The 131,183-nt window shown below is 50.7% G+C and overlaps 7 protein-coding genes across 11 annotated transcripts; 4 read left to right on the top strand and 3 right to left on the bottom strand.

Moving 5' to 3' along the window:
* The first annotated feature begins 10,137 nt into the window (after positions 1–10,137).
* On the top strand, positions 10,138–43,626 carry ARPC1A (actin related protein 2/3 complex subunit 1A). The gene is made up of 10 exons (XM_045993453.1): positions 10,138–10,268; positions 15,832–15,924; positions 22,101–22,205; positions 30,995–31,217; positions 33,444–33,551; positions 36,321–36,533; positions 38,640–38,715; positions 38,935–39,128; positions 41,203–41,293; positions 43,223–43,626. Exons 2-10 carry the CDS (start codon positions 15,861–15,863, stop codon positions 43,259–43,261), a joined length of 1,113 nt encoding a protein of 370 aa, XP_045849409.1. The 5' UTR covers positions 10,138–10,268; positions 15,832–15,860; the 3' UTR covers positions 43,262–43,626.
* Positions 43,627–49,401: 5,775 nt separating this feature from the next.
* On the top strand, positions 49,402–62,857 carry ARPC1B (actin related protein 2/3 complex subunit 1B). Its single transcript, XM_045993230.1, has 10 exons — positions 49,402–49,527; positions 56,395–56,471; positions 57,162–57,266; positions 57,698–57,920; positions 58,589–58,696; positions 60,085–60,291; positions 60,376–60,451; positions 61,204–61,409; positions 62,181–62,271; positions 62,541–62,857. The coding sequence occupies exons 2-10, from the start codon at positions 56,408–56,410 to the stop codon at positions 62,577–62,579; spliced, it is 1,119 nt and encodes a 372-aa protein (XP_045849186.1). The 5' UTR covers positions 49,402–49,527; positions 56,395–56,407; the 3' UTR covers positions 62,580–62,857.
* A 3,230-nt stretch (positions 62,858–66,087) lies between these two features.
* Positions 66,088–76,510, bottom strand: PDAP1 (PDGFA associated protein 1). Its single transcript, XM_045993235.1, has 6 exons — positions 76,363–76,510; positions 73,353–73,444; positions 71,954–72,061; positions 70,064–70,185; positions 67,889–68,040; positions 66,088–66,802 (listed from the first exon to the last, which is right to left on the bottom strand). Exons 1-6 carry the CDS (start codon positions 76,373–76,375, stop codon positions 66,744–66,746), a joined length of 546 nt encoding a protein of 181 aa, XP_045849191.1. The 5' UTR covers positions 76,376–76,510; the 3' UTR covers positions 66,088–66,743.
* Positions 76,511–76,709: 199 nt separating this feature from the next.
* BUD31 (BUD31 homolog) lies at positions 76,710–84,071 on the top strand. The gene is made up of 6 exons (XM_045993236.1): positions 76,710–76,836; positions 78,023–78,126; positions 78,553–78,674; positions 81,866–81,988; positions 82,208–82,374; positions 83,825–84,071. The coding sequence occupies exons 3-6, from the start codon at positions 78,581–78,583 to the stop codon at positions 83,873–83,875; spliced, it is 435 nt and encodes a 144-aa protein (XP_045849192.1). The 5' UTR covers positions 76,710–76,836; positions 78,023–78,126; positions 78,553–78,580; the 3' UTR covers positions 83,876–84,071.
* A 131-nt stretch (positions 84,072–84,202) lies between these two features.
* On the bottom strand, positions 84,203–101,649 carry PTCD1 (pentatricopeptide repeat domain 1). 3 transcript variants are annotated; one of them, XM_045993229.1, is made up of 9 exons: positions 101,611–101,649; positions 98,335–98,818; positions 94,989–95,129; positions 93,595–93,813; positions 90,971–91,072; positions 88,353–89,060; positions 87,121–87,237; positions 86,261–86,443; positions 84,203–84,694 (listed from the first exon to the last, which is right to left on the bottom strand). In XM_045993229.1, the coding sequence occupies exons 2-9, from the start codon at positions 98,794–98,796 to the stop codon at positions 84,512–84,514; spliced, it is 2,115 nt and encodes a 704-aa protein (XP_045849185.1). In that variant the 5' UTR covers positions 98,797–98,818; positions 101,611–101,649; the 3' UTR covers positions 84,203–84,511. The 3 variants fall into 3 exon arrangements, with proteins under 3 accessions (XP_045849185.1, XP_045849184.1, XP_045849183.1); XM_045993228.1 differs by lacking the exon at positions 101,611–101,649 and adding an exon at positions 101,532–101,582; XM_045993227.1 differs by lacking the exon at positions 101,611–101,649 and having other exon boundaries at positions 98,335–99,595.
* A 192-nt stretch (positions 101,650–101,841) lies between these two features.
* Positions 101,842–115,517, top strand: CPSF4 (cleavage and polyadenylation specific factor 4). Of its 3 annotated transcripts, none has more exons than XM_045993234.1 (8): positions 101,842–102,086; positions 104,597–104,647; positions 106,686–106,838; positions 108,954–109,049; positions 109,427–109,520; positions 110,554–110,626; positions 112,199–112,291; positions 115,050–115,517. In XM_045993234.1, exons 1-8 carry the CDS (start codon positions 101,984–101,986, stop codon positions 115,116–115,118), a joined length of 732 nt encoding a protein of 243 aa, XP_045849190.1. In that variant the 5' UTR covers positions 101,842–101,983; the 3' UTR covers positions 115,119–115,517. The 3 variants fall into 3 exon arrangements, with proteins under 3 accessions (XP_045849190.1, XP_045849189.1, XP_045849187.1); XM_045993233.1 differs by having other exon boundaries at positions 112,196–112,291; XM_045993231.1 differs by having other exon boundaries at positions 112,121–112,291.
* Positions 115,518–116,774: 1,257 nt separating this feature from the next.
* On the bottom strand, positions 116,775–124,962 carry ATP5MF (ATP synthase membrane subunit f). The gene is made up of 4 exons (XM_045993237.1): positions 124,868–124,962; positions 118,828–118,935; positions 117,624–117,740; positions 116,775–116,923 (listed from the first exon to the last, which is right to left on the bottom strand). The coding sequence occupies exons 1-4, from the start codon at positions 124,878–124,880 to the stop codon at positions 116,895–116,897; spliced, it is 267 nt and encodes an 88-aa protein (XP_045849193.1). The 5' UTR covers positions 124,881–124,962; the 3' UTR covers positions 116,775–116,894.
* Positions 124,963–131,183: the final 6,221 nt, after the last annotated feature.

Genomic DNA, 131,183 nt, shown 5'->3' with positions numbered 1-131,183 from the left:
TCCTAAGCCCGCTCACCTTGCTTCACCCATTCCTTCCCACAGAAACCACAATGAAGACTTGTGTGCATGTCTTCCCTTGCTCCTTCTGCCTCCCGGTCTACACTGGCACTTGCTCACATGGCACTGAGTGACAGGACATGCCATGCCTCCTGTTTCTAGGGATGGGTCTGTGAGAGTAAAAACTTCCCTCATGACAACCATTTCCATATCTGCAAGCCTTACTACATCTGATTAAAACAAATCCCAAGGATATTAAAAAATACCAATTATCTTCCTCCTCCTTCCACATGTGAACCAATCCTGGGGCCCTATACGGAAGCCAGCAAGTCGGGGTATTCCCAAGGAACACACCTTTGGAGCTTCCAGAAATCACAAAATCATCACAAAGACCCCTTGACCCACCCACCTATAAGCTTATCGGGAATTGGGGCTGGAGATCTGTTGCGAAATGCAACCCTGGGTTACAGTAAAGTCACAAGACTGGAAGGAAACCTGTTGGCTATTATAAGGGACTATTCTTCCCTCTACTTCCTGAACCCTGGTTTAGACTAACAAAAAAACATACCCTGCAGCTTTGGAGCACTGATTCCATAAAACTTTCCTCTACACACATTTAAAAAAAAAAAATACAACTTTTAAATATAGGCAGCAAAATAGTGGCCAGGCATTTAGACCAAGGGGAAAAGAGTATTATGAGCATTAGGTTTAACAATCAGGAAGGCTACTGTGGGAATAGGTACAGGAGAAGTACTCAGCCTAGTGTGGAAGATAAAGGAAGGCGTTCTAGAAGAAATCATGTCTTTGCTGAAGCCTAAGTATGAGAGGAGTTGCTCTCCCTCAAAGGGGAGGGAGTGGGGAGGAGCAGCTAGAGTGAGCTTGGTGAACAGCATGTGAGCAACAGTGGCACAAGCAGCAGAGACACTCACTGGTCTTACACGCCAACCCCTGCAGTCACAGACAGTATTGGAAGCAGTGCAGTGTGAGCAACCCAGATCTCCACCTTTCCACGCTGTTGTTCTCTTGGGTCTATCAAGACAGTTGCCACAGCTCTAACCATCCTATCTTCCCACAGCCATGTTTAAGAAAGGAAGAAAAAAAAAAGAGACTTCCTTACAATCCTTTTCATCAGGGAGCATATTTATTCCCAAAAGCTCCCTAGGAGACTTCTTGAGTCCCGGTTGGCAGAAATGGGTCACACACCCATCCCTAAACCAGTTAGCGGCAAGTGGCAATGGGGTTGCCACATAAGGCAAGGAATATCTGTGGATCATTCCCAGGGTTAGGGAAGGGTCTGGCTTCCCTAAGAGCCACCTGAACAAAAGTAGTGGAGCCAAGAGGGTAAATATGATGATGTGTGGATTGTGAGAGTGTCTGTCACACGGAGGATATGGTGAGAGACGAAAGCAATGGAGCGTGAGAGACCTGGATGACTTGTTATGGAGTAGTGTGGACTTTATTCAGAGGGCAAGAGGGGTTTGTCATAATTCAATTCAGATTATGCATTTTGGGCAGGGAAAACAACATAAGCAAAGTTGTGTCGCACCCACTGCATCACACCAGAAGACACATGATGTCAATTTGTGCCACTGTTTGTGATGTTAAGTTTGACATTTGAGTAAGATGGTATCCACCCCAACTAAAGAATATTTCATGAAATAATTGGTGTGGACTCTTTAAGCTTGTCAATGTTGTGAAAGCCAAAGAAAAAAGAAAAAGAAAAAAAATGGCTAAGGATCTATTTCATATATTAGACTAAAGAAACATGACAATTAAATTCGGCAAATGATCTTGAATTGGCTCTGGGATCAAGAAAAAGAAATTGAGGGGTGCCTGGCTGGCTCAGTGAGTAGAGTATATGACTCTTAACCTCAGGGTGGTGGGTTCGAGCCTCATGTTGGGTGTGTAGAGATTATTTTAAAAACTTTTTAAATCTTGGGCGCCTGGGTGGCTCAGTGGTTTAAGCCGCTGCCTTCGGCTCAGGTCATGGTCTCAGGGTCCTGGGATCGAGTCCCACATCGGGCTCTCTGCTCGGCAGGGAGCCTGCTTCCCTCTCACTCTCTCTGCCTGCCTCTCTGCCTACTTATGATCTCTCTCTGTCAAATAAATAAATAAAATCTTTAAAAAAAAATTATAAAAAAAAAACTTTTTAAATCTTTAAAGAAAAAAAAGAAATTGATAGAAAGAACATTACTGGTGAAATTTGAATATGAACCTACAACAAATTTAAAATTATGTATTATATAATCAGTTTCATAATTAACTTATGCTAATTATTTTGGTAGTAAATAGTAATACTGAATTAATGTTAAATGTCCTGAATGTGATCATTGTTATGATTATGTAAATGAAGGTCTTTTTTTTGTCGGTTTTTGTTCTTTAAAGATTTTATTTATTTATTTGACAGAGAGAGAGTGTACAAGCAAGAGCAGCAGGAGAGGGAGAGGCAGGCAGATTGAGCCCAACTCAATCTCAGGACCCTGAGATCATGACCTGAGCTGAAGGCAGATGCTTAACTGACTGAGCCACCAGGCCCCCCAATGAAGGCCCTTGTTCTTCAGAATACATACTGAAGTATTTAGGGCTGAAGAGTCACGATGTCGGTGACTCACAAATAGTCCAACAAAAAGGGGCACCTGGATGGCTCAGTGAGTTAAGTAGTCAACTCTTGGTTTGGCTCAGGTCATGATCTCAGGGTCATGAGATCGAGCCCCATGTGAGGATCCATGCTCAGCAGAGAGTTTGCTGGAGATTCTCTCTCTCTCTCTCTGCCCTTCCTGCTTGTGGTCTTTCTTCTCTCTGCCCCTCCCCCTGCTTGTGGTCTCCTCTCTCTCTCTCTCTAATAAATGAATAAATCTTTAAAAAGAAAGAAAGAATGAATGAATGAATGAAATGGGAGCTGATGGATACCAGATGAAGGAACACAGTGGGCAGTGAGAACTATCAGAGGTCAGGAACAAAGTGAGACATCTGAGGGTCAACCTATGCACGGTGGTTGAAGCTGAGAGCCTGCAAGAGATCACTTAGGGAGAACGTGCAGTAGGAGGCAAGACTTGAGTTCATCACCATTTGACGTTCAGACCCAAAGGCAGGAACCAAACAAGAACGGTCATGCTTATAAGCAAACCAGCCATTTCATTCAGTGCTCTAATAAAAATATTCATCAGACTTGCAATTTTCTATCACTTTAAATTTGTTCCTAGAGAGACATTCTTTGTGTTGATTAGGTTCCCTCCAGGTAGAATTATTGTGTAGAATGATTCAACTTTCTGTCAACAGTTTCATATGGGCTGTTACAAAAGAAGAAGCCCACAAATATATCTGAGATATAAACATATAAAAGCAAAAGTACACTATATACTACAATTAGAACTACAGTCATCTCAAGTTAATCCATTTATGAAAATAAGTCTAAGATCAGAGGAATTTCCATTAGATTATTGAGAAACTCCATAACGATTACATTTGCCAGCAGTATGCAATGATATACACTATACTAGATGAGAATTAAATATTCCCTTTAACCTGCAACAAATGTACTGCAAACCAATAAACAATGTGCTAATGTGTTAAAGATGTATAATTAATGCAGTAGAATTTAGCAAATAAAATAGACAAATAGAGCAATTTTTAAAAATAATTACTTACCAAATGCTTCTGGTAATGGAGAACTGGGGTGACAACTCTCCCACTAGGGATAGCTAGAAAGGTGGAAAAAATATATAAAGAGAGATAAGAGATAAGAGAGAGCTAATCAGATAGTAAATAGCAGGTCAATATCCAAGAGAAAAGAGAACATCAGAGAGTGAGACTTGTATTTTAGGACTGCTTCACCCCATGGACTACTGGTTGATTCCAGATGAGTGGCTAAGAACCTGAACAGTACTTTTTAAAAGTCTATCGTACTACAGAGACTAAAGATGGAGTTCAGGGACCTCCAAGGACAAGGGTCCTGGTAAACATCTGTTGTAGTAGTCAGGGATTCCCAGGGAAACAAAAAATAGCAAATAGACAGATACAGACAGATCTACAGTTACATCAGTAGATACACAGATATAAAAACACTCAATAAAAGGAATTGCCTTGGGGCGCCTGGGTGGCTCAGTGGGTTAAGCCTCTGCCTTTGGCTCAGGTCATGATCCAGGAGTCCTGGGATCAAGCCCCGCATGGGGCTCTTTGCTCAGCAGGGAGCCTGCTTCCCTCTCTCTCTCTGCCTGCCTCCCTGCCTACTTGTAATCTCTGTCTGTCAAACAAATAAATAAATAAAATCTTAAAAAAAAAAAAAGAATACAAAATGAAACCAGTCAAAACGAGTTGGTAATGGAAACAATCCCACAGGAACTCCAGGAAATGGCAAATACACAGTATTTATGATAGAATTAAAATGTGTGACAAGAATAGCATATAACTATGGAGAAGAAGAATAAGGGAGTTAAGGTAATCTAAGACCTTACCATTACCCAGGAAGAGAAAGTACTGATCACTGGTGTGCTCTGTAGGACAAAAGCCCTGATCTGCAGCTTTTGCTACTCTCTATGGTATAAATGCTCCCGTGGTGGCCGATTTCAAGCTACCAACAAGAAGTTACTGAACATGAATTTGGGAAAAGAAAGCACAAGCTGTTCTCCTGAGCCAGTGTGAGCACGCTCCAGCACACCTCTAAATTGGTTCTTGAAAATGGAATAATAAAAAATCATCAATCCAAAAGAAGGCAAGAAAGGAGAGAGGAAAAAAACAGAATAATCAGGACAAAAATAAAGCATATAATAAGATGATCGAGTTAAATTCAAATATATCAGTAATTGCTTTAAGTGTAAATGGATGGATATTTCAGTTATAAGATAAATATACTATAATCAAAAACCTACTGCATAGGGATGCCTGGGTGGCTCCGTTGGTTAAGTAGCAGTCTTCAGCTCAGGTCATGATCCCAGAGTCCTGGGATCCAGTCCTGCATGGGGTTCCCTGCTCAGCAGGACTCCTGCTTCTCCCTGCAACGCTACCTGCTGCTCCCCCTGCTTGTACTCTTTCCTTCTCTGCCAGAATAAATAAAATCTTAAAAAAAAAAAAAAAGCAACTGCATGCTGTTTATGAGCAACACATCTAAAAGCATAAAGTAACAGAAAAGTAGAAAGTAAAAAGAAGAAAAATATATACTAGGCAAAACCCTAACCCAAATAAAGCTGGTATAACTATATTAATATCAGAGAAGTAAGTATTAAGAGCAAAAGCACTATTAGAAAGGAATATTCCAGGGCACATGGCTGGCTTAGTTGGTACCCCAGGGGACTCTTGATCTCAGGGTCATGAGTTCAAGCCCCATGTTGGGTGGACGGCTTACTTTAAAAAAAAGTGGGGGGAGCTCTGGGGTGGCTCAGTCAGTTAAGCATCTGACTCTTCATTTTAGCTCAGGTCATGATCTCAGGGTGGTAAGACTGAGCCTGGGGTCAGGCTCCCTGCTCAGCATGGAGTCTGCTTCTCTCCCACTTCCACTGCCCCTCCCCCCACTCATGTGCTTGCACGTGCCTGTGTGCTCCTGCTCTCAAATAAATATTTTTTAAAGAAGGAATATTTCACAATGATACATCTAACTCATAAGACATACAATTCTATAACATAGAGGCACCTATAATATAGCCTTAAAATATACAAAGAAAAAAATAACAGAGAGTAGAAAGAGACAACTCCATGACCACTTGGGAGATATTAAGACATCTTTCTTAGTAATTTAAAAAAGCAAGCAAAAACAAATTAGTAACTAACCTAGAAATTATTCAATTAAGGCAGAAATCAATCACAAAAATATAACTTTAAACTTCCATGCTTAAAAGTTAAGAAATGCCAATTCTACACAAACTCTTACAGAAAATTTAAAAGAATACTTCTGAACTCGTTATGGAGCCAAAATTACTCAAATACCAAAACTAAAAAAAAAAAAAAAAAATTACCAGAAAAGTAAACTGCAAAATAGTACCTTTCTAAGCCAAGATTTTAAATTACTAAATTCCTTTTTTTTAAGTATTTGCTTTGACTTTGTTATTACTTTTGATAGTATGTTTTTGAGGAAGCTGCTTACAGCCTCTAAAGAATTTTTTTAATGTAATCTCTACCCCAATGGCCACCTCTGCCTGCCCTGCATACTGCTTCCCCTGCCTGTGTTCTCTCTGACAAATAAATAAAATCTGAAAAAAGAAAAAAAAAAGACCAAGGAGGACTTTTTGCAACAACACGAGCTTAGTTTAACACTCTAAAATCAATCTATATATAAAACTTCTAGAAAAAAAAGGAAATCTATATAAAATCTGTATAACCTTGGATTAGTCAAAGATTTCTTTTTTTTAAAGATTTTATTTATTTATTTGAGTGCGAGAGAGTGAGAGAGAGCACAACGAGGGTGAAGGGAAGAGGGAGAGGCAGACTCCCTGCTGAGCAGGGAGCCCAATGTGGGATGTGGTACTTGATCCCAGGACACCGGGATCCCGACCTGAGTTGAAGGCAGACGCTTAACTGACTGAGCCACCCAGGAACCCTAGTCAATGATTCCCTACATGACAACAGATAAATGGACTTCCTCAAAATGAAGCACTTCTGCCCTTTGAAAGATATTAACTAAGATAATATATGAAAAGAAGTCACAGATTGGAAGAAAACAATTGGGAAACAATAAATTGTGACAATCAACTTGGTACTTTACATTCAAAAAATAACTGCCACAATTTATTGACTACTTTTAATAAGCCAAGGACGGACACACATTTTGTATACACTCTCTATTTTAATCCTAAGGAACAACCCTAAGAGATGGAAACTGTAATCCTCATTTGACAGATGAATTTAAGAGAAGTTTACTGATTTGTCCAAAAACATATAGATGATAATCTGCAAAACCAAAATTTGAACCCAGAGCTATCTATTTCCAACATCAATGAACTCAAGATCTTAAGTATTCCATTATACATCTTTCTATTAAAATAACCTGAATTGGGGCGCCTGGGTGGCTCAGTGAGATAAAGCTTCTGCCTTCAGTTCAGGTCATGATCTCAGGGTCCTGGGATCGAGCCCCACATTGGGCTCTCTGCTCAGCAGGGAGCCTGCTTCCTCCTCTCTCTCTGCCTGCCTTTCTGCCTACTTGTGATCTCTGTCCGTCAAATAAATAAAAAAATCTTAAAAAAAAAAAAATAACCTGAATTTGCGTAACATGGGAAAAGCGTTAGAAGCAAAATGTGTAAGTGGCTGCAGCCTCCAGATTTACAGGCCAGTGAACTACAGATTTTACTTACCAAATTAGGAAGACAATCCCTGGTATTCATAAGTTTGCTATGTGTCTGTCTCATAAGAATGATGTCTGTGGGGTGCCTGGGTGGCTCAGTGGATTGAGCCGCTGCCTTCGGCTCAGGTCATGATCTCAGGGTCCTGGGATCGAGCCCCGCATCGGGCTCTCTGCTCCGCGGGGAGCCTGCTTCCTCCTCTCTCTCTGCCTGCCTCTCTGCCTACTTGTGATCTCTCTCTCTCTGTCAAATAAATAAATAAAATCTTTAAAAAAAAAAAAAAAAAAAAAAAAAAAAAAAAAAAAAAGAATGATGTCTGTGATAGTATAGTATTTATATACCATCTGAGACTACCTTATGCCTCTAGACACACCGCAAACTAAGTGGTCCCATCTCTGTGCTATGGAAATGAGCCGCCTAAAGCGCAAGAATTTGCATGCATTTTTCAGTCCTCTGTATTGAATTGCATAAGATCCTTTCCATAGGAAACTTTCCCTCCTTGGAACCCTTGAGGACAATATCTAAAGGAGTGGGCAATTAGGGCAACATCTAAAGCATAAGCATTATTAACCATTAACACAGAGTATGCATTTGTGTTTCTGTCCTTTTGTTTGCTTATAGCTTTTATAGGCATTGATTCAATAAATATTTCCAACAGTCTTTGTGGTGAGTAGGTGATAAGCATTAACCCATGTAAGATACAACATGGAGGCAGACATGAATCTGGTTGGCTCAGTTGGTAGAGCATGGGACTCTTGATCTCAGGGGTCATGAGTTTAAGCCCCACATTGGGTATAGAGATTACTTTAAAATTTTTTCTAAAAAGTGGGGCACCTGGGTGGCTCAGTCGGTTAGGCATCTGCTTTCAGCTCAGGTCACCATCCCACGGTGCTGGGTATCGGGCTCCCTGCTCGGCAGGGAATTGGCTTGTCCCCCTCCCTGCTGTTCCCCCTGATTGTGCTCCCTATCAAATCAATCAATAAAAAACTTTTTAATTTTTTTTTTTTTTAATGCAGGCAGACTGGCAGTAAGTGTTCATTGTCCAGGTGGGGCTCAAGGGAGAATCAACCTTCTTACCCCTCAAACCACATTCCAGATACTAAATCAAGGCCGTCCTGAGCAGATGGAATCTTTAGGCCTTTGCAAACAAGTAATCTTTCCGACCTACGATTGGGTACTTTCCTGATGTATCTATGTAAGCCCTTTCTTCCACTCATAACTGGTAGTAACTTCCGTGTTCTTTGAAACCCCAGACTGTTTATTTCATTCATTCACAGTTTCATTCAACAAATATTAAGTAGGATCTTCCAGGTTTAAGGCATTGTGTATTTCCTTGTACTTAAAATTATGTGTGAACTAATATTACCCTAGCTTCTGGGCTCCTTGAGGACAGAATGCTCTTACCCAACTCTTGTGTACATTTCTTGAAATGCTTAACAGAAATCTTGGCATTTGGAGAGTACTCATTAAATACCTGATGACTTGAAGTTTGACCAAATTCCAGTTCAATCCCGTTCCTATTGCACTGAATCAATAAGGCAAACAAAATCATTTCCTGACTGTATACAACCCTTCACTTCCTCCCATTTCCCATTTCTAAGTACCACCTTCCCTGGAGCTAATTTTTTAAAAGAGAATCCTCATATGGGATACTAGATGAGTGTCATTAGGCATGTGAAAAAACCAAACACTAAAAATAACTCACCCTCCTTGTAACTCCAGTGGCTCTTATAACCAGGGCATGAGGTAATGGAAATGCTCTGGACCACATATCAGGAGGCCAGTCCTGGCACCAACTTGTAGCAACACCTTCATCAAGGTCTATAGATCTGTATGTTATTCTCATCTACCCTAAGTATAAACTCCTTCAAAGAAGGAACTGTCTTTTGTGAAGTGGGATCTAAATCAAATAGTTGGTATTTTGACTCCAGATACCAACTCTACATACTTCCGGATTAGTTCATGGAACCTGCAGACACATGAGGAATCCCTGCTGCCATCTGTGCTGTCCTTCCTGGGCCAAGATACTGTCACTGGGAGGGAGGTAATTAATTTAAAATGGTCTTTCTGCTCTCTCGATCTGTTCTCCACCTCCCTAGGTCCAAAGATTTTGTAGGACAAAATAAAACCAATTTACTTCCAGGGCATTCGTGCTCCTTGGGCAGCTGCGTTAACTAACCCTACAGAACAGAGCGTGGCTCTCAAGTCAGGAATGTGACTTCACCTTCAGGAACATCACCTTCTGAGCAAGCACCGGGGTCAAGCTTGCAAGCCACCAGAGGCACTCTGTTGGTGACCTGCAGTGGCCTCAAACGAAAGGAGTGCTGCTCCAGGATTTCTTTGGGTTCAAGGGCGCCAAGTCCAGCAGGAAGTGGGGTTCAGAAGCCTCAACTGTACAGCAAGCACTGCCTCCACGTGTTTGTGAGGTTGGGAGGGGGCGATGAATTCCCCCAACTCCTCTATCCTGTGGCGCCATTTTGGGAGCAGGGAACATGCGATTCCGACCGAAGAGATGTCGAGAAGGTTCCTCGGGGAGGATCTCAGAGGCTTTCCACAGAAGGAAACTGGCTTTGAAGAGGGAAACCTCTCCCTGAAGGGAGTGAAATGTAGTCGTTCGTCGGGTCCCTGTGGCTCGAAAAGGCCTCAGTTCTAATTGGTTTCCTGACAAAAGCACTTGCGAGGCTGAGAAAACTTTCTGAGGATACGAAGAAGCCATCCACGCTGCTTCGCCACCACCCTCGAGCCGGCGTGCGACACCCTTTGCAAGTGGCCGCTCAGACGCCGGACCCTCCCCTCGCCTCTCCCGCGGCGCGCCCAAGCGAAGCGCGTGCGCAGAGCGCCGCGCGGCCGCTCTGCGCAGGCGCGGTGGCTATTTCCGGGATCTGTCAGCCGCTCCCTCTGGGCCTCGGTCCTCCGCCCGCGCCCGCCGGAGCCTGTTCGCGTCGACTGACCAGAGTCCGCGAATTCCCCGCTCCGAGCCGGTCCGCACTGCCCCGACCCCAGGTAAGAGACAGCAGGGCTATCTCCTGACCCTGTCGGCCGCCACTGGCCCGGCCTCGCACCGGAGTTGAACCCGCGGGGGCGATGAGGCGGGGGCTTAGGCCGCGGGGCTCAGGGGCGGGCCGGGTCTCCTGGCCCGGCCTCCGGTGGGGGCGGGGGATCCCTATTCTCCGTGGGGCCCGCTGAGCCCCTGGGGTTCCCCCACACACAGATCGCTTCTCTCCAGATTTTCCAGCTTCGAGGCTGCTTCGGTGCCAGAATTAGCGGCTCCTTCACCTGCGCTTCTTAGCCCTGTTTGCTCCTCTGTGATGGGCGTTTATCACAATCTGTAAAATTGTAGTAAATGAGATGACCTTCCCCCTCGTCGAGCGTCGCGACGAACGTTCTTTTCCTTAGCATCTAGAATAGGTACTGCGCGGTGGGCGACCCCGGACGGTCCCGGTCCTATCTAGGGGAGCCCTCAATCTTTGAGCTCTTGCGGGGGAGGGGGGGCGCTCCTGAACTCGAAAGACCCTCCCCGGAGTTCTTTAAGCTTCCTCCGCTCGAGTGCCGCCTTCTCTTAAGTCAGTATCGCACAAACCCGCCCCTGCTCGCTCCGTGGGGCCTTTTATGTACCCCCTTTCACGTTCCAGCCCCTCCAGTAGGACAGCCCCTATTCCAGTCCCGGCACCACCACCACTTTGGGATTATTGCTTCTTTGAGTCCCTGTTTCCTCGTCTGCAGTAGGAAGGTTCTTAGGGCTTTTTTTTTTTTTTTAATTAAGTGAGCTTATTTGCATTAATTGCTTAGAATAGTACCTGGGCCAGAGTAGGTGCTTAATAAATACTAGCTATTCCTACTGTTCTGAGGATTCTGTGCATATGTATCTTCTCTTCCTTTCCTAACCTACTTCCACCCAGACAGGAGGACCAGGAAAGTGTCAGATGTATTTATGTGTCTGGCCCTATCCCTGTGCTTAACTACGCTGCTGGGAACAGGGTAGACACTTAATAAATTGTAGCTTAGAATCTTTGATTAGAAAGCCATCTGTTCTCATACTGCAGCTCTGGAACTTGAAGGAAATGCTAACCTACTTTTATCTACTTCAACTCATTGGCTGAATTACTGAAGTTAAACTAGTTCAGATCTTTTCTTTTTTAAATCAGTTTTTTAAAAGATTTTATTTATTTATTCCACACAGAGAGAGAGATCACAAGTAGGCAGAGAGGCAGGCAGAGGGGGAGGGAGGAAGCAAGCTCCCTGCTGAGCAGAGAGCCGGGTATGGGCCTCAATCCCAGGACTCTGCAATCATGACCTGAGCCACTCAGGCGCCCTTAAATCAATTTTATCTCACCTTTTGGTTTCAGGTAGGTCCTAGGTTTTTCAGGTATCTAAGGAAAAAGGAGAGGGTATCAGTCTGGAGGGTGTTTTTACCCTGTTGGGGAGTGGGTGTAACTGGCTGCTTCCTACCATAATATTTGGAAACCTTCCAAGGTTAATTCATCTATTTATCACAATTAAAGGAGGGGATTATCTTGGAAAAATAAAACACTTGCTTGGAAGAACAGTGCTGTATTTTGATCTAGTTAACTAATCCTATGCTGAAACAAATTGTGCATAAAGAAGTTTGAAATGATCTGCCAGTGAGGCTGGTGCCTGGCATCGAAACCTTGTCTCAGAATGTTGTGGAGGGTGTGGTGACCTTGTTGGAGTACCTGGGATTGCTGGGTTGGGTAATGAGAGCAATTAGAAACTGGATGAATCACAGTGTTGGAAACTGATCCTAAACAGGGAACTTAAGTCTTCACTGTACAAATACTTTCAGGCTTCAGGGTCAAGAATTCAAAATGTATGTAGACATTTCCAAGTTCAGAGGATAATAACCAGTGTGTACTTCTAGAGATGGTTCAAAAGCCTTGGGTCAAAGGACGAAAGGGAACTAACTCAGCATCACTTCTGAGCTGTGCTTTGTACTACACATTTTCACATGTTATCTCATTTAATCCTCATACCTATAGCCTTGGGATGTCAGTGACATGTCCATTTTACATATTTTTTTAAAATGAGATTTAGAGATGTTAAGTGACCTGCACTGGGTCTCATAGCCAGTATGTGATCAAGCCAAGATTCAAACTCAGGTCCCCTTGGCTCCATTCTTGGCTCCAGAGTCCATGGCAACCAAACATCAGAATGACTGTACTCAAAGTGATAGATAAAAAAAGGAGTTGGGTTGTAGGGCACGTGCCTGGAATCATACTATAAATCATTGTAAGTCATTTTTTCTCTCAGTGTTCTACAATAAGACCTTAACAGTAGAAGCTGGTCAAATTTCATGTCACCGCCTTTATTGTCCCTTTTTCTCTTCTGTACTCTCGTTAAGGCAAAAGTTTTCAGGTGTCACTTAAATATTAATCAGAGTTTGGAATTAGAATTATCATGCTATGACGGAAAGCATCTTTTTCTTGGGACAGAATTCATGCTATTACTCTCCTGCGCTCACTGAGCTTGATGAATAGAGACTCTGTTTACTGGGTGCCTTATAAATTTGACAAACGAGTGTTGTCATAGTCTACAGACTTTAAATATCTACATGATTATAAATGAAGTACAGGTCTGAGTGTATCTGCGCATATGGAACTTGAATGATAGAACAAACTTAGAAATGCAGTTTTAGAAAGTAATTATGCCATTATGAAAATGTTTACCTCTTTTGAAAGCTTTGCTACTTTGCTTAAACTGAGTTGAGGGATGCTTGGCTGGCTCAGTGGAGCATGCAATTCTTGATCTCAGGATTGTAAATTCAAGCTTCACTATGGGTGTAGAGATTACTTAAAAATGAGTCTTTAAAGAAAAGCTGGTTAAAGAATGAGAACGTCTTTGCAACTATTCCTTTTTTAACTATACATGAAATAACGTGCTTTTGTGTGTAGTCACATTGAATTATTTGTAGGCCAGTTTTGTTTTAATTAACAAGTGAGCCTTTAAAATACGGCTTTTGAACTAAATCGCTTTTAATTAAGGAGATATTTGTGACTCGGTATGTTATTTTGAGTAACTGTGAGTAAAACCTGTTGTGAAGGGTGAGTATCGGATAGCAGCTGTAAAGAGAGAATCATGCAGTGAGCATCTGGAAGTTGGTTTTTAAAAAAGCACATTAAGCAGCCTCATTTGAATTCATTTAAAACTTTTTTTTTTAAATTTCCAGTTAGAGACTGGTTTTCTTTACTTGTGAGTTGCAGTTTGCTTTCTAGAACATGTGAGAGTAAAAGACCAGTGACCTAAATATCTTCACTTTAGAGTAGACTGTGAAACACTGACATTTCTCTGCCAGTTCAAGATATCATATGTTTTATTTAAGGGTGCACTTCATTTCTTTTTGACCTTTGGATTCCTTTACAACAATTAACAGAGACATTTCTTCTGCCTTCCACTGAGTTTGATTTCTGTTTTGTCTGCTGAACTTTGTTCACTTCATAACCTTTTGCTGTCCTTTCCATTCATTTCCTATTTACATCCAAATTCCTGTCTTACAGTTCACGCTCCACCCTAGGTTAAAGACTTGTACTGAAATGTATTGAAACTTCAGAGTGTTGTATTTAAAGGTGTATTTAAGGTATTGTATTTAAAGTATTCTAAGAGGCGTTCGTGGGTGGCTCAGTGGGTTAAAGCCTCTGCCTTTGGCTCAGGTCATGATCCCAGGGTCCTGGGATCGATCCCCGCATCAGGCTCTCTGCTCCTCAGAGAGCCTGCTTCCTCCTCTCTCTCTGCCTGCCTCCCTGCCTACTTGTGTCTCAGTCTGTCAAATAAATAAAATCTTAAAAAAAAAAAAGAGGGGCGCCTGGGTGGCTCAGTGGGTTAAAGCCTCTGCCTTCAGCTCGGGTCATGATCCCGGAGTCCTGGGATTGAGCCCCGCATTGGGCTCTCTGCTCAGCTGGGAGCCTGCCTCCCCTTCTCTCTCTGCCTGCCTCTCTGCCTACTTGTGATCTCTGTCAAATAAAAAAATAAATAAAATCTAAAAAAATGAAATCTTTAAAAAAAAATATTCTAAGAGTGTCTCTTAGAAATGATAGAGGAGGATCTGGCTGCTTTTTAAAAAAAGATTTCTCTTATTTCCGGTCATAGTTGCCTCTTTGGATCTAGATTTGGGTATCTATGAAATAGAGAATTTTATTTGATTTTTAATTTAACGATTCTTGCTTTTCATTTTCAGTAAAAAGTTTAAAGAGCAATGTAACACCTGTGTAGTATACTCTTTGTGTAGATTTTCCAGTTGTTAACATTTTGCCAAATTTGCTCTTTATATTATATAATCTACTTATTGTCCTGAACTACTGAAAATAAATGACAGAAGACATCATGACACTTCATCCTTAAGCACTTCACATCTTTATCTCCTCAGTTGGTACACGCTATCTAATGGCAAACAGTTGCAGTTAAGACATTGCAAATAACTCCATATTGTTATGTAATATGTAGTACAAATTCATATTTTCCTTATTGTACCAAATATGTCTTCTATGGCTATTGTAAAAATAGATTGCAATCAAGTGTCATTTGTCGAATTTGATTTTCTTAGTTCTTTTAATCTAGAACAGTCTGCTTCACACCCATTGCCTTTTATGAATAATAGTCCAGGCCGGTTGTTTTCTAGGATAGCATATGTATATTCTGGTTTGAACTTTTTACTCCCCCTTTGTGTTATTTGACTCATTCCACTCTCCTTCATTTCCTCAAAACTGGGAAGTAGGTCTGGGTCTTGATTGGATTTAAATCAAAGGTGTGTGGCAGAAATACTTGGTAGGTGGGTTGGCCGTATTACCAGGTTTCTCCAGGATAGTCCTGTGACCCGTTGTCACAACATAATTAATAATGCCCCTTTCTGGGGCGCCTGGGTGGCTCAGTGGATTAAGTCACTGCCTTCGGCTCAGGTCATGATCTCAGGGTCCTAGGATCGAGCCCGCATCCGGCTCTCTGCTCCACAGGGAGCCTGCTTCCTCCTCTCTCTCTGCCTGCCTCTCTGCCTACTTGTGATCTCTCTCTCTGTCAAATAAATAAATAAAATCTTTAAAAAAAAAATAATGCCCCTTTCTACTTTCTTAAACATTTTCTGGTCTGGATGATAAATTAAGTAGTCATTATTTTTAAGTGATGATGTGTGTACTTCGTGTTTCCTCCCATTGGGAAGCCCATCAGATTAGATTGTTCCAGTTTTTTCAATAATAAGTTTGATCCCTTGGTAAGATGGTGACTGCCAGATTTTTTGTTGTTGTTAAGGCTCTTTCCTCTCTTTGAAATTAGTAAATAATCTGTGGGGTGATAATTTGAGACTGTGTGACTATCCTGTATCGCAGTAGTCTGTAACTCATGGTTTTAGAGTCCCTTGATGACCCTTAACAGAATAAACTATACATTGGTACATTGGTGGTTACAGTGCTTGTTGTATTTAAATGATTTAGTTTTGACATTGAGATTGATTTTTTTAATGGGACAGTAATGTTTTATTCATCCCGAAACATTTTGGGATCCCCAGATAACTTAAATATGTGTTGCCTGACTTTTAAATGCTTTTTTCTGTTGCTTATTACAGCTTCCTGTCCTTTGAAAACACTAAGAATAATGTCCCTACATCAGTTTTTACTAGAGCCAATCACCTGTCATGCCTGGAACAGGGATCGTACCCGTAAGTATGCTATTACTTCTACTCCTTTATTTTGGTGCCTTTCATATTTTTATGTGTAAGCACTTTTTTAGGGACCACATATTTGTGTCACATGTGAAAAGGGCATGGCCATGGATTTGGAAGGAAACTAGGTCACTTGTTTGGTTTATAGATAAGAGAAACCAAGGCCTAGAGTTTCCAGTGGAAAGACTTTCTAGTGGTTAATGTCAGAGCCATTGCTAGCATCTAAGCCTTCTGGCTCTGTGTCCATATCTTTATCTACAGCACCAGTTGGAGGATGGTTTATATCAGAGGCATCTTTCATTGGCTTAAGAGCCCAGGGTCTGGGGCACCTGAGTGGCTCCGTGGGTTAAGGCTCTGCCTTCGGCTTAGGTCAGGATCTCAGGGTCCTTGGATCAAGCCCCGCATTGGTCTCTCTGGTCAGCAGGGAGCCTGCTTCCCCCCTTTCTCTCTGCCTGCCTCTCTGTCTACGTGTGATCTCTATCAAATAAGTAAATAAAATATTTGAAAAAAAGAAAAAAAAAAAGAGCCCAGGGTCTGGAATAGTTGTGTAGTAGTGTGACAGTCTTCCAGTATTTAGTCAGAATACTAAGACCTAGAAGTAAGCCATTACAGAGATGTATAGTTTACCCTGATGTGTTAAGAACAGTATTAGCTAGTATTTACTGTATTATTTGTAATAAGCTTGAGTTTCTAGTTTTCTAGCTCCAACCAACTAGAAAAGAATGGAAAAGACTCTTAGAAGTAGACACAGGAGGCGCCTGGTTGGCTCAGTCATTAAGTGGCTGCGTTCAGCTCAGCTCATGATCCCATGGTCCTGGGATTAAGCCCCTCATTGGGCTCCCTGCTCAGTGGGGTGCCTGCTTCTCTCTCTCCCTCTGCCTGCTGCTTCCCCTACTTGTGTGTGTGCACCCGTGCGCACGCTCTCTCTCTCTGTGTCAAATAAATAAAATCTTTTTAAAAAGAAGAAGTAAACATAGTACAGCAAGCAAAGTTACGGAATATGGAAGAAGGAGGCCAAAAGAAAACCCTTAAAACAGAGAGAGAAGCATAGTAGTGTGCCCGTGAGTTACTTTAAAAATTAAATTATATTCTCTGTCTTCTTTAAAATAAAGCTTTGGGGCACCTGGGTGGCTCAGTGGGTTAAAGCCTCTGCCTTCGGCTCAGGTCATGATCCCAGGGTTCTGGGATTGAACCCCGCATTGGGCTCTCTGCTCATCAGGGAGCCTGCTTCCCTTCCTCTTTGCCTGCCTCTCTGCCTACTTGTGATCCCTATCAAATAAATAAATAAAATCTTTTAAAATAATAATAATAAAATAAAGCTTTATCAGAGTACCTGGGTGGCTCAGTCAGTTAAACATCTACCTTTGGCTCCAGTCATGATCCCAGGGTCCTGCTATGGAGCCCCGAATCGGGCTTCTAACTCAGCAGAGAGTCTACTATTCCCTCTTCCTTTGCCGCTCTCCCTCCACTTAAGCTCTGTCCCTCACTTTCTCTCTCTCAAATAAATAAGATATTCTTGGATAAAGAAAAATAAACTTTATTGAGATAAAACTCACATAAAATTCACCCTTTTAAAAGATATGTCAGCAGTTTTAGTAGTATATTCACAGGTATGTAATAATACCGCCATCTAGTTTCAGAATATTTTCTATCACTCCAGAAAGAAACTCTGTACCCATTAGAAAGAAACTCAAACCCATTAGTTTTGCTCAAAACTTCCAGCCTTAAGCAACTACTCATCCATTCTGTCTGCATGGATTTGCATATTCTGGACATTTTGTGCAAGTGGTGTCATATGATATGTGGCTTTTTGCATCTAGCTCCTCTCACTGACGGTACTGTTTTCGAGGTTTATCCATGTTGTACCATGTGTAGGTACTTCATTACCTTTTATGGCTGAATAATACTCTATAGACATATCATATTTTCTTTTTTTTTTTTTTTTTAAGATTTGTCTATTCGGGGGGCACCTGGGTGGCTTAGTGGATTAAAGCCTCTGCCTTGGGGCACCTGGGTGGCTCAGTGGGTTAAAGCCTCTGCCTTCGGCTCAGGTCATGATCCCAGGGTCCTGGGATCCAGCCCCACATCGGGCTCTCTGCTCAGCAGGGAGCCTGCTTCCCTCTCTCTCTCTGCCTGCCTCTCTGTGTACCTGTGATCTCTATAAATAAATAAATAAATAAATAAAATCTTAAAAATAAATAAATAAAGCCTCTGCCTTCGGCTCAGGTCATGATCCCAGGGTCCTGGGATCGAGCCCTGCATTGGGCTCTTTGCTCAGCGGGGAGCCTGTCCTCCTCTCTCTCTCTGCCTGCCTCTCTACCTACTTGTGATCTCTGTCTGTCAAGTAAATACATAAAATCTTTTAAAAAAGAAAAAAGATTTGTCTATTCTGGAGAGAACGCACGCACATATGCAAGTTGGGGGAAGGGCAGAGGGAGAGAATCTTCAACCTGACACCCTGCTGAGTGTGGAGCCCGATGCAGGGCTCGATCTCACAACCCCCGAGATCATGACCTGAGCTGAAATCAAGAGCTAGATGCTCAGTCTACTGAGCCACCCAGGCAGCCCCTAGACATACCGTAAGTTTATTCATCAGTTGGTGGACATTGGGTTGTTGCCACTTTCTGGCTATTATGAAAAACGCTGCTGTGAATATTCCGTGTACTGTTAGGGCCAATTTAATGTTAAAACCTGTTTAACTATTAGGGTCTGCTTAGCCAGAGCAACTCTATATTGCCTAGGTAGCCATATTGTTGTTTACATCCATGGATTTCATTCCAGGAATAAACACCCCAGTAGTTCCTGGTATGGTTCCAGGTATCGATTCCGGGAGTGAATGCCATAACAATAGAAGTCACGTACCTTGGGTCTGCAGTTATGCCTTATAAAACCAGCCTGTGAGATCGGGAGGGGGTCGCTCTCTTTGGAGGCGGCCCTGGCCAGTCAGTCTGACTTCTAATGCTTGGCATAGAATAAGGCTTTGCATACCTTTCACTTTGTCTCAGTCTCGTTCCTTTGATAACGGACCCCAACAGTACCAGTTGGTTTTTTTGTTTTGTTTTGTTTTAAAGATTTAAAGACCAATGAAAGAGAGTTGAGAGTCCAATAAGCCTTCACATTCATGGTCAAGTGATTATTGACAAGGGTACCAAGACAGTTTGGTAAGGAGAGAATAGTTTTGATTTGTTTTAAAGATTTTATGTGAACATATGTTTTCAGTTTCCTGAGTTTATACCTAGGAGTTGAATTCCTGGGTCGTGTAGTAACTCTGTGGACCATTTTGGGGAGCTGCCAGTCTGCTTTCCCAAAATGGCTGTGCCATTTTACATTTTCAGTAGTAGTGTATGAAGGTTCCCATTTGTCTGTGTCCTTGTAAATACTTGTTATTGTTTGCCTTTTATATTATAGCTATGTACCCACTATATTCTAGTAGATATAAAGTAGTATTTCAATAGTTTTGATTCGCATTTCCCTGTTGATGACTGATGATGTTGAGCATCTCTTCACATGTTTATTGGCTATATATCTTCTTTGGAAAAATGTCTATTTAGATCCTTTGCCTTTTTTAGAAGTTGGGTTGTCTGTTCATTGTTGAGTGGTAAGAGTTCTTGTATATACTCGATACAGGTCCCTTACACAATATATAATTTACAAATTTCCCATTCTGTGGGTTGTCTTCTTACCTTTTTTTTTTTTTGTCTTTTCACTTTCTTGATCATGTCCTCTGAAGCACAAAAGTTTTTAGTTTTGAAAAAGTGCAGTTTATTTTTTCTTTTGTTGCTGTGCATTTGCTGTTGTATCTAAGAAACCATTTAATTCAAGGTCACAAAGATGTACATCTATGTTTTCTTCTAAGGGACTTAGAGTTTTAGCTCTTGTGTTTACATTTTGCATCCATTTTGAATTAATTTTTGTCTGAGGTGTGAGATAGGGGCCCAACTTCATCCTTTTGCACATGACTCTCCAGTTGTCCTGACAGCGTTTGTTGAAGACTATTCTCTCCTTACCAAACTGTCTTGGTACCCTTGTCAGTAATCAGTTGACTGTGAATGTGAAGGCTTATTGGACTCTCAACTCTCTTTCATTGGTCTTTATGTCTGTCCTAATGTCAGGACCACACTGTCTTGGTTACTGTAGCTTTTTGTAGTAAGTTTTGAAATTGGAAAGTGTGAGTTCCAACTTGGTACCTCTTTCCCAAGATTCTTCTGGCTCTTCTAGGTCCCTTCCATTTCCATATGAATTGAAGGGTCATTTTACTAATTTCTGCAAGGGAGCCAGCTGAGATTTTGATAGAGGTTGCTTTCAATCTAATCTGTAATGTGACAGGATGGTGAATCTAGACCTTCTATTTTGTGATCATCTCCGTTTCATAGCTGAGTTTCCTGTGTCCTCTATCTCTCCTTTCCCATGTAAAAATGGGTTTTTGGAGCATTTCCAGATATTTTTAATAGAAAGATATCATTGTTTTCATTTAAACTACTTGATAAACTTAATATATTAAGACCTATTTTTATTATTATAATTTGAAATTTGTAGCATGTTTCAACTTTAGATTTGGATTTGGCTTTTGAAGTATCTTAGAATTTTAGAGAAATGTATGCAACTGGTTTTGAGAAAGTACTTAAAGTCTTGGGATTTTAGAGCTCGATATTTATCTGGTTCCACAGTTTCATCTGTAAAACAGATTTAACTTTCCTAAGGAGGGAAAGGGAAAATAAGATAATAGAAGGGGGTGGGGGACTAGTAAATGATCTAAAGTCTGCATCATAGATCCTAATTTTAATTTTAAGAAATCAGTATTTTGGGTGCCTGAGTGCTGAGATGGTTAAGCATCTGCCTTCGGCTCAGGTCATGATCCCAGGGTTCTGGAATTGAGTCCTGCATCAGGCTCCCTGCTCACCAGGGAGTCAGCCTCTCCCTCTCCTTCTGCCCTTCACCCCTGCTTGTGCTTGCTCCCAAGCTCTGTCTCTTTCTCTCTCATGCTCTCTCTCTCAAATAAATCTTTAAAAAAAAATTCAGTGTTTTGGTTTTTTTTTTTAATGGATGAACTAGAAAGAGCAAAAAAATCAATATAAATTTAAAAGAAATCTGTCATATATATGTCTATTCTTAATATTTCAAATTGGTCTGTGAGATTTCTCTTGAAAACAGAATTTTATAATTCATACTGGCTTTATTGTAAAGGAAAACTTTGATGTATTTTATGAGCAGAATCAAGTTTTTTTTTTCTTGTTTTGATAAATCGATGGTTCCAACCTGGGTGCATGATAGCAGTAATGAGAATGTTTGATTTTCAATGTTTCAGAAATTCCTACAGAAAGTAAATATATATTGCTAATGTTAGGCAGGTGAAATAAAATATCAAGTATCTTTACTATGGGCTAGAATTATATCAGCAAAGTATGGTAACTTTTTAAATTCTTACTGGTTAGAATCTTTATAGTTGTGTATGTCTCTAAAGAATAAGTATTTTTATTTATTATTTAAAGATTTGATTGATTTATTTGAGAGAGAGATCATGAGCAGGGCGGAGGGATGGAGGGAGAGGTAGTCTCCCTGCCGAGCAGGGAGCCTGATGTGGGAGTTGGACCTGAGCCGAAGGCAGACGTTCAACCAGCTAAGACACCCAGGCACCCTAAAATGAATTTTTAATTTCAGTTTTTCTAGAAAATATTTTAAAATATGGGATCCAAGTAGAGGTAAAAATAATAGGAATTTTTCAGGGGTGAATCTTGGGAACCATATTTTTAAAAACAGATTTCTTACTCCTTCCTTGAGCCTATTTTTAAAATGCTGGCTGTTGAAATGCCTTACTGACTGATTCGGTGGAGCATGTGACTCTTGATCTTGGAGTTGTGAGTTCGAGTCCCATGTTGGGTGTAGAGATTACTTAAAATAAATAAAAATCTTAAAAAAACAAAACCGGGACGCCTGCGTAGGTCATTCGGTCCTGGGATCGAGTCCTGCATAGGGCTCCATAGGGCTCCTTGCTCAGTGGGGAGCCTGCTTCCTCCTCTCTCCGCCACTGCCCCTGCTTGTGTGCACGCTTGCTTGCTGTCTCTTTCTCTGACAAATAAAATCCTTAAAAAAAAAAAAAAAAGCCAACTGTAACATCTCTCTTTTTTGGTGGCAATTTCAAGTTCAGGTGTTAACTGTTCACTTTTTTCCTCCAGAGATTGCTCTTAGCCCCAATAATCACGAAGTCCACATCTATAAGAAGAACGGGAGCCAGTGGGTGAAAGCTCATGAGCTCAAGGAGCACAACGGACACATTACAGGTAAAGTAAGACCCCCGTGAGCTTAGCATGATACTGGCAACTCGAACAGTCTTCCATTAAATAAAGAGCCTGACAAAATAGGTCTGCCATAATATTTATTTATTTATTTATTTGTTCATTTATTTTTTAAAGATTTTATTTATTTGACAGAGATCACAAGTAGGCAGAGAGGCAGGCTCCCCGCCCAGCAGAGAGCCTGATGTGGGGCTCAATCCCAGGACCCTGGGATCATGACTGGAGCCGAAGGCAGAGGCTTTAACCCACTGAGCCACCCAGGCACCCCTGCCATAATGTTTAAAGTTGTGCCGCATTTGCTGAGTTTTCTTTGGAAAACTTGAGAAAATAAGCATCATGGTGATCTCAGTTTTTAAGTGCTCCTTTCAGCTCAGCTGGTCCACAGCACCCCACTAGTGTAGGGGAAGCACGGATTCTGTTCTGAGGAGTGAAGAGCTTGGATGAGGTGACAAGATGGGAAAGTGAAAACTAGACATCTAGCGTGTCAGCTGTGGGGAAACATACGCCAGACTGTGTTCCCAAGTGCTGAGGGGACACAGTGTCTTCCAGAAGCTTTCTGTATGTTGTTGGTGGGACGAGGAAGACATTGCAAAATACCAAAAAGGACAAAGAGTAACGTAACAAACACCCACATTGCCACCACCTAGAAGTAACAACTGTGTCAGAATACTGAGGAAACAGAGCTTTGATAATGAGGAGTATTCGAGATAACAGTACAGTCCCCTCCCACCACCAGTCCTGTTCCATTTCCCAGAAGCAGTCTGTAATTTGGTATGACATTGTCTCAGTTCGTTTTTTTTTTTTTTTAATATTTTATTTATTTGACAGAGAGAAATCACAAGTAGGCAGAGAGGCAGGCAGGGAGAGAGGAGGAAGCAGGCTCCCTGCGGAGCAGAGAGCCTGATGCGGGGCTCGATCCCAGGACCCTGGGATCATGACCTGAGCCGAAGGCAGAGGCTTAACCCATTGAACCATCCAGGCGCCCCTCAGTTCGTTTTTAATACTTGTCCGCACACATACGTATTCGTAAGCAGTCTTTAGTATTTGGGGCTGGTATGTGGAAGTGCTACAGAAATGGCATCATGGTGTGCATCTCCAGCTTGCTTTTACATTTCACATTGTTCCTGAGCCCTGTGTTGATCAAGTTTATTCCTTTTAACCCCTGTTTAACAATTCATTCCACCTTTATTTACTCTTCTCTCCTGTGAAGGATATTTAGGTCGTTTGCAGTTTTTCCTGATAGTGAAGTGCTAAATCGAGCATCCCTGTGCACGTCTCTCTGCACGTGCGTGACTGTTGATGTCAGATTTGTTGTAGCTTTGGGCTGTGCGCGTGTTCAGTGCCAGGCGTGGTCACACTGCCCTCTTCCCGGCTTCCCAGGACGGGAGTGCTTATCCTCCCCCATCCCACACCTACTTGATAAATCAGAGGGTCAGATGACTGAGGGGTTGTGTCTCTAGAAATTGCATTTTCCTGATTAATAAAAAGGTTGAGCATATTTTATGATGTTTATTAGCCATTCTGGGTTTCTTTCTCAGACTTTTCTGGTCATTACTCCTGACCATTTTTCCATTGAGCTTTTATACTTTTCCTGTTGATTCGTAGAAGACAGGATCTTAAAGCATTGACTCTGAGGCACTTTCCTGAGTGTACCTTAGCTTTCATCTTTGACAAGAACTATCAATGTATAGTTGGATAAAGGTGGCGAGCAGAGCAGGCCTGAGTTTCATTAAGCCGGTGTCAAATAAGGGAGGAGGAGGAGTAAGATAAAAATGGAGGGGGCGCCTGGGTGGCTCAGTGGGTTGAGGCCTCTGCCTTCTGCTCGGGTCGTGGTCCCAGGGTCCTGGGATCGAGCCCCGCATCGGGCTCTCTGCTCAATGGAGAGCCTGCTTTCCCCTCTCTCTCTCTGCCTGCCTCTCTGCCTACTTGTGATCTCTGTCTGTCAAATAAATAAAAAAAACTTAAAAAAAAATTTAAAAAAAAAAGATAAAAATGGAGAATTTCCCTATGGTTTTCAGAATTGAGTGAACCAAATCCTGATACCAAATTTTAACAGCATGAATTGCTTTTTTGTGAAGTGATAATCTGGCTCTTTTTAAAAGAACATATTCACTTACTGCTGTATTCAGAAAGAATTCTTTTTTTTTCTTAAGATTTTATTTATTGGAGCACCTGGGTGGCTCAGTGGGTTAAACCTCTGCCTTCGGCTCAGGTCATGATCTCAGGGCCTTAGGATTGAGTCCCGTATGGGGCTCTCTGCTTGGCAGGGAGCCTGCTTCCTCCTCTCTCTCTCTCTGCCTGCCTTTCTGCCTACTTTTGCGCACCCTCTCTCTCTCTCTATCAAATAAATCTTTTTTTTTTAAAGATTTTATTTATTTATTTCACAGACAGAGATCACAAGTAGGCAGAGAGGCAGGCTGAGAGAGAGGAAGGGAAGCAGGTTCCCTGCCGAGCAGAGAGCCCGATTCGGGGCTTGATCCCAGGACCCCGGGATCATGACCTGAACCGAAGGCAGAGTCTTTAACCCACTGAGCCACCCAGGCGCCCCCAGAAAGAATTCTTGTTTTTTTATTGTTACCACTATAATTTTTTCTTTACCCACTTTCTGGCAGAGTTGATTCAGCCTCTTTGAATAGTTTGGTCAAGCATGTCAGAACTTATTCTCCATCACTTTTCGATTACAAATTTCTCACTGCAGTCTTACATTTGCCTTCTCTTCATGGTGACATTTGCTTATAAGTGGGAAGCAAAGTGACTGATAACAAATTTTTTTTAAAGATTTTATTTATTTGACAGGCAGAGATCACAAGTAGGCAGAGAGTCAGGCAGAGAGAGAGAGTGGAGGAAGCAGGCTTCCTGCTGAGCAGAGAGCCCAATGCGGGGCTCGATCCCAGGACCCTGGGATCATGACCTGAGCCGAAGGCAGAGGCTTTAACCCACCGAGCCACCCAGGGTGCCCCACAATTTTTTTTTTTTAATGGTGACCCTGGAATTCTGCCTCTAGTCCTCCAATGTCCTGATTAGCTTAAAGATATCCTTCCCCCCAGCCAGAGCAAAACAGCATGTTTTGACCTTCTGCACCCTTTCCATTGTATTCCCCAGCAAAAACTCGTGAGCACCCCTTCTTGTTTGGACCAGTGACTTGTATATGATGCTTTTGAGCACTGGGAGCCAACTGACTTTATTACCGAGCTAGCACGAAAGACAGAATTTATAATTTCTATTTTTGTTGCTGTTGCTTTCCCTTAACCTTATTTCCAATTAGGTTTGGCCTATTTTCTTTACATTCCTTTGCCAGTGGCCTTGTGTCCTAAAAATAAGAACATTCATACTTTAATTTGGCATTTTAGCATTAGGAAATACTTCTAAGTGAGAAAGGGCTAAGGTGAAAGACCAAAGACATAGCCAGAAAAGTGAAATAGTTATGTTCTTTTTCTCTTCTGCTTTCCTTTTGGAATCCTTTGAACTTGGGCCTGTTTTCATCCAAATGTTCAAATGACATTTTTTTTTTAGATCTGAAAAACTGTTGTTGGAAAAATCTAAATATAACTCTGTGGCAAGAGACCAAGGATCAAACATATTTCTCAGAAAGATAGTAACTACAGGAATAAAAAGAAATCTTCTGAAGTTTTCTAGAAGAAAAGACCAGTCTGTACTACAGAGAAAAAGAGTGTGGTTAACATCAAAGAGATATCAGAGTCCTGATGTTTGTCTCTTTGAGTTTCTTTTTTTGTGGTTAAAGTGATCACTCTTTAAAAAACATTTTACTATGGACAATTTTGAACAGATAACATTAAAAAGGCAGAATAATGTAGTGAGCCCCCGTATACCCATCATCACCCAGATGCGGCAGTTCCCACCTCAAAGACAACCTTGTTCTCAACTCAGTCTCCTCCTCCTCGTACAGTTTGGAAGTACATCCCGTGCACTGTATGATTTTGTATTTCAGTGTGTCTCTAAAAGAGAAGAACTGTTCAATAATAATTGATAAGATAGTTTTAAAGGGGACCTTATTTTTGTTTTTTTAAGATTTTATTTATTTATTTGACAGAGAGGGAACACAAGCCCCGGGAATAAGAGGGAGAAGCAGGCCTCCCACAGAGCAGGGAACCCAACACAGGGCTCAATCCCAGGACCCTGGGATCATGACCCGAGCTAAAGGAAGACATTAAAAGAGTGGGCCACTCAGGCGCCCCTAATTGGGACCTTAATAAGGTGCACACATGGTTGTGATGAGTTGATATATTTCTTTTTTTTTTTAAGATTTTTTTTTATTTATTTGACAGAGAGAGAGTAGGCAGAGAGGCAGTCAGAGAGAGAGGAGGAAGCAGGCTCCCTGCTGAGCAGAGAGCCCGTTGTGGGGCTCGATCCCAGGACCCTGGGATCATGACCTGAGCCGAAGGCAGAGGCTTTAACCCACTGAGCCACCCAGGCGCCCCGAGTTGATATATTTCTTAAGCCTTTTGTCTATAGGTTCCTTTTCTTCTCTTTAATCTTATAATTTATTTGTAAAGAATACTGAGAAGTCAGGTTATTTGTCCTGTAGTATTTTCTAGAACTTGAATTTTACTGATTGTAAGCCCATGATGTTTTACATATTTTTCTGTCCTCCTATTTCCTGTAAATTGCTAGTTGAAGTTAGGGAGTTATTACGAAGTTCTTTTGTCAAGGAGGTGCATGATGTCTAATCACTGTTCAGTGAGGTTAGCAACTGTCAATGATCAGTGACCATCTCCATTCATTCAGTAATGGCCTCAGTGTGGTGGTATTCTAAATATGTCATTTCCTCTCTTAGCTGGTTACATTTATAAGAGACACTTCCCTTCTTCTACTGTTTGGCTACCTGGAGGTGTCGTTAGTATGGAAAAAAACAGAATAGATGCTTGGTTCTCTTCCTTTGCCTTTAAAGCCTTGTGATGGAATTAAAATTTAAAAACATTTTTTACATAAAAAACTTAAAATTTTAAAATATAATAAAAAACAAAAGTAAATTTTTAAAAAAGTAAATAAAAAGAATTAAAAGCTAATGTCATCTAAGGGGCACCTAGGTGGCTCAGTGGGTTAAAGCCTCTGCCTTTTGCTCCGGTCGTGATTGGGATCGAACCCCCCACAATGGGCTCTCTGCTCAGCAGGGAGCCTGGTTTCCCCTCTCTCTGCCTGCCTCTCTGCCTACTTATGATATCTGTCTGCCAAATAAATAAATAAATCTTTAAGGAACACCTGGGTGGCTCAGTGGGTTAAGCCTCTGTGTTCAGCTCAGGTCATGATCTCAGGGTCCTGGGATCGAGCCCTGCATTGGGCTCTCTGCTCAGCAGGGAGCCTGCTTCTCCCTCTCTCTCTGCCTGCCTCTCTACCTACTTGTGATCTCTGTCAAATAAATAAATAAAATCTTTTAAAATACATATATAAAATACTTTGAAGCTTTGACTATTTTTATAGCTTCCATGCTCAAATGAAAGATGTAGATACAGGAGTAGACTAGAATGATAAAACAAAGCAGAAGATGGTCCCTTCTGTTTTTTTAGAGTATGGATCTGTTGACTTTTAAAAGTGCCTCATACTTAAGCACCTCAGGAATTCTTATAAAACATTTTGTGTTTAATCAGAATAGTGAGCATATGGAATAAGGGGTGAAATTTTAGATTGTCAAAATCGTCAAAAAATTACCGAGCTTTCTCATTATAAGGCAATATTCTGGATGTTAGGGGACACGTTTGTTTTCTGTTGCTATGTAACAAATACTGCAAACTTAGCAGCTTAACCAAAGCACATTTATTATCTCACAGTTTTTGTGGGTCAAGAGTCCAGGCATGACTTATCTAGGACCTCTGCTTAGGGTCTTGAAAGTTGTAATCAAGGTGTCAGCCAGGATGAGTTCTCATCAGAGGCTTGACTAGGGAAGGATCGGGTGTTGGGAGTAGAATTTCCCAGCAGCTGTTAAGATTTATGTAATATAATCTTGTCCACTAATCATGTACATGTAATCACCTTTCAAGCATCCCACTGGTGAGAAGCAAGTCGCAGGTCTTGTCCACACCTGTAGGGAGGGGACTTCCCTAGGGTTTGCCCACCACAGTAGTTTCAAAGACTTGCTTCTTATTGTCAAGAAGGTTGTAATCAAGAAAATAAGACATTCATAAAAATAACAATATTTTGCATTACACTTTGGGGAATATATCATCAAGATCATTTTAACCAGAACAAAAAGGTATGTTCCTAATTGTTTATTTCAGTGTTATCTATTTTAATAAATGATTGGAGACTGATGAAACATTCAACAATGGGATGTTTTGGGAAATTATTATGATAAGATCAATGCTAATTTATGAAAAGGAGAAGAAAATGCTTGCCTTAGTATCATTTCGGGGGAGAAATGTGTATGGATGTAAGAATGGGGGCAGGGCTTTATTTACTTACTGCATGTCCCTTTGTGGCGTTTGTTTTTTGTGGGTTTTGCTTTTGTAGTTAAAAATAAAACCTAAGGGGCGCCTGAGTGGCTCAGTGGGTTAAAGCCTCTGACTTCAGCTTGGGTCATGATCCCAGGGTCCTGGGATCGAGCCCCGCATCGGGCTCTCTGCTCAGCAGGGAGTCTGCTTCTTCCTCTCTCTCTGCCTGCCTCTCTGTCTGCCTCTCTACCTACTTGTGATCTCTGTATGTCAAATAAATAAATAAAATATTTTAAAAAATAATAAAAAAATAAAAATAAAACCTAAAATAGGGACGCCTGGGTGGCTCAGTTGGTTGGGCTGCTGCCTTCGGCTCGGGTCATGATCCCGGCGTCCTGGGATCGAGTCCCGCATCGGGCTCCTTGCTCAGCGGGGAGCCTGCTTCTCTCTCTGCCTCTGCCTGCTTGTGTTCTCTCTCTCTTTCTGATAAATAAATAAAATTTTTTAAAAAAATAAAAAATAAAACCTAAAATCTAATGAAGAGGATTGCAAAATATCCTATAATGAATGGACTTGCAGTCAAAGTACACATCACTCAGAATACACTCCCCCATATCTTTTTCCCTCAGTGGTACAAATAATTGAGCAGACTCTTCCTGTAGGTGAAAGAATGAATGAATCCTTTGTGCAACTGAAGTCGTTATTTTTTTTTTTTAAAGATTTTATTTATTTATTTGACGAGAGAGAGATCACAAGTAGGCAGAGAGGCAGGCAGAGGGGTGGGGAAGCAGGCTCCCCGCTGAGCAGAGCGCCCGATGCGGGGCTCGATCCCAGGACCCTGAGATCATGACCTGAGCCAAAGGCAGAGGCTTTAACCCACTGAGCCACCCAGGCGCCCCAACTGAAGTCATTATGACCTGTGGAAACTTTGATTTATATTCCTGTTTTTTCCATATGTTAATACTGATAATGACTAATTTTTAGAAAGATATCTATAACAAGAATTTATTAGTTGGGACACTAGGGTGGCTCAGTCACTTAAGTGTCTGACTCTTGATCTCAGCTCAGGTCTTGACATCAGGGTTTGAGTTCAAGCCCCACATTGGGCTCCATGCCCAGCATGGAGCCTACTTTTAAAAAAAAGTATTTGTTAGTAACATTTCCATATGTTCAGTGTGGAATTATATTTATAGGAAATATCTCATCATATCACTATAAAATGACAGCTACAGCAGGTTTTACTCTTGATATATAACAAACTGATCTTGACTTTGGGATCCTTCACAGAGCCATCAGATAAGTAAAAGTCTGGTCAAATATGAAAAATAACCCATTTAGGGGTACCTAGGTGGCTCAGTTCTTAAGTGTCTGCCTTTAGCTCAGGTCATGATTCTGGAGTCCTGGCATCGAGTCCCAAATTGGGCTCACTGCCCAGTGGGAAGCCTGCTTCTCGCTCTCCCACTCCCCCCGCTTGTGTTCCCTCTCTTTGTGTGTATGTCTCTGTCAAATAAATAAAAATAAAATCTTAAAAAAAAAAAGAAAGAAAACCCATACATACTTAGATCTCTTCCTAGTTTAGATGTAGAGATATTCAAGGACTCTGTAGAACCTGTAGCATATAGCAAAGGTATTTAGGTTAGTTTAAAGGACAGTGTGACCTTCAGAAGAATATATAATGAGTCACAATTCTTATTTTTGCCTCCATTTACTGAAGATTATTTTAAATTACCCTGATGTTTTATTTAGATGTTACGTAACAGATTTTCAGTTAATACCATGGAGGGAGGTCTGTTAATGAATGCATAAAGGTACTGTTAATCCCCCCAAAATCTAATTGAGATAAAAGAAAAAGGTCTTTATACCAGATAACTTTAGAAACCTGTGAATGGAGCTCCTGGGTGGCTCAGTGGGTTAAACCTCTGCCTTCAGCTCAGGTCATGATCTCAGGATTCTGGGATGGAGCCCTGCATTGGGCTCTCTTCTCAGCAGGGAGCCTGCTTCCCCCTCTCTCTCTGCCTGCCTCTCTGCCTACTTGTGCCCTCTCTCTCTCTCTCTCTCTCTGTCAAATACATAAATAAAATCTTTAAAGAAAGAAAGAAACCTGTGAATGGGTAGTAAAATGCCCCTGTTTAGTTTTGTAACCTCCACAGTCATAAAACAGCTCTGTTCTGCCTGGCCTCAAGGAGGGTCCTGAGTTCCAGGACTTTGCAGAGAAACCTCGCGTTTGCATGTGAGGTGAAGATCAGGACCATAGATGGGGGGAAGGATGGGGTTGGGGAGGAAGATACCAAGCCCACATCTAACCCTGCCATGGCGGCGCCCACCCGGCTGTTCCATGTCTCTGGTCAGTGGCCAGGCAAAGCAGATGACATCGCATCTCACTTGCAGGTATTGACTGGGCTCCCAAGAGTGACCGCATCGTCACTTGTGGGGCAGACCGCAATGCCTACGTCTGGAGTCAGAAAGATGGTGTCTGGAAGCCGACCCTGGTGATCCTGAGAATTAATCGTGCAGCGACTTTTGTCAAGTGGTCCCCGCTAGAGAACAAATTTGCTGTGGGAAGTGGAGCACGACTCATTTCTGTTTGTTACTTTGAGTCTGAAAATGACTGGTGAGCAATATCTGAGTATTTTTTATTTCTCTCGGTGGAACTATATATTTGGACCACTGCGTTCCTGGTGACTTCTTGAAGCACTGGGTGAAGGCTTGATTGTACTTTCAATGTTTCCTCATCTGGGGATTTTTTTTTTCCCCTCTGAAGCTCTCTATTCCCTCTGAGCAGTTTTCTTTCCTGTGTGCAGTTGAGTCACATCTCACATTTCTCATGTCGATACAGACCTGTGGTCCTGTGTCCTGATCTCCGAACTGGCAGGTTCAGTAGGATGCTCCCACTCTTCTCATTCGATGTCCAAATTGTCTTCTTCCTCCTACAGGTAGATCATAAACTTGAGAGATTCCCATGCATGACCTGAGGGATAATTTTTTTCCCCCACTATCTCTGTCTACTTAAAATATCTAGTCAGATTCCGGCAGATAACAATGTGTTTCTTTAAAATTTATTGGCTAACCAAATCTCTGTCTTAGTGTGATATTTTATTCATTTAAACTGTTGGAGTAAAAATTGATCAAAATCTTGGAACTACAGTCTGCCTGTTGTACTTTCTGGATAAATCACTTGTGGCTGAGCCACTCAAAATACAGAGACTGATTTTATGGCAAAGTGACTCATTTTACCTAATCCTTCTCGCTTACTTTGATAAGAAAACGACTCCGCTCTGTGAGGCACGCATTCACAAAGGATGGAAAATAGCCCGCATGGTGGAATCGTCATTCAGTGCAGATCTGGCAATGTTTGTATTTGGACTAAAAATAGCAGAGCACACATTACTCTTTGTGTCAGTGTTGCTGTTTGCTTTCTGCTGAAACAGTGAAAGGAACGGATTAGATTATGTTTTGTGAGATTTAGTGAAATCTCACAAATTTGGATTCTTTGGAAAGAAAGTCTGTGAATTTGCCACAAGACTAAATTATGAATTTAAGAATTGTGTTTTTCTTTCAAGTGTGTGTAAAAATAAGCCTAACAAAGCACTGCCTGCCAAAAATCATTTTAGGGGAGTACTCACTGTAATGGATAGATAAAAACTTTCCTTCCTAGGTAACGTTCAACCTCAGAATTTGCTCACATTTTTATTCATTGAAAAATAGTCTCAAAATACAGATAGATTGGGCTGTTCTGTAGTACAAGGTATTGTCACTTGAGCAAGCCGTGTGTTCAGGGCAGTTTCTCAGCTGTAGAACAACATTTCACTGGAGTGATGTGAATACTTTAAAACAATCTCTAAAAGCCTTTAAAATAACCACATTATAAACAAGTCAGAATACTGTCTGTTTTTCAGAAGGAAATTTTTTAGATAGGTTCCTAAGAAAAAGATTCTGTGGAAGAGTAATTTGGCATTCAAGGGTGGGCGTTCAGCTCGATATTAAGTCTCGGCTCTTTTTTTTTTTTTTTTAAGATTTTATTTATTTGACAGACAAAGATCACATGTAGGCAGAGAGGAAGGCAGAGAGAGAGAGAGGGGAAATCAGGCTTCCCGCTGAGAAGAGAGCCCGATGTGGGGCTCAATCCCAGGACCCTGGGATCGTGACCTGAGCCGAAGGTAGAGGCTTTAACCCACTGAGCCCCCCAGGCACCTCAACGTCTCTCGGCTCTTAAACAGCACCGCATGATTGGTTTTTAAGCAGCAGTTTAGGGGCAGAATTTGAATTAGTGAAGCCAGAATAATGACTGATCTCAGACATGAATAAACGTTTTGAGTGGAGTTAGAGAATTAGTTAGAACCTCCAACAGGAGAGTGTGATTTTCTTGGTTGTGATTTTTCTGGGGAAAAAAAACATAAATAATAATAATAATCTTCACAGAGTGTAGAAAGGAAATTGAGCTATTTTGCCAACCAAACTTAACCCAAAATGAAATAACAGGTCACTGAGAATTTGTAATAAAAATTTAAGTAATTTCAAACCCAAGATTTTATTTTAAAGGTTAAAGTCAGGTGTAATCTGAAACTCCGTGGGCAGTATCCAGAGTTCATCCATAAATATAGTTACACATGGGGATCCCCTCGTTGCCAGAAGGTTCAGAACTGACTACTGTGATAAGAGAGCGTCAAGTCCTAACAGAACAGAAAGAACTATTTATGGCTCTTCTTCCTCTCTCGTTCCTCTCCTTGGCAGAGGACCCGGTCTCCACATGTGTATCACCTGACACACCTTTGTGAGGCCCTGTGGGAACTATTGCTCAATGTGTGAATAAACTGAAATGGATTTTCTCCTTTTGTAGGTGGGTAAGCAAGCACATTAAAAAGCCGATTCGCTCCACGGTCCTCAGCTTGGATTGGCATCCCAACAATGTCTTGCTGGCAGCAGGATCCTGCGATTTCAAATGCAGGTGGGAACCAGCGAGAACTGGTAGAATTGATCTGTTCCTTGTTCATCTTTTGAGTAATTTTCAGGTTCCTATTCTTTGCAAGGCACTGTGCTCAGCACCATGAGGGTACTGTGCTAAGCACCATGAGGGTACTGTGCTAAGCACCATGAGGGACTCAGAGGTGGAAGGAGCTTGTGATCTAGGAAAGACTTCTGTGTTTACAGAAGTCTTGGGGGGTGGGGAGTGGACTTGGAGGTGCAGGAGGAGTGGGCCGCACAGGCGGGGCCGGGGAGGTTTTCCGTAGGCGGAACATCATGTTTGGAGCAGAGGTGTAGTGGCCCTTGGACTATGGTATTATTTCTCATTTCATAACCCAGGCAGAGACTCATCAAATTCCAGACTAAAGCTGAGATGAACAAGACAGCTGAAAGTGCTCTGCTGAGCTATTACTATGTTCTTCCTTTTTGGTTCAGGCTTTTTATTTGTTGTTAGCATGAGGCTGGAAGAAACACAGCCACTTTGCTAGGAGCTTTAAGGATCATACAGTATAATTGCTTTTTATAGTTATTCTTTACCAAGAAGGCTTTTTCCCCCTTGGCCAAAAGAAAAGCATATAAATGTTACTTCACATTGACAGTATGGTGGGTTGGGAAATGGGTTGCATCTTTCTTTAGTAGGCTATTTGGAGAATTTTCAGAAAACCTGGCTAGTGATTTATATCCAAGAATATCCAAGGATTTGTGTTTTGTTTTGTTTTGTTTTTTTAAGATGTGTGTGGGAATTTGCATGTGGAGTGGGGATACAGCAGCGTCAAGGCACTCTTTAGAAAAAGATTGGTTCTTCTGCTTAAGAACCAGTGTAGGGCGCCTGGGTGGCTCAGTGGGTTAAGCCTTGCCTTTGGCTCAGGTCATGATCTCAGGGTCCTGGGACTGAGCCCCACATCGGGCTCTCTGCTCTGTGAGGGGCCTGCTTCCCCCTCTCTCTCTGCCTGCCTTTCTGCCTACTTGTGATCTCTGTCTGTCAAATAAATAAAAATTGTTCAAAATCTTAAAAAACAAAAGAAAACAGTGTAATGGCATAGACATTCTTTAGGAGAATTCAGGAGTTTTATTGTCTGGTATGTTACCCAGAGTCATTCTGATTCCCTTGAAGAATGGAACTGAATGATCCATACCGCTTGAATTATTAGACTGTGTCTAAAAAATGTGGTTATGAAAATAGGTTGCTGATTCTTTTGATAGTACTGATTTACAGAAATGAACTTCACTTTGACCTGTGGTCCTGTGTCCTGTTCAGTTCACACTCTCGAGTTCACGAATGAGAGCAACCCGTTCTGTCCCAGCCTCTGATGATGAGAGCAGTGGCCGTTGTTATGCTAACTTAAGGCCCAGCGGTTCTGAGACTCATAAATAAAGAGGACAGACTGATGGATGCCAGAGAGACGGAGGGTTAAGGGGATGGGCAAAATGAGTGAAGAGGAGTGGGAGGTACAGGCTTCCAGTTACAGAGTAAGTCACAAGGATGACATGGAACATAGAGACATGGCCAGAGCCTCGTACTGTGACAGATGGTAGCTACGCTTGCGGTGAGTGTGGTGTAAGGTGTAGGGAAGTTGGATCACTATGCTGTACACCTGAAACTCAGGTAATACTGTGTCAACTGTGTTCAAATGCAAAAAAGTGAAGCCCAGAGATTCCAAGGTCATGTCCTCTAACAGATAACTCTCTGGGCCCCTCCCCTCTCCAGAGCTGCTGCGCTCATTGCGCTCAGGGCAAGTATCTCAGATCATTTTAGGGAGTCTTTAGGTCCAGAGGTTCTTGAGAGAAGCTCCAGGAAGTAGAATTAGCGGTGCATTCCCAGCCATTCTTTCTCCCTCCCTTTTCCGGATTCTGCATCCAAACCTCCTCACACACAGCTTCTTGGAATTCAAGAGGGAGAGACTGCTGACAGCCGGCCATAAAGGAGAACTCCTTCACCCCAGACCTGTCACAAAGACTGGACAGTGAGCCCTGACAGCATGATGGCCTGAGCGAGAGCCTGCCTACTCTCACTGGCTTCCCTTGGCTTCCTCTTTGGATGTCCCTTTGTTTAAATGGGTTAATGCCATTGGTCTTTTGCAGTGTGGCCACATAGTTTTTTCTACTGTTTGGCATGTGGGCTTCCTGGAATACTGTGTTGAAAATGATAGTGAAGTAGACAGGAAAGAATGCTGTGCTCACTTAGCAAGGTCAACTGCACGCAAGGGAGGGGCGGGACAGCAAGATTCTCCCCCGAATGTGTACTCAGGGAGAGGACTTTTGTCCTTCTTTTCGAACTTCTAGAACTGCACCCCTAGAGCACCGTAGGTCTCCTCGTGTACCCTCCGATTGAGTGCATTTGGCCAGACTCAGATGGGCCTGCAGGCAGCCCTTAAAACCAAATCTTAATGGAGCTCCTGGGTGGCTCAGTGGGTTAAGCCTCTGGCTTAACTCAGGTCATGGTCTCAGGGTCCTGGGATCGAGCCCCACATCGGGTTCTCTGCTCGGTGGAAAGTCTGCTTCCCCCTCTCTCTCTGCCTGCCTCTCTGCCTACTTGTGATCTCTCTTTGTCTGTGTCAAATAAATAAATAAAACCTTAAAAAAAAAAAGAACCAAGTCTTAAGAGATTTGTGGATGTGAATTTGTCATGTTTTGCTTTTCAAGGCTCAATCTCTTTGCATTCTGAGACACCTTACGGCAGCTGCCTGTGGCCTCTTTCTGTATACATAAGTTTTCATTGACTTTTTCCTTTTTTCCTGCCCCTTAACTGTAGAGTGTTTTCTGCCTACATTAAAGAAGTGGATGAAAAGCCAGCCAGTACGCCCTGGGGCAGCAAGATGCCTTTTGGTCAGCTGATGTCAGAGTTTGGGGGCAGCGGCACCGGTGGCTGGGTGCATGGGGTCAGCTTCTCTGCCAGTGGGAGCCGCCTGGCCTGGGTCAGCCATGACAGCACCGTATCTGTTGCTGACGCTTCAAAAAGCGTGCAGTGAGTATTTGCCTTTCGCTTGGAGTTCCGGAGTGGTTTGGGGTCTCTCACCAGCTGAGCTAAGGCCGTCCTTCCCTGGGGGTAAGCGCAGGATGTGAGCTTAAAAATGTGGCCCAGAACGTCAGGGCCGCCTTTAAAGTCACTGACACACATTCAGATTGTCTGTTTGGGGAAATTTTTTAAAGAGTTAGAGCTCACTTCCAGAAACACTTCTTCACGGAAGTGGTGTGGTGGTTTCTTTGAGGGACGCTCCTGGTTTGCTGCTAATGAGAATTCCTTCAGATAGCCAATTTGGTCTGTTAGTGTGACTCCCTCGCAGCAGGTCCCTGTCATCCAGCAGTCGAGTAGGAGATAAAGTTCTTACTGTGTGTAGTCAGTGAGCGGTGACTCCATTAATTTGGAATTCCATTCAGTAATACTTAAAACCCTGATACCAGTTCCTCTGGAGTGTGCCAGAAGAACTCGAATTGCAATGACTCATTTGTGAGGGAGGCACCCGGACAGCGTTCAGAGAGCATGAGGCCTCTTGTCACATGTCAGAATTTATTGATTTAGTTTTTATTTTTATTTATTTATTTTAACACGTCAGAATTTATATCTGCTCGTCATATGCTGGAGGAAGAGAGACGACGATTGAAATTCTTTCCCTTTAAGAATCTTTGTTCTCATCTGGTGAATCCTCTTCCATTGGCAGCTAAAGGTTACCCCTTACAAGGTTTCCTAACTTGTCCACCTGTGTGCTGAGAACCGGCCACATCAGGTGTCTCTGCCTCCCTCTGCCTCACAGTGACCACAAAGTGACATGTCAGAGATGATATTTTCCTACTAACTGGATTGAGTTGGGTTTATTTTATTTACTTTTTTTAACACCATAATAAATGGTGTAATCTTCCAGATTTCTGTACAAGTATAGGCACTTAACATATCTTTTCATTTTGAACACAAATGGGATTACGCTATACATTTTGTACAGTAATTTGTTTTCTGTCATTCAGTTTTGATGTCATGGTTATTTGATTTGGATATAATTTATTATAATGCATAATAAGCTCTTAGCATATGCTTATTACAGCCCCCGTCTGCCCTCATATTGATTTATGATTTGGCTTTTCTGGTCCTGCAAGTCAGATCATATCCTCTACGCTTCCCCTTCTCAAACATAAATATTTCATGTAGTAGGAGCCAAGTGTACTATGTATATAGTAAGGCCTTAAAATGAGGTGTTAGGCCTTTAATTAAATTCCAGTGGTATTGGGGTATGGGTGTGGGGGTGGGCTCCCCTGAGACATAGTTTTCAAAATGCATCATCTTCTGCGTGAAGTTCTGTGATCCTTATTCATCAACCACCGTGTTTGCCTGACAGCAACATGGTGTCTGTGTCACATGGTGTCAAGTTTCTTTGTGTGACCTCTTGGCCAGGTGCTGCCAGATAACTTGTTAAGTGTACGGGTACACACACCTCCCCCAGCCCTTCTGTGTGGGAGCTCCTGGCCAGCCAAGATGCATATTCATCGGTGGCCCCAGTTCCTCCCCAGAGCCCGGCAGAGAAGAGAAGAGACTCTCCTAGATGTTTGTGCCCTCTGGGAGCCCACAGTGAGCACGGGCAAGGAGAGGATGGAGGGACAAAGCATTCAGTCACGAGTGACCGTGACACCCAGAGTGCTAGGTGGTCGGAGGAGAAGCCACTTCAGGCAGAAGAGGTCCAGGAAAGCTTCATGGAGATGATCAGATGAGCTGAACGTCAGAGACCAGGGTGGATTTTGGTGGACAAGCAAGAGACAACATGTTCGCAAAGGGTGTGGGAGCAAAGGCAGAGCCAGGAAAGAAGGAGGACTCACTGGGGACCAGTTTGTCATGAGTCGGGGGCCTCAGAAGCAGGTGGGGCACGGGCCAGAGAGGGCCAAAGGACTCTGTTTCTACAGTGACCCCAGGGCCGTGTCATGCTTGGGATTCCCCAAAGTCCAGGTCTTGGGGCTCCTTGTAGGCATAAGTGTTCATTTGTACTGCACAAGCCCCTATGAAAATGGGTCCTTTTCACCTGCTGTGTCTATAAAGAAGCTGCGCAGTCTGTTCTCATCTCAGTTTAACGCTTGTTCTTGTGTTCAGGGTCTCAACTCTGAAAACAGAGTTCCTGCCCCTCCTGAGTGTGTCATTTGTCTCAGAGAATAGCGTTGTAGCTGCGGTAAGTAACTTTCCATTCTCCCTTGTAGTACACAGTGTTTAGTTCTCCAGAACAAGAACAGTGCATGCTCTGTGACTTTGCGCTCCTGGCGTGAACCAGAACAGCCTTTTAGATTAGCCAGCCTTGCAGAGTGAGACATGCCCCTGGTGTGCACATTGTGCCGAGGGGTCGGTGGGTGGGCAGCGTTCGCTCCAGCGCCTGACTGAGACCTCGTTTCAGGGCCATGACTGCTGCCCGATGCTCTTTAACTACGATGACCGTGGCTGCTTGACCTTCGTCTCCAAACTAGACATTCCAAAACAGAGCATTCAGCGCAACATGTCTGCCATGGAACGCTTCCGCAACATGGACAAGAGGGCCACGACCGAGGACCGCAACACAGCCTTGGAGACGCTGCACCAGAATAGCATCACGTACGTGCTGCCCCGCTCCCGGGGCACCCGGAAGCCACCTGTAGCCAGGGCCCTGACCACAGGGAGAAGTGTTTGGTGACGAGGATGCCCATCTTCCTCTGCTTGTTTCCTGACTGGGTCCCTGGGCAAGTTGTGTGTGCTGTGTGCCCAGACATGGCTTCAGGAGCAGGAGCAGAGGGAAGTCTATAGCTCCCCGACTGCGGGCTCTTACTCTCAGCTTGGGACAGAGTGAGCGGCCTCCACCTAGGCATTCTGTCCTTCGAGGTGGCGGCTGGTACACGGCATCCCCCGTGAGCAGCGCTGAGCTTCCCCGGCGACAGTGAGCTGGCGTGTCTGTCAATGGAGCCTCTTCCTAGGGCTCGCTTTCTCCAACCCTGATTGAGAACAAAAGGAGATCTTCCTGAATGTTATGGTCCCCTGGCAGTGAACGTATGAGGGGAAGGCTAGTTCTAGCCTGCTTGAAAGGGTAATTCTAGCTGTCATTTCAACCGTGGATTTCAAGTGATGTATACCAGTAAGGAGATCATTTAGTTAAATGGAATTCTTTGATATCATACGGCCAAACCAAGGAGTTTCTTGACTTCAGTTTTTCATCAGGTGCCTACGATCTGTTTGTCGTCCCCCCCCCCCCCAGGAAGCTTGTTTCTTTCCTAAATCTAGAGGAGAGATGTAGTCTGATCTTGATATTTCCCTGACAGTGGTCAGAGTTTAGGTCCCATAAGATTTTCTCTTTTTTACTAGACCTTTTGTGTTGAGAGACTTCCATTGTGGTGATGATGGTAGGAACTAGAATGGAAATCTCTAGACTTTGCCTCTGAGAGAATTTTTGAACGCAGATCGTGCTTGTCGTGTTCAGTGGAGCGGGCCACTGGATTTAAAATAGGCCAAAATGTCTGTGCTCTACTGGAAAGTAATACTTGAAGGCATAGGAAGTCTTTTCATGCTTCAAGTTTCTTTGTCTTGAATGACTTTCAAAATTATTTATTGTGAATTTCTCTGAAGCTTCTCTGTAGACTGCGTATCAGGAAGGAAACAGCTCTCATTCCATCTTCCAGAGTTCCTGGTTAAAAAGAAAAAGACCCTTGCAAATTGGCATATTTGCCTTTATTTGCAGTTATTAAGTTCTCTTTGCCCTTAAGCAAAGGGTCAGCAAACTTTTCCTGTAAGGAACCAGAGAGTAAATATTTTTGGCTCTGAGCCAGTCTCTGTCACAACTACCGACATCTGTGATGGCGTGTAAGCCCTTGGCAACACGTATGTAAATGCGCATGGGTGTTTCAGTAAAAGCTTACGGACACTGAAATTTGAATTTCCACATAATTTTCACGTAACAGAATAATAGTCTTAATTTTTTTGTGACCATCTAAAATCATTAAAGCTGTTCTTAGGTCACAGGCTGTATAGAAACAGACTACGTGTGCCATAGTTGTGCCATCTTCTTCCCTAGAGGGAATGTTCTAGACATTTCAGAGGAGAAAGGAAAATTACTCTCTGAGCTGTGGAATTTTCTCGAAAGTTTTTCAGATACTTAGGCTAAGACAAGTTGTTTCATTCATCTGTTCCCTGCGCTGCCTGCTGGAATCTTGCCTGTGTGTTGCTCACATTTACAATGGTTCATTTCAAATGCAGAGCGGGAGCTTGACTTACAGGCCCTGCTTGTCTCAGAGGGCGATTTGGGGGTTTTTCTTTGGAGCCCGCTGGGTTTCAGTCATGCTTCACCCCGCCTCTGGTTTGTTTTCGTTTTTAATTGTTTCCATTCTCGTCATCGCTGTGGTCCTGCCTACGCTCTGCTCCCAGACGGTGTGTGTGCTGCGTGACCTGGCTTGTCCTGCCTCTCCACGCCCCAGCAGTTAATCCACCTTCCTGCCTTTTCAGTGTTGGCTTTTCTGGACATCCGGTAGTGAGACGCATTTCAGTATATTCTGCATCAGATCGCTGCAGCTAGTGTCGATGGACAACTTAATACTAAGGGATTGGGGAATTCGTTGCTGTAAAACCCCCCTTCGCCATTTCGTTAGGAAGGTTGGGGCCTGCCCCCACCACATACCTGACAGTCTCTCTTGCTTCTTTCCAGTCAAGTGTCTATCTATGAAGTGGACAAGCAAGACTGTCGCAAATTTTGCACCACTGGCATCGATGGAGCCATGACAATTTGGGATTTCAAGGTATTTTCTATTTTCAGAAGAAACCTTGTTTGTGTTAAAACTCTTTCCGCAACAAGAATGTTTCTCATTTCTTGGGACAAAATGTCAAATCCAGGACACATCAGAAACAGAGAACATTAGAGTCTTTAAAACCTGAGAGTCTAGCGCCTTGCTGGCTGAGTCGGCAGAGCACGCGACTGTTGATCTCGGGGTCATGAGTTCAAGCCCCACATTGGGTGTCCAGCTTCCTTAAGAAAAAGAAACTTAAAACCTGAAAGCCGTGAGGAGAAAAGCAGACTTTCCCAGTGAGGTGGGATACATTGTTCTAGATGTCCGTTTTGTCCATGGAGGAAAACTCGAGTGTTTTCTGTAGCAGGCCGTGCGTTGAGCCCCCAGCCTGTTCAACCACACAGATACATTTTCATGGTTTACACTAATCAGTCTAATAAACGTTCATGAAATACCTGTTGGGTGCCAGGCCTGCTACTAGGCACCGAGGATATTAGGGTGACAGAGCCCTCAAGGGGCTTGTCTGGTGGAAGGGGCAGTGTTCTCTGGAGCGCCAGAAGGGAAGCCAGTGCCTGTTTCTACACTGAGGAGTGCAGGGAGGGTGCGTAGAGTGCCAGCCCGGCGGAGGAGATGGGCTTGAGCTGCATCTCCGGATGCACTGGGAGTTCGGGGCCCGTGAGGGTGGGGACGAGCCGCCTGAGCTGTGAGGGCAGCAGGTGCAGACCTGCTGAGCTCGGAGCATGCGCCGTGTGTGAGGCTTCGCCAGTGCTTTGGGTGTGGGTCCGCAGTGGGTACTGCGGAAGCTCAAGCTGGAACTAGGAAACGGGCAGTGGTGTGGTCGGAGAGGGGCGGCTGGGCTTTGCCTGCAGACAGCTAGGAGCTGGTCCAGAGCCAAAGAGAGCACCAGACTGTGAGGTGTGAGTGGCCTGGGCAGCCGTGGGCTCTGGGCAGAGGCTGTTGAGTCCTGTGAACAGGTGAGGAGGATGTGACCTCCAGCGGTGGCCGGGGTGTGGCCCCGAGCTTCTGGACCCGAGGGAGAGTTAGGAGGCCAGATGGAAGGGCATGGTGAGGAGCAGATTGGGGGGGACTCTGCCCCTCTAGCTTGGGGACGGGGTGGTGGTGGGTGAGATGAGGAACCGGAGGGGAGCAGCAGGGGTGAGAGAGGAGGGCTGCTGTGTGCAGCGCTGTGAATTTCACTTCTCCTGGTTGTTAACCTCCAAAACAGGGACAGGTATACAGAATTCTGCTCCTGCCTGTGCATTTCCATGATGTTTGATCCCCACCTCTTGAGTGAAATACATAATACGGAAAAAAGCCTCTGGAATACTCTGGAGAAAGAAACTCTCTTCCTCTAAAAGTTCCCCGACTCCCCCACCCTTTTTACCTTCCCCTCTTTCCATCCTGAGTTTTGCAGCCCCCGGGAAATGAGCTCCCTGGACAGTTACACTCTGCACTTTATTCTCCATCCCTTGGGCGACCTCGTTTCCTCTGCCTGTGTACCGGTGTGGGTGTTCGCTACGAGGTACTGGGCCAGTTTCCTCTAGTCCGGCCACCTTTGAGCATCCGCTGCCGTGTGGCCTGTGCGGACATCCGAGTGCCCGGCGCGAGGGCGTCTGGGGTGTGGTGAGAGGCACAGAACAGGCGGCCAGCGCCCTCACCAGTAAGCACCGATGGCCCGAGAAGAAGCACGGGCCCTGCGCAGGCGGGAGCACGCCCAGATCCTGTGGCTTGGAGCCAGCAAGGGAGCGCAGGGCATGGAGGGCCAGCAGGGGGCCCAGGCCTGGGAGAGGGGGCCTCAGAGCTGGGCTCTGCCAGATTTGGGGGTGCGGGGCCTGCACATCAGTCGGGGGAAGAGGGCAGCCATGTGGTTCCGGGGGGCTGGGGGAAGACGCCGAGACGGACCGGCCTCAGTAACCCCCCGTGTTCTCCCGCCCTTTCCAGACCTTAGAGTCTTCCATCCAGGGCCTCCGGATAATGTGAAGCTGAGTGAGCCTCCCAGATCCAGCATGACAGACTGACAGACTGACAAACTGACACATGCGCTGACACAGCCCCGCCGTGTGCATGGTGGCGAGGAGAGCCAGCCGCAAGCAAACACTGAAGACACGTTTCGCGCCAAAACCGTGTGTGTGTTTTTGTTTGAATATCATCGGTGACAGTGTTGGTTTTTTAAAAGCAGCAGTGATATGGGGTTATTTTGTTTTTGTTTTTGCTATTTCATTCCATTCTTGACCAAAGCTTCTCTTTAAGTAGTTTATTATGGAAGATTGTCACACTAACTTAAAGGAGAGGGTGGGAGGTATGTCAATTGTCGCCTCAACAGTTAAATAAAAGTACTGAATGTGTGTTTGTTGTGTTTCCTTACGCTACTTCTATTAGAAAAATAGGGACAAAAAAAATCTCTATTAGCAAAATAGGTTTTAAGGTAAACTATTGGGATTCTGAGTTTCTGAAATCCAGCCCCCCTGTGCCACCTCTGAGAAAACAGCCTTTACTGAATGCTGCCTTCTAGCCTTGCAGCGTGGCCTCTGCGCCATTCCCGGCCGCCTCTGTGCCTGGGGCCGGACGGGGCGGCCACCCCCACTGCGCTACAGGGAGGAGCTGCAGGGGAGGGTGCCGGTGGGGACAGAGGAAAGGGACACGTTAGCTTACTGTTTCCATTAGACATTACTGGGCCCAAACTAAGTTGTTCTCATCAAAGTTTGACATTCCGAGGCTGAGAATCTTGAGAGGTACAAATAAAAGTAATTAGCAAAGGAAATAAATACAGAGTAGCCTTGAGCACAGCCATATTCCTGATCTCCCTGGCCCAGGAGAAGGGGAGCGGTGGAGGCCCCCCACCGAGAGTTCTTGCCTTTGCATGAGAAAGAATTCAAGAGCAAGCCATTTAGAGAAAGGGACAAAGACTACACAAGCAGGGGAGTGTACAATTAAGTCCACAGAGTAGCAGTCAGTCTCTTCCCAGATGGCGGAGTGGCCCTGACCCCTGCCGCCAAGGGGTTTTATAAGTTTTTAAAAATTATTTACTTGTACAGGGAGGGGCTCACTCTTTAACTTTGGGTTTATCATTTCCATCAGGCGGTTTTCCCATTGCCTAGGGTCACAGAATTACCCACAGGGGGCAATGGCGAGAGTGTCCAGACTCTGTGACTCTTACCGCTAGAGGGACAGGGATCTTGTGACTTTTTATGACCTGCTGACTGTAGGTTAAGACCTAAACCCAAAATGACTTGACTTGATCAACTTGCCTCCCGAGCCTCCCTTGCCTCTTGCCTCACTGTGATTCGAAGACTGCCCTGGTTTTAGGACACGGGTAATGGTGCTTCTCAGAGGACATCCTGATGTATTCTCAAGAGTGAATTTAGCCTTCTGGTGTCTCACGGGGAGCGTTACTTTCCTCCAGGAGAGAATCTCAGCAGCCGAGGGCTGGCCTGGTGGGCCTGCCTCCCCTCCGCTGTTTGCAGGAGCCTCCTCTCGGGACCCCGATGACAGGAACTCCTTTGTGTATGTGTGTTTGCCCCCGTGCATCTGCGAGGCTGTACTCACCGAGAGACGAAAGTAAGCCCTGAACAGGAATTAGCTCAAAATTTCTTTTTTGTTTCATTAAGTCACATGGTTTGGCCAGGAAGCCCAAAGGTTTTTAGAGAAACGCTGTATTCCATGAAAGAAACAAGGGCAACAAAGAAAAGTTTCCAACTTTGCCTCCAAGGACTTAGCCAGAGTTGTCTTTTTTTTCTTTTAACTTCGGTCATTTCTCACCCATCCACCTGGAAACCCACGGTGCTTCCGAGCCCGGGGCCACAATAACTACCGATCTTGGGGGGGGGGGGGCGCTCTGGGTGACTTCCAAAGCCCTTTGATTCAAGGCTTTGGGCTTTGACGTCAGGTTATAGTTCTGCCAAGCTGTGTGACCTTGAGCAATCTAGGTAACATGGCTGAGCCTCCATATCGTCAGCTGTAACATAGCAGTAGAAACGAGATCAGTAGAGGCTCCTGGGTGGCTCAGTGGGTTAAGCGCCTGCCTTCAGCTCAGGTCATCATCCCAGGGTCCTGGGATTGAGCGGAATTGGGCTTCCCAGCAGGGAGTCTGTTTCTCCCTCTCCCCCGACCCCGACCCTCCCCCCCCCCCCCCCCCCGCAGCCTGTGCTTTCTTTCTCTCTCTCTTGCCCTTTCTCAAATAAAATCTTTTTTTTTTTTTGTAAATATTTTTTATTTATTTGGCAGAGAGAAATCACAACTAGGCAGAGAGGCAGGCAGAGAGAGAGGAGGAAGCAGGCTCCCCACGGAGCAGAGTCCGATGTGGGGCTCGATCCCAGGACCCTGGGATCATGACCTGAGCCGAAGGCAGAGGCTTTAGCCACTGAGCCACCCAGGCGCCCCTCTCAAATAAAATCTTAAACAAACAAACAGGATGAGTAATTTCAGTTAATCTGTAAAGTCTAAATTCACTTTCAGGCTTGGTACTGGCCCTTTCATAGGCCCCGGAGACCCTTAATAACAGTGCGGCAGAGTGGCAAGCAGTGTATAAAGGATCTTGCTAACCCCCCCCCCCCAAATCCAATAGTTCTTTCCCGAATATTCTGAGAAAGAAAGGCTGAGTTCAGCCTCTGAATCCACATTGATTGCTTCGGCGACTCTTCAGTTTGGCTCAATGGCCATCACTCGAGTGGTTTACAGCTCCCACGTGTGCCCCAACTCTGGAGGCAATGGTGTAGGGGGCCAGGGTTTCCCTCGGTGCCTGCAGTGTGCCCGAGCCGTGAGCTGACCCGTGTGGACTCAGGTCCCATGTAGATCAGTTACCTGGATTATAAGGTTATTTATTTATACATGTATAATTTAAGATGTAATTAAGTGAAAGATGAAGAGGATTCTGGATTATCCACGTGGGCCCGCTGCCGTCCCAGGGAGCTTTATGAGGGAGACAGGCAGGTGAGTCCGAGATGCGGCCATGGGGCCAAAGGAGGCCGGCGGCCTCTGGCCACCAAGAAAGACAAGGGAACAAGCTCTCCCCTGGAGCCTCCAGCAGGAACGCCACACTGGCCACCGAGCCCAGAGACTTTGACCTCCAGAAACGTAAGCGATTACCTTTGTGTTGTTTGCAGCCGCCCTGTTTGTGACAAGCTGCTAAAGCAGCAATAGGAAGCTACTACATCCGGGATCGATTCAGAAAAAGGAAGGAAGTGGGGTCTAGAACGGTTTTTCAAATTGAGGGTCGAGCCCATTCATGGTTGTAAAAATCAATTTAGCAGGTCATGAGTGGCGTTTGAAAAACAAGAACATTTGACGTGGCAGTGAGTGCGCCACGATACCTTGGTTTCGGATATATGTGGGGGTGTGTCTGGGCTCATGGTATCCGTCACTGTGGGTTGTAATCAGAAAAAGTTGGAAAGGGGCGCCTGGGTGGCTCAGTCGGTTAAGCGTCTGCTTTCGGCTCAGGTCATGATCCCAGGGACCTGGGGTCAAGTCCTGCATCGGGGGGGGGAGATTCCGGTTCTCTCCCTCCGTGCCGCTCCCCCTGCTTGTGCTCTCCCTCTGTGAAAAAAAAAAAAAAGTGGGATAGCCACCACCTTTCTGCCATTCACCGGGGGGCAGGGGGGAGGCTGCCCAGAAGGGTGCTGTAGCCACACCTTTGATGCACCACCTGAGAATAGCTCCTGGACCAGGCACCGAGGTTCGCAACTGATAGGTGTTAACGACTCCCAACAACCCTACAGGGTCGGAACTGTCACTGCCCCCTTTTAAAGATGACAGAAGAAAGTCGGGGTTAGAAGGGGGGCTGGCTGGCTGAGTCCGTGGAGCAAGTGACTCTTGATCTTGGGATTGCTGAGTTCGAGCCCCACCCAAGGTGGAGAGAGCCCCAGTGGTAACCGCTAAGCACGCCCCCTGCTGGGCAAGGGCAGGGAGCGGAGACGCCTGGTGAGCAAGCCCAGGTGAGTCCACCCCAGGCTCGGACAGGGTGAGGTCACTGAACATGACAGGTGGGGACCCTTCCAACTATACCTTGGGGGGTGGGGGTTGTTGTAGTGTCCGATCAGACGGATACAAAACCCTGTGGCTTGGAAGGGGGTGTGCAACAGGGGCACCAGGATAGGAGATGCTAAGCGTGCTCTGGGCCTCCTGGTCTTTGTCCACCACACAAGCAGGTGTGGCCTGGGAGAGGAGACACAGGAGTTTCTCCTCTTCCTCCTCACGGGGATCAGGTGGCAATGCCTTGGTCTCAGCGACAGAGAACCATGGCCCCCTTGTGGGGGTAGGCACAAGCTGAAACAAAAGGGGATCAGACTGGGTGTTTCAGGAAAGGTTTTCCTCCCTGGTCTCCCCACTGCAGGGGCCCGCCCACCGCGTCCAGAGTCCAGATGTCTGGAGCGTGGCTGCCCTCTTGTGACCAGGAGGCAGCAAGGCCAGTGCAGCCAGGAGGTAGGAACCGAAAGCCAGAAAGAACCTCGAGGACCTGAGGATATCGCGCCAGCCCCCAAGGACTGCCCTCCTCCGGGGGTGTCTCCGCCTTCCTTGGAAACCTGAGAAGGGGGAGGGCAGCATCTTCACCCCAGGGCCCGGGCTGGGAGCAGTTTCCAGGAAGAAACGAGCTCTTTGAGTTGTTCCAGAACCCGGAGTGAAATCCTTCCACCCTGGGTTCAGCTCACTCAAGCAGTCGCTTCACTTCAGGCTTGGGGAACTTTGTGTCCCCTCAGGACACCTGCCAGGGCTTCCCGGTGTGAGGCGGTCTTCCCTCACCAGGCCCGCGAGAGGGGCTGGCGGTGCTTCTCACGAGTCAGCCTCGCTACCAGGGTCAGAGATGGAGCGCTGCAACAGTGCTTTGCCTGAAGCTCATTTCTCTCACACCTGCACTCCCGCAACAGGTGCGCGGGGAGCCTCCTTCCTGAATGCAGGTGCGCAGCCAAGCAAATACCAACAGTTTAGACGCTCGGTTTTGACGGGGAGGGAGGCAATCCTCAGGTGTTCGGATTTGTCCGGATGCTTTTAGCAAAGTCACAAGCCACCCGAAGAAGTAGCATCCTTGGCTCATTGGCAGAAGCAGGTTGGGCTGGAGCTCCCCAGTCAGACGTCGGCTCGGGTGCGGGTCATTTCTCTGCGCTTCTCTGCACCGCGAGATGGGAGGGCTGGTGACAGCCCCGCAGTGTTTCCTCGAGCCGGGAAGGCTGTAGTCCCGCAAACCGTAGCTGAGGCTTCTCCCCGGACACTCGATCGTGGAAGAGCTCCCGTGTGCGGACACGTGTCCTCCGCCCCACCGCCCCCGCAGAGGCCGAATTCAGTGTGACCGGCGCTAGGACGCGAGCGCAGGTCGGGGCTGGGAGTCCCGCGGACACCTCCAGCGGGGCAGGGGTTGTGGGCAAAGAGCTAAAAGACACGTCCTGCGTTAGAAACCGGAGTTGGCCAGGAGGGGACAGGGTGGGAAAAGGGTTCCGGGCAGGAAGAACATGTGTCACGGCGCCGAGACCTGGCAGGGTGGGAGCCTGGCCCCAGACCCCCTGAGTCCGGGAAGACCCGCAGCGCACCTGGGCGAGGGGACTCCCGGGGAGGAGCCTGACCGGCTGGGAAGGCACCACAGGATCTTCACCAGGGTCTCCCCCACCTCCCCGCGCCTGGCCACGTCTCCGCTGATGAGGCAGAGGCTAAGGACGGGAAGACTCCCAAATCCACGTGGTTGCAACGCCAGCCGGCAACTTACAGGCGGGAAGCGGCCGGCCGCGGAAGCAGAGGGCAAGGAGCCCTCCCTGAGAGAGGGCGCGGGGCCGGCCAGAGTCGCCGCCGGAGGCCCGCGGGCAGCCCTGCCCCCGGCGCATTTTGCAGTGCGGGCGGGGGGCCCTGGGGGTTGCGGCGGCCCCGCCGCGGGCTCCGGGCCCGCACTTTTTGCGCCCTGTGGGTATCAGCGCCCCGAGGAAGGATGGAGAGGGCGCTCTCTCCGCGGTGGGCACGTGTGCACTCCGCCCAGCTGCCGCTCTGGCTGTGCGCCTCCCTGAGCCTCAGTTTCCCCACCCGTTAAGTTGCGAGGGGCGGTCGCGGATGGTTTCTGGGCGTCTGGGCGCCGCGCAGCCCCCACCCCGGATGGGTGGGCGGGGCCTGGGATCCGGCGGCCGCCACCCTGGTCGCCGCCCCCGTCCCCGCGGGGCTGAGGCTGGGAGGCCCCGCCCCCCGCCCACGAGGAAGTGGCTGCGGCGCGGCGCGGGGCCCAGAGCCGGTTCGGCGCGTCGACTGCCCAGAGTCCGCGGCCGGGGCGCCGGGAGGTGAGGGGGTTGGGGACCCCCGGAGGGGAAGGGACGCCCCCGGGGGAGGGGGCGGGGAGTTGCATGCAGGTGAGGAAGGTGCCGGGCGTCCGCAGACGTGAGGGCGCGGGGAGGGGGTGCCCGGGCGAAGGGGCACAGGGCTGGGGGCTTGCCAGGTGTGTGGGTCCGCCTGGAGGTGAGGGGACCACGGGATGGCGGGCCGGTTCCGGGGTGGGGGCCCCCTCCAGGCGAGGGAAATGCAGGGCTCCCTGCCCCCCGCGCCCTCGGGGCGGCCCCGGCCCCCGTGGTGCCGCCTCGGCCTTTTCCTCCCTGCCCCTGCCCCTAACCCGCTGTCTGTCCCCCGGTATTTCGGGCCGCGAGGGCCCCACGCCCAGTCACTTCCCCTCCATCCTCCAGCCTTCCGGGTTGCTCGGGCCGGGAAATGAGCTGGCGCCCCCGCCCACCTTGCCCCTCCCTCCCCCCTCCCCCGCGCCACCTCCCCGGCCCCCAGCCCACCCCGCACCCCCGCCCCTGGGGCCCGGGTTCGCGGTCCTCACCCGGAGGGGTTCCCGAACGCTTGAGCGGAGCGGCCCCTCCTTGGCCCGCGGGGAAAGCAGCAGGGCCCGCCCAGGGCGGTGACAGTAACCCTGAAAAGACTAGCGGGAAGCCCCGGAACCAGCCTAGCGCAGGGACCGAGCCGGAGGCGCTCCCGGGGTTCTTCCAGGCTCTCTCCGGACTCCCCACGCCTGGCAGGCAGTGCCGCCCAGTGGTTAAGGGCCTCTGGGACCGGGGTAAGAGTGCTAGCTTCCTCACTGGCCCATGACCTTAGCAAGCCATCTAACTTCCTTGGGCCTCAACCTATCTTATCTGTAAAATGGGGCGTCCTTAGGCTTATATGGAATAATGTGTGGAAGGCGCTTGGCAACCTGCCTGGCACAGGGTACAGATGTGTGCTCTTAACTGTTGCCACTACCATCCACATTTATCAAAGTGTCTGGATGATGTTAACCTCTGAGATTTGGGGTCAGAATCCCAAACTGGGCCATGTGGGAGCTGTGTGGCTTGGAGCAAATCTTGGCTTTTTGTCTGTTTCCTTCTGTACAAAATGAAGGTTAAAACAAACACACACAAAACTACTTAACTTAGTCTTGCTTTCAGGGGTAAAAGAGAATGTATGTCCAAGCCTTGGCTAAAAACACTGGGCATGTAAAGATGCCGGTAAAGGTAGTTTGTGTGTGTCTGTGTGTAATCCACTACCTCCTGTTGGATAGTTAAACAGTATCCCAACATGGTAGTGTCACAGTTTACTCTTGCCATATTTGTAGTCATCTGGATTTTTCCACCCTTCCATCATTCTAAAGGGGGTTATTATGAACATGTTTGCTTTAAAAAAAAAAAATGTCAGTGGTTATTTTCTTAGTACCAAAATGAATTTATGCCACCAAGGAGTGTTAATTTTTAAGTTCCTGTTCATGTCATTCTGTTTGTTCCGACCCAGTTGTTGAATTGTTATTGTATTGCTCTTCAGAAAGGCTGAACAAATTAGTAACAAATGAGTTTCTCCACAACTCTGCCAACATTGCGTTTTATGTGTTTTTGGATTTTGTTTTGTTTGGATTGTTTTATTAATAAGTTTTATGGTGCCTTTCTAGGATTGTTTTCATTTATATTTCTTGACTTGATTTTTGCCTCGTTTGTAAGACTTCAGGAGCAGACCTGGGGAGGAGGTATTAGCTGGTCTATGTGGGGTGGCAAGGGCTACTCCATATACACAGGAAGTTGAGTAACTGCTTAGCACGTGTGCAAAAATGGCTTGCTGGCAGCTCCCTGGAGCGCCTGAGCTGGGTGGGGCTTCCCTGAGTGCCTGTAGGGCCAAGATCCTGCTCCAGACTGCTCCTGCCTGGCTTAGCCTCAGATACAGCCAAACCTCTGTCTTTGGAGAAGCCTGGCCAAGCTTCTCTGAAAGCAATGAGGAACCTTAACCTTACAGCTTGTACCTTGTTCACCCCCAACCTTTCCTGATCCAGACGTGAAGGAAATATTGGCTGAGGCATCCAGCCAGTATGGAAAGAGGCAGAATTTGACCCCAGCACTGTAAGGAAGGAGCGCTAAACCAGGCTTTTCCTGGCTTGCTCTGTTTTGAAGGGGAGCTGAGTTCTTCCTAAATGCTCAGAGACGACCTTCTAGAGTTCAGGTTTCCAAGCTTTGCTAATCATTGACCCTAATCAGGCAGAAGGAAAAACAAAACAAAACAAAACTGAGCACATACTCCCCAATAAATATTTACAAATCGCATACATATGCCACTGAGATAATCAAGCATATTTCTTATAGCCCATTCCCTAAAGGAAAGGATGGGATTCATTCAGCCACATTTAAGAAATATTATTGAGCACCTGTTTTGTGTGCCGGGCACTCTGGTTGGTGCTAGGGATACATGGGTGGACAGAGCACATACCCTACCCCTAGGGAGCTTACCTCCCTATCCCAGTGCCTAGTCGCTGGCACACCCCCGCAGGGAAACCCACACCCTACTTTGGAGACCCAAACCCCCTCCCAGACTGCAGGCCTCTTCCCTATCTGCTCCAGCACTGGGTGATGTCCCGCCCATTCATACTGAGCTTCACTGTGAGCTGGAAGGATGCCAGGGAAGGGCCACCGGGAACACGGAGATCCTGGCTTGAGGCTGGCAGAGGGGAGGCAGGCCGGGGAGACTCAGCATTTGGCTCACACTCCCCCAACCTCTGTTTCTGGGGTAATGAGGGACAGATCCCAGCACATGGATTCCTAGTCCCAGCACTGTTCCCAGAGCGCCTTCCTCCCTTTGTCCCCAGAAGTCCAAGGGGCCCATGGTGCTGGCTCACAGTCCTGCGGTGGTAAAGTGGCACGGGGGCGGGGGGGGGGGGGGCGGGGGGGTTGGGGGTGTGGTTCGGAGGCCACGACTTCAGCCTGCCTTTGTCTCCCCCAACACACTTGGGCAAGGCAACTCTAATTGCATATTCTATCGGGGACTGGCTGGCCGTGGGTGCTAGCCCCCTCCCCCACCCAGGGAAGTTTCCTGGGAGCGATGAAGTCAGGGTTGTGCGGGAGGGTGGCTCAGTGTGAAGGCTGCCTCACTGCTTCTGACCGCCCTGCCCGGGAACAATCCAGTGATTCTCCTTTAGGAGGATGTAGCCCTGAGGCAACAGTGGCCAGAGAAGCTACTCCCCTCTCTGGGTTACCACTTCCTCATTGCTGACTTGGGGGTTGGGAGTCATTGCCGACTTGGGGGTTGGGAGTCATTGCCGAGGCCCTGCTGTCTTAGCTGCTTTGCAGAAATTATGAAAAAGTTTTGAAAAGGGGAAGATGCACCGCTTCTCTCCCACCCCCTTCCGCTGTAAATACCCCCAAGTCCCTTTAAGGTGCTAGTTAATGCAGCGTACTGTGAGTATTTCTGTCTGAATTCATGCTAAAGTGTGATTGGCTGATAAATGTGGTCTGAGCCTCCCCCCACCACCCTGCCTGTCCCACTGTGCCTGTGGCTGTCTTTATCAGTCCCTTCCTCTCCCACTTGAGGACCTTTGGGTCCCAGGGAACAATGGTCCAGGTTCCCCAAGTCCTCTTGCCTGTGTTACTAGTATGGAGGCTGCTGTCTTCAGCAGACCCAACCTCTCCATCCTCATAGCCTAGAACTCTAGAACATCACACTAGACAGACTTTTTAGAGCCTGGCCCCCAGGTCTAGATAGATGCTCTTGCCCAAGAGCCAACAAGAAGCAGAGACACCCGGCCACACAGTCTGGGCCCGATGGAGCTGGGAAGTTGAATTCTGCAGATAAGCTGCGGGCCCAGAGACCCTCAGGGGTGTAGCCACGGGGCTTCTTCCCTCTGGGCCAGTGGGGCTGAAGGGGTGGGGGGTGGTTGGCCTTCACAGCACCGGCAGGAGCCTGGCCAGGGTGTGGAAGTGGGCCTCAGGCCTTCTCTCTGCCCCACCGCGACCGTGGAAAATGGGGGTGGGCAGATTAGCACGGATAGCCCTGGTCCTCCCTCTTCTTCGTCTTGTCGTCTGTGGAGTGTGATGGTGACGAAGTGCCCCAGCCAGGCTGGATGCCTGTGCTGCGCTGGCCAGTGGTACCGGAAGTGCGGGGGGAAGTCCCCATTAGGCCTGCTGACCTGAGCTGAGGGATCCAAAGTGCCACTTCCAGGGGCCTTTGTCTTACACGGAGAGGACTTATAAGGAGAGGCTGGGGAAGCGGCTGTGGGGAGAGCCGTGTGCTTGTGTTTGCGCGTGCAAGGCTGGACACATGGGAGCACGCAGGCGCAGTGTGCTGGTGTGCAAGGCTGAACACAGAGAATGCGGGGGCAGTGTGGTTGTATGCGCGTGCAAGACGACACGTGGGAACATGTGGGAGCAGTGTGCTTGTGTGGGTGTGTGCAAGGCTGAGCTCGTGAGAGCAGTGGGCGTGTGTGTGCACGAGCACATGGTAGCACGGAGCAGTATGCTTGTGCACGTGTGTGAGGCTGAACACGCGTGAGCGTGTGTGGCCTGAGCCTGGGCTGCAGCTGGGTCCGCCTTCTCTGCCTCAGCAGTACTGATCAAGGACCCCCTTGGTGCCCTGCTCCAGGCACGTCCCTGTCCTGTACCTGCACATGTGTCTTTGTACCCCTGAGCCCTGGGCTGCCCCAGGAACCTTCCAGAGCTTCCTGCTATAAATGAAAACAGGTTTGGGACCTGGGGTGGGCAGGAGGAGGAGGGCCCGCAAGACGGTGAGCTGGGGGTCAGGAAGCCAGGCCCAGCAGGATTTGTGGGGCAGGCTGGTCCCTGAGCCCAGGATTTCATGGGGGACAGTGGGCTACATGCGGCCAGTCCCTCTCTTGGGGCTGGGCCCCAAAGCCACGCTGTGCCTTCCAGCAGGGCCTCATGTAAACAGGTGGCCGTGCTCCTGAGGGGCCGGGGAGGTGCCCAGTAAGTTTCCTGGGGTGTTCGGGGCTCAAGCCCAGGGCTGGGGAGAAGCCATCGTTTAGCCTAGTCCATGAGCTGCAAACCTGCCAACCGGTTCCTGGTGACACCTGCCAGGTGTGAGGGTGGGTAGTTTCCCCCTCGCTGAACCTCAGCCTCTCCGTCTGTCCTCTGCGGCTGTGGCATCTGAGCACTAAAGTCAAGAACACTTCGGGGCGGGGGGGATGGGTGAAATAGGTGAAGGCGACTAAGGGCACACTCGTCTTGGTGAGCGCGGAGTACTGTGCAGAATTGAGTCACTAGGTTGTACACCAGAAGCTAATGTAGTGCTGTGCTAATAATCCTGGAATAAAAGAGAGAGAGAGAGAGACGCCTGGACTGCTTAGAGCTGGTAAGGGAGGAGCATTCTGGATATGTTGGGTGGTTGGGGGAGGGTTGCTTTTTTTTTTTTTTTTTTTTTTAAGATTTGAAGTCCTCTCTACACCCACCACGGGGCTTGAACACACCACCCCAAGTTCAAGAGTCGCATGCCCTACTGACTGAGCCAGCCAGACGCCCCCATGGTTTAACTTTTTAATAAAGAACTTCCTTTCCTGGGCACCGGTGACAGTATCCAGTTGTGTTCATCACGTACTTAGGGAACAGCTACTGCGTGCCAAGCACTTGGGCCCTGGGGAGAGCCCCGTGGGCAAGACCAGTGAGAGCTGTGTGCATCCAGCTCCGTCAGTCCCAGCTGGGGGCAACCGCAGGTGCAGCGAACGAGTACAGTGTGACAGATGGTCAGTGGTGATTCTCTGCGGGGAGGCTTCGCTCCGGGAATAGGGAGCCCCGGGGTAGGCTGAGAAGGTGGCCTTGGAACACAGACTTGAAGGGCAGCAGTGCGGGCTTGGCAGGCAGGTGCACAGTCAGGGGAGCTCTGGGGGCCTGGGGAACAGCCAGTGCAAAGGCCTGAGCCCCGTGGGCCCTGGGATCAGCCGCTGAGTGGGGGAGACAGACGCGCACACGGGTGGGCTGTGGCTGGGTGTTACCCCGCGGGAGGGGAGTCTTGTGAACACCCGACTGTGTGCCAGGCATGGCTTAATGTCTTAATTTACCCTCTCAGCACCTCTGGGGGCAGGATTCCTGTTCCCTCGGGGCAGATATGGACACTGAGGTTCGGAGGGGTGAGCGATATGGCCAGGGTCAGCCACTGGTGGCAAGCAGTGCAGCAGGCTGAGTGGGGAAGTAGGGGAGAGCACAGGTTTGAGGAAGTCAGGTTCACCTGGGGTCTTTCCCGTTGAGTAGGACTTTGCTAAAGGGAACAGGGTGGGCAGAGCTGGGCAGGGAGGGGAGGGGGGAGAGGAAGTGCCCCTCCCCCACTCGTGTGTCTCCCACCCCACTTCAGGCTCAGGGGAATTTCAGCGGCAGGGGAGGGAGGTGTCTGTGTGTCGGTCCGTGTCCTCACCTGCAGGCTCCTGCAGACCAGCTTCCTGCCCTCCCTCCTGAAAACCAGAGCTCTGGCTGTGGGAGGCTGCCTGCTGTGTGCTGGGCACCGCTCTCATTTCGTCCTCACTCCATCCTTTAAAAGAAAATTTTTTTAAATTTGCGAGCAAGACCACGAGGGGAGCTGGCGAGTGGCAGAGGGAGAGGGACAAGCAGACCCTTCACTGAGCAGGGAGCCCGATGCGGGCTCGATCCCCACCCTGAGATCGTGACCTGAGCAGAAGGCAGAGGCTTAATGGACTGAGCCACCCAGGCGCCCCTTACTCCATCCTTCTGAGGGAGATGCCCTCTACCCTGGAGGAAACTGAGGCACAAATGATGAGGGACACCTGACCTGACACAGGGTTAGCACACCCCACTCAAGGGAAGGCCAGGCTGGCCCTGCTGCCCTCCCACAAAGTTGGCTGGGGCCTGTTCTGGGATCAGAGGCGGGGATTGACTGGGGGTCCCTTCCTCTCTGGGGCACAGGAGCTGAGCAGCCATGGCGTACCACAGCTTCCTGGTGGAGCCCATCAGCTGCCATGCCTGGAACAAGGACCGCACCCGTGAGTGCCGCTGCCACAGGATGACGTGGGGGGAGCGGGAGCCCCCCGAGTGCGTGCGGGCGGTACAGCGGCTGGGCGCCCTAGACTGTGGTCTCTGAGGGTCGGCTGTCCCCTTCCTTCACCTCTGGTCCCAAGGATGTAAGAGGGGTTGGACGAGTTCTGGCCACACAGAGGGGCAGCTGGCGAGGGGGGCCATGAGGGGGTGGAGGGGAGAGTGCGGCCCCATGCTGGGCCAGGCCCTGCTGCCGATGCCGCTGGGGCTCCCAGGCTGGGGTGAGGAATGAAGATGGCCTGGAGAGAAACACACGGGACGAGGGAAAGCAGTGGAGGCAGAGGCGCTGGCTAAGAAAAGGTGGCCAGGGAGGTCTTTTGGGGGAGGTAAAGGAGGCATCCATGCCCAGACCTTGGCAGCAGGAGAGCCCGGCACTGTCCAGAGCAGTAAGGATCTCAGGGCTGGAGATGGGGAACAGAGAGCAGTAGCGGGAGGGGAAGCCATGAGATCGCTGTGGGGGTGCCTGCGGGTCGTGGGTGCAGGTGAAGGATGGCTAGTCCCAGGGGAGGCGTGGCAAGATGCTTCAGGGAGCCCTGCACCAAAGCAGAGGGGGGGAAGGATGTTCCTGGGAGAGGGTCTTTAGGAAATGGATAACCTGTGCACCTCCTCCTCCCTACCCCCACCCTTCTTTCCTGCAGAGATTGCCATCTGCCCCAACAACCACGAGGTGCACATCTATGAGAAGAGCGGGGCCAAGTGGGTCAAGGTGCATGAGCTCAAGGAGCACAATGGGCAGGTGACAGGTAAGGCAGGCTGACTAGGATCATTCTTCAAAAAGGAGATGGGATGAGGAGGTCCAGCCAGTCATCCTCTCAGTCACTGTGTCAGGTAGGATAGTTTGGGTTGCAAGTAACACAACCCTAATTCAAACTGGCTTAAGTTACAAAGGGATCATGTTGGCTCACGTTACTGAAAAATTGAAGAGGTTTCTGGGCTTCAGGAAAGGCTTGATCCAGCACCTCAGTTCAACATTGCCAAGGACCCATTTCCTGTCTCTTGGCTTTCCAGCCTGTGTGGTAGTATTTTGGAGAGCTCTAACACTCTCAGTATTCGTTCTCGTGGCACCCCCTGGAGCAGCTTGTATCCACATTGTGGCCTCTAAGCCCCTCCTACATGGATGCCAGGGAGCCTTTCTGCCTGGATGACTTCAGCCTGTTTTCTCACCATCTCTCAGGCATCGATTGGGCCCCTGAGAGTAACCGAATCGTGACCTGTGGCACAGACCGCAATGCCTACGTGTGGACGCTGAAGGGCCGCACGTGGAAGCCCACGCTCGTCATCCTGCGGATCAACCGGGCTGCTCGCTGTGTGCGCTGGGCCCCCCAGGAGAACAAGTTTGCTGTGGGTAGTGGCTCCCGCGTCATCTCCATCTGCTATTTTGAGCAGGAAAATGACTGGTAGGTGCCTGGGCAGAGGCAGGATGGGTTGGAAGGGACCCTGGGGCTGCAGACCTAATGGTGGCGGGACTGGTGTCCCGGAGAGCTCTGGACAGGGTTCAGGAGCCCTGTTCACATGACCCTGGGGAAGCATGTCCTCTCTGGACCTTGTAGTTGAGGCGACAGGCACTTGCACAGCTCTGTCTCATTACTAAGGGCACAGATCACCCCAGACCCCTTCTGTGGGCATTGCTTAAAGCCCCACACACTCACTCACGTGGACTCCCTGACAGCCCCCTGGACTGGGCTTCTGTTGTCCCCATTTTTCAGACGAGCGAAGTAAGGCCCTGAGCTCGGGTCACTTGTCTGAGATGTCAAGCCTGTCGCGCTCCAGGGCCACATCATCTTTTCCTCTGGGTCCCTGAGGGCAGAGGCTAAGCTGGAGTCTGGGAGACCGGAGATCGAATTCTGCCCTGGCCAGTTAGCTGCCATATAACTGAGCCTGCCCCAGGCTTGCTGTGAGGTTTCAATTAGGCCGCCGCGGACAGAGTTCCCAGCTGGAGGGGACCTCTCCCTTCAGGGAAACTGGGGGTTCTGCAGGTCCCTGGGAATGTGGAGTCCCTGGGGCACTGAGGACTTGGGTGCTGAGACTGCCAGTCCCCCTCCCCTCTACCTGTCCGTATTTCCAGGTGGGTTTGCAAGCACATCAAGAAGCCCATTCGCTCCACGGTGCTCAGCCTGGACTGGCACCCCAACAACGTGCTGCTGGCTGCGGGCTCCTGTGACTTCAAGTGCAGGTAAGCAGGGGCCTCCCCGATACCAGCATAGGAACCAGGGTGGAGGGAGCCCCGCGCCCTGCCTTCCAGACCCGCTCTGCCACCAGCAGGGTGACCTGGGGCCTCAGAGTCTGGCATCTGTGAGGTTTAGGCGGGGTTGCCGCTGGGTCCTGTCTCCAGCCCTCGGGGAGTTTGGCAGGTTGCAGCCCTGGCTACTGCTTCATGTCAGCAAGGACACTTTCCCAGGCCCTCATCTTCAGTTTCCTTGTCTTCTGTCTCAAGGACAGTGAGTGGGGACCTGTCTCACACTGGCATACATGACTGGGCTTAGACCAACCTGCCTTATCATCTCGGGCCTGGAACGCAGCGTCCCCAGTTGCCACTGGCTCTTTGTACTTGTGGGCATAGCACCCGTGAGCCTGCCGAGCCCTGTGGCTCCCAGCTCCAGACAGGTGGCCTGGGTCTCCGCCTGGGAAAGGCTGCAGCAGGCCCCATGGGCTCCTCTGGAGGCCCTGGCCAGGAGAGGGTGACGTCCCACTGAGGCTCCGCTGGTGGGTAGGGAGCTGATCTGCCCGGTACCCCTGTGCTGGCCCTGGGACAGAGCGAGGACATCAGCATGTGGGAAAGTGGTGTACTGGGTAGAGGTGGCGGGGAAGGTGGCCGGCCTGATTTAAGGTGCAGAGCAGGGGTGGCTGGGTGGCTCAGTGGGTTAGGCCTCTGCCTTTGGCTCAGGTCATGATCTCAGGGTCCTGGGATTGAGCCCCACATTGGGAATCTCTGCTCAGCGGGGAGCCTACTCCCCACCCCCCCACCTGCCTGCCTTTCTACTTGTGATCTCTGTCAAATAAATAAAATCTTAAAAAAAAAAGGGGGGGGGCGCCTGGGTGACTCAGGGGGTTAAAGCTTCTGCCTTCGGCTCAGGTCATGATCCCAGGGTCCTGGGATCGAGCCCCACATCGGGCTCGATCCCAGGGTCCTGGGATCGAGCCCCACATCGGGCTCTCTGCTCCACCGGGAGCCTGCTTCCTCCTCTCTCTCTGCCTGCCTCTCTGCCTAGTTGTGATTTCTCTCTGTCAAATAAATAAAATATATTTAAAAAAAAAAAAAAGGTGTGGAGCAGGGAGGAGGGGCATTCTAGGGACCAGCTGCGGAGTGGAGGCACCTGCATGATGGGGACCAGGACAACCCCCGGGGCCGTGTGCATAGTCCGGCCTCAGAGGAGGGCTCGGGAGTGCCAAGACACTGACCTGCACCAGGAGGGCCCTGAAGCCCACACTCGTCTGACTGAAGATGCAGGTCACAGAAAGCCCGCTCTGGGGTCCACCAGCTCCCAGCTGGGCACTCTGGCCTCCCCAGGCCCCTCCCGGACCCCCTCGGTCACCACGGCTTCTCTTGGTCTCTCCTGGCAGGATCTTCTCGGCCTACATCAAGGAGGTGGAGGAACGGCCAGCACCCACCCCATGGGGCTCCAAGATGCCCTTCGGGGAGCTGATGTTTGAGTCCAGCAGTAGCTGCGGCTGGGTGCACGGCGTCTGCTTTTCGGCCAGCGGCAGCCGCGTGGCCTGGGTCAGCCACGATAGCACCGTGTGCCTGGCAGATGCCGACAAGAAGATGGCGTGAGTACAGGACCCTGGGGTCAGAGGGCAACCAAGGCCCAGAGCAGGAGGAGCTGGAGCGACTGACTTCTCTCTCTCTCTCAGCGTCGCGACTCTGGCCTCTGAAACGCTGCCGCTGCTGGCCCTCACCTTCATCACAGACAACAGTCTGGTGGCAGCGGTGAGGCAGGGAGGGGGGCAGAGAGGGGGCGGTGCAAGTTAGACCTGCTCCCCACTGGTCTCCCCCCACCTTCTCTTCCTCCTTGGGCAGAACGGGCTGCCTTCTGCTGTAACAAGGCCCTGGAGGCAGTGCTTACCGCAGTGCAGGTGTTGGAGGGGGGCACCCTGCTCAGTGCAGGGGAGCTGCGTCTCCCTCATGTGCCCCAGTTGCCATGGAGGGAGGAGGGGGAGGCGGAGAATCATGCCGCGGAGCCTGAGGTTTCTGCTTACAGTGTACGGGCCAGTGCGGGTGCGGCGGGGGCACAGTCGTCCCGTGCATCCAGAAGGGCGCCGCTCTCCTCCCCCTGCCCACCCTCTTTACCTCTCTTCCCCGCTCAGCAAACATACTCAGGTCCCACACAGGGGTCGGCCTGCTTTGCCTCCAGAAGCATGCAGCTGTGGGCTATTGTCCCAGAGCGGGTGTCACCGGCCGGGCAGGACACAACATCCCTGAGCTTCCAGGGGAAGGAGGCCGCCCCCAGATGCTCCCCCCAACACCAGCACCTGGTCCCTTTCCGTATACCCGGGGTGGGCCCGGCTGTGTCTCCGGGCTGGCCTGGGCTTCCCCATAGCTCCACCCAAGCCCTGCCACCAGACCCACAGTCCAGACGCCCTTGGTGTCATGCCTTGTCTCCAAACTGTTTCCCGGTGCACAAGATGGGGGTGCTGTGCCGTCCTTGGCCATGCTCCCATGACATCCCAGCCCTGTCACAGGGCCACGACTGCTTCCCGGTGCTGTTTACCTACGATGGCACCACAGGGACGCTGAGCTTTGGCGGGCGGCTGGACGTGCCCAAGCAGAGCTCGCAGCGTGGCCTGACGGCCCGAGAGCGCTTCCAGAACCTGGACAAGAAGGCGAGCTCAGATGGCAGCGTGGCCTCCGGTGCTGGCCTGGACTCGCTGCATAAGAACAGTGTGAGGTGAGAGCGGGACCAACCCTGACTCTCCCCGCAGCAGCGTCGTGGGGGGGGGGGTCTTGACTTGGGAAGTGGGGCGACCTCTAGGTGGCACAAAAACAGCATTAGGTGAGGGCAGCGCAGGCACCGTGCTCTGCATTTTTAGGGCATGTGGTGTGGGGACCATCATAGTTCTCTGGGGCAGCCAGGCCCATGGGGCAGGGGCTGAACCAGTCCTGCGGCTGCCTCCCTGAGCAGTGAGGCAGGATGAGGCGTGAGAAACTGTCCCCAACACCCCAGTCCTGCCAGCGCCAGGAGTCCACCCACGGCCAAACAGGGACAAGTACAGCGGGGACTTGCTAAGTGAACCCCCGTGGCCATCCCCTCTCGTGTCATTTCTGGACCCAACGCCCGAGCCCAGCTTTCAAGGCTCCACGGAACGACCCTCTGGGTCCTCCCAGCCCCTGGTTTTGCCTTCCCCCCATCCTGCTACAAGCCTGTCACTCGACATTCCCCACAAAATGTGGGATTCGTGCCCTGCCCGGCCTTTGCACGTCTGGTTCCATTTGCCCGGGCTTCCCTACCGCTCCTCCAAGCAGACTCAGGAGCCCCATCCTCTGCAGCCCTCCGTGGCCCACTCCCCGGGCTCTCTGTAGGGCACACCCCACCTGCACAGCCCAGCACTTCTCACCAGAGTTGGCTGACCTGGAAGGGTGGGAGCTCCTGGAGGTGGGTGGGCCCCAGTCCAGCAAAGGGTTCCGGCTGGGACCCATCAAGCTCTCCTCCTCTATGCAGCCAGATCTCGGTGCTCAGCGGGGGGAAGGCCAAGTGCTCCCAGTTCTGCACCACAGGAATGGACGGCGGCATGAGCATCTGGGATGTGAAGGTGAGTCCTAGCCCATCCTGGCCCTTCCTCCTTGATTCCTCCAGGAGGAAGGCACTGCTTGGACTGAAGGTGGTGGGAGATGAGGGGCACCCCCTGGGGTACCTCCCTTTAGGGCTGGGACTCAAATCCAGGTCTGCCTGACTCCAAAGACTACGTCCTCTGTCCTCTGGCAGGTTGGGGCTGGGCTGGCTAGAGGCCAGGTCCCTGGGGGTGGGGGGCAGTGTGGGACAGCTGCAAACCAGACTGTCTGTTCTGCTGTCTCCTTCCAGAGCCTGGAATCAGCCTTGAAGGACCTCAAGATCAAATGACCTGTGACGCAGAGTTTGCCCTCATCCCAGATGCTGGGGGAGGGGGTCGGGGAGGCTAAGGGTCGCTTTGCTGAATGTTTCTAGGGTAGTAGTTTGGGTTCCCCTGGGGACTGCTCCAGGCGGAGGGGAGGGGTGGGAAGCTTTTCTTAACTATTGAAGGAACATGTGCCTTTTTCTTATGAAGAGATGCTTTCATTTATTGTTAAAAATGTTCTCACAGCACTGTGCTGGTCATAAACTGCTTCAACAACATGACATAATAAAAAAGCAGACTCAGAGCTGGTCTCCTGTGTTTGGGAGAAGCGCATGTTCGGACAGGCACGGGTCCCCTCTGCTCTACCGACAGAATTGGTCCTGAAGCCCGAGGGCCTTCTCACGGGCCCCCCCCCACAGTCCAGCAAGGGCACGGCCAGACCCCCGTGGCTTCCTGTCACTCGGGAGTCAGACTGCACATTCCAGATGGCTTCTGGGTTTTAATGGAAATTGATTTCTCTTCTTGATGTCTGCAGCTGGTTTCTGATAAATGCACGTCACTTCCTAAGTTCCTGTTTTGTGCAGAGGGCCTTTTCTGTTTAACACGTGCTCCTCAGGTCCCTAATTACTCAGCCACAGCCAGGCAGTGAATTCCATCCACAGATCTGGCCTTACATTTGCAGGACGGAGGGCACCCAAACACGCCTTCTCCCAGACTGCTCTAGGGCTGTTCCCTCAGGACAGCCCCCAGTCAGAAGCAGCCCCACTGACTCAAATCACAAGACAGAGATTCTAAGATCCCAGGAGACAGGCCACACAACTCCTCTTCCTCTAAATGCTTGCCACGGCCCCCTCGGCCCCTACCAGCCCTCTGTTAAGTGACCTTCTGGTCCTGGAGCTGACTGGACTGTTGTCAGGGCCTGGAAGGCCAGGGAGGTGTCCACATACCTTTTTTTTTTAATAGCTCACCTCAGGGCTGAAAAGTGGCCCCAGAATATCCGTGTTCTTCTGAGACCTGACGAGAGGGACGAGCAGCAAGCGTGCTCTTGTTCAGCTGCAGAGGCCTCGTGGATGTCAACTGTCTGCCCTTGTTATAGACAGAGTACTTGGCTTAAAACTGACAGGTTCAATCTTTTGCTTCTAAGAAGAAGGAAAAGACATTAGAGGACACGATCGGATAGGGTTGGGCTCCTGCGGCAGGTGGGAAGTCCCATCAGGGAAGGGGGAGATCTGGACCCTGTTCTGTGATGGACATGTCACCAGTGGACACCAGGACCACTGGTCAGGCTTTCTGGGCTTTCCTCTGCACCCCACCCCACTGGATGTTGAGGACAGTGGAGGGACAAGCAGCTCATAGTCTCTGGCAGTTGATAATGACAACCCAGTGTTGGGGTGGGGGGAGAAAAGGAGGGATTGTGACGGAGTTAAGATTCTAGGCAAGTCATAACGTGCAAGAATGGCTGAGCGGGGCGCCGGGTGGCTCAGTGGGTTAAGCCTCTGCCTTCAGCTCAGGACGTCATCGCAGTGTCCTGGGATTTGAGGCCTGCATCGGGCTCTCTGCTCAGCAGGGAGCCTACTTCTCCCTCTCTCTCTGCCTACTTGTGACCTCTCTGTCAAATAAAATCTTTCAAAAAAAAAAAAAAAGGAAGGGCTGTGAGCAAGGGTTTGACCTGTCTAGGAGCTGGAGGACTGATGTGGTGCAGGACAGGGATGAGATGGGTGGTAAGACTGGGAAGGCTCCCAGAGACCAGTTCCTGGAGGTCCTTGGGATCCTGGGGAATCAGGCCACTAAAACGGGAAGAGACATGAAGCTGCTGCTACAGTTGTGTGGGTGTGAGGTGACTGGGAATAGCACAGGCCCTGGGGACCAGCAGGATACAGGGGATGAGGGACAGGGAGGAGCTGGGATGACCTGGGTGAGTGGAGGAGAACACAACTGGGAAAATCTTAATACACTAGAGTCACTGTTTCCCCACTGTGGGAAGGCTTTGGGGTGCCTGGGTGGCTCAGTCAGTTAAGCATCTTTGATTTTCGACTCAGGTCATGATCTCAAGGTCATGAGATCGAGCCTTGTGTCAGGCTGTGTGTGGAGCCTGCTTGCGATTCTCGCTCTCCCTCTCCTCTGCTCCCACGTGTGCGCGTGCGCGCGCACACACACACACTCACTCACACTCACTCACTCTCTCTCTCTCAAATCTCTTGGGGAAAAAAAAAAAGCAACCTTGTTACCCATTTTTAAGACAAAACTGAATGCCAGAGAAAGAAGTTACCTCCTCAGAGTCTCATGGGCAGGACGTAGCAGAACCAGGATCCAAACTCAGGTCTGACTTCCAAGCCCCACTGGAGGGGCACCTGCTGAGATACTCGACGTGGGTCCGGTCGCTAGCTGAGTGGGGAAGGAAATGCTTCACGCCAGAAGTCTTGCTGACAGGTCACTCAGGTACACTGTATGACCACTCAGAGGCTGGCTTCTGGTCTCAGCAGGGACGTCCTGGCTTCCAGTCTCACACCAAGGTCCAGCCAGACAAGGACAAGTCCTGGGCACACAGGGAGCCCTGCTGGCCCAGTCCCTCCTACAAACCCCTGGCTGCCAGCATGTTAGAGGCCACCTCCTTACCACCCCGTGGGGCTCCAGTTCAGCCGGCTGGAAGCCTCCAGAGCCGACAACAGGGTACTGTGTCCGTGAGCTTCCAGACAGCCACCCCCTTCTTGTTCATGTTCTTAGAGAACCTCGTTTTCACGGCACCGACCTGACAGCTGCTGCACGACCTCCGGGGCGGGGGGTGCTCTGGGCAGACTCAGGTTCAGTCCCACTCCTCAGGTCCGGGGTCAGGGATTTTCTGCAGATGCTGGCAGCTGTGGAACCCCTTCAGGGGCTCCTGGGGCTGCTGATCTCCAGCATGGTCAAGCCCAGGGGGTGTGGCAGGAGTCCTTAGAAGTCAGGGGCCCAACTCCATCTCTGCCACTACATCTTTCTGACCTCAGGCCCGACCCCTTCTTGGCACCGGCTGCTGACCTCTCAGGACCGTACGCAAAGGATGCTGGTGTTCACAAGGTGGACTGCCCCTGACAAAGGGATGTGGGAGAAGGGACAGCCACAGCGGCCAAGTCTGCAGGCGGCTCACACGATGGCGCTAAGCCTGATTCCCTGCCACCATCCCCATCTTCCAGGGTGGTAAGGATGGCATGAGGTCATGCCTTGCAATCATGCTTCCTCCCAGCACTGGAATCCTGAGACTGTGAACACCGGGGCACCCGGAGGGCAAGGCAGGGAGGCATGGTGCTGCTGTAGTGGACTGTGGACTGGTCCCTGGCCACTCTGGCTTAGGGTCCCCCACACTTGGGTTAAAGGGCGGGAAGGACTAACTCTGTACCCCAAGGTCTCTCCCAGCTCAGATGCCCAGGGACCAGTCCCCACACGCAGCTGGGTGCTACCCAAACCTCGTGGGGCGGACCTGCCCGAAAGCAACACTATGCCCTGCTGGGTGAAAAGGGCCCAGGCACAAGGGCCCAAAAATGCATCACAGAACAAATATTACGATAATGTCAAGTTTTAATCTGCCAAATATACAAGTTGGACTTGTGGAGTATATTCTGCCTGGGTGCTGCACAGTAAACAAAGGTTTCTTGAAATGATCAATGGGGAGGGTTAAGAATGGGCCCTAGCACTGGCCAGAAGGGTGGGGATGGGGTGGAGAAGGGCAGAGGGGACTTGCTGGGGACGAACCATGACCCTCAGGGACCCAAGGGCATGGGCTCCCAGACGACAGCCCCTCTGAGGGAGCACCCAGGCAACTCAGACTGGGGCTGGTTGTTGCAAACTTGTCCGCGGCTCCCCCCACACAATCAGCCCCTACCGTGCAACCTACAGGACAAATGGAAGCTCTTCTCACCCCACCTCCCAGGCACCCCCAACAAGAGTTCTGAATTCTAAAAACAGCAAAAACATTCGAATGGTTACATATGAAATGCTGTCCCGCATCTTTCTGTCTCAGATAGCAGCTGCCCCCTCCCCCCAGCCCTCCCCACCATCCCCCCAAACGATTTCTGTGCCAAGATGAAGAGGAGGCCCCAGGCTGCGGGGGCTCCTTGCCGTGAGGGGCTGCTGCGGCGCCAGGACGGGGCAGGCGAGACTCGGCAGAGGGCCTGGCGGCGCGGCCGGATCCCTGATGCCTCCTCCCGCAGGCCGTGCTACTTATTCAGGGACAGCGACTGCATCCGTTTTCCCGACAAAGTCGCATCATCCTTTGCTGGGGGCAGGAAGGGAAGCGCAGGTGTTAAGGTGAAACCACGCGGGATCCAAACACGCCCCCCCCACACCCCGGGAGCCCAGCACCAGGGGCTGGCCAGGGGGCTCAGCGAGCAGAGGAGGAACAGCCCCAGGGAGCAGAGGGTTCCTGCAGGAGCCACTGCGCCCTGGTGTCCAGACGTTCCCCTCACGTCCGGGTGGCTGCCCCGACACAGGCCCACCACATACGACCTACTGGGCAAAGAGGAACCTCTAACCCCCCAAGCAGAACCCCGCAATTACACCCTCCCCGTGTGCGTGCTGCAGCCTCCGATCAGCAACACCAGGCCGAGGCCTTTCCAGGTTGGGACTGTGAGGCCAGAGCTGCCAGCAGGAAGTTGGGACAGCAGGCTATCGCCAGTGTGGTGACAACCCTGCGGCAGCTGGCTTCCCCCTTCTGGGCCTCGGTTTCCTTGTGATGTGGTGAGGAGGCAGGACAGCAGATCCCTAAGGGCTCTTGTGGTCCCACACGTACAGAGGGTACGTAGGACCAGGAGGAGGGAAGTCATGAGTCAAATGCTCCTACAAACCAGACCAACTCCCCACAGCTCCCGCCACCAAGCTCTGCCCCGACTGGAGGGAGAGCATGTGGGAAGAGGGACAGCTGGGTCAGATTCCATCCAGGTCTGCACTGTAAGGTCCAGCCCACCCTGCCCTGCCCTCTCAAGCCCCTCAGGGGACAGCCGTTACCCGAGGCAGCTCTCCCCACTCAACAAGGCACCAGATAACTTAGCGGGACCGTCCCCTTTCATAAGGTCTGCCCTAGCTGCATCCCAGAGGCTTCCACAGCCGCTGTGTACGGAGCTCTGCTCAGATTCAAACCCGTGCCTGAATCCCGGCTGCTGCTGGACCCTCCCAGCACCCTAGGGCGTAGGGGGGCAGGAACACCCACCTCCGCTGACAGCAAGAAAGGCACATGCATGTACACGCAGGCTGGGTCTCTACTCAACAACCCAACCCCATCCCATCACACAACGAGGACAATGAAGTGCAGGGTTTGGTGGCTTGCCCAGAATTAGTCAGGCAGCCACACGAGCTCCGGACTTACCTTTCCTCTCTTCTTCTTTCTTTCTGGCGGCCTCTTCCCGCTGTTTCCGGATGATCGCCAGCCGGGCAAGGTCAGCTTTGGCTTGCTCTGTCTTCCCAGCTAAATGCATCTTCATGTAACGTTCTTTTGCTTTCTGCTTCTCGATTTCTTCTCTGTGTGGATAAAGTGGTGTCAGAGGGGACATCTTCCCCACCGCTATCAGCTGAGCTGAACGTGGGAGCCAGAAGAGAAGCCAAGTCCTCAGGCCCGGGGCCCGAGTGAAGGCAGGCGCCCTGGCTCTGCGTGCCCCCTGCATGATGGACATTCACCAAATAAGCAGAGACACGAGCCTGGACCTCTGACGGACAGACTTGAGGGGCTGGAGGAAGTTCGAGTGGTGCAGCAGCTTTCCCACAGACAGCAGAGGATGGTGTGAGCTCAGCACAGAGGAAACAATGTCCGCACTGGGGGGAAGGGAGGTGCTGACTAGGATTGGTGTCCACAGTGAGAAAGGTGGACCAAACACCAAGTGAACAGTGTGTCCAAAGATGAGCAAGAGAAGGAAGGCACTGGAAATCACATTCTTTGAGGGACAGAGAAGGGAGTGGACCAAGTAGCCACAGATGGGAACCACACCCACCCAATCACAGGTCAACAGAACCCAGCCTGGTCTCAATCAGGCAGCCCAGATGTGTAAGAGGCTGCCCTCTGGGGTGTGAGCCCCCACTAAGGAAGGTGTGGGAATGAGAGCTAGACTGTCACAGGACAAAGGTGTCAGTCACCAACGCACCAGGCACTCAGGCCAGTAGGCCTGAGATCCTGAAGCGGAGTGGGCACACTTTTCACTGTGCTACTGGATGGTCCCACTTATACCAGGTTCCTGGAAAAGCCAAGTACTAGAGGAGGGAGCAGGGAAGTCCTGCCTAGCAGGAGCCCGAGGGAGGGAGGGACTTGGCCTCCCAGGAGCCTTCACAGCACACTGCACTGGGTAATAAGAAACAAAGCCTGGGACTTGGCCTGACAGGACAGAAGGCCAGCCACCAGAAGTCAGATAAGCAGATGTCTTGCCCAGGAGACTCTGGAAAAACACATGCTACAGAGATGAGACTAGAATACCTCTTAGCTCAGCAGGTCCTACCCTGGGAGGTAGGTGCAGAGCCAGGAGCCTCTAAGCCAAGCAGTAGAGAGCCAAACTGGGGGGGGGGGCATGGGTGGTGAGCAGTATGCCCGGGAGGCATCTGGGATGATGAGCAAGGCTATCCAAAGGCTCTGCAAAGCCCCCGCAGCGAAGGCTAAGTGCCAAGCAGGATGTTGGCCTTTATGGCTTTCACTCTACAACCTCAAAAAGCAGGGGTAACAAAAGCATCCCCTTTTTACTGGTGAGAGGGAACCTACTGGAAGGCTAGAATCCTTAGCAGCCTCTAATCACACCCTAAGCCTATGAGCCTTCCCTGTGGGGTTTTCATAGACCCCTCAAGTCATCACGGGGTTAGCACAGGAAGACAGATTTAAAGCAGCCGGGGAAGGAGAGAAAACAGGACAGCTTTCCCTAAAGGACTTCAACCTCTGGTAAGGCCCCTGATGTCAGCTGGTGCCCATCCAGAGTTCGGGCACTACTTGTCAAGGAACGGCTGCGTGCACAGCACTCCAGCACCGGACCGAGACCCTTACCCAACCCAAGAGGAAGCTGTCTGCGGCTCCATCTCCACCTGGGACTTAGGGAGCAACCAGCAGACCTCTCCGCACTATGCTGTCTTCTGCCTCACCCCATGGCAGTGACACCAGAGAATGCAGGCCAACAACGGTCGGATCAGGCTGGGGGAAGGGAAGTGTCCATGGAGCAGGGCGCTCTAGAGGAAGGGTCTGTAGCAGAACCCTCCGTATCCCTGGGCGTTACTTCAAGGGCAACGTTCAAGTCTGAATCTGTTGTTCTGTTTTTCCCTGCTGGGTTCCTAATGGTGAGAAAAAATTGTTTTTGTGTTTTTGGAGAAGTTTCTATAGAGCCTTTAGAGAATGAGATGAAACAAAATTAAAGGCTGAAGTTGGAGTCCCGACCGAGCCACTGGGAACCTCAGAGCCCAGGAGGCAAGGGCAGGGGAACTGGGCCTCAAACACCCCCAAACCCCACACTCCACCCCCAACATGCCAGCCCCTAGTCCAAGGGCCCAGGTCCCAAGGCCCAGCAGCAGAAATTACCGTTCTCTCCTTGAAAGCTCCTTGGGCCCATCCAGGTCCAGTTGTGTGACCTTTTTGGTTGTCTGTGCCACCCGGTTGGGGTTCTCGATGTCAATGAGCCCTTCCACGCCTTTGCGCTTTTGCTAAGACGGGACAAGAACGCGGCTGTTGGAGAAGTCTGGTCTTGCAGAGCCCCTGAGGGCCACTCCCACCATCTCCCAACAGCCCACCTGGACAGGGACAAACTCCTCCTCCAGCCCTGTCCCAACATGATGCTCAGCCTGAGCCTCCCAGTGGAAACAGCACTCAGCAGAGCTTCCAGCAGCCTGGGAGGTACAAGGACAGCGACTGCACAGGACTAGAACCCAGCCTATGCAGAGTCCCAGCAACCGGGGATTATTCTCTCCATTTCAGAGGTGACAGAACAGAGACACAGGACTAACTAACTTGCCTAACGCCAACCAGGGAGTAGACAGATGAGCTGAGAGTCCAAGCCCAACTTACAAGCTCTCAACACACAGCACTATGTCCCCACTGCAAGGCCAGCAACCCCCACCCCCGCAGGCAGCTTTCCATGGAATCCCACGGTTGATGGCAACAAGCACGGCTGGATCCCTGGGGCAGGCCGGGCCAAGGGCGTTAGGACCCTTTTCAGCTCGCTTCCAGCTCGCTTCCCAGCTGCTAGCCCTCTCAGCTGACGGGACGGAAGGGACTTGAAAATGAGCCAAGAGATCACAATCTATGGGTTCGAGGAACCTGCCCCTTCTACCTCCCCTGGCGGAAGTTCAGCCAAGAGCTCAAGTCCTCAGTGTAGCAGGTTGGGTGCAAGTTTCAGGCCCTGTCACTCCCCGCTTTTCTCTTTAAGTGACCGAGGAGACAGCTTCCTAACAGCAGTCAGTCTGACACAGAGCTCCAGACACCAATGTCCAATCCAGCTACCTGCAATGCCTCCACTTGGTTGGTGACATCGTGAAGTGAACGTGTCTCACGCACCCTGCTCCTTCCGGCCATCCTTAGGCCATAGCTGCATGCCTCCTTCCCTCGGCAAACCCCAATGAACCCAACTCTTAAAACATGGTGTGAATCTGCCCACTCGTCTCCGCAGCCACCATCCCAACACAAGCCACAATTTCTTGTCTGGAGACCTACTGCCATTTCCCTTATAACCTCAACACCCTACGATTTACTCTCTGCAGAGAAGACAAAAACACTTTTTTTTGGACAGAGAGAGAGAGATCACAAGTAGGCAGAGAGACAGGCAGGGGCGGTGGAGGAAGCAGGCTCCCTGCTGAGCAGAGAGCCCAATGTGGACCATGACCTGAGCTGAAGGCAGAGGCTTAACCCATTGAGCCACTCAGGTGACCCCCAAACCACCTTTTAAAAGCAAATCTAGTCATCTTTCCCTCCCACTTCAAGGCCTCCCCCAGCTGCCCCCCATCCACAACAGGGAAACCCAAACCCTTTCAAGTGCCACATGGGAGCTGCCCTTGCCAACCGCTCCTCCCTCATCCCTAGCCACTCCTCTCCACATCCACGAAGGCACACCCCAGCAGCCTCCTGCTGCTCCTGTTCCCACCCCAGGCCCTCTGAGCTTGCTAATCCCGCCGCCCTGACTGCTCTGCAGGATAATTTTCACACGCCTGCTCGAGCCTGTTTTTCAGACCTGAGTTTGAAAGCTGCGTCCTCACCACACACTGCTTTGCTAATACCGCTACTTCTTGTTCACAATACCTGCCGCTACTTGACACTGCTGTCCGTTCATTTCCCTACTGTCTGTAACTCCCTATTAGAACGTAACCACTAGCGCAAGGACTGTCCGCATCTGCGACTAGAAATGGTAATCAACAAGCACTTGGTCAACGTCCGCTGACAGAGGGAGTCCAAGTCCCAGGCCCCCACCAAACGCAGTACCTGGTAATCGTCTTCTTCATCTTCACTCTCGTCTGAGTCTAGGGATTTCTTCTCCTTTTTGGGATCACCTGCAGCCCCATCTCCACCTTCTTCTTGCTCCTCTTCTTCCTGTTTCAGAAATGGACAACCTGCAAAATCAAAAATGCACAAACCCCCTAGACTGTGACCCCGGCTCCCACCACCTCCAGACTGTGGACCCAGAAAAATTAAGCCCCCCAGAAGGCTGCGACCAAGTAGGACAAAGTCCTACTCTGCAACCCTGGCCCCTAGAAGGGGACCTGGGTCAGAGGCAGCCTTTCTACTCGGCTCCACAGCCTGAAAGCCCTTCTCGGTGAAAAGTTCATCTCCCAGGGTCATAAAGACTCAGCCGTGGGGCTGGAAACCACAGTCCTGCTCAGCTCCCCTCCTGCTTCCCCAGCTGCCACATGCAGCTGCCAAATGGTACTTGCTTTCCTGGGCAAGTCCTTCCCTGCTTTCCACTCCCACAGTCAATGGCAGGACAGCCACTCCAACCTGCCCATGCAGAGGCCTCGCTGCGTTGGCTTCCTAACACAACACCCAACATGCTGCTTCCTTCCACCTTTCCTGCTCTCCCACCAAAAATACACAAAAACAGTAGATCCTTCTGCCTTAGCACTAGCCCACACATTCTCCAAGGTCCCTCAAGCCCTCCTCCCCTCTCTCCCAGCGACATGTGGCCCCTCCCTTCTAGGGGCTCCCAGGCACTTCACAGCTGTGTCACTCATCATGCCTAACTGTGCTCTTTGTGGCCCTTATCCAGGCGAAGATCTAATGGTGTAGTCAGGGAGGCGGACATCAACGATGATGAAAACATTCTATTTCCTGACAATAGACTGGAAAAAACACTGCAGGAACAGAGTAGAGGGAACTCCTAAGCTTGGACTAGAGGGGGAAGGGTGAAGACTGTCAGTGAGAGTCACAGAGGAGATGACGTTCAGCAAGGTCTGCAGAAACAAACAGTACTTTGCCTGCTGGGGGGGTAGGAAGATAGGGCATCATATCATACTGGGGCTGGCAAGAGGTCTGGCATGGCTAGAGCAAACAAATGGGACTGCTGGGAGCTGGAGCGGTGGATGGGCTGAGGCTGGAGGAAGGACAGCTCCCAGAAGGCAGGAACACAGGACTAAGAACAGAGACCCACTAAGGCAATCACTGCATAAGAACAGAGTTCTAACGGATTCACTCCAGAAGATGGCTCTCCTTTTCAGTGTCGGTTGTTCTGGGACACCCGCCTGCTGTCCATGCCCCACCTCCACCCTGAATCTCAGGTGCTGACTTCTCCCTGGGAATAGGTGGTCTTTGCCTGGCCTCTCTGGGTGCCACAGAGGCATGGAACCACCGTGGGCCACTCCAGTGGCCTGATCAGGCACGTACTCACCCTGGCCTTCTGCTTCTCAGCCTGGAGCTGTGCGTCGATCTCCTCAGGGCTTGTGTACTGCCTTGCCCGGCCTTTGTGGCCTCCCTTTCTCCCTGTACAATGATTGGCAGTTTAGGAAGGTGGGAAGGAATCGGTTTCCTGGATGGTTGTGGGCCCCAGGGGGCTGTGTCCTGCTTGAGGTGCTCTCATCAGAGGCTGCAGAGACCTCCCCCATCCCCCACCCCTCACCCAGCACCACCCAAACCTACAGTCTCCTACTTTCGCGTGTACAAAAGAGGCAACACGTGACCACCTGAGGCAGTCCCAAACTGTGAGGTGCAGGTAGCTTCCTACAAGTAAGACCTGAGGGGAGGATATGGGGGAGGGCACATAATAACTGGCCAACTCCCCTGGACCCTTAGAATCCAAACACGGCGGACCGAAATGCAGTCAGAACAGGTAACACTCACATCCCTGCTCTGACTACAGGGGTTTTTACTTTCAAATGTTCTGTCACAGTCAGGCACTCATCTGATCCTCAGAATAAACCTATGAGGAGTGACAGCTGGTCCCATTCTACAGACAAGACATTAAAGATTCAAATCTCAGCTCTACCACTTGCTCGCTTTGGGCAGGTACTTAACCTCTTGAATCTCCATTTCTCCAACTGTGTCCTCATCTCCTAGACTGGTCATGAGAAGGAATCTGGTAACTTAGTAAATCTGCCGGAACAGCACTGGATAAGCACTACAGAAATGTATGCTACAGTTGTTACTTTTCTAACAGAGTATTTTGGCAGGAGGAAAAATACAAAGCCACTGACCACCTCAGTGATTCACTGTAAATATCACAGAATATAAAATACTCCAGGTTCACCTAAGTGGTATGGTAGAAAGAAAAAACCCAAAACCTATGGGAAACTTTCTTTTGCTTGGAGAAGGAAGCGCAGCTGGGAAAGTTAAAGTTGAAAATGAAGCCGACTACCTCCTAACAGTTAAAAATATAACTGTGAATTAAAGCTCATCTGAGAGTATCAGTTTTACAGTTGACCCTCTTGCACCAGGACAAGAGACTGACCCTGCTAAAGCCACCAGCCAGTTTGACAGCAGGATGGCACCTGCTCTGGTGGTCCTGAAGGATGCTGGGGTGGCTGTGGCCTCATCCATCCCCTCTCCTAGGAGCTTCGGCCCAGCTGATTTCCAGTGCATCACTGAGTGCAGAGAATTTGTAATTAGCCAGCCAGAGCTTCTCTGGACTCCAGAGACAGTAGCACAACGACCCACCTCCTACTTCCTAGACAGCAGCTGCAGAGCCATAATTGGGCTGCTACAGACCACACCACCCATTTTTAATGACTACCTGGGTTCCCAGGGGTGTCTCAGTCTATGCTCATGAAAGTCCTATTGTGAGAGATCACGCTTGCCATTAAAAAAACCCAACACCCTTTCTTGCCCTCTTAATATTTCAGGCAGTAGTCACAACTCAAAACTGGCTACTATAGGCTCTCATCCCACACACCTGGTTAGGGGAGACTGACCTTAGTCTGGCCTACCATAACTCTTATCAAAAGCTCTTCCTGTCTTTAAAAAAGTGTTTCATGTTTGCACAATGCAAACAAGAGTGCATTCTTTTCTCTCAGGGGATCTTGTACTTGAAAATAAAAAAAAAGGCCTTTCCTTTGCTTTTCAAGCAAATCAACACAAGCAAGAAATGTAAATCTTATCTGCCATGAAGCTTTTCACAAGCCGAAGATCAAGTCACTTAACCAAGATGTTCAGGATTTTCTAATTGTAATCTCCAACCTTGGCTCAAAGTGTCTATGAAACAGGATCCTTAGAACCAGAATTCTGGGCCCCGAAGGGTTCATTTAGCACCCTCCTTTTGCAGAACACAGGAATGAGAAAAATGGAAGAGATCTGGCTCTTCCTACCACAGATGAAATCAGTAGGGAGGTACGTTTAAATGGATCCAGCTCTGTAAACCCCAATATCTCTGCAAGTAAAAATCAGGAAGTCATTAAGGTTTGAAAAAACTCCAAGTAGATTTCCTGTGGGCAGAGCATCTTAACCAACATGACACTTGAGCTACCACTATTAACAAAACATCTGTTCTGTGCCAGGAGTCAGCCAGGCGCTTGGAGTGCTCTATTTTTTTATGACCTTTGTATCTCCAGCTCCAAGAGAAGGGTTATTGGCCAGGTGCTCCAGATGAGAAAAACAGGCTGGAACTAAGTGATTTCCAGGCCACGGGGTTAGACAGTGACACAGCCAGACTTCAAATCAAAAACTTCTGACTCTTAGGGAGAAGAGAATGAAGGACTGGTCTACCCTGGATCCTCTATTTTCCTCGCCAAGAAACTGACAAAACCCTACAAATAATGCTTAATGGGCACTTAACGACCGCCCCGCGCTGTAATGCGCACTCCACGTGGATTACCTAGTTCAAGCCTCCCACCAGTACTATGAGGTAGGTACAATCGTAAGCTCGGTTTGCAAAATGAGAAAACCCAGACAGAGAGAGATGAAGCGACTGGCTCAAAAGCACAGATGGAACCACTACAGAATAGGGGCAGTCCAAGCTAGCTCTGCCAGGCTCGAGAGCATCAAGTTAGGTCTCGTTAGTCAGGCCCGGCTCGCCCACAGCTCGAGAGGGCCCACGTTTTACGCTCAAGGCAGACGGGCCCGGCACAGGCGCGGGACGCGGTGACTCAGTCCCCCGCGAGCCTAGAAGCGGGAGGAAACTCCAGATCCCCCAAGCCAGGAGAAGCGCGCCCTAGACCCAGCCTTCCGTGTCTCCGAGGACCCGGAGCCTCCGAGTCTCCCCAGACCCACGAAGGAGTGGCTCGTGGCCACTCCGGTCCTCAGTTTCTCCAACCGGACAATTGGGCGTCGAGGCCCAAACCTGGCCCTCAGCCGGCGCGGACGTTCTCCCTCTGCGCCACTTTTTGAGACGCCCGCGGGCTGAATGAACAGCGGGAGCGGGACTCGGGCAGCCCCTCGAGGCCCGCGGGGCACGCGCGCTCGCCCCTCACCTCCTTTAGGCATCGCGGCTCCAGCGGCTGCGGCGGCGGCGGCGGCACCTCGAACTGACACCGGAACCGGAAACACCTCGGGCTCAACTTCTTCCGCCCGGCCTGTTTTCTCAGCGCTCGGCAGCCGCCGCCGCCGCCGCTGCTAGGGCTGGGGACCTCAGGGAAGCCGGCGCAGGGAGACTGTCCCGCGCGTCGCCTGAGTGCAGTCTCGCCTGTACGCTGCCCAGGCAACAGAGCCTCCGGTCCCCTCCGGTCCCGGGAGACGCGTGAGCCTGCCGGTCTTCCCGCGGGATGCAAAGGCGAAAGTCAACAGCGGCTGTAAAATTCTATACAGGCAAAACTGCGGACACCTAAGATGACGCAATCTCCGCGCGAGGTGGGGAGGGGCTCCGCGAGGACCTCACCCTGGAGAGATCACCTGGGAAGCGGAAGCCTTCTGTGGAGAGGTAGAGGGTGATGGTGACGGTGTTTCGGGTGAGCTTTTTTCTGTGTTCTCCAGTACCTTGGTAACGGCTAGGGCCAGGAATCGGAGGTCTGCACTGGCCCATCAGCGATCAGAGCCGCTGGCCAGGGGTGGGTTCGGGCCTCTGGAGCGGAAGGTCAGAGTGAGTTCCCGAGAGGAGGTGGCGCCTCGTTCGTTCTGCCCAGAGAATGGGAGATTTGGGGTTCTCTTCTAGGCTCCCGCTTCTCCCGCTCTTTTCTCTGCTGAGGACGCCTTCTGTCTAAATACTGTTTGTTCTTATAAGCCCGATTCAGATGCCGTCGTCCCTGGGAGCGTCTCCTACAATCCCCACTGTCAAGTTTTCGCTCCCTCTCTCCGAACGCCTTTCTGCTCGTTTCTTCTCCCGAGCGCTACCACCTCTTACTCCGCCCGACACCTCTTGATCCGGTTGCTTCCTACCTGTTACCTCCCCTGGGTAACACATGGACCAGGGCTCACGATAGCAAAGTGCTCATCCCGTATCTTTGTCTTCTCGGCCAGTGCGCGCTGGGGCAGGGTCCAGATTCTGGCTATCTCTAGCTTCAGCGTAGGGGAGACCTGTGCAAAGACCACTGATTGGCGAGTCAGGAGCCTCCCCATCAGAATCATACTCTGCCAGTTGCGACCCTGACTTTACCTCTAGAAGTTTCATTCCTCACCTGTAAGGTTGCTAATGGAGAATTCATGAAAGGAACCAGGGGATGTTTGTATGCGGGCAGGGAGGACTTTGTAAACTGTCGGGCACCTCACAGAAGGGAAGGACTGGTTGTTTGGGAGAGAGGAGTCTGCTGTGCTTAAAAATAGGAGATAATTGGGGCACCTGGGTGGCTCAGTGGGTTAAAGCCTCTGCCTTCGGCCCGGGTCATGATCCCGGGGTCCTGCGATCGAGCCCCGCATCGGGCTCTCTGCTGTGCGGGGGGACCCGCTTCCTCCTCTCTCTCTGCCTGCCTCTCTGCCTAGTTGTGATTTCTCTCTGTCAAATAAATAAAATATTAAAAAAAAAAAGGAGATGATTAACCTGAATCCTCTTGGCCAGCTAGAGAATGCTATGTGGTTTGAAAAATGTATATTTGCGCTGGCCTATTGTATGGGCTTTATATGACTTGACTTTATATAGTATCTTTTTTGGGTTTCAAAGACACTTTGCAATCCAACTAATTCACTGCTCTCATTTTACAGACAAGACCTGAAAGGGAAGGTGACCTCCCCAGAGTCACAGAGTAATTGGTAGAGTTAGCTGAAGAGACCAGAGGTCTTTCTGTTAGACTTCTTGGGAAGAGACGGTAAGGTGCTTTGGCTTTCTACCATCTTTTTCCTTTTTAAACCTCCAGTCTCTTGGCTCTCCCAGCCATAGGCTTTTTCACACTGTATTATAATTACCTTACTTTCTGTTTCCTTGCTAGAATGTCATTTTTCCAACGACAGAAATTGTGTCTCATTGTTTTTTGTTCCCAACTTCCAGTATAGGGCCAGGCTCATAGGTGATGTTAAAGATAATGGGAAAAATCTACTAAATACATTTAATGCAAGCATGTTCCGTGTAATTATAATGAAATCTTCACAGTGGCCCTTTATGTAGTTTCTAGTATTCCCGTTTTACGGATGAGGAAACAGATCTAGGGAAGGGAATGTGCACCAGAAGGGTGGCTGGTGAAGGCCTTTGGGGATTTCAGGTTCAGAAACAAATCCATTTAATTTTCCTCCTCCAGATCTTTGCAAATTATCTTGTAGAAAAAAATGCCCAAAGTGAAAAGGAGCCGGAAAGCTCCCCCAGATGGTTGGGAGTTGATTGAACCAACGCTGGATGAATTAGATCAAAAGATGAGAGAAGGTAAGTGGGGAGTTTTAACTGTGTGAGTAGTGTCTAAGAGTCACAGGCTTTGATGTCTCCAGGGGGCAGGCAGAAATGTGAGTATCGTATTGGAAGAGACTGCGCCACTGTGGCCTCTAGACACTGATCTGTTTTGTTTGCTTATTAACTCAGGAATATCAGGAGTTCTGGAAAATAAGATGGCACTAATGAAAAGGTCCTCAAAGTCATTTTGGGGCGAACTTTGCTATAGAAATCTTCGAGAATAAAGACCGAGTAGTCTACCTCTAATTATTTACTGTTTTGGTTAGGTACATATTTAGAGTCTTACAGAATATGTTTACTTGGAAAATCCTGTCTTTTTTCATGTTAACATTTTCTGTAAGAGTTTTATCCAATTTTTCTTGTGGGTCTCTGACACAGGTTTCATCACTTTGTTTTTGCATTATCTACTATTTTCCAGAATGTGCCATCTTCAGTTCCCTCAAAATGCTGTATGATCCTGAACTTGATGAATCAGTGTAGTGTGTTTTTGGAAATCTTACCTGAAGCCACGAGCATCTGTTGGCCTTTATGATCACAGTGTGACCATTTACTCAATTGCTTTAAAAAAAAAAATTTTTTTTTAAGATTTTTATTTATTTGTCAGAGCACAAGCAGGGGGAGTGGCAGGCAGAGGGAGAAGCAGGCTCCTTATGGAACATGAGCCCAGCACGGGGCTCGATCCCAGGACCCTGGGATTGTGACCTGAGCTAAAGGCAGTTGCCCAACCAATGGAGCCATCCAGACACCCCTAAAAATTTTTTTAAGAGAGAGTGAGCATGGGGTCTGCGGGCTTAGAGGGAGAGAGAATCTTAAGTTCCACATCCAGCGCAGAGCCCGATTGATGGTTCGATCTTCCAATCCTGAGATCATGACCTGAGCTGAAATCAAGAGGCAGACACTCAACTGACTGAGTCACCCAGGCACCCCTAAATGATTGCTTTTTTGTTTTTTAAAAGATTTTATTTATTTATTTGACTGACAGAGATCACAAGTAGGCAGAGAGGGAGGCAGAGAGAGAGAGAGAAGGAAGCAGGCTCCCTGCTGAGCACAGAGCCCCATGCGGGCCTTGATCCCAGGACCCTGAGATCATGACCCAAGCCTAAGGCAGAGGCTTAACCCACTGAGCCACCCAGGCGCCCAACATTTAGCTCGATTTTTAATGAGGTTTTGAAGTTAATGGGCCATTTCTTTTGAAATTTTTGGCATTAGCCAAAATCTAAATCTGAATCTAGTCTATGCCATGACACCCGTACCTCTGGTTTTCCACTTGGCATTCCACTTTGTGTGCAGACCTGTATAAAACATCCAAGAATGTTCACATGGTCTTGTGAAAATGGGTCCAAAAGGGATTTTTTTTTTTTTTAAAGATTTTATTTTATTTATTTGACAGAGAGAGAGATCACAAGTAGGCAGAGAGGCAGGCAGAGAGAGAGGAGGAAGCAGGCTCCCTGCGGAGCAGAGAACCCGATGCGGGGCTTGATCCCAGGACCCTGAGATCATGACCTGAGCTGAAGGCAGTGGCTTAATCCACTGAGCCACCCAGGTGCCCCCCAAAAGGGATTTTTAAAATGGGAGTGCTGCTCTGATTTAAAGATTGAGAAATGACACAGCACAGGGAGGGAGGCTCTGTTTCCAGTTGCCCTATAAGCATGTTTGTCCCCTACCTTTTGAATCGAGATCTAGCTGACATAAAACACTGTATGTTTTAGCTGTATGTGATTTGGTATGTCTGTATTATGAAAAGATTAACAATAATTTAAGATTCATTACCTCACAGTTTTGTTTTTTTTTTTTTCTTGTGAGAACTTTTAAGGCCTACTTTCTTAGCAATGTACAAGTATACCACACAGAACTGTAAATTGTGGTCACCATTTCCCAGGACTTATTTATAACTGGAAGCTTGCTGCTGTGGCCCCCTTCCCCCTTTTCGCCCAGCACCCCCTTTGTTTCTTAAGGACTCTGATCAGATGCCCCCTTGTGCCTTCTTTGAGCCCCTGTATAAAATGTCAGCCCCCACGTCCCCTTCTGCGTGGTCTTCTTTTTTGTGGCCTTTAGCACTTACTCCTGGGGGCCAGTCCGCCTCCCTGCCCTGGAACGCCGCCCCAGAGCAGCTCTGCCTGCCCCACTGCTGTGCCTTCAGCACCCAGGGCAGGGCCTCGGCTACAGCCCACACAGGGTGCACTTGCTCAGTCCGCAACACCTGCCTTTTGCCTGGATCACAGAATTCTGTATGTGGAGCTGAACTCCACACCCTAAGTGATAGTGTGGCCCTAAAGTTGGAGGAATGGAGGTACAGTTTTCCTGACCACTCCTTCCCTTTCTCCCCTGCTGTAAAAACTGAGTGGAGGTGGCAGGCAGAGATCAACTTGTCGCTGCTAATGGAAAGAACTGCACTTCAAACAGTTCTGTTTAAATCACGTGGCTTACTTCATCTCTTTTCAAGTCACAGCTCTATTGAGATAGAAGTCCTGTTCTGTAAAATGTGCCCTTACGGTGTTAGGGGGTGTTCAGTGTTTTCGGAGTCGGGCAACCCTTACCTCCCGAAGAAACCCCTTCCCGCATCCCCCCCAGTTCTCCCAGTCTGAGGCAACTACTCATCCACTTTCTGTCCCTGTAGGCCATCATCTAGTAGGTGGGCTTTGGGGACTCGTTTCTTTCACTGGGCATCACGTTCTCAAGGTTCATCCGTGTTGTAGCGGGTCGTTTCTTTTTCTGGCTGGATGATGCTCCGTGCTGTGGGGCGGTTTTGTTTATCCATTCTATCAGCTGATGGACACCGGGATTGTTTCTGCTTTCAGGCTGTTGTGACTACTGCTGTTTGCATGTTCACAGGAGAGTTTTTGTGGGCACGTGTGTTTTCAGTTCTCTGGGCTGTATACCCAGCAGGAGATCCGCTAGGGCATATGGTAACATTAACTTTCTGAGGAAGAGCCAGACTGTTCCCCAGAGAGGCTGTACCATGTTACATTTCCACCAGCAGCCTATGGTCCAATTTTCCCGCATCCTCAACCCTTGTGACTGTCTTTTTGATGATAGCCAAGCTAGAGGGTATGAAGTAGGATTGATTCTTTATCCCTACTTACAAGAAAAAAAAAAAAAAAACCTGTATCCTGGGCAGTGACCACTACCTGCCACAAGAAAACAAACACACACCCTTTTCTCCACAGCTGAAACAGAACCTCACGAGGGAAAGAGGAAAGTGGAATCTCTGTGGCCTATCTTCAGGATCCATCACCAAAAAACGCGGTATATTTTTGACCTCTTTTACAAGAGGAAGGCCATAAGCAGAGGTAATGAACTCCATTCTCTCGGCTCACCAGCTTGAGTAGCTTTCACATTTACTTAAGGGTTCCTGTTCCTGCAACCTCAGCAACTGTCAGTTTTCTTATTGGTAAAAAATGTGGGGAGGGGTCAGCGTTGGCTCAACAGTCTTTTTAGTGAAGAGTAGTGATGGGCTGGGGCAGCTTTGCGATACCATGGTCTGACGCCCTTTCCCTTCTTTTTGACAGAACTCTACGAGTACTGCATTAAAGAAGGCTACGCAGATAAAAATCTGATAGCAAAGTGGAAAAAGCAAGGCTATGAGAACTTATGCTGCCTGCGCTGCATTCAGACCCGGGACACCAATTTTGGAACAAACTGCATTTGCCGGGTCCCCAAAAGCAAGCTGGAAGTGGTAACGTCTCTACCCCTGTAATGTCTGATGATCGAGTCTGAGGTCACTTTTTCAGTCCCGAAGTCTGCCCTAGTTGACGGCAGGGGACTGAACACGATTTTGCTGGCTGTCCTGCTGGCCATGCCTGGGGGAGTGAGTCCCTCTCCTGCGCGGTCCATGCCGGGCAGCGTGGCAGCTGCCGTGTGTTAGGTCTGGGGGCCAACTCTGCTGCACCCTTGGGCAAGCAATTATCGAATTCCTTCCTCACAGGAAGTGGGGTGAGGACTCCCGCCCCCAAGGTGGTGGGGAGGGCTGAGTTGGGGGCCTTGGGCCGGTCTGCAGGCACTCCTGCCCTTCCCCTCCCATGCTCTCCCCAGGCACCCTTTTCTCCAGGGCTTCTCCTCAGACGTATTATGTCGTATTTCTTCTGTCAGAACTTTGTTCTACAACTTGACGGGGGAGCTCGGGAATGGTGCTGCGTATGCAGCCGCCGAGCTGACAGTGTCAGCCTCTCTGAAGTGGACGTGCAGGGGGAGGGAGGCACTTCCTAGGACATTGGCTGTAGTGGCCTTTGAGGGCAGCCCCCTGGCTGACCATGGTGGGCCGAGCTGGGCGGTCAGGCCGGGCTGCCCACCTTCCCGGTGGCCACCTTTCACACAGGTGCCTCATCACCAGTCCCTTGCAGACCAGTTGTAGTTTGTAGAGCTCTGGGCCAAGGGCTTTACCTCGGCAGGCAGCCCTGTCTCCCCGAATTGTCTGTGAAGTCAGGGAGGAGTGGACATCAAATGAGGGCCCAAGGACGTCAGATTCTCCCTGAAGAATCTGGGTGCTGGTTGTCACGTGGGGGCAGGGAGAGGTGGTAGAGTGGCGGAAGTCACCACACCCCCTCATCCCGGGATTCTCCGGTGGCATTTGGTCAGGGGTGTTGCCCCAACCCTGTTGGCCAGAGTAGAGCCCGCTTTTGTCACCATCTGATCTTGCGCGTTTGGTAAGGGTCTTGCTCCTCCAAAAAAGAGAACAAAGGAAAGTAGACAGAAACCACTGCTCTAGGCCTTCTGTTGGGCAGGCCCTCAGCCGGACATCCGGGCACAGCCGGCCCAGTGGACAAGACTCTTCGGCTGCCATTCAGATTCCAGTGCACATCCTCTGCCCCTGTGCCTCTACTAGAGCGTTCCCCAGCCCAGAGGCCCTGAGCCCCCTGAGCAGTAGCAGACCCACTTCCAGCTCACTGCAGGGTAGCTCATGCTCACTTCACGGAACAAGAATCATTCATAGACTTTTTCCCTTCTGGGGGCCAGTAGGTACAGTGACTGCGTAACTTAAACGCACAGAGGTGTAGCTTCAGTGACAGCATCTGTCACAGGAGACTTTGTGAGGAGTGTCCTGTAGACAGTGAATGTCTGGTTGCCACCCTGTTGGGGGAGGGGCGCCCATGGCAGGAGTGTAGCATCTCAGCTGTCCTCTGTTTCAGGGCCGGATCATCGAGTGCACGCACTGCGGCTGTCGGGGCTGCTCCGGCTGAGGCCCTCAGGCCCTGAGCCCTCTTCACCCTGAACTTTTGGCCTTCGTGGGTTTCTGCCTGTCGTGCCACCCCCTTTCCTGGGAGCAGCTCTGCTCGCAGAGCAGTGCTCCTGGCCCGAGCTGGAGCACGGTCTCTACGTGTAAAGGCTTTGGTGTTTCTCAGCTGTGATTTGTAGAAATAAAATTTTTAAACCTTCTGCGTCCAGCATTTATTCTTTCCAAGAGCCAGCAGCCTGTGGACCCCAGTGCGCGAGCGCCAGGCCCTAGAAACCAGTCCCCTCGGGCCTCCATCCCGACTCTACCTTGTAGATGCTGTGTGACTATGAGCAAATTCACTTTCCTCATCACTGTGGGGACGGCCACCCCCCAGATGAGGATGACCGGAGCTGGTCTGTTACGGGGCCAGGCCGCTCTCGGATCTGCCATGAACTCGTCAGGTACCCTGGGCCCAGCGTGTGTCCTCATACTAATGCCTGCAAAATGCTGCCGCACTCACTCTGCGCTGGGCCCTTCCTCAGGCTTGAGGCCACGTGAGTACCTGCACGGGCCTGATGCGGAGAGGCTCCTGGGGCTCCCGCGGGGCTCTATAAACAACACACCCTTCGTCCCAGCTCTGATGGAGGCCCAGCGCCTCCCATCACCTGCCTCCAAGGCCTCTGTCCACATCGGCTTCTGTGATGGGGTCTTGGTCCCCCTGGTGCTTGGTCCGGAACTTCTGCCATGGGTGGGGGGTTTCCTCTGCTGGCATCACTTTCAGCCACTGCTTATAATAAGCTCGGAAGCCATCAATCTTCTCCAAGTAGGTGTTTTTACCTTTGTACTATAAATGGAGAAGCACAGGGTTCAGAGGAGACTTTAGTCACTGCATGCTACCTACGGCTCATCCCAACCCACGGCAGCCGGCTCTGGCCTCAGGGAGGCTGTTCTCGTTTCTAGATGGTTAAAGGGGGAGGGCAGGAAAACCATGGATACTCAAGTCGCCTACTGTCGAGAAACAGCTGCTGTGGGGCAGACCACATTCCCATCTGCTAATCGTCCCTCAAGGTTGGTGCTGCTGTGCTACACCCAAGGGTGGCCCCCTGGGCCCCCCAAACTAGAATCACTGGGTGCTAACACTGCCTCCACAGCCTGAGCACCTGCCTCCCCTGTGTCCTCTCAGCACCGCTGCAGTGGTCTCGAGAGGGGGGAAGAAACAGAGAAAACGAGAGGGTCGGCAGCTGCTAAAAGAAAGCTGGTAAACGCGTAGAAAAAAAAAAAACAGCCAAAAATATATTGAAGATAAAAACTTAGCACACGATGACAAGCAGCTGGATTCAAAAGATTTAAGAATTCCAGGAGTTGGATGTACCTAATCCAGCCTGAAAGTACATAAAACAAAAACTCCACAGGGACAGACAGAAATAAGTCCCCATCCTAAGGGAACAGGAGTGTGATCTAAATCCAGTAAGCTTAAGGCCTGTGGTAGGCTGGTAGCTGGACTGAACCTGAGATGACGCCCTCAGGACACTGCACCACAGAGTAGGGACAAGTCCACTAACTAGAAGAGTATCCAGAACACACGAAGACCCCTGAAGAACCAGTAAGGCAAGACTAACCACTAGCTGTTCAGATGCCCAGCTAGGCCCTCTGCCTGGCGTACGATCTGCTACTGTCTCCCGGATTCTGAGCCCCCAGAGTAGCCCTCACGCGTTGCACCTGCACGCCATGCCTGGTGTGTCGCTGCCCCTTTCCCTCCCTCCCCACTGGGATGGCGCACCTCCAGGCCACAGCTGCCTGGGGGCACTCAGCGTGGGGGACTCCCACAGGCGCTACATCCGAACCCCCCGAGCCTGCGATCCTCAGCACAACAGGGAGAGAAGTGGCCGTTACAAAGCAGACTCTGTCGCGGCCTGGCTGCCATCCCCATTCCCTGAACGAACAAGGGTCTATATGGGGCACCAGGCAATGGGCAGGTGTAATTACTGGCTGTGAAACACAGTGAAAAGGAATAGCACTGGATACGAGGGGCAAGAGGGAACAGCGGGGCATCCCTGAGAACAAGCCGTCCAAGCTGAGACCGACAGAGTGAGGTGCCAGTTATGGGAAGCGGGGATTCTACTCAAGGCAGAGGGAATACAAAAACCCCGAGGCAGAAGAGGCTGTGTCATACAGAAATGACGGAAGGCCAGTGGGACTGACAGTGAATCCGGGAAGAGTGACCGGAGATGGAGTGGGCCACAGGGACTCATGGGTTGCGGTTTAAGGAATTTGGGATTTCTCCTAAGGGAAGCCACTGACAGTTTAAAGCAAGGGAGTTCCAGCTCCGGGAGGCCAGACCCGGTGGGGGTGGGCAGGGGGACGCAGGGCAGTTAGAGAGGACAGGCGAGTGAGAGGTTGGCACACACACCCGATCAAAGGAGGGCGGGTACTGGGCGGCAAACTCCAGCTGGCGGATGACCACCTCATTCACCGGGACCCTGTTCTGCCTCATGTCCTTCAAGATGTCAATGAGATAGGTGTAGTCCAGTTTCTTGAGGGCCGCGTTGATGAGGGTGCTGTAGATGTGGGTGTTGGGGGTCATCTGGGATTTCTGCAACAGCACAGACAGACAATCAGCGAGGTGACGGCAGCCACTGGGACACAGCAGCCCTCTGGGTGCGTCAGGCCATTCAGGCCTGCTCTGCAGACCAGCCACCAGGCCAAGACGGTCCGAACCTGGTGCCAACGATGGGCTGTACACCCCACTCCAAAAGGAAAGCACACGTGCCCTGCACTGTAGGTCCCTTCCACCCAGCCCCGGGGCCCATACCTTCCCCGGCCTGAAGAACTTGCTCAGAGATCAACGGACCCAGGCAGTAAAGCAGGCGCAGGAGACCGCCTCCTCGGGTCTTGCCTGTGGGTTTACTGCAGCCCCTGCCCCCAGAACGCTGATAACACCCTAGTCATGCCTCCCATCCCTCCAGAGTCGGGGCAAAAACCTGTTCCTCCCCACCATCTCTCCCCCTTGCAACCACCTTCAAGACTCTAACAGCCCGTTTTCACTGCCAGATCCTGAAGCAACTCACCAGCGTCTACCTTCTCTCCAGCTGGGCCAGTGACCATTCTACCCTTGCAGCTAGAGCGACCCTACTCTCCCCGCCCCCATGCACACTGTTTGGGCTGTCCGGGTGCAGAGGCCTGGGGGTTCAGGAGGGCCCAGCTTTCTCCTTGAGCACCCCAGGTTAGCACCATGCGTACCACCCCTCCCCCAGGCCTGGACCCACTCACCTTCATGTCTGCAAGCAGCTGCAGACCATCCCTTGGCCTGTGGCACCCGATGGCCAGGTTGCAGAAGGTCTGCAGGTTGGGGACAACGCCCCTCTTTGCCAGGAGTGGCAGCAGTGCCTGTGGGGACAGAGACGGCATCCCTGGAAGCTGTGACCCACCAAGCCTGGCAGGAGATCTCGAGGGCACAGTTCTGCTCAGAGGCCTCACCACTCCCTCCGGGACCACACTGGATGCGGGTCTCAGCCCGGCTTGCAAGCACCCAGCTCCCTGGAATTTAGCCACTCTGTGAGGACACCCTACCTTCCAGACCATCTCTACCATGCCAGCCCCCTGCCCCGAGGCCCCTCACATTCCCATGCCTCTCTGCTTCCCTGCTGGCCGTGCAGCCAGCACTCAGCCCTTCAACGTCAACTGAGCACCAGCGGTCTCCCAGCCCCCTGGCCCCACAGTCCAGGGTGGGAAGCAATGCCAACAACAGCGTGGGGCGTAAAGCTGAGGCTGGGGGGGCTTGGGGGTGAGGAAGAAGATGCCCTCGTGGCCTGGCTGGCTCAGGGAGGGGCTCTGTTGTGTTCGGCTAGTCTAGAGGAAGGCGTGCTCTCCACTGAGGCCCTGAAGGCAGAGGCTTGTGTCCCTGTCACCTTTGATGCCCACAGGAGCCCAGCTCAGTGCTCTGACCAAAGAGCCATCACACAGACACACGGACAAAATCGCGTGAAGGCTCCGGTGTCCCCACCTGTGGAATGGGGGTAGCCTCGTACTGGCAGAGCCTTGTGGGGTGGTGTGAGGAACGGATGGGAAGCTCTTCGAACGTATCTAACACAGAGGGATGTATCGGTGTGTGTGTGTATGTGTGTGTATACGTACGTGTGTTGGGGAGTGTGTGAGTGTGTTGGGGAGTGTGGCCGAAGGGTGGGGACACTCCCGAGCCACCAGGCTCTTAGGCCAAAGGTCCCACGGCCCCTGCATGTCTTGTGCTTCTCAGGTGGTGTGAGGATGTCTGGGATCTGCCATCTGTGAGCTCCTCGGTGAGGACAGGCAGCGCAGCCGGCGCTTCACCCCTCCATTCTCAGCTCTGCCCAAGCCCAGGCCCAGACCGGAGGCTTTAGCCAGTCAGCTCACCTACCGCAGGAAGGGGTGACACCCCCTGCAGGCAGCCAGGCCCTGCAGTCAGGTCTGAGGAGGGAAGGAGGGGCCCCAGCCTTGCACCTGGTGCCTACCTCCCAGCCCCTCACCTTTGCCCCCTCCAGATCACCAGACTTGCTCTTCTTCCTCATCAGGGTGTTGAAGAATGTCACGTCAGCTTCCACCTGGTACGTGTCCAGGACGGTCAGCAGTGAGGACTCTGAGGGACTCCCAGGCGCCACCACCTCAGCCAGCAGCGTGAGGGTTTTGATGTTGGGTCGGAGCCCATGCTCTTCCATCTTGTCCAAGAAGCCCTCCAGGCCCCCCATCAAGGCCAGCCTGTCAGCTGGGGTGGTCACAGTCCCAAAGGAGACCACGCCTGGGGGTACTGCTCCCAAGGTCAGGAGGTTAGCCTCCAGCCCGCAGGGAGAAGGTTCTGGGGCCAAGGAAGTGAGGGCCACCTTGTGGTCGGGCTCTGTGTTCGTTTCCACCTCAGGCTGGGCCTTGCTAGGGTCTGGGGCTTCACGAGGCTCTGGCAGGCTCTCAAGCACCCGAGAAGATTCCAGAAACAGCTGCCTCTCCAAGGCCTCCACATGCAGCTTGACTGACACGCCATTGCCCACCCGGGCCCGGGCTCTCCTCCTTGCCCGAAACCCACGTGCCAGGGGCTGCAGCATGACCGTCTCCTCCCTGGGCCTCAGGAGCAGTGCTGAGGCCACCTCCGGGTCCCCCAAGCCGCAGTCTCGAGCTGCCCCCAGGAGTAGGTTGTAGCCATGCTGGCTCGGCTGGAGCCCCAGACTCAGCATCTGCCTCCATACCTGCCGGAGAGAGACAAGCGTGGCTCCGAGACCCTTCTCAGAAGAGCCTTCAGCAGAGCAGACACAGGGAGTCAACCACTGCTCGGCAAGGGCAAGGGGCACCATAAGGAGCTGGATAGCATCGAACCCAACGCCAGGCTCCAGAGAACTAAGAATCCTAAGAATCTGAGGACTCCCTGGGAGACCTCATGGGGGTGCTACTCCCTTCCTTTCAAGCTCGCCCCAAACTGTTCTCCCGCTTTCATCTCTCTGCCCTCTCCCAGGGCCCCTGTACTGGGAACAGACTCCCCTTGGGTCTCTGCCCACCTTCTCTGCACTTCTCTGGGGCGGGACGATCACAGAGGCTAGGTTCTGGAAGAGTCTAGGCTGACTCAGGAACCGGATTCAGCAGCACTTCCTGAGCTCCCACTATGGGCTCTCTTCATGCAGCCTCTGGGAAGGACGAAAGCACAGGGCAGGCGCAGCGGAAGGCAGCTCAGCGAGGAAAAGCGCCTCCCAAACTGGATGCCCGAGCAGCCCCGTCTCCTACTGAGATGAAATCATTTTCGCCCCACAGCACGGTGCCTAGCACCGTACACGCTGCACAAAGGACTGCTCTGACCCCATCTAGGTCCCTCTGACACCCAGACCACACCATTTCTAAGATGCCAGGAGATGCCACCCAGGGCTCACTGGTCATCCTGGATTCTTCGTCTGTGGGCTCAAAGGGCAGCCACATTCGGGGGGACAAGACCTCACATCCGACTTCCTGTCCTCGTCAGGGCTAAGTGTGCAGACAAGGCAGGGGCTGGTCAGGCCCACGTGGGTACAGCCTGCAAAAGGTCGGCTGAGCATCAGACGGAGTCTTAAGGAGGGCAAGGGCCTCAGCAGGCACCTTCACGGGAAAACATGGACAGAACTTTAGCAGGGATTCGGGCTCTAGGAGTCAGATGGACCTCGGTTCAAATCCCAGCTCTCCTTAATAACTGCAGACCTTAGACCAGCTACTTAACCTCTGTGAGCCTCACTTCCCTTGTCTGTGAAACACGGCTGACGCTGCCTGGCTTGAGCAGCTGAGTAAGGGCACGACACAAACCAGCTATCAGCATTACAGACTGTTTCTAACTAGAACAGCTCTAGAACGGAGATCTAGATCTTGGCTGAGTTTCATTAGAAAAGCTACTGCTTCCAGAAGACAGGCAAGCATCCGTCCAGGGCTGTCCCAGATCACCGGGGCTCAGCCTCCACGTGGGTCAACCACCTGGGGGTCTTGCTGAAATGCCAATCCGGACACAACAGGACCACGGTGGGGCTGAGACCCTGCTTTTCTGACAAGCCCCCAGGTAAGGCTGATGCTGCCGGTCTGTGGGACCCACTTTAAGATGGAGGGCCCTAGGTGAGCTCTGGGTCCTTCCCACCTGTGGTACCGTTGCTAATACCGCCCCCACACAGGACTGGGGGCGGGGGAGGTTTTCTCTGGGGATCTGAGGTGGAATCAGAGCAGTGTGTCTCAATTCTGATGTCCGGGAGAACCTCCCAGGACTACATGCAGACCCCTGGCTCCCACGTGCAGAGATGGCGAGTGGGGGCCCATGGGAGGCAGGCCCAACAACCACTCTGGGTAAGACTGTAAGCTTTGCTAATCTGAGCTAGCTGCTCAGAAGGCCACTTGGTGAGGGCAAGAGCATGGGCTGTGTCCTCACTTGGGGGCAGCCACGCAGCCTCTGAGGGCCTCCTCCCCCTGCCATCTGGAGAACGGTGGGCAGCAGTGTGCTTTGCAAAGGCCAAAATATTGTCAACATAAATCCACCCAGCATGGGGCAGTCACAGGTGCCCAAATGCACACGTGATCATCCTCTGTGCCCGACATGGGTGCACAGGGGAAGGGGGGCAGCAGGAGAGGCAGGAAGGCAGAGCTGGGAGGGACAGACCTGCAGGGCATATCGGAAACCTGTCTTCTTGTCCTGGATGCAGCCCATGAGCAGGTAACTGAAGGTCTCCTCTGTGACTGCATGTCCTTTCTGGACGATCTCCTGGAGGAGGGAGTGGAGGCCACGGTGAGAACCTGTGGCAGAGCCCAGGGCCCGACGGGTCTGACTCAGGGCAGACAGTCCTGGGTCAGGCCCCAGGCCGTGTACCTGGGGGAGACAGGACCTGCATCTGGCTCTAGGGTGGCTGGGAACCAGCTCCCGAGCCGACCCGTCCAACTCTGCCTGCATTCCCTGGCCCTCTCCTTCCTTCCAGGCTGCTCTTCCTGGCTGATGCCACCATCACTTCTGGGTAGCCCCTCTGCAAAGACCATGCCAGCGGCCACATTTAGGCCCTGGCACTGGGACTGCAAAGAGCTGGCTTCAAGTCCCAGCTTTGCCACGGGCCACCTGTGAGTGTGGGCAAGGCAGGAAGCTCCCCGGTCCCAGCCCCATCTGTCACGGGCATGACCTACCTCAGAGGGTGCCTGGAACAACCCCACAACAGAGTGTGGTGTCTGTCCATGGCACGTGCTCATGTACTTGGTACAACTGGCCTCCCTCGGACCCGTCATGGTTGGCCACGGCCTTCTCGAAACGTTCTTCCGCCTCTCAGCCCCTCAGGGGCTCCTCCTTGAGCCTCTCTTCCTCTGTCTTGTGAGCGTGGCTGTTCCCACACTACCCCACCACTGCCACTCTCCCGTCCCCAGCGTGTCCCCAGGCATCTCCTGTCGCCAACCCTTCCACCTCAGTGAGGTGGTATTTTTTTTTTTAAGATTTTGTTTGTTTATTTGACAGAGAGAGAGACAGTGAGAGAGGGAACACAAGCAGGGGGAGTGGGAGAGGGAGAAGCAGGCTTCCTGCTGAGCAGATAGCCCTGCGCTTGATCTTAGGACCCCGGGATCATGACCTGAGCTGAAGGCAGACGCTTAACTGACGAAGCCCCCCAGGCGCCCCTTTCAGTGAGGTTTCAGTTCGTGCTCCCTCCTCCTGGACAATCACAGCTGTCTCTTAACTGGTCCCTCTCCCCAACCAGTCAGAGTGACCCGCATAAAATATCAGTGGCATCTCTGGACAGGTCAGAGGCCTATCAACCACACTGCCCTCTTCTGGAAGCTTCAACCGCCTGCCCCTCACATGGCACCCTCTGGAGGGATCCGTCTCTCTCAAGAACTCTCCAGGCTTGAGACCCCATGATCCCGCCTCTCCTGCCAGCTCAAGGCAGCCACCAACCCAGGGTCTGGTTAAAGGCTGCTGTGCACCGTGCGGTGCCTGGACGGCTCATCAGGTCTCTCCTGCCGGGAGGAGGGCGGAACCTCACGACATGCAGTGAGGAAATGCGTCAGTCAGCAGTGGAAAAGGCGAGACAGAACTTAAGAGCAGACAACAGGGCACCTGGGTGGCTCAGTGGATTAAGCCGCTGCCTTCAGCTCAGGTCATGATCTCAGGGTCCTGGGATGGAGCCCGCATCGGGCTCTCTGCTCCGCGGGGAGCCTGCTTCCTCCTCTCTCTCGGCCTGCCTCTCTGCCTACTTGTGATCTCTCTCTCTGTCAAATAAATAAAATCTAAAAAAAAAAAAAGAGCAGACAACAAGTGTGCCCATGGGCCTGAGGGAAGACAAAGCTGCCAAGGGCGTGCCGAGGTTCTCCTGAGGTTTGGTCGTGGGGACCTAGAGCCTTCCTGTAGGTGTTACCTCATGTTTGTCTCCCTCCGCACCCTGAGAGGGCCGAACCGCCAGCCCGCTCATGCTCCTCCCTGCTTAAACCCCTCACTGTCGCCTCTGAAACTGGGAATAAAAACCCTCCTTACAGCCGGACGATAAAAGAAGCCACAGGGGGGCACATGGGCGGCTCATCTGGTCCTGATCTCAGCTCAGGTCTTGAGCTCAGAGTTAAGAGGTCAAGCCCCGAATGAGCTCCAAGCTCCAACACAGAGCACAATTTTAAAATAAGAAAAAGAAAAGAGGGGCGCCTGGGTGGCTCAGTCGCTTAAGCGGTTGCCTTTAGCTCGGGCGATGATCCCAGGGTCCTGGGATCGAGCCCCGCATCGGGCTCCCGGCTCAGTGGAGAGCCTGCTTCTCCCTCTCCCTCTGCCTGCCTCTCTGCCTGCTTGTGCTTTGTCTCTCTCTCTCTCTCTGTCAAATAAAAAAATAAAATATTTAAAAAAAAAAGAAGAAGAAAGAAAAAGGAGGTTTTGGGCAAAGGGCCCTCAAGGGTGAAAGCCCCGACACAGTCAGGCCCCTGCTCAGCACTCCCATGTTCCCCTCCCCTGCTCCCCTCAAACCTGGCACCTCCTGGACACCAAGGAGTTTTGTTCCCACTGCTCTCGCTGAGCAGGAGGCCTTGGGGCGCTATGAAGCCCCGCCCTCTCACTGCAGCACCAAGGAATCCCACCTAACAAGTCACAGTACACAGAGCCCACGGCCATCCTAGGGGCAGGGCCTCTTTCATCTGTCAGACTGAGGTCTCTGCGCATTGCTGAACCCAAGCCTGACTCCTCATCAGCCCCTGAAGCCTCGCGTGAGGGACACAGAGAGCCACAGCCTCACATCAGCCGCGTGGGACCGGCCCCCCGTGGGGCACCCTCACCTTGAACACATCGAGGCACATCCTGAGGTCTGCGCACATGGCAGTCATCTTCAGCAGCGCGTGGTACGTTTTCAAGTTGAGCTGGAAGTTTCGGGCCTGCAGCTGCTGCCGGAGCTTCAGGGCGCTCTGCAGAGCAGAGTCCTTCCAGGGGGACTCGGCGCAGACGTTGAACAGGGCTGTATAGGTGGCATCTGAGGGCTCCAGGTCCCGCTTTTTCATCTGCGGAGATGGGAAGACACCCGGAGGCGGCTCTGGGGTCAGCTGGACACACAGGTGAGAGCCGAACGGAGGGAAAGCTAGAGAGGACCCCGCTCCTGCATTAAATAGGCCCATTAGCAGGGCCAGTGCTAAGGCGGGGCTGAGTGATGTATCAGAGCCTCCTTCTCCCAAACCCCGACTTGGCCTGAGGGCCTCTGAAAACGGACACTGCTCCAGACGCACCGAGCAAAGAGTTATCCTCAACGTGGCCATCAGCCCACTGTGGGCCCAAGAGGCTTTTAGCAGGATCCTCCTGATGCTCCCAGGTCACCCCGACTCTTAAGACCCAACCGGTGGATCTGGTCTGGGAAAAGGCAGGAGGAGACCATCCAACACCAGCTCCAGACTTTACTAATTGAGGGGTCACGAGCCAATCAGTTCCTTATTGGGAAAATGCGGATGATACCGTCACCTTGAAACGCTGTTGCAAGGGTCAGCTAGGACAGTGGCCCCCAGACCAGCAGTGGCCAGGAGCATGTCACTGCAGCACATCTCAGGACACCCCGTGTCCCCCGGCCCGTGTCCCCCCCAGAGGGCGAGGCTGCCGCTCTGCTTCTCAAACCCTCCGGTGACCGAGCAAGCTGGAGTCTGAAAGCTCCCGGTAAAGCCAAGTGCTAATACGGGGATCAGCTGAGTGACGGGTATTTGAAAACTTTCTTTACTGACTTTGCAGCTTTGGTATAAATCTGAAATTGTTCCAAAATAAAAAGTTTATTGAAAAAAAAAAAAGCAACAAATTGATAGAGAATAACTTAAGAAAGAGGGAACTGCACTTCTCTGAAGTGACAAGTAGCAAGTCACTTAAGGATGCTCCGAATGTGCGGAAACGCTGCGACCACACCATGAACTGAGAACCACGGCAACGCCCCCTGGCACCAGCCGCCCCTCACTTGGCACCTGAACGCTTTTCTGCTGGTCAAGGAAGCTCCCTGCCGCTCTCCACCGCGACGTTTCATGAGGTCTGTTAGAGGATACGTCAGTTTATCATTTGTAACCACAATTCCTCCCCCTTGCTTCTAGCCAGAGACGATCCAGCCTCAAGGACATCCATCGCAAATGACAAGAAGTCTTGCTGGGATGAAGCATGAACCCAGGAAGGAAGCTCCCCCTTCCGGCCCTGGGGCACCCCCACTTACATCATTGTAGAGCCGGAAGGCCTTCTTCAGGTATCCGGCCCGCCCGCAGCCCCCGATCAGCACCGTGTAGTTGCACTCGAGGGGCTGGAGTCGCTCCTCCTTCAGCATCTGCCGCTCAAACAGGTCCAGGGCCTCGGCCAGCTGGGAGGAAGGGAACATGGGAGGCGGCTCAGGGCAGCCTCTGAGACCCTCAGCAGAGGGAGCGAGACTGAGACTGAGGGGCCCTCCTGGGCCTGCCCAGGAGCCACACAGCCGCCCTGGGCTTCTGCCACCAGCCTCTTGGTCCCTGTGCTCTGCAGCAAGGGAGCTTCGTGGTGGCCAGGAAGAAAAGCCCACTAAACTACCATCACCTATGAAGGCTCCTGGCCCCACGGCCATGGCTGCCTTCCTTCCAGCCAGACGATGAACTCCTTGAAATCAGGGCCATCCGTGTCTTTGCTTCTCTGTGGGCCTACAGTAGAGCCAGGCACTCTCAGTAAGTCCTCAGAAAATGTTAATGCTGCAAATCCTGGGATCTGTCCTGCCCTTGCTTCCTGGCTGACCCCAATCGTACGAGCCCTCTAAGTGGGAATGGGAGACCGCATTCTGCAAAGGTTGGTGAGCACACTCAGGGCCTCTGTGCTGCACGATCGCAGGGGGCCATTCATAGCAGCAGACTCCTGTGATGGCACAAGACAGCAGCCCCACGGGACCAGCTTCCTCTGGCTGCAAATCCCTTTGGCCCACAGTCTTCTCTACCCCAGCCCTACTCCTTACACCATCCCCTTTAAATCCTTGGTTCACCCCTTTACAACTTAATTTTTTTTTTCATCCAGTGGTTCAACCAGTAATGACTGAATCCTGCAAGGTCTATTTGCTAGGGGTACAGCTGTGAACAAAAGGGGGAGCTCCTTTGTGGAACGCATCTTCTAGTGTGGAAAGACAGACGCCAAGTGAGAAAACTAAGACAAAAAAAAAAATATTGTGTCAAATGGTGTTAGTTTTTTTTGTTGTTGTTGTTAAAGATTTAATTTTATTTATTTGATAGAGAGACAGCAAGAGAGGGAACACAAGCAGGGGGAATGGAAGAGGGAAAAGCAGGCTCCCCACAGAGCAAGGAGCCCGATGCGGGGCTCGATCCCAGAAGGCTGGAATCATGACCTGCGCTGAAGGCAGACACTTAATGACTGAGACACCCAGGTGCCCCAGGTTTTTTGACTTTGAAGATTTTATTTATTTATTTGAGAAAGAGAGAGAGAGAGAATGAGAGGGGAGAAGTTCAGAGGGAGAAGCAGACTCCCCGCAGGGCCATGAGCCTGATGTGGGACTCAATCCTGGGACTCAGGGATCATGATACGAGCCAAAGGCAGTCGCCAAACCAACTGAGCCACCCAGGCACCCTGGTGTTAGGTTTTAAAACAACAAAGGAAGAAGTGCCAAAAGAAGGGGATGTGAGATTCAGCTTTAGATGTGACAGCCAAGCAGGGCTTCACCCAGAAGGTGACAGTAGAACAACGATCTGAAGGATCGAAAACAGCCAGTGCAAAGGCCCTGAGGCAGGAGTGTGCCTGGGAGTTGGAGGAGCAGAGAAGAGGCCGGGGTGGCTGTAGCACCATGAGGGAAGCGGAGATAAGAGTAGAAAGGTAAAAGGCATAAAAGGAGACCCTGCAGGCTTCATAAGCTATTGTGACTTTGGCGTCTCTTTATTTCTCAACTTTTAACTACGGAATGGTTCAAACATACACAAAAGTAAAGAGAATAGTATAACTACAATGGTTATTAACATGTGGCCATGGGGCACTTGGGTGGCTCAGTTGGTTAAGCACCTTTCTTCAGCTTGGGTCATGATCCTAGGGTCCTGTGATGATCCTAGAGCCCCGTGTTGGGCTCCCTGTGGACAGCCTGCTTCTCCCAGCCCCTCTGCAGCTCCCCCTGCTTGTGTTCTCTCTCTCTCTCTCTCTCTCTGTCAAATAAATAAATAAATAAATAGTCGTCAAAAAAATAAATAAATCTGGGGGCGCCTGGGTGGCTCAGTGGATTAAGCCGCTGCCTTCGGCTCAGGTCATGATCTCAGGGTCCTGGGATCGAGCCCCGCATGGGGCTCTCTGCTCCGCAGGGAGCCTGCTTCCTCCTCTCTCTCTGCCTGCCTCTCTGCCTACTTGTGATCTCTCTCTCTGTCAAATAAATAAATAAAATCTTTAAAAATAAATAAATAAATAAATAAATGAATAAATAAATAAATCTGGCCAATCTTGTTCATTCATACCTTGTACTCCTCCTCCAAACTTCATTTTCTTTTATTTTTAAGCAGGCTCCACACCAAAATTAGAGCCCAACGTGGGGCGTGAACTCACAACCCTGACATCGAGACCTGAGCTGAGATCAAGAGTCAGACGTTTCACCGACTGAGCCCCTCAGGCACCCTGAAAATGAATTTTTTAAAGCACATTTCCAGATATTACATCATTCATTCCCCAGATCTTCAACACACATCTCTAAGAGATTTCTGAACATAGATGCAATGTCATTATCAACACCTAGGAACGTGAACAGCAGTGTTATCGAACACATTAAGAGTCCTGGAAGGGGGGGTGCCTGGCTGGCTCAGTGGGTTAAGCCTCTGCCTTCGGCTCAGGTCATGATCTCGGAGTCCTGGGATCGAGCCCCGCATCGGGCTCTCTGCTCCGTGGGAAGCCTGCTTCCCCCTCTCCCTTTGCCTATTTGCTGTCAAATAAATAAATAAAATCTTTAAAAAAAAAAAAAAGAAGAGTCCTGGAAGGAAGAGTAACATAATCTGCTTTAACTGGGTGGCTCTGTGCTTTGCACAGACTTGGGAGGAGGGGGTAAGGGCAGCAGGGAGCCCAGTGGCAAGTATAATAGCTGAGGGGGTGAGGATAAGGTGGGGCCTGGGCTCTCAGGGGTAGTAGCACCTTGAGAAGTGTGAGGACTGGCAACATTTTGAAACTCCCACTGGTGAGAGAGAGAGAAGAGTTAGGGACAGCCTGAAGGCTTCTGGCCTGAGTAGATGGAATGATGGGATCGCCATTTAGTGAGATGAAGACAGTGCAGGGAGAACAAGGCTGGGAACCGAACTCTCAGGCCGTATGGGTGACTGTAAGGGAGCTGGGGAGGTAGCCAGATATACAGACCAGGAAGGCTGGGCTGGAGGTACTAACATGAGAGCTGCAACAGGGAGTGGGGCCCCCGAATGTCAGGTGGCTGGTGGATCGCCCGGCGCAGCACCCGGGGTGCGTGCAGACAGAAGAGCCCTGAGCATCCAAATACTTAGAGATCAGGAAGGTAAGGCCACCCTCCGAAATACTGGGCTACCAGGGAAGTCGAACCAGGAATCTCAAGGTTCCCTCACCTTCCCTTCTCTGACCAGGCGTTTGCATTGGAAGAAGTACCAGTAAGGCGTGTTCCTCCGGCCCCGCCGTATCTCTGGCTCCAGCTCCGTTTCCTCGTCTTCAGCACTCTGTTCCCTGAGCCGTAGGTTATACAACTGGGCTGTTGATTTTTGGAACATTTTCCTCGAGGAGTACTTGTTGGAAAGGGTCCCAAAGTTCTCTTCCTCTTCCTCCTGAGAGGCCACGGGGTCAGGCTGGCTCAGGTCAGAGCTGAAGCTGCTTGAGTTCTTCCCATTCCCCTGGCCAAGGGGCAGCTGCGAGGGGGAGCTGCTGCAGGGTCGAATCAGCCCCGCAGCCCTCAGCCATGCAGGCCCCTCCCTGCCTCCTGTGCATTTGGCTCCGAAAGGGTTAAGGTGCTGGAAGGCGGACGGTCCTATGGGGCGGAGTCCAGAGAAGAGCCGGGCCAGCCTCACGAGGTCCATCTCTGGCTTTCTCCTCCAGGGCCTGGCACAGGTCAGAAACATAATGAAAACTACTGGGGTCTGTAGTCCCGAAAGGCAGAAAGAAGACAGAGAAGTGGTCACAAGCCCGAGTGCTGAGGTGAGAATGCCTGGGTTCAGATTTCATTTTTGCCAAAGAACCATCAGTGAGTCCCTGGGCACTTGCCACTCTGGTCAGTCTCCTGCCCTGTGAACTGGGGTTACCTAGAACTACTGCCCACACGGCACTGTAGCAATGATCGAATGAGGCCTCCAATACACGGCGTGTGGCACGGTGTTGGCAAGTAAAGCACTCAACAGACGGAAGCTAGTGGTATTCTCAAGCTATGATCTAGGAGACCGGGCACTGAAATTAGAGCTGAGTTTGACTCCTGGCCAGAGCCGTGTGACTAGGCCCATTCCTTGACCTTCCTGTGTCTAGATTTCTTCAGCTGCAGGATGAGGACGATCCCACCAACCTCACCACAAGGTTATGAAGATCAAATGAGATGTTTTTAGTACTTCTCATTTAACAGGTATTTAAGAAATTGTAGCTATTTTAATATGTTACTAGAAAAAAAAAAAACACCATTCTGGGCCTCTGCACAGGGAAGTTAAGTCAAGCATGCCTTTTCTGCAAAATTTGTGGATAAACGGGCTGGAGTTGTGCTGTTAATACACTAACCACTGGCCACATGTGACTACTGAACACCTAAAATGTGTCTAGTCTAAATGAAGATATGCTTTTAGTATAAATCACACACCAGATTTCGAAGATTTCATACCAAAAAAGAAGGTAAATTAAACACAATAATCTTGGGGCACCTGGATGGCTCAGTGGGTTAAGCCTCTGCCTTCGGCTCAGGTCACGATCTTAGGACCCTGGGATCGAGCCCCGCATCCCCCTCTCCCTCTGTCTGCCTCTCTGCCTACTTGTGATGTCTCTGTGTCAAATAAATAAATAAATTATTTTAAAAAACAAAACACACAAAAAAATAATCTTTCAGCATATTGAAATGATAATTTTGGGTATACCAGGCTAAAAAAAAATTTAATATTAGTTTTCACAATTTGTAAGCTTTGTTTAATGCAGCAACTTGGAAATTTTAAATCATATATGTGCTTGCATTCTATTTCCACTGGACAGTGCTACGCTAGAGATCCTGGTCTGCATACTTGAAACTCTTTAATAAAAAAACATCAGGGGCCACCTGGGTAGTGGAGAGCTCAGCTTCTCCCTCTCCCTTCTGCTCTCCCTACTTGTGGTCTATTCCTCTGTCAAATAAATCGATAAATTCTTTAAAAAAATAAAAATAAAAATCAGGGAATGCCTGGGTGGCTCGGTCATTTAAGCATCCGTCTTAGGCTCAGATCATGATCTCAGGGCCCTGGGATCTGCTTCTCCCTCTCTCTCTGCTGCTTGCTCTCCCTCTGTCAAATAAGTTAATAAATCTTTAAAAAAAAAAAAAGAAAGAAAATGTAAAATTACATATGTGCTCATTATATTTCTGTTAGAGTGGCAGGCCTCTGCAATGGTAAGGGCCCTCTGTACTAGTATCAGCGGGGTGCTGGTCAACAAAGGCTGTCTAATACGCTCCCCAGACCCGGGTCCACAGGCAGCCCAATTCCACAGCCTGCCAGTCTCACCTTTGCACTCGGCTGAACTGCTACAAGACCCTCAGCAAGTTACTCCCCTTCCTGAGTCTCAGTTATTAATCAATCTGCAATCACTTCAGAGGTCTAATTTTACATTTTCAAGTAGCCACATTAGATAAAGTGCTTCTTTTAAAAAAATTTTTTTTAATATTTATTTGACAGACAGCGATCACAAATAGGCAGAAAGGCAGGCAAAGAGAGAGGGAGAAACAGACTTCCCGCAGAGCAGAGATCCCAATGCGGGGCTCGATCCCAGGACTCTAGGATCACGACCTGAGCCCAGGCAGAGGCTTAACCCACTGAGCCACCCAGACGCCCCTAGATAAAGTGCTTCAGTGCATTAAATGAAATGCACCGCATCGCAAGAAAAAACCCCAATGATATTGAAATAAGTGTCAAGACGTTAAAAAAAAAAAACAAAACCTCCTATACTAGTACACACGCTGCTTTTTTGACCCTTTAATACTAAGATCCTGCCATCCTGTCACAACAGTGACTAATATAAATGATATCTTGTGGTAGCTACAGGCACTCCGTCTCTAACCATCATTTACACTCATCACCATTAGAAACCCCGACTTCGGGACGCCTGGGTGGCTCGCTGGGTTAAGCGTCTGCCTTCCACTCGGGGTATGAGTCCAGGGTCCTGCGATCGAGTCCCGCATCCGCACCTTGCTCAGCGGGGAGCCTGCTTCTCCCTCTGCCTGTGGCTCTCCCTGCTTGTGCTTTCTCTAACAAATAAGTAAATAAAATCTTTAAAAAAAAAAAAATCACGACTTAGTTTAGGGCGCTGTTAACGCTACTCCGTCAGTCACGGAAGGAAATGCTCATTTCACACCGAGAAAACTAAAGGTGCAATTTTCTTTCTACCCAAGTTCCTCAACCTGCCCAAGCTAATAACCCCTGAATTAGAGACGCACCGCCGCTGTCCTCTCTGGGGCACCCGCCCCTCCCTAGAGGTTCCCCCGGGCGCTCAGGCCAGCCCGACCCCCTCCACATTGGCCTTTGGAGCCCTGGTTGTCTCACTAGACGTCCGACCCCAGCTGCGACCTTCCCTGTCCGGACTCCCGCTCCCATGTCACCTCCAGTCCCGTCCCGCGTCACCCAGCCGCGTGGCTCCCACGCCCGCTCCAGCCTCACCGCACGGCGGACCAGACTCACCTTCCCAAGGACCTTCTGGTAGGCACGCGCCTCCGCCGACTTCACGCAGGCGCACTCCGAGACGCGAGCTCCCCGCCCCGTGCGCGCGGAGGCGGGTTACCCCGGGCCGCGAGGAGAGGCGGGAGTTCGGCTGGCGGCTAGCCTGGCCTAGCGAAGCGTCCCGTACTCCCGGCTCTGTTGGCCGGGTCTGGACAAGCCAAAGGCCGGCGTGGGCTCCGGGAGCTCCCGGCATCCTTCGGGCGGCGGCGGCGGCGGTGGCGGCGAGGCAAGGCGAGACGGAGGACCGTGTGCGGCGGGGCCGGTGGCGGGTAGAGGTGTGAGGGCGGCGAGGGACCTGAGGAGTAGTCGGGCCGGTGTGGCCGCCGCCGCCGCCATGCAGGAAATCATCGCCAGCGTGGACCACATCAAGTTCGACTTGGAGATCGCAGTGGAGCAGCAGCTCGGGGCACAGCCGCTGCCCTTCCCCGGCATGGACAGTGAGCGCGGGGCCGCGGGCGAGGGGCGCGACCGACTCGGCCCCGGGACTCCTCCCCCTTGGTTTGGGACGCCCTCTCGCTGGGTCCTGGGACCTTCCGAACTCCTCGCCCATCCTGGGACCCTCCTTCCCCCATTCAGACTCGGGAGCCCCCCTTTCTCCAAGCTCTGAACCCCTGGGACTATTCTAATACAGTCTTCAGGAGGGCAGGGCCAGGTCTGGCTGTTCATATGTCTTGAATGAAAGCTGGTGTCCCGGATTGGAAATTACTTCCCTTCCGTAACTAAAAGAAAATAGTTAGGTATTCCCTCTCTCCACCTCCAGCCCCCTCCCTCCACTTTGAGCGCCCTCTCCTTGCTTTCATCAAAACTGGGCGGTTGGAGGAGTCTTACTGGAGGAAGGCCCACTGCCCCTCTCTGTAGGAGATTCTCGGTTAGACTCTCAAGCTCCTTGGTAGGATGTGCACTCCGGGGAGCCGACCCCTCACTTTTCCTCTGGACCCCGGTTCGGGCCATTCATCACACCTGGGCAGCTGCTTGAGCTCCCTTCATTCTCCACCTTCAGATGATAGCTCCCCCACCCCCAACTTAGGTGGATGTCTAGTGTTTTAAAATAAACTAGCAGTTTTCTTCTCTCCTTTCTGGACATACTTGGAATCTAATGTTGTAACGTTAAAGCTTAGAGGTCCTTGGATTCAGTCCACAGATGGGGCATCTGAGGTCTGAGTGGGGGAAGGGACATGCCAAAGACCACTTGGTCGGTGGCAACTAAGTACGTGGTGGAGCCAGGTGAGCTCTCCAGTGTTCTTGACTGGTTCAGTCTGCAGTTCCCTGTGCCGTGTCCCGTAACTGCCAGAGGCCCTGTTCTCCCACGGGTCCGTGGCCTGGCAGAGCCTCCCTGTAGCCTCATTCCCCTCAAGTGGCCACATTTCTCATGCGCACGTGACCTGAGTTGTCCCACTCATGCTGACGCTTCTCTGTGAGATATTGCTTCTACCCCGAAACATACTTCTGGCAACCTTATTTTATACACACACCACCTGCATCTCTACAATACACATCTTAAAAGCGGCTGCTGGCCCGTCGACACATGTGATCACTTCCTCCCTCTGCGTGCACGTCCACCTTTGCACATGTGGCCTTTCCCTGTGTTGATGGCATTAGCCTGAGGCCATGAAACCATCCATGCAGGGCAACTCCTTCCCACCCACCATTCTCCAGCCTGGGACCGCACATACTTGAGTCTGTGAGGGCAGGTAAGTAGCAAGGGGCCTACATACCTGTTCTGAAGAGGGTGAAGGACATGCCTGGCCACAGGTGCTGCCCTAGTTTGGACCTCAGGCTTGATAGTCACCCTCAGCACTCTGCCCACAAGCCACTTCAGTGCGTTAAAGCCCTGGGAGGCCACAACCTTTCCTCCTTTGTCGCAGCACTTCTTAGTTTTGGAGAATTGTCAGTTCTCCCCCGAAGGCATACTCTTAACCTGTCTGGCTGAGACCCAGGCCCCAGGACTGTGGACTTCTGGCTTCAAGGAATGAAGCAACGTTAGCCTCTGAGAAGAGCCCTGAAATATTCTATGATGCTTTCCTTAATGTAAGGCTTTTTCAACCTTTTGAAATGCAAATGAGCGACAACTTTTTGCCTTAAGCTTTTTGAGATGCAAATGGATGATACCTCATTGACAGCCTTAAGTCTGTCCTAGCAAAATCTGCCTGCTTCCGAGAAGCCAAGGAATCTCTCTCCCAAGTTAGCAAAGCGAGGTATGAAAGTGGCTTTCCAAGACGCTGTTGGTGGATTTTCAGCAACTCTAACATGCCGGCTGATAGAGAAAACTGTGAAGCCATGGGCGGTTTATTCTAGCAGCCATGGCGAGTGAATTCCTGGGCTCATTGCGAAGGCTTACCCCCTGGAGTCACTAACAGACACCATCGCTGCCTCTGGGGGAGCAGAAGACTGTGCCTTTAGTAATTGTGTTGGTATTGCACCACCATGAACTAGATCATGGGCAGCCGGAGTGCCTCTGTGTCTTCCCATTATGCTCTTCCCTCTGGAATAGCATCTCCTCTGAGGCCCACCCCTTCTCTGGAGCTTGTTCCGCCTCATAGTCCCCATGTGATTGTTTATGCCTCCTCTGAGCTCATTCCCTCTTTCTGCCTCATGTTAAAGGGCCTGTGAGTTAGCCCTCTAGAAAATCCGAGTCCGAACTGGGGGTACTTAACTTCTGTGAATTTGTGCCCCATCCTTCCCACACCCACTCCTAACTCCTTGAAAGCATCTCGCTTAGAGGAGGCTCTCAGAGTGACTGGTCTCAACGTCGGTGTCTCACTTTGCAGTGAGTGGCTGAAATGTGCAGCTTTGTTTGGTGTTTGCCAGGCCTTGCCTTTTTTTTTTTTTTTTTTTCCAGACTCTGAACCCTTCACAGGGTCAAAGGCAAGAAGGGTCCCCTCCCCGTGTCTTCAGCTATCCCCAGGAACACCTCACTTTGTTTGATGCCTCTCCTTTCCTTCTGCAGAGTCAGGGGCTGCTGTCTGCGAATTCTTTTTGAAGGCTGCCTGTGGCAAAGGTAAGAAACCCCTGACTCCCCAACATTCATCTTAAGGTGCTTTCCACCACCCTGCCCCCTAGCAGACTCGTAGGCCAGCAGGCCTCTGGCTTGCATTGCTTTCTAAAGACTAGCAGTGTCCCTAGATGAAATTACTGCACTTCACAGGCGAGGAACATGACGGGGTATTCTGCCTGAAACCTACAACACAGGACGGAACCTCACTCTGAGTCTGCCTCCTCACCTCACTTAGCCTGTGGCCACAAGCTGACCTGTGACATGGACAGAAGGGCCAAGCACTGAGGTGCTCAGGAACTTTTCAAGATTGCAGAGTTAGTGAGTGGCTGAGCCAGTGTCTGGACCCAAGCCTTTCTGCTTCTACAGTCTGTACGAGCTCATTATCCTCTGTATCATGTCATCAAAAACCCAGCAGTAGTCTGTCCGGGGGAGCCTTGTTCAGACTAACCAGGCTCCAACAGGGGCTGCTGGAACCAGACTATCCACTAATTCAGAAGGAGACAGATTGCTTGCCGGGACCTTACGTGCAGGTATAGGTCTGGGCATTTTTCTTCCTGTAGGCAAATTTATTTGGAAACTAAATTTTCTTTTTTTAAAGATTTTATCTATTTATTTGACAGACAGACTACAATTAGGCAGAGAGGCAGGCAGAGAGAGGAGGGGAAGCAGGTTCCCTGCAGAGCAGGGAGCCCGATGCGGGGCTCGATCCCAGGACCCTGGGATCACGACCTGAGCCGAAGGCAGAGGCTTTAACCCACTGAGCCACCCAGGTGCCCCGGAAACTAAATTTTTGTCAGTGAGTAAGAAGCACAGAATTAGAGGAAGGGAATAGTTTTAATGGATGCTTTTGGCAAGTTTGGTTCTGTAGCTCAATTACTTACTATAGAAACAATAGACTTGCTGGGTAGATCAGCCAGGTCGATCGGGGCTGTCTGGTTAGACTATCATCTCCCACTGGGCCCCTGGTCTTCTTCCCATGTCTGGACTTGGTAATTCTGCCTTCTGACCCACCACCTTCTGTCAGACAGCTGTCCTTAACACAAGGCACTGCGCTGTCTCTGTGTTTACTAACTAGTAGCCACTGGCTACATGTGGCTACTAGTTAGTTAACACATGTGGCCCAGGACTGCCGTATTGGATAGCACAGATATAAGAGCATCCCTGCAAAGTTCTGTGAGAAGGGGCTGGTCTGGGTCTTTCCCAGTCACAGCCTCATTCCGGTTGGGCCTTTCCAGTGGTCCTGCCAAGCCACAAGTTAGAAATAGGAGTTTCCAAGGGTATGGCTCTGTCCCAGCTGGCGGCTGATCGCTCAGGTCCTGCTACAGAAGGAAGACCTCCCCCAGTTTGTATACAAGGCGTTTCTTCAGTTCCAAGGTTGATTTTCTTTCTTAATTCTTGGATGCTAAGCGCTCATAACTAGAGGTGAAACCTGCTTGGAGTCCAGGCTTCTGCTGGTGGGCCTCTTTACCCTCTGTTTTTTATAAAGGGTTGTGTTTCCCAAATCCCAGTCTTTCCTTTACTACCCCTACAATTTTTTTTTTAATATTTTATTTATTTATTTGACAGAGAGAGAGGTCACAAGTAGGCAGAGAGGCAGGCAGAGAGAGAGGGAGAAACAGGCTCGCCACTGAGCAGAGAGCCCGATGCGGGGCCCGATCCCAGGACCCTGAGATCATGACCTGAGCTGAAGGCAGAGGCTTAACCACTGAGCCACCCAGGCGCCCACTACCCCTACAATTTTTTGCCATGTCTGGGTATCACTAGAACAATAATTCAGTTAAGAAATAAGCTCATTCCCCCACCACCCTTAGTGATGTCTGGGAAATCAGGATTCGATGCTTTAGTTAGATCTTTTCAAAACACGCAAACATAAAATAAGTACTAAAACTTAAAATGTGTGGCTCTGTGCTACCTGCGATCACATAGCCTTCTGCCAAGAGGCATCCACCACCTTCCAGGACATGTCGCTCTTGGGTACTGGAGGGATGTGTGGGATGCAGGCCCCGCCCTCCTCACGGCCCCCCCCCATCTTCCTCGGCAGGGGGCATGTGTCCCTTCCGCCACATCAGCGGTGAGAAGACCGTTGTGTGCAAACACTGGCTGCGGGGACTGTGCAAGAAGGGGGACCAGTGTGAGTTCCTGCACGAGTACGACATGACCAAGATGCCCGAGTGCTACTTCTACTCCAAGTTCGGTGAGCAGACACCCGGCTTTGGGAACCCCAGGGAGGCTTCACACAGATCTGAGGCCCAGAGGGGAGAAGCAGCTGCTCGGGTACCCGCATTATCTGCCATCTCCCAGCTTTCTGGCCTCAGAACCTTAGGCCATGCCCACCAAGTTCAGCTGGCCCGCTAGTTTCCAGTACTTTGGGGAGTTTGGGCGACCATGGTGGGTAATATGGCCAGTGAGTGCACAGTGCAGCTGGCTGGAGGCCTTCTTTCTGCTCCCAGTGGCCTTTTCCCCTAAATCAGCTGCTGCTTCCAGCACAGCGACTCCTTGTCCTTGGGACTTCAGTTGGTTCCTTCTCTCTGGGAAGGTGAATCCAGGTAGTAGTTTGTAAGCGGGGGGCTGTCTCCTGGTGGCAAAGAACTCCACTCCTCACCTTGAGAATGCCTTGATCCCTGCGTAGAGAACACATGTGCCTTTTCCCGTCCTGAGCGGACTGTGTGGAGAAGCTGGGGTGGGCCAGGGCTCAGCAGAGCTGTTATGCTCCCTGGTGGCACTTGAACGCCCTGGCTCTCTGCTGGGGGCCAGGTCGCACAGAAAGCAGCCCTGTTGGTCAGGATGAGGGTGGGCTTTGGCCCTGGGATGCTGGCCCTGTGCTGGGGCCTGGCGGGAGGCCAGATGCCTGCTCTACTCCCTGTGGTGGGCTGGGTGGTGCTGGGCTTGCCGCACACTTGCAAAGCACTGTCCTCGGGAGACATTAATTATTCCAGCAGCCCAATAGGGGTGACCCATCAGTTTATTAATGATAGTTGTGGCTTTTTTTGTAGAGGTAGCGTAAGCTGTGAAGTCAGAGCACAGAGGGTCAGAAATAGGACCCAGGCTTCCCAACCCTGCCTCACCCATACTGGAATCGGCACGGGAAGGGGGCATCCCCTTTCCATGGGAGCCATCTCCCATCTGGACCCAAAGGCAGGAGCCAGCCCTCCTGGACAGACCTTTCAGGGCACCTCCGCAGCCTGGTCTGGGTTCCTTCATTCCTGCTGGACCCGGCAGCCCCCGAAGCCTCAGGCGTGCCCCCCGACAGAGCCTCGCCAGGTGCGTGGGTACTGTCTGCAGCTCCTCTCACCGGGGACACAAGTGAGGATCCTAGTAAACAGGACAGACCTAGTCCTTGTCCCGCGGTGCTTTTGCCCTAGTGGCCCAGGGAAGGAGGCCGCTGACACCAGTGAGACAAAGATGGAGATTATTGCCGGAAGTGCTCTCAAGGAGCTAGACGGTGATGGGACCACACGAGGACCATTGTGTCCTTTAGGCTGAATGGTCAGGGAAGGCCTGTATGAGGAGCTGAGAGCAGAGCTGGGATCGGAAGGCTAAGAAGGGGCTGGTCAGGTGGGGGCACGGGCGGGGTGCCAGCGTGGCCAGGGAAGGGGGAGCCTGGGGAGGGGTGGGCCGCACCTCACAGCGATTTCTGGTATGTCTGGGGAGGAGTGTGTGCATTTTCTCTGACCAACAGAGATCAAATTGGCCTTTCATGTGTAACGCGGGTCAGGGAGGGCAAGCTTGGGGCTGGCACAGCCCCCCAGCTGGGCCAGTTGCTCCTGAGAGGAGCTGTCATCACAAAGGCCCCATCGCGCTCAACCCCAGGGATCCAGCCTCGAGTTCCCGAGTCGTCCCTACTTTTGTCCTGAAAGAAGCAGAATTCTCAGACCTTTCCCCTCTCCCAGCTCGTAGATGCGAAGGGCTGATCAGAGTAGACCAGTCATTTCCTGGACTCAGTTGGTGCCTGTGTGCATTTGGGGCTCCCCCAGGGCCCAGGATATCCCATTTAGGTAAGGGGTGGAGCCATGAATTAGCTGAGGAGTGTGTACCCTGTGCCCGGCTCTGGGTCCCTGACCCTCAAGGCAGCATGGACACGTGAGAGGGAAGCACCATGTACAAGTCATGTACACGGTCCCCGTATAGGTCAGGAGACTAAGGCTCTGCGACGCTGCCTCGGGGCTCAGGACTTGTCAGGCCAGGAGGGGACAGGAGAAGCACCTGACCCTCTGCCACACAGCAGGCCACAGCCTTGAGAAAAGCTGAGGGGGCTCTGAGTCCCGTTCCTGAACTGCCCCAATGGATGTGGGTCTGGCTTTCCCTGCAGGGGAGTGCAGCAACAAGGAGTGCCCCTTTCTGCACATCGACCCCGAGTCCAAGATCAAGGACTGCCCTTGGTACGACCGTGGCTTCTGCAAGCATGGTAGGTGTCGGGTGGCTGGGCCCCCAACAAGAGGCCAGTCCTCTCTTCCTGTGTCCACACGACCCTCTGCCTGTCCCACCTGTTCCATCTGGGGCTAGTGAGGCTTTTTTACACCCTTAGGTCACCTGAGCCTCCCAGACCTCCCGCGTGGACGGCCTTCTCTTCCGTATTTTCTATAAGGAAACTAGCATTGAAGAGGTCATGGGCCCGGCCTGCTATTCCCCGTGAAGGGATACGAGGCAGAGCCCGCATCTGGGGCCTTGTTCTCGTTCTCTGCACCCCAGGCAGTGGTGTGGGCAGGGCTCTGACTGGCCCAGGGGCACGAGGGCCTCCCCCGAAGCAGGGCGTCTGAATGTCCTGGACACTTGGCTCCACAGGTCCCCTGTGCAGGCACCGGCACACCCGGAGAGTCATCTGTGTGAATTACCTCGTGGGATTCTGCCCGGAGGGGCCGTCGTGTAAATTCATGCAGTGAGTAGCCAGACCCTATGCTCCCACCCTGCTCCTGCCCCAGGTCCTGCTGCCCTCTAGATCTTTCCTGTGTCCACCTGGCCTTTGATCACTGCAGGTGTCACAGCTGGGCCTGGGGCGGGGGCCACTACTGCTCCCTGAGCTCAGAGGTGGCTCTGCCTAGTAGGCTAGCACTTAACCTTTCCTGGGTCCTAGATCTGAAGAAGGCTGGCCTCCGTGATCCAGGAAAGCTCATGTCTTGCAAAGCTCATGTCTTGCATGTCAGTTAGGGACCTCTGGTTAAGAACCTGGGCCCTAAAGGAAGGAGACTTCAGTTTGGGGGCCTCCTCTGTGGAGGCCGTAACGTCGAGATTCCACACACACACTTGTTCAGGTAGCTCTTCACAAGTGTGTCTGTGAACAGAGAGAATAGAGAATGTCCCCATTTCATACCTGAGAACACTGAGGCTCAGAGCTCAACCTCTGGCCAGGGTCTCGTGGCAGAAGGGCTGGCACCTGAAGCTGGGTTCTCCTCACCCAGCAGGGCTCATAGCTCCTCTCATGGGCTTTCGTACACATCTGTCACTTGGGGTGATTGTGGGGTCGGACTTCTCCGGGGACGGCAGCACAGTGTCGTCCGCCAGTCCCCGGGCTGCTTCCATCCACCCCACTGACACCTGCGCAGAAGCACAGGCGCCGGCAAGGGCCAGGGAGCGTGTCCTGTTGGAGGTGGTCTGGCGGCTGAGCTAGACCCTCGGGAATGGGATGCGTGTTGTGGGAGGGCAGCGCTTGCTGCAGGTCCCACGGCTGTAGGTATGAGCAGAGCTGGGTCTGAGTCCAGGCGAGGCCCTTCTTTTCGCCTCTTTCCCAAGGCTTCAGGGGCAGAGCTGAGAGCCAGCACCCACCCCACGTCCAGGCTTGCCCTGTGTCTGGGCAGAGAGGCTGCCTGTGAGTTCCCAGAGCCAGAGTTTGAGAACAGTGCCTGGTTTGGCCCCTCTCTCATCCCCTCTTCTTCTCCCCTTGTTCTCATACCCTCTGGCTGCGGGGTGACCAGCCCTCGATTTGAACTGCCAATGGGAACCACCGAGCAGCCCCCACTGCCACAGCAGACGCAGCCTCCGACAAAGGTACCGTGCCCCGGCCCCAGCGGTTCCTGCCCTGGCACGCAGTCGGCCACCCACCCGGCTGGCGACATGGGAGAGGCAGGGGAGGAGGTGGGACAGGAGGGGAGTCACCCTGAGTTCCAGCAGAAAATTTTGCATCTCCCTCTAGAGGTGGAGGGCTGTCTGCGAGAGCCCAGTGCTCCCTGGGCTTCTCTTGCCTTCTGGCCTGGCCAGCGGCCCTGCGGCGCCCCCTCGGGAGCCAGAGTGGAGGGCAGCACGAACGCAATGGGCCTGCTGCTCTTGCTTCAGGTTCCAGCCCTTCCCTTTACAAACAGGGAAACAAAGTCCTCGAGGGCGGGCCTCACTTGAGGTCCCACAGCCGGGCAGGAGCACCTGCGAGCTGACCTGGGGCTGACCGGTCTTCCTACCCATGCCAGTGTCCTTGCCGCCCCGTGTGGAGGTTCCTGGTGGGGCGGGCGGGCTGGGAACAGGGATGAAGGACCAGCTGGCTCCACCTTCCTAGGCAAGGGGGTCCCACGACCCCACAATGAGGTGATCCTCTCAAGCATAAAAGGAAGAGATGCCAGAGACCAATGGGAATCTGTAGCGCCCGCCCCCAACCAAAACGAAGGGCACCCTGGGTTTGGTTATGGGAGTGGAGGGTTGGGGGCCCAGAACAAAGGCTGTTCGGGTACGCTAAGCAGGGTTTCAACAGGCTGAGTAAACCTGTCTACTGATCTTGAATTCTTACCTTTTACTTGGTTGACCTCTGAGCCCATTACCAGAGCCCTGTCCATCCTTGCATGCTGCAGGCTAAGTCAGGAAGGCGTGGGGCCGCCTGGACTCCTTGCACTGTCCCCTGCCCTCGGGCGGTTGTGGGATAACTCAGTAGAACCCATCACAAAGCCAGGAATTCCCGAGTGTGGAAACAGCCCTGACAACCGGTGGTTTCTAGCTCACTGCTCCTGTATTTAGGAGGTCCAGAGCCAGGAACCCTCTTGGTTGGGAGGTGGCCTAGCCATCCAGTCCCCACCCCTGGAGCCCCTGTCCCCCTTGCTCACATGACTCCCTAGTGGAGGGCCCTCTCAGCCCCTAGACCGCAGGTCAGCACGTCAGCCTCCAACTGGTTTTCTGTGACTGTTGCTCGCCGTGTAGGCTGCTAAACATCTGGCTGAACCAAGCGTTCATCCTGACCTGAAGCTAGAACCTCAGAAACAAAAGTAAGGCCTGCTCATGCCCTCGCCCTGCTGCCCCAGAGACCTCCTCGTCTCTTTGGTGTTTTGTTTTCTACTTTTATTTTTCGTTTTTGTGTGTCTGCATGGTGTTTTCGGGCAGCGGCTCCTGCCATCATCACCAGATGTTCCTTTTCTGCCCGCTCTCCTGAGCAGGGCCGCCACGGAAGCCCTTCTTCCTGCTGGTCATGCGGGGACCAGTCCCGCCCTCTTTTTTCCTGTCCCCATTGGTAGTCTGCGTGCACGTGTTTTCCGCAGTAAAACCGTGTTGTGTAACTCTTTCCAGCAAAGTAACAATCCGCCATTACAAAGGTCGTCCTCCTTGATCCAGTTAACGAGTCAGAACTCTTCTCCCAATCAGCAGAGAGCCCCGCAGGTCATCGGGGTCATGCAGAGTCAAAACAGCAGCGCAGGCAACCGGGGACCCCGGCCGCTGGAGCAGGTCACCTGTTACAAGGTGAGTCCCAGGGCTGGGGGGTGGGGCGAGGCCATTCCCTCCTTCCCCACATAGTTCATTTTGCAAAATGATACCATCTTTGTTTCTGGACCGTAAGAGTGAAAATGGGCTACTCTGGTGGGCTAGAGACCATCCTGCTTCCTTCCACGACGCCCCAAGGCCAAGTGAATGATCACACATGCTGCTGAATGAAAGGACGGAGCTTGTGGGAAAAGGAGGCTGGTAATAAAGTAGAAGCACCAAGTCCCTGGGAAAGGAGTAAGCCCTGAAGCCTCTGGATGTCCTCACATCCTGCAAGGCGTCCCCAAGGAAGGGAACAAAGCTCTAAGCCCACACAGAAAGAAGAGCAGTCCTCCCCCCAACACACACACACACACACACACACACACCCTCAGAGAGTGGGTGAATTTTTTAAAACCTATTAGAAAGCGTCTGATTCTTAGCTCTGGATGGAAAGGTGGAGGTCAGTGCCTTGAGAGTTTATAGTCACCAGGGGAACCGTCGTGAGCTCGGGGCCGTATTCACACCCCAGTGAGGGCTAGAAAGCTATAAACTGAGTTTTCCAATCTGAAACAGCCTCACATGGGGGCCCCTGGTGCCTGGCTCTACAAGGAATTTATTCTCAACCCAATCACATATAATTCCCACAGCTAAAGTCCTGAAGAATGAGTTCGTAATTAAAAATCACAAAACCTGGAAGAAAGTAGCCACCACTGAGGGAAGTCAGCAGAAACAACTGCTAACAGCACTAGGCCAGAAAAACTTCAGATGTGGGGATCATTAGACAAAATACAAAGTTACCCTTCTGGTAGAAACATTTAGATGACACGGAAATGTTGGGAGCCGTGTTGTCCCTGTTCCCACCTTTCCTGAACCAGCTGCTTGATTCCGTGGGCTGTGTCGTCACAGTCTTTGGGTTTCGGCGCTCCTTCACGCCCCGTGTGGAGAACTGCTGTGGCAAACTTTTTTATTCACACAAGCGCAAGGAAAGTCTATTTTAATGTAAATAGGGCCCTGGGATACAGAATGTCCTGTAGTCTTTTTTTTTTTCTCTCGATAACACATTGTGGATCACTCTGTCGGAAAATGTAAATCTAATCTGTCTCACCGGTGACTTAACAGAACTGCAATTTACCAGTCCTCTGCTGGTAGCAGTTCAGTTTCTGCTGCTAAAACCGGTGCTGAATCCGACACGTAGAGGTCTGTGAGCTCCTGCCTCATAGCGGCATCCGTGCCTACAAGTAGAAGATCCAAGTCAGGAGACGTATGCTTAGCTTAAATTGGTCCTAGAACTTTCCCTCCACTCCCACAGCCATGAGACACTCATCGAGCCCCTACTCTGGGCCAGCCCAGCTGAAACAGTGTTAGCGCTCTTTCCTGGGTGGGAGGGGGGTTGTGTTCCTCGGGGAGGGGACGGCAGGGGCCCCAAACCACTAAAGGCCGCAGATTTTTGAGTCTGAGTCCCACCAGGTGAGGAGAGTACAAAAAGGGGTTGTGCCTCCGACCAGTCACTCCCCAGTGTGAGGACGTGCAGGTGTTCTGAGGCTGTCGCTGGCATCCCGGCCCCCCCGCCCCCCTCGTCCCGGGACCCTGCAGCAGGCTGTCCTACATCCTGAACTTAGGTGGGGCCAGAACCTACCACCTCTTCTTACCACACACGCTTTACAGGCACCTCATGGGAATCCTGGGTTCTCCAGGATCAGCTGTGCTGGCCGATGGACATGCCAGGTGCTGTGAGCAGGGGCCTGGTTCGTCCTTCCCTCTGCTTCTCTCACTGGTGGGAAGGGCCAGCTGGCAGCCCCACGGGCCACTCAGCCACACAGTCACACGTACAGATCAGGCCGACTTGAGAACACGGGGCCTGTGGGGTCGGGAGACAGAGCAGGCAGGAGATCCGGGCCGGGGCCGGGTAGAGCCCAGCGTCCCAAGCCAAGGAAGCCAGGATTGTGAGGGCCCTGGGTGGGTCAGTGCAGAGTGGGTGCCCCCACCTGTCTCCTCCAGGCCCTCTGTTTAGTGCTTGAGGCTGCCGCTCAATGTTTTAAATCCCTTCTGCTTTCTGAGTAATAAGAATGAATGAAAAGAAGCTAAGGAAGGGCCTGGATAATCAGCCGGGACGAGTCCGAATCAGTGCTAGATTTCTGAAGTGATGTTCTGGGTCTGTTTGCCCAAGTCTAACCATTGTCCCATCTCTCTGATCCTGTAACAAACCCGTCCGGGGGGGTAGCTTGGGCAAGTGCGCAAGAGCCAGGAGGGAAAACTGGGTGCAGCCCACCCTGTGTCCGTGGCAATGAGTCCCTGAGTTGGGGGGAGGAGCCTGGTGGCTTCTCTCACGTTGTTGCCTCCTGTCTCCAGAACAGTGCCTCAGAAAGGTAAGTGACGGGCCAGCCACACAGAGGGGCTTGGTACCCAGGCAGGTGGGGCAACTCTGGTGCCGTGGGATTCTCATCGTCCTGCCACCCACCGTGAGACCTTCCGTGGACAGGCCCGTGTGGACATGGGCCCAGCCTGCAGGAGCTCCCCTGCCGTGCGCTCTCACATCAGCCTCTGGCTCGCAGCGGTTCTTCCATCTGCCGAGTTGCTGGAGCTTCTGGGCCACTATACTCTGGAGCGCCTCTCCTTCGTGTTTGAATCAAAGTCTGTGCCACTGAGTCCCATCCCTAACCTGGTGTTTGGTGGGTGCGACCTTACTTGAAAATTGCATTTGAAAATGGTGGTTTTTTTTCTGTCTCCTCCCTCCCTCCCTCCCTGCTGTTCCCAGTGTGGCGAGAAAGGACACTACGCCAACAGATGCACCAAAGGGCACTTGGCCTTTCTCAGTGGACAGTGACAGCAGCTGGAGCCAGCTCAGAGCAGCCCAGAGGGCCCCACTGTTGGGAACCACTCTGGGCCCTCGCTGGGAGCGTGCGTTGAACTGTTTAACGCCAGCGTTCGTGCAGCGCTGGCTGGGGCTGGCAGGCAGGCACACTGGGGTTATCGTCCTGAGGGGTTACGTCTGTCCGTTTCCTTATCATTTTGCTGTAATCTTTTTTTAAAAGGGGACAAGTGCTCTAGTTCGGTCCTTCCAAGTCGGCATCATGTGTCTAGCATCCGTACCTCCTGTCCCATCTCCCTGCACACCGCCCTTGGGGGAAGGGAGGAGGTTGTGGCAAGGGGCTTGTGCTAAGCAGTCTGTGTGGAAGGCAGCCCTTCCCCTCGAGGCCTCATCATTAAACACCAGTTCTTGGTGACCCCGGGGGCTGGTGGATCATTTAAAGCTTTGACCAGGTCACGCCTGCTTCCTCCGTGTCCTGCTGAGTTCAGAAGCAGTGCCTGTCGATGGGATTTGAATGAGGCAGCCCTTCAGGGCAAACTTAAACGCACTTGTTGCCTCAGCCTGGTCCTGCTCCAGGGCGGCAGTGGTGGAGAGGAAGGGCGCGGGGTTCTCCGGGGTGAGGGTCTTTTCCCTCTGGGCTGATTTCCGTGGAGCACCTACTTGGCGGTGGGATATCTCAAAGCGTACCTTCAGCTGGGGCTGCGGAGCACCCATGAAATCGAGGCCGCAGTCCATCTGTGCACCTACCTCCTGGCCCACCGAGCACCTGCACAGTCACTCGGCTTTGGCCTCCGGAGACCCCCCTGCCCCCCAACCTGGAAATGTGAAACTGTCACCTGCAACCCACTGGGCAGCTGGGCCCACTCAAGTTCCATCACAAGAAGACTTTTTATGAGGTTGATTAAAAGCTTGTTTTTTAAGCTGCGTCTCGTTACTTCAGGGACCCCACGCCAAGGAGAGGACTCTGGCTGCTGGCCGCGCTAGATGCCCGGGCACAAAGCTTTGATATTGGTGCTCGCTTCTCCCCTTTCGACACGTGCATCTCTCGGAGGGAAGGGACTCTGTACTGGCAGCTGGTAAAGTCTGGAAGCTTGGCCTTTGTTTGGAACAGCCAAGTGGCGGTTCTCCATCTCAGATGCTGGATGCCTGACACCTGCTTATTCAAATTTGGATCTTCTGCAAGATAATTAGCCACAGCATCAGTCTGTTCTTTCCATACATACACCCCAGAACTGGTTTCTAACTGTCCCTTTAACGAAGATCTCTGATGAAGGGTAAGGATTGGGGAGGGGGGCGCTGGATACAGGGGCGGTTGTGAGCTCGTCTGGGCCTGTTTTCCCTTGCTCCCCTGAATCCTCCCCCAGGCAAGGAAGCTTCCTTAGGAGGGCCCACAAGACTACAGCCTGACAGCAAGATGGGGAGGGGAAGCGTTCTCAAGCACTCTGTTCTGATGTAAAAGCATCAGCTTTTTGCACTCCAGGTGCAAAGAGCAGGGAGACCCCTCCAGGCCCTTGACAGGCTTGACTAGATGACAGCCCACGTCCTGTGAGCAGGGACAGGTCCGGAAGCCCACTGGTTCAAAGGCCTGAGCTGTGGACACGAATAGGCCTTTGGGAACTGCTGCAGCAGAAGCTCGGAGAGGGCAGGGAAACGGCCACACCAGGGAAGCAGTCCGAGTACCAGTCATCTTTTATTGGACGTTAATTGTGAACGAGGATATGAAAGGATTCAAGGGTGCCAAGCAAAGGTCACGGTCAGGAATGCCGCGCGAGCCTCCACACTGGGCCCTCTTCAGTGGTACTTGCGTAGCCGCTCGTGTTCTGAAGTTAAAAAGGCAAGATGGTAAGTTTCTTTAAAGGTGTAGTGGAAGCGCAAGATGACAGGTGGGGGGAGAGAGCCACCCCGAGAATTCCTTTCAGGAGATAACCCAGAACCTGCCTGCCAGGGTCGCAGCAGAACGGGCAGACGCGGAGGCAGCACCCCAGGCGCTCATGTGCTGCCCGGCCGGCCTCTTCCCAGAAGCGACACGCGCTCAGACCCAGTCCCCGAGAGCCTGGCCTTCAGGGCCAAGGTCACCCGGCTTTCTGACTGGCCGGGGCTGCCGCAGGCCCTCTGCCACCATCTCCCACCCGTAAGCTCCTCTCGGGCCTCAGACCCAGGACAAGCTGCCCTTTTCCAGAACACAGCACAGACGCCGGACTGTACCCCTCCTGTTTCTCTCTCCGCCCTGGCTGCTAGGAACACGAAGCCAAAAATTTCCACCAACCCTCCGCGGAGCCTGCAGCGCCTTACAGAATGCTTCCTAAGTACTACCTTTATCTGGCTTTGTGTTAGTTTTCCTGTCTTCATTTTTCCTTTGCCACAATTTTCTCGCTTAAAATAGCATCCTCTATACTGTATTTTCCTAAGTCCCTCCCAATTTTTCAGCTGCCATAGAATGGACTCGTAAACCTGACAGCGAACCAGTCGCGCCCAGCAATGAGAAAACCCAGAGGGTGGGGTGACCAGAGAGACACTCACTGAGTTCCTTGTAACAACGAAAGTAGTTGAAGACCACATAAGCTGCCAGCACCATAGAAATCCCAGCGACGCCCCCTTTCTTCACATTGACGTACTTGTTGTAATACCGGTAGTAACCTGCAAACACGAGAGGAGGCCACTGTTTGCTGTGAATGCTTCACGTGGTGCAAAGTCGAGTCTTGTCTTACGCTCAGGGACCCAGTTCCGTTCTGACTCTTGAAGTCACTCACCCTCAAGTCACTGCCTGATTACGGGAAAAGCACCAGTCCCCCGTGGGTCTTGCCCTGGGAACCCAGGACTAGGCCCATGTGGATCCTATCCTGATGCTTTGGCCTTCACCTTAACAGACTTGGCTCAGCCTGCCAGCCTTTGATCCTACCTCACCCTCCCGTCCAGCCCTAGGGATCCCCTTACCCTAATTCTGACCAAAAATCCAACCCCGAGTGAAGTCCACATGGCTGAGGCCAGCTAGGTCTGCCTGTTGGGGAAGAAGGCTTTGGGCCATCATCTCTCTGCTGGGTCCCCTCACCAGTGAGGAAATGGTTTCTGCCCTCTTTTGGGCTTGTGGCTTGGCTGACAAAAAAAGACTGACATGATTCTAGAAGGCCCTGGTTCACAGTAGTGAGGGAAGCTATGAAGTCAGGGTTGTTGTCACCAAGTATGGGGAAAAGGCAGAGAATTCTAATCTGAGCTCAGGAAAGGCCTCAGCGGGGCTTGAAGCCGGAGACTACACAGCATCTGTGGGTTGATGTGAGTCTCTGACTCCTGGAATGAGGACAGGGACCCCACGGGACTAATGTGACCATGCACAGACCTGAAGGACAGATCATTTCAAACATCCACCCTGGAAGTTTTGCCTGGCAGGGGGATGAGCATTACATTACGGACTAATGTCCACTGTGCTTTAAACTCATTCTCCTCTTTAAGACATCTTATGACAAAAATGCTCACAGACATTTCTTTAAGACAATGGCAGCGGTGCGAATTCCAAGCAGCAGAAAACATTTTCTTGGCTGAAATTAATCTTAGAACCAACCTCGGATAGGGCCAGTCACCAATCAAACACCGAGCTTCAGGGGCTAACAATCTGACCCTGTCCTCCTCTGCACACTGCTGAGGTAAGGCCTTGACTGCTCAATTAATTCAGGGGAAAGGGAGACCAAAAGACCCAGAACTTTGCTCCTTTTTTACACATGGCTCTGACCTCTTTGAAATGCGCCAGCAATGCCCTTAGGGGTGAAATCCCGCAGCAGTATCCAGCCGGGCAGCTCTCCTAGTTTCACATCCAAGAGCTTCTTCTCCTTCAGGGGTACTGAAAAGGAAGAGCAGAAAACACACACTGAAAACCCTCCAGTAAGACAAAGAGCATCCTTTTATGTCACTTACTTCAACCATCAATAAAGTCACTACACAGAGGCTACACACAAGGAATATTATGAATAACGATGTCGCACGAAATTCTCACTGTTTTAAGCCAGAGAGTATGTAAAGTTTTACTAATGATCAAGATTTGAAATAACAGCTTACTGGGAATAACTATGTAAAAACAGAGCCCAAGGGCCATGAGGAATTAAGTAATCAAGTGGAGGACAGAAGAGAAAAATGCCTACAAAACTAATATTTACATGTATTACCTCATTTAATCTTCATAGTAAGGAGCTAATGCCTTTATTTTATGAGTGGGGGAGAATGACTCAGAGAAGTGAGGCAACTTGGCCAAGTTCACACAGCATGCAGGCAGTAGAGGCAGGGCTCAGCCTTAGGTCTGGCTCCCATGCTCCTGCGGACAATCTGATACTTCAAGCATCCTACCTGGGTCCGTAATGTTAATATGCCATGATAAAATGTTAAATGTTAAATGCCATAATAAAGAACCACCCCACATGATCCAATGGGCCCCAGATAATACTCCAATGAGACTGGGGACAGAACAGGAAGGGCCCAGGTTAAGGCCATATAATAATTATCTTGGCTTAGGAGTAAATTAGGAAGGGGACTGGAGGGGGCAGAACCATGAATGTTCAGATGCTCATAAGGAGAGAATAGTCTCCTTTCTCATCCTTCCCACAGAGATCAACTTTTAAAAGCTGCCGGGCAGGTACCCTCTTCAAGGCAAGGAGTCAAAGACTATTGTCCTTTCTTAAAGATTACCAACCACAGAAGCACTCAGACCAAATCATTCAAAGAAAGGTTACTTCTCTATTTTGGGGAACCAAGGAAAGACTAAGGCTCGGTAAGGACCAGCCTCAAGAGCCCACTGAAGGGAACCCCACGGATCTTCTGACATCTCCCAACACTTAACAAGGGCAGGGGTGACGGTCGGGCCATAAACAGAAATGCATGGCTTTATGGCAGGTTCTCATCTGCTATGGGTCACCTGGAGAACCAGACATTGGGCCAAATGGACCAGATCCAGTGTTTGTCAAGAGGCCACAAGTGACAGGTGGGGGCACAAGCCTAAGACTTGCAGACATAGGTTGAGGGTTACGGTTTAGGCCGTCTGTCCCAAATAAACGGGCCTGAACCTTCTATCTAGTCTCAATCCAACAATACGGAGCACCTACTGTATACCAGGCAGTGGGCTCCACAATGTGGCTACAGCACTGACTGCAGACAGGGGCCCTGTTCTCAGGAGCCAACATTCTATCGCCAGACAACCATCTCACCCGCTCATCTGAGCAGGCTCACCACACTTCCGCCAGACCCCTTTCTGCTGCTTTACCTGAGGGCCTTAGATCACCGCACAGCCAGCTCAACTTAAATGCCATTCCCTAAAAGGCCTCCTTCTCTGCCCACCTCACCTCAAGCACTAACATGACTTCCTAACTAACCTCTGAGCTCCAGTTTCCTTGTCTGTGAAATGGCTTACTCCAAGCACTAAATGAGAATCTACGGAAAAGCTTTTGGAACAGCACTCGGACCTGTGAACTACTATATTATTCTTGTTGAAATATCATTACGGTCTATGTGAAACAAACGAAAAAGACAGAAGTAGACAAAGAAATGGCTCACGAACCGATCTTAAGGACATTTTAAGCAGCAGGACTTTAGGGATTAATTGCATCCTTTAGTTCCTTTACAAACAAAACCGTGATGTGATTAGTGTGGTGGTATTTTCCACATGAGATAGTCTCAAATGAATTTCGGGATATGTTCCAAATCTCTGTTGGAGAGGTTAGTGTCAATGAGAGCAATACCACACAATCATGTCGTTAGAGAATGGCCTATACCCTTCTCTGTCACCCTGTCCATGCTATTCTTAGGAAAGTTTAACAAGTACACATTTTTACAGGCCAGTTTTGTCTTCACTTGGTTCAGATGGCCGCAGTCCAAGAATGACTATGCCACGTTTCTTCTGGAACAAGAACATAGTCAGTACCTTTGCTACAGTCCCGAAGCCTTCTTCCATGCAGCGAGGAGTGCAAACATGGGATTCTAAAACCAAATGCTTTATATATGGCCACAAGGTGGGGAGTGCAGGACAAAAGTATAGATGGGACGAGAAGAGCCGAATGTTGCTAACTGTTGACGCTGGGTAATGAGTCTGAAGTGTTCATTACGTCACTGCTTCCCTTCCCTTTGAGATCGTCCATAATAAAAGTTTAAAAGTGGGGCGCCTGGGTGGCTCAGTGGGTTAAAGCCTCTGCTTTCGGCTCAGGTCGTGATCCCAGGGTTCTGGGATCGAGCCCCGCATCGGGCTCTCTGCTCCGCGAAGAGCCTGCTTCCTCCTCTCTCTCTGACTGTCTCCCTGCCTACTTGTGATTTCTGTCTGTCAAATAAATAAATAAAATCTTAAAAAAAAAAAAGGTTTAAAAGTGCTTTTAATCATAGGACTATGTTGGGGGAGGTATACAAAAGAAATAGTGTTTTAAGTCAAAGTATTTTTGACTGATAAGGCTGGTAACTCAAAAAAAAAAAAAATTTATCAGGTCACTGCTGATCCCACAAACTTATGAAAACATACTCTGCACTCTCACAACCACATTCAGAGGCTGGCATGGTGCCTTGGCCTATCACCGGAGAAAGCAGCCAACAATTTAAAATTCATTTTTCTGTATATTTAGACATATAAAGAGGGTTTCCTTAACAAAAACTAAGAAATCTATAAACATGGGGGAAAATTCACATTGGGCCTAAGGAGAGCCAAATACAGCACCATCATAAAACTCTGAGAGACCAACAGACTAGTCAAAGGCACATCTATACTTTTTCCAAGACTGTGTCTCTTAATGGAAGACAAAGACTTCAGCCCTAAGCTGCAGAACTGGAACCCTCCCCAACACTTTCCCCAGTGCCGCACACCCCTCCCTCTGCACTCACTGGCTCCCACTAGTAGAGGGCAGTTGTAAACAGGGCAGACTTGGGGGAGTCACGCATTCTGGGTTGAGTGCCATTTTGCAGCTGTGTGCCCTAGGACAAGTACCTGCCCTCTGTGCCTCAGTTTCCTTTGTAAAATAAAGTTAAGAACAGCAGCCATCGGGGCACATGGGTAGCTCGGTCAGTTAGCATCTGCCTTTGGCTCAGGTCATGATCCTGGGGTTCTGGGATTGAGCCCCTCATTGGGCTCCCTGCTTCTCCCTCTGCTGCTCCCCCTGCCTGTGCTCTCCTGCTCTTGTCAAATAAATAAATATCTTAAAAGAAAAGAAAAAGGGGGGGCGCCTGGGTGGCTCAGCGGGTTAAAGCCTCTGCCTTCAGCTCAGGTCATGATCCCAGGGTCCTGGGATTGAGCCCCGCATCGGGCTCTCTGCTTAGCAGGGAGCCTGCTTCCTCCTCTCTCTCTCTCTCTCTCTGCCTGCCTCTCTGCCTACTTGTAACCTCTATCTGTCAAATAAATAAATCTTAAAAAAAAAAAAAAAAGAAAAGAAAAAGGGCGCCTCGGTGGCTCAGTGGGTTAAGCTGCTGCCTTCGGCTCAGGTCATGATCTCAGGGTCCTGGGATAGAGTCCCACATCCGGCTCTCTGCTCAGCAGCGAGCCTGCTTCCCTCTCTCTCTCTCTGCCTGCCTCTCTGTCTACTTGTGATCTCTGTTAAATAAATAAATAAAATCTTTAAAAAAAAAAAAAAGAACACCAGCCACCTTGGTAATTGGCTGTAGGTACTATGTAAATGGAAATTATCCTTCTGTCTATGAGCTACGTGAAGGTGGGAGCAACCCCACACCCAGTTCGTAGTCATAACAGACTTCCAGTGAAGGTTGAGAAAGGACCGCATGTTCTTGGGAGAGTAGGTGGCTCCCTGGTCTGACTTTATGACTTCCAAAAAAAAAAAGCATACTGTCCACCTATATGGAGAGGCATGAAAATGCTAAGTGTCTTCTGGGTGCGAAATCCAGCCTAGGGGTCGGCCACAGAGTAAAGAGCCTCTGTAACATTTTTTTTTTTTGTAATTTTAAAAAACCATTCTATCTCACACACCATATAAAAACAGATCACAGGAAATCTAACCCATTGGCCACAGTTTGCTGACCCAATCTCATCTACTGCTGTTAATTCATATTTCCATCACTTTACTTGCTAATAAACTAGTGGCTTTATGCTCGGGCGAAAGACACCAGCTAAAAGACTGAGTACTTCAGACTTGGAGTTCAACTCCTTCACCTAGGGTGATGCTGAGTGGGCCAGCCATGGCATGACCCTGCTCAAAGGTCACAGAGTGGAAGCTGAGGTGACAAGCAGTCTAACAGCAGGCCAGGCAGTGTTTCAAGAACCTTACCCGTACTAAATTGTTTAATCCTTAGTCCACAATGCTCATCACTTCTCTCTGCTTAAATAAGATGCTGAGTTGCAATGCTTCCTTTGCAATGTCCTCTTGTTTAAACAACACAACCACCGCTGATTAATATTCTCATGCTTATGTGTTACGGATGGGGAAAATAGCACCATTCTCATCTTTTCTGATCCCCTCTTCATTTCTCCAGGTTGATATTAAGAATATAAGAACTGGGGTGCCTGGGTGGCTCAGTGGGTTAAGTCTCTGCCTTCGGCTCAGGTCATGATCTCAGGGTCCTGGGATCGAGCCCCACATCAGGCTCTCTGCTGAGCGGGAGCCTGCTTCCTCCTCTCTCTCTGCCTGCCTCTCTGCTTACTCGTGATCTCTCTCTGTCAAATAAATAAATAAATCTTAAAAAAAAAAAAAAAAGAATATAAGAACTGAGGGGCGCCTGGGTGGCTCAGTGGGTTGAGCCTCTGCCTTGGGCTCAGATCATGGTCTCATGGTCTCAAGGTCAGGGGATCCAGCCCCACATCAGGCTCTCTGCTCAGCAGGGAGCCTGCTTCCCCTCTCTCCCTCTGCCTGCCTCTCTGCCTACTTGTGATTTCTCTCTCTCTGTCAAATAAATAAAAATCTTAAAAAAAAAAGAAAAAGAAAAAGAAAAAGAATATAGAAATTGGGTAAAACACACGGGTTAATCAAAACTCTGCCTCAGGCAGGCCATACATATTACTGACCCTTATTTTCATCTTTAATATGGGATCAGTGTTCCAGACAGGGGCTTGCTGACAAGGCTACTGAGAGAGGCGCTAGGCCTAAAACACGGTTTCCGTACTTAAAAAAAAAAAAAAAATCAGTGTGCACAGTCCGGTAGGTGTAGACTGACTCACGCATGTCACTGAAAAACTTGCAGATCATAAGGCCATCCTTGCGATTTAAACTCCGTTTACCACGAGGTCCCAGACTCATAGGTTTGCATCTCAGCTCAGCCCTCTCACTAGTCGTGACCTTGAGTAAGTCATCTCACCTCTCTAAGCCTATTCAACGCTTATTCCACACATACGCGTCCAACCTGACGTGGTCTCAGGCACCGTCCTAGGCGTTCGCTCCTCCTGGAGCTTAATCTGAGCTTCAGCTTTGTTAAGAAGGGCAGAAGCTGCGCGTAGGGTTCAAATGCAAAGCGCCCGGGCTACGACGGGGTCAATATTATTCAGCAAGGAGGAAGAGTGGCCGGAGGTGGTGCAGTCCCCAGCTCGCAGACGCGTCCTCCGGCTGCCCTCACTCCCGCGGCTGCAGCCAAGAGACGCGGCCCTTGGGCCGGTGGGCTGCGCAGCTGAGCGAGCGGAGAAGGGTCGAACGGTGAAAGGCTCTAGACAAAAGGCTCGGTGCACCTCTGGTGAGGCCACAGAGAAGGCCCTGAGCGAAGGGCAGGCGTCTCCGCAGCCCCCTCCCCTCCCAGTGTAGCTCTGAGCCCCGAATCCCGGAACACGGGTCCTGCCTTCAACCTTGCAACCTTAACTGGGTACGAGTACTCACCGACTGACGCCATCTTGGAGTCCTGGGTGTCCGCTTCGCCGGGCCGCGCAAGGACTCCTGGGTAGGGAGCTGGCGCTCCCGTCGGCCGGGGAGCAAAGGTTTATGGGAAGCAAGTCGCGGCTGCCGCGAGCCCGGAGCTGCAAGTGCACCATAGGGTGAAGGGCAAGTCCCTGGAGGGCAAAGCCCCAGGACTCCGCAAGGGTAGGGGGGATGGAGACGGAGGGATACGGGGAAGGGGGACCGGGTGGTGATGGTAGGGCTCAGCCTGAGCTTTCCATCCTAGGAGGGAGGAGACTGGAAGGGACCTAAAGATGGGCAGCGAGGAGAAAAGAGCATCCGGGCTTTCTTACTTTGTCGCCTTCAGATTGTTGTGGGAGATTACAGGGGCCTAAGATACATGTCCCAGCTCTGGGCTGGGCTCTGAAGACAGAAAGAAGCAAGACCCTAGGGGTACACAGCTCCAGCGCGTATTTCTTCCACTTTTCCAAACACAATGATGCCTCACCATCATTTTATTTTTTTCTGAAAAGGCCACAATAACCATTCCTAGTTAAGGAGCTCTGACTTGGACAGGACGCTTCGACTCCCTGAACTTCACTTCCTTCTCTAAAGTAGGGGTCCAGTGCGGCCGGCACCAGCAGACAGTAGCAAGGAGCTGCCTGCCTCAGGAACTCTAGGATTCCTCAGTTTTCTTCCCTATTCAAGAAAGAGCCTACGTGTAAAAAAAAAAAAAAAAAAAAAAAAAAAAAAAAAAAAAAGAAGGATTTGTGGAAATAAATAAATAAATAAGGATTTGTGGTTATGTGAAAAACCAGGACTGCCAACACACTCTGGAGTCACCATGCACAGGGTTCCCTAAGACCCATGATTTCTAAGCCTTAGCCATTCACCTTCAGAAGATAACAGGGACAGGGAAGGGGTGAACCCCACGATCTTGCTGTCCCTGGAGCATGATGTGAACACTCTGGGCTACAGGCTGCGTGCCATGATCCATGCCCTCGGCAAGAGGGCTGCAATTTACTCCCTTCATAGGTCCGTCAAGAAACTGGACTCCGCACTGGGGCAGAGATACACTTCGTTGATATTTGTTTCCTCATAGAAGTTTAATTCATTTGAAATACCTTTTCTTGGAACACCTGGGTGGTGAGTCGGTTAAGCATCTGTCTGCAGCTCAGGTCATCGTCCTGGGGTCCTGGGATCAAGTCCCACATTGGGCTCCTGGCTCAGCAGGGAGCCTGCTTCTCCTTCTGCTTTTCCCCCTGCTTGTGCGAGTCCTCTCTGATAAATAAAATCTTTTTTAAAAGCTGAAATAGTTTTCTTTCCTTCCTTCTCTTAAAACCAAAACAAACAGGGCGCCTGGGTGGGTTAAGCCTCTCCCTTCAGCTCAGGTCATGATCCCATGGTCCTGGGATCGAGCCCCACATCAGGCGCTCTGCTCAGCAGGGAGCCTGCTTCCTCCTCTCTCTGCCTGATTCTCTGCCTACTTGTGATCTCTGTCTGTCAAATAAATAAATAAAATCTTATATATATTTGTTTATTTGAGAGAGAAAGCATACACGAGAGAGTGGGGGGAGGGGCAGAGGGAGAGAATCTCCAAGCAGACTCCCACCACCCACCGCCCCCACCCTGCCCCCTGCAGAACCCAAAGAGGTGCTCAACATCTCCACCCTGATATCATGACCTGAGCTGAAACAAGAGTCGGGTGTTCAACAACTGAGCTACCCAGATGCCCCTCAACACATGAATTTTTAGAAGATACAAATATATAGTCCATCACAGAAACCTAAGGAAGTGATGTAAATAGAATTAGATGGTAATTCTCCAGAAGAATCCGTCCCTGTCACTTTCAGCTCATGGGCAGAGGGAACTCACCGAGATGAGTTTGCTGGCCCCAGGGTGCTAGGAATTGGAATTGACAGGCTGTGTGTTTAGGAGGGCGGATGACTGGATCTAAGGTTCTAAGGACCTGGTGAAGTGATCTCATTTCATACTAGAATGTGATTGTCAAGTCATCCACAAGAGCCTTGACACTTCCCAGTATGGAAATTTTTGAAAAAAGTTTTCAAAACTATCAAAGAGTGTACTTTCTCAGGGAATTAGTGCTGAGAAATCAATTGGGACATTTTCCAGATGTGATGTTTGTGTAAACAGAACTCTACATGTGAGAGTTGGAGTTGGAGTTAGATACTGTAAAGCTTTTTTTTTTTTTTTTTTTAAGATTTTGTTTATTTGACAGAGAGAGTGAGAGCACAAGCTGGGAGGCAGGGGAAGACGGAGAAGCAGGCTCCCAAGGAGCCCAGCACGGGACTTGATCCCAGGACCCCGAGATCATGACCTGAGCTGAAGGCAGCCGCTTAACCAACTGAGCCATTCAGGTGCTCTGGGTACTATAAATTTAATTCTGTACTGGGGAAGCAATAATTACGTAATAACTAAGACAATTAAGATACTGGCATAGTACCTTCGATGGAACACGATGCAATATTTAAAGTTGTGATTGAAAGGATTAGGCCAGGGGCGCCTGGGTGGCTCAGTGGGTTAAGCCACTGCCTTTGGCTCAGGTCATGATCTCAGTCCTGGGATCGAGTCCCACATCGGACTCTCTGCTCAGCAGGGGGCCTGCTTCTCTCTCTCTCTCTCTCTGCCTGCCTCTCTGCCTACTTGTGATCTCTTTCTGTCAAGTAAATAAATAAAATCTTTAAAAAAAAAAAAAAAGAAAGGATTAGGCCAAATGGAAGATGTAATACTTAAGTAAAATAGATTCTGAAATGGTATTTATAATATCTATCTATCTATCTATTTGTTTAACTAATTTATTTATTTTAAAAGTAGGGGGGCACCTGGGTGGCTCAGTGGGTTAAGCCACTGCCTTCGGCTCAGGTCATGATCTCAGGGTCCTGGGATCGAGCCCCACGTTGGGTTCTCTACTCAGCAGGGAGCCTGCATCCCCCTCTCTCTCTGCCTGCCTCTCTACTTGTGATCTCTCTCTCTCTCTCTGTGTCAAATAAATAAATAAAACCTGTAAAAAAAAAAAAAAGTAGGCTCCACACCCAACATGCAGCTTGAACTCACAACCCGGAGATCAAAAGTCCCATGCTCCAGTGACTGACCCAGCCAGATGCCCAAAATGGCACTTATGATTTTTTTTTAAAGATTTTATTTATTTATTTGACAGAGAGAGATCACAAGTAGGCAGAGAGGCAGGCAGAGAGAGTGAGAGGGAAGCAGGCTCCCCGCCGAGCAGAGAGCCCGATGAGGGCAGGACCCTGAGATCATGACCTGAGCCGAAGGCAGCAGCTTAAACCACTGAGCCACCCAGGCGCCCGGCACTTACAATTTTTAAATAATTATTTAAGACAAAATTCTTACAAGTGGATAATATCTGAAGGGAATGTTAAAATATCCTCGTTAAATGATGGCGTTTTGGTGTTTTCTTCATTTAAAATTTTCTTTTAGTAAGGTTGTATTTTTAGGATCCCCTACAGTTCTGTACAAACTCTGGGCTCCCCACCAATCTGACAGTGTGTGGCTCTGACCCTAAACTGCATATCAAAAGGTTTTGAGAACTGAAGTAGCGTAAGCAACTACTCAGGTCCCAGACCAACCTGTGTGTGGTGTACACGCAGGACAAATCCCAAAAAAACCACTGCAGAGCATTGGACAAAATCCAACACCCACTCATGATAAAAACTCTCAGTAAACTAGGAACAGGGTGAAACTTTCTCAACTTAAATAAGACTATGTATAAAAAAATCTCCAGGGGCGCCTGGGTGGCTCAGTGGGTTAAAGCCTCTGCCTTGGGCTCAGGTCATGATCCCAGGGTCCTGGGATCCAGCCCCGCATCGGGCTCTCCGCTCAGCGGGGAGCCTGCTTCCTCCTCTCTCTCTGCCTGCCTCTCTGCCTACTTGAGATTTCTGTCTGTCAAATAAATAAATAAAATCTTAAAAAAAAAAAATCTCCAGCCAACATCATATTCAATGAAGGGAAACTAGAACCTTTCCCACTAAGATCAGGAACAAAGCAAAAATGTCCCCTCTCACCACTTCCTTTCAGCATGGCACCAGAAGTCCTTGTTAATGCAATAAGGCAAAGTATACAAATTTGGAAGAAAGATCTAAAACTTTCATTATTTGCAGATGGCATGATCATCTGTAGAAATTCAGAAAGAATCAACAACATTCATGGAACTAGTAAGTGATTAATAGCAAGGTCGCAGGTACAAGGTTAATATACAAAGCTCAGCTGCTTTCCTATATAATAAATCATTGGAACTTGAAATTAAAAACACAATATCATTTACATTAACATCCAAAACTACTAAATACCTAGGTATATCTCTAACAAAATATGTACAAGATCTATAGGAGAAAACTTCAAAGCCCTCCCTCACATCAATGGGGATTATCTAAGAGGATGCCTTGTCTTAGAGTGGACGTGTTTGTACAAGCAGAACGGTGGAACGGGTGATCTCTCTTTTTTTTCCTGCACATGTATTATTTTTGACTGACCTATAACACTGAATTGGTTTAAGATATACAATATAATGATTTGATATATGTATATAACATGGAATGATAGTCCACCTTTTTTTTTTTTAAGATTTTATCTATTTATTTGACAGACAGAGAGATCACAAGTAGGCAGAGAGGCAGGCAGAGAGGGGGAAGCAGGCTCCCCGCCTAGCAGAGAGCCTGACGCGGCCCAATCCCAGGACCCTGAGACTATGACTTGAGCCGCAGGCAGAGGCTCAACCCACTAGGCCACCCAGGTGCCCCAAGTCCACTCTTTTACACATATAAATTTTCATCAATTCCCCACAGAGCTGCTTAGTGCCGGCTCCGCCCAACGATCTGTGATGAGCTGTTAAGTGTGACTGTCAGGAACAATCCCGAGACTTCCCACGATGAAAAGCACGGAGAGTTGCGATAAAAACGCAGTTCTTACCTCATGGCTAGTTTTCCCTGGTCGCTGGGTTCTGAAAACGCATTAATAGTGTCTGCAGGGGAACGCACTTGAAGCTGTTCCAGTCCGGCAGAGTACAAGTATCTCCCGAATAAGCTGCACCCCCCACCCCGTTCATTAACGGAAACCTTGGCTTGTGTATGTATAAAATCCTGGCTTCTGGCCCTCAGCCCTCCCCCCGAGGGGGTGGTCATCACGGCGCTCGCCTCCGGACTCTGGGGCCTTCCAGGCTCCGGAGGTCTGCACTGTGGGCTCGGGCGACGCTTCCGTCCCCCACGCGTGCCAGGTGGCGGGGTGGAGCGGGGGAAGAGGAGGAGGGGACGCAGCGGCCACCAGCCGCTCCTTTCCTCGTGCTGGTGGGCCGCGCGCGCAGCCCCTGCTTTCCAAATCACGCGAGCCAGCAGCTCCAGAGCCTCCCCAGAAGACAAGCGCTGTTCGCCCCCGGGCTCTGCCTTCCAAGCTGCGACCTTCGATCGGACCCTCGGACCTGGCGCGGCACCCGCTGAGGACAAACCAATCAACTCTGTGAAAGGGACGAGGACTCCAGGAGGGAGAGTAGGGAGGGCAGCACGCCGCGCCTTGCGTTAGGTCGGGCAGCTCTGTCGGGTTCCTGCGCCACTGGTGGGGGCTCCGATGCCACCAGGGAAGGTCCGTTCCCGGAGGGCGGGAGTTACAGACCTCGGTGCAAGGGCAAGGGTCTCCCCCGACTCTGGTTGCTTGGGATCAGCAGGCCAAAACTGGAGGAAAGCTCCGTCTAAGCCTCCATTATACCTCCAGACACCGTCCTGGGCCAACAAGCACCCGAAGCGAAAATTGAAATGAACTTTCAAGAGAGTGCAGGACGCACGAAACTATTTCCCTGCAGAAGAGGAAGGGATCCAGGAGATTCGCCTGGAGGACTCCACGCAGCTGTTCCTTCTCACGCCCGCAGGAGCTCGGCTGGGGTTGCCGGGGCCGGAGGGAGCCTGGGAGGAGCCGAGGGGAGCCGGACGCCGCAGCTGGTGGGGCTAGCGCCTGGCTGGGAGCGCGCTCCCACCCGAGGACTGCAGCGATCAGCTCCCGGGAGACTGGGATGGCCCAGGGCAAGGGAGGGGAGGATGGAAGAGAACTTAGCTGCCGCCCTCCGCCTGGGGGAGAGTGTTACAGCCCCGAACTTGGGTGTTCACCACATCAAGGCGCAGCCGCTTACCTCTCTCCCTTTCCCCAGATGCGGGGCGGACAGGGAGCAGACTGTCCCCTGTGGGCCCAAATCGCCCCTGTTGAGGATGAGAAGGAGGTTCCGCTGCGAAGGGAGCAAGCGCACAGGGGCACAGCGACGTTGCCTCCGCACCTGGCTGGTCTTGAAAGCTTTTTC

The sequence above is a fragment of the Meles meles genome, chromosome 21 (genome assembly GCF_922984935.1).
Source record: "Meles meles chromosome 21, mMelMel3.1 paternal haplotype, whole genome shotgun sequence".
NCBI classification, from domain to species: Eukaryota; Metazoa; Chordata; class Mammalia; order Carnivora; family Mustelidae; genus Meles; species Meles meles.
Note: the sequence above shows the minus strand (reverse complement) of the source record. Positions and strands in the feature narration are given on the sequence as shown.

Excerpts from the sequence above, each read along its gene's own strand:
- PDAP1 (XM_045993235.1), bottom strand. Across the intron at positions 72,062-73,352 it reads CTGAGAAGCAGAAGGCCAGG|GAAGAAGAGGAGCAAGAAGA; the intron begins GTGAGTACGTGC and ends TTTCTGAAACAG. Across the intron at positions 66,803-67,888 it reads GAAAGAAGAAGAGAGGAAAG|CAAAGGATGATGCGACTTTG; the intron begins GTAAGTCCGGAG and ends TCCTGCCCCCAG.
- ARPC1A (XM_045993453.1), top strand. The coding sequence starts at position 15,861 with ATGTCCCTACATCAGTTTTTACTAGAGCCAATCACCTGTCATGCCTGG. Across the intron at positions 38,716-38,934 it reads AGAATAGCGTTGTAGCTGCG|GGCCATGACTGCTGCCCGAT; the intron begins GTAAGTAACTTT and ends ACCTCGTTTCAG. Across the intron at positions 41,294-43,222 it reads TGACAATTTGGGATTTCAAG|ACCTTAGAGTCTTCCATCCA; the intron begins GTATTTTCTATT and ends CGCCCTTTCCAG.
- BUD31 (XM_045993236.1), top strand. The coding sequence starts at position 78,581 with ATGCCCAAAGTGAAAAGGAGCCGGAAAGCTCCCCCAGATGGTTGGGAG. Across the intron at positions 81,989-82,207 it reads GAGGAAGGCCATAAGCAGAG|AACTCTACGAGTACTGCATT; the intron begins GTAATGAACTCC and ends TCTTTTTGACAG. Across the intron at positions 82,375-83,824 it reads CCAAAAGCAAGCTGGAAGTG|GGCCGGATCATCGAGTGCAC; the intron begins GTAACGTCTCTA and ends CCTCTGTTTCAG.
- ARPC1B (XM_045993230.1), top strand. The coding sequence starts at position 56,408 with ATGGCGTACCACAGCTTCCTGGTGGAGCCCATCAGCTGCCATGCCTGG. Across the intron at positions 56,472-57,161 it reads CTGGAACAAGGACCGCACCC|AGATTGCCATCTGCCCCAAC; the intron begins GTGAGTGCCGCT and ends TCTTTCCTGCAG. Across the intron at positions 58,697-60,084 it reads TCCTGTGACTTCAAGTGCAG|GATCTTCTCGGCCTACATCA; the intron begins GTAAGCAGGGGC and ends CTCTCCTGGCAG.
- PTCD1 (XM_045993227.1), bottom strand. The coding sequence starts at position 98,838 with ATGTTTCTGACCTGTGCCAGGCCCTGGAGGAGAAAGCCAGAGATGGAC. Across the intron at positions 89,061-90,970 it reads GTTTCCGATATGCCCTGCAG|GTATGGAGGCAGATGCTGAG; the intron begins GTCTGTCCCTCC and ends TCTCTCCGGCAG. Across the intron at positions 86,444-87,120 it reads AGCTGCTTGCAGACATGAAG|AAATCCCAGATGACCCCCAA; the intron begins GTGAGTGGGTCC and ends GTGCTGTTGCAG.
- CPSF4 (XM_045993231.1), top strand. The coding sequence starts at position 101,984 with ATGCAGGAAATCATCGCCAGCGTGGACCACATCAAGTTCGACTTGGAG. Across the intron at positions 110,627-112,120 it reads AGACGCAGCCTCCGACAAAG|CAAAGTAACAATCCGCCATT; the intron begins GTACCGTGCCCC and ends AACTCTTTCCAG. Across the intron at positions 112,292-115,049 it reads AGCAGGTCACCTGTTACAAG|TGTGGCGAGAAAGGACACTA; the intron begins GTGAGTCCCAGG and ends TGCTGTTCCCAG.
- ATP5MF (XM_045993237.1), bottom strand. Across the intron at positions 117,741-118,827 it reads TGCTGGCGCATTTCAAAGAG|GTTACTACCGGTATTACAAC; the intron begins GTCAGAGCCATG and ends TCGTGTTTGCAG. Across the intron at positions 116,924-117,623 it reads TCGTTGTTACAAGGAACTCA|AACACGAGCGGCTACGCAAG; the intron begins GTGAGTGTCTCT and ends TTTTAACTTCAG.